The sequence below is a fragment of the Protopterus annectens genome, chromosome 5.part0 (assembly GCF_019279795.1).
Source record: "Protopterus annectens isolate FY-2018-M chromosome 5.part0, PAN1.0, whole genome shotgun sequence".
Taxonomy (NCBI): domain Eukaryota; kingdom Metazoa; phylum Chordata; order Ceratodontiformes; family Protopteridae; genus Protopterus; species Protopterus annectens.
Genome location: NC_056735.1, coordinates 785885345 through 786029523, shown reverse-complemented (window position 1 = coordinate 786029523; position 144179 = coordinate 785885345).

Below are 144179 nucleotides of genomic sequence, written 5' to 3'. Positions count from 1 at the left end.
TCCTTTTTCTGGTCTACTTATTATTAAGTTCTGAGAGGAAGATGTCTGCCTAACCCAAATGCTGGTCGTTTATTTTTTACCTTGACCTTGACCTTCACGCTTTATATTTTGTTTTTACTTTAAATGTTAGTTTGAATGAGCAAGACATACTTGATAAGACTGGGTGATCTTCCTGTCTGCTTAAATTTCTTGCTTGAATTGAGTAGCTTAGTTAAACACTTCCACGTGCCTTATGATATAACTTTGGCAGCTGTGTACATTTCAGTAAGACAAATACAGCCCTGCAGTCAGTAGTTCTGTTCTACACATTTTGCTGCTTTTAGTGCCAACACCTGTAATATAAAAACGTTAATGTTTGCATGCTAATGAAAAGTGATGTTTGTCCACTAGGAATTAATCCAGCACTCATGCTACTTAATTCTGGACTCAGGATGCAGTTTGTCATGTTTGACAATTTGACAGCTGGAACATCTACTCCAGAGACCACGCACTGCTTTAGTCTGTTTCTTGGAATATGATTGTTGGCTTTGTGGTATCATTTCTTTCATGTAATGTGTGCTGTGTCCTGCTGTAAGGATATGTTTTCTGTCACTAATTACAAGAGTTAAGTTGTCATGATTGATCTTGGCCTCTGCATTCCACCTTTACTACACTGTCTGCTCATTTTGAATGGGTATTTATTTATTTATTGAATTATTTATTTGGATTTGTTGACTAGAGAAGTCTGACTGAGTAAATTAATCCTCCTTTCAGCAGAAACCCATGGAAAAAACTCCACATCAATTTTTTATGAGTTTTACAGTAGGTTGTAAACAAATAAATGTTGCTAACTGTATGCGAAAGATAAACAATAGAAAAAGAAGACTATAGATATGTTTGTGTGTGTATCTGTGTATATATCTATATCTATATCTATATCTATGGGCCCCCTTCACATGGTCGACATTTCAGAATGTAGAAGACCATATGGCCAAGACCATATCATCGACATTCGAAATGTCGACCATGTGGAACTGGCATCTCCATACAGTGCAGAATGGAAATATTTCCATCTTCTGCACTGTAGTGCGACCTCTGGAGGTCAGATCTGAACTGGAGTTGGTATATTTAAGTTATGGAGAGTGCAGGGGCTATGCCCCCCTGCTAGCAGTGTGAAGGTAAGTTATTGTTGTGTTTTTTTTTTTTTTTTATTACATGGTCAACATTTCGAATGTCGATCATATGGTCTTGGCCATATGGTCTTGGACATTCTGAAATGTTGATCATGTGAAGTAGATCCATATCTATATATGTATACAAATGTAGAGCAATAAAGTCTGTTGAATGTTTTTACTGAAAGACTAATCTGCTGTATTTTTACACAAAACATCTGTTTTACTGAGTGGGGGGTGGGATTCACAGTTAATTTGGATATGATTTGGGTTTAGGTACATGAGTGTGTGGGAATGTATATGCCTGTGTGCGTGAGTGTGCATGTGTCTACATGCATGTTAATGATGACATTTCTGGAGATATCACATGTTTCAGCATACAGATGGGAGTATTTGTGTAAGTCTTTGTGAGCTTGGATTAGAATAAGGCTTAGGTAAGTGGATACTTTACTGTTGTGCAGATGAGTGATACTTGTATTTGAGTAGTATGTCTGTGTGCTTTGATCAGTAGTGCTAGTGAAAGGGTTTTTTGTAAGGTAATGTACAGGGATGAAGTTAGGGGAAGGTTAGGATTAGCACATGCATAAGAACATAAGGACAAAAGTAATCCCAATGCATGAAACCACCACGAATTTGTAAAAAAAAAAAAAAAAAAATAGTCATAGGCATATGGTGCATGACATACCACCTGACTGAGAGTTGAGAGAGCTGAGTGGAGTTTCAGAAACTTGGTCTTTGCAATTAAGTCTAGAATGTTACAGTTAGAGTACCACGCAGTATTGTTGTACCTGGAAATGCATACAGCTATTTGTAATAATATGAGCAGTATGAGCGCATGAATGTGCAGTCTTGAACAGGGTACTATTTAAAGCAATGATGAGGAACAACAAGTCTGTAGGGGTCATACTAGTGATGTGATGGATTGCACAACTGTAAAAACACACTCACATACCACTCCTGAACAGTGCCAGCAGCTATATTACCCCTTATCACTTACTATTATGATAGTCTTTGTTATGCTGGCAAAATTTAGCTACACTACTATGGAACTTGGAAAACAGCTTTCACAGTTGTGGATAACATTACTCAAGTAGCCATCAGTACTTTTTGAATACTTGAAAAAAGTTAATATGCTCACATGTGTTACATGATGTACATATAGCAATGGCAGACACAGGTAATATAAAAAATGTGTTTAACATGCAGTATTATCTTTACCAGAAAGTGCAGCAACCACCTGCGTAGTGAATATAATATTTTAATATGTAATATTGGTGGGCGGGCTTTGTTTGATCAGTGTTTGAGGTGCATGTTTGTTAGTACTTGGTGTTAAATGATGTTTGTTGTCATATTGTTGTAGTCTTACTAATGTAGTAATCTTTGTGGGAAAACTGAAGTTCACATTACCTTGGCTACTTGTTTTCCTTTTTGCCTTCTTAACTCAGGTAGTTTTGCAGAGACTTTAAAATAACAATGTTTCATTTCATATATCTACTTGGACCTCATTTATTTAGATATAGATATGCAGAGATATGTTCTGCTGTTGTTTGCAGGTTACCCATGAGTTCTTGTCAGATACATGTACTTTACACGATCTGTCAATGTAAATATATCCTAATGTATATTCAGAGTGCATTTTGATCCCCTATATTATAACAGTGTATAGTTTGCACACAATGAATAAGCAAACAGTGTTAGCACAGTAAATTAAGACTATGTGCTCTGCTAACAAGCTACTTCCTGTAGTACAGGATTTGATTCCCCACAACCTTCATTTGCCTGCTGTGTGATTTTGAGCAAGTCACTTAACTAGACAATGCTTTTGGGGCAATTAGGAATTTAGGCTGGGCACCTTATAGTCTCCTGGCTTGCATGGTTGCTAACTACCTATGTGGGGGTAACCACCATGTAAGCAAAACAACTCACACTATATTAATGCATTATTCATAAATCTGCATAGTTTATATAACAATTCACTTCTTATTACACATGAACTCTGTTACATTGTCTCTTTAAATACTCCAGAAACATCCCTTTATTTATACAAATCACTTGTAGTAATGTGACATACGATTTTTTTGGAATCCCAGCAGCTATATTTCAGTTTGTATGTACTATGTGCATTATATTTTATGTTTGTCACTCATAGACATTGCTTGCCTGATTCCCTAAAGTTGTGACTTTTCAACATATTTAATTTGACTTTTCTTCCCTAGATCCTTATGTGAAGCTTGATATATCCAGTTTTGCTTGCTGGACCTTACCTTTGTTTTGGCAGCACATCATTGTTTTACTGTATTACATATTCCAGCTAACATGCTCATTTTGTTGAAATATTTTGTCACAATTTTTATGTTATATTTTGTACCACCACCCTATGAGGTGCATAAAGTGCTGGAACAGGATTTTTGCCCCATTGGCAAATGTTTTTGGTATTCACTAGCATTAAAAAAATAACTCATGCAATGAATTTTCCCTGCACTGACATCACTGAAGATTAACCATGATCTTTAACCTCAATGACATCAACTCAGGGAAGTGCGTTATAGACTTTAACAGATACATACCGGGCACGTGCAGAGGCACATCCATCAAAGTCCATGGACCTATCCCTACGGTAATGTTGCCAAGTGATACACTAAATTTATTTGGGCTGAGAGTTTAATAAAAAGTTTTAAAAGCTTTTTGTAAAAAAGTTGCCCATATAAATAAGAAATGATGAGGGTAAATGCATCATAGCACTTAACTCACAAGATGCTATGATGCAGATATAAAGTGTGACAATATTCTTTGGTTTGTGCAATATCACGAGTGCTTGCCTTTGTAACCTGAGATTTGTATTTGTATTAATTTAATACTTATTTTCTTATGAAATATTCAAGTTTCTCTTGGTTACAAGAGGCAGTTGTATTCCACATTTTTGAATGATTGCTTATTCTAGCTTTATGTTTGGTTAGCATGAGCATCTAGAGTCTTATTCACATCTCATTAACTTTATTTGCTTCTAGCTATACATATTGAAACTTGCATTATGTTTATTTTTTTACTTTCATTGTTATTAAATCTTCTTCACTTTTGCATGTTTTATCGCATTCTTTTACTTTCTGATTTTATTGTGAAGTGCATAACATTTTAAGTAATCCAATAAACTTTAACTTGAATTTTTGCTCCTCACTCATTTTTCTAACTCTTTTTTATTGTTTACATTTTCAGAAAACAGTACTTAATCTATTTACAGTCATATACTTAAGCAAACTGCTGTTTCTTTTCCACAAATATAATGCTTTTTTATGTTTGTTTCAGTCCCATGTGCTTGGTGACCACCTGATTAGTGGCTGTAGTGTGAGCTACCTTTATCCCCTTTAGAATATGAGCTGAGTGCAGTATGGCATCATAAAAGCAGCCATGAAGGAATTTTCTGTTTGCTGCCCTAGCATTCCCTGGCATACTTCAGAAGTGGCTGGGGGAGGGGGATGAAGATGGTGCTGTGTGAGACCTTCATCAGTCTTAATGAGTGATGTAGTCCCAGAGGCATCACTGCCTTCCCATTCTAAGCAGAGAGCTCTTGCTATGTTCTTTGTCTCCATCAGATAATCATTAGTGGGAAACATGCCTGTAATCCACCCTTCTGCCTCCATCTTCTTTTGAGGAGGGGCAAGCAGTGAATCTCTCTTCATGCTTCCTCAGCTAGCTTCTGCAGTGCCTTAAGTCTCTGCTCAAACCTAGGTTATAGTCAGTGCTCTATGCCCGAATGCCATGAAGAACGCAAAATGCAATGTTTTATTAGAACTGGACTTACAAGATCTGTCATCTACATTCATTCATTCATCCCTACACTGTTCAGCACCATGCAGAGCTAGACCTTTCCTAAGCAAACATCAGTCATATGACAAAAAACAAGACCGGGATACCAGCATATCACCACACACATGTATACTATAAACACATGTCCAAGGGCAGTTTGATCATTATCAATTCCTTATAATGTCTTTAGAATATGGGAAAAAAACAGAACCCTTAGGAAAAAGTGGATGTGGACAAAGGTAGGACATGAAACTCCACAAAGAAAGCATCTTAACTCAGAACTGTACAGAAGAAGCAATATCTGTGAGGCAGTGATGGCTACCACTCTTCCACTGCACTAAGTCTGTTTTCAGCATGGATGCCTAAGCTGGGCATGAAGCTACATTTGACAGCATGCTGCTATTTATTTGATCATCTGCTTAACACACCTAACTTAAAAAAAAATAGAAACTCTTGTCTTTCAATTATGCAGCAATCATGACCTAGCTGAAGTTCATATTAAACGCCTGAGTCACGTGGACCTAACATACCTATTCAGTCCATTAAAACGTGTATCATCAAAACTTTTTTTTCTGTTGCTGCATGGCTAACTTCAGCCTTTTTGTTCCGTCATACTTGTGATAGTGAGCACTACCTTTTGTGTGTACATGCTGAAACACGTGCACATTTCTGTTCCATGCCTTCCAGCAGGACAGCCACTGTATTCATTCAGTAATAAGAAAACCGACATGCATACATCAGCTGTAATTTTATGTATGGTTTCACTACTTAAAGTGTGGTGCTGTGCTGTGCAGGTATATAAACTGAAGATGTTCTTGGCTCATGTATTCGATCTCGATATGTAGAAAATAACAAAAGTAAGTCACAAATAGTACAGAATAATTTATAGCACAGCAAATAAAATGGAATCCATGTGCACACCAATTTAATAGATTGTTGCAGGAGTAAATTTTGACAAAAAAGGAGCCATACTGCATGTGCATAATGGAAAACAAAGGCTCCCCAAAGCATTTAGAATCCAAAACAAATCTTGCATTATAATTCTGGGGCACAAACAACTGGCTATTGGATCTTAAAATATACTTTCTTTGTTTACCAGTATAGATGAACAAAATATAATTTCTTTGTTTACCAGTGTAGATGAACTGGCTATAATAATACAATTACACATTAGAAAAGCTTTATGATGACAGTTCAGAATATTATAAACATTAATATGTATTGAGTTTTATAAATAATAAAACAGAGATATTCAGTTTTTATATATGATTTCTTTCCACTTTCTAAATATATAAATAACATTGTTGAATTGATGGTCCTTGAGATCCTGTAGTTACGCATAGTATTTGTAAGTGAATGTGTATAATTGTACATCCTCCAAAAGACTGGCATCCTGTCTGGGACTACTTTCATTGCCATGTACTCACTGAATGACAGGACTGCCTTTGGCTCTTATGTAACCCTGAAATGGGAAAAGCACTTACAGGAGAGTGAATGAATGCATGAGAATGAGTAATCAGGTAAATGGCAGTATATAGAATTTCTGCATTAACTGGGGCAATCAGCAGTTTGGTACAAAAATATTCATTGTAAAAGTGATAATTTCAACAATTCAGGCACATTTAATTATCAAACTATATGAAAAGGTACTTATGTACCAGTGTGGGTATGGCAAAATACCTAAAGAGTACCTGAAGAATAAGGTAATGTCTGTGTTTGAATGTGAATATAAATTTAAATGGATTGATAATGTTGGGAGATATTCATGCTTCCAATGCTGCCACGGAAGACTGAGCAAATTACGTTTACAGAACTGAATTCCAGACAGAGGCCATCTAGGATTCTGAGATTCTGAACTGTGCTCATTATTACATATTCTGGTATCTATAAGGACATTCAATTTTCTGTTTAATTAAAACTATTGCTTCTGACACTCTGGTATCTCTAGAATGTTTATTTCAGTACTTATTAGGAAACATTACAGAAAATAATATTTTTCCTATGCTAGTTCTGTGATACCTCAATGCAAAAAGTATACCCTTAGATCATCTAGTGTTTGATTACTTTTAAAATTTGAGATGTTACAGTTCAATAAATAGTGAATCATGACTGCAAGAAATACCTTGTATAATGATCTACTGTGATAGCCGTGTGACCATCAAATGAAACCAGACGTCCAATGCTCTAAAACACTCTAAAACTTAAAAAAATTAAAACTTGTAGAATGTTTTAACTAATGCCCATTGAAGTATATATCTAGCAAGGGGTTACGACACAAGTTTTCTGCAAGTTGTTTACAGGAATAATAGTGGGGGCAACCTTTTAAACAAAACAGAAATGTTTGAATATAAGTGGATTCATTATTTTCGAACTGACCATTTTCCAGGGCTTAACACTAGTGTTAGTATTAAACTAGTTTTAAAAGATAAGCATGATATCATTTAAAGTATATTATGTATGTTTTCATTTTTTATTTTGTTGTTGGGCACTTTAAATGAGGTTAATTGAATGTATTAGCTGATTGGCTGTTTATCATTTATAAGGCTTGTAGATGCCTTGAATTTTACAAACTGATGAAGAGTTTTATTTGAAAGCTTTGTCACTTTGTTTTATTAAAAAGTTTTAGAGCGTTGGACTTCTGGTTTCATTTGGTTGTCTCTTGGTATATGTTTGTACTTTGAAGTCCTTTGACTACCAAGGTGATTTTGTACTTTTTTGTTTGATACCCGTGTTACAAATAGACAAACTCAGTTGTATTAATTTGTTCTTGTTAGGCAGTTCTGACTTTGATTCATTTCATAAATAATCACTATTTGCATTTAATTATTTTATTTATTTATTTATTTTTTGCATTTTGCTGTATCCACAAAGTACCCTATTGTATTTAATAGAGGAACATAAAAAAGAGACTTGTAAAGGCAGGATTTTATATTTGTTCTTTGATTTCCCAGTCGTAAAAATCAAGTGGATGCAGCCTACCCACTGGCACACTGGGAGAACTTCTACTCACGCTGCTGGCTAGTCTGGTTCGATCAGCAATTCAGGCACCAAAGATCAACCATCAGAGGTGAATTAAGTAAGCAATAATGCCTGACAGGGTGTGTGTTAATGTGTAATTAATGCATGCAGCATACATACTATGTAAGGTGAAGTCTGCAGGTGTGTGTCACACACCCATGTGCAACTGTGTGCCAAAACACATTGTAAAACATGAAAAAGATGCTCAAAGCAATCAGCTAAGCATTGGCACTTCTGCCATATTATAATGGGAATGTGTATAGCGTGGGGGTCTAACTACATGCACAGCACCTTTTTGTTCTAATTTTATTGACAACACAGTAGTGTTCAGCACTAGCAAGTGCGTCATAAACAGGGTTACATCACTGTATATAACAAGCCAAATAACACATATGTACAGTCATAGAATTATACTGCAACATTTATCATAGCTGCAAAAATGTGAAACAACATTCCTGTATGCGTGGAAAGGAAAACAAAGAAATTAATCTACAAAAATAAATTGTGCATCATAAGGTGGCAGAGGGACTTGTGCAACCCACATTGCATTAGGTGGCCTCAAGTGGCTTTGATGCTGACATGTGTAACACTTGAACATCCTACACAGCAATCCATTACTGAATGTTCAAAAAATATGTTTTTGCATGTGCAAATGGTACACACATAACATTAACAGTGTATCTTTTGTACAAAATCATGTAATTGTAGGGTTTATGGACTCTCAAAAGAGCCCATAAACATGATGTGAACAGTTATGTTTAACAACTGTATAAGTCCAATCCATGAGTGGTCACCAGGACCATGTACATACACACTCATGTATATATTACATGTAAATGTTGCATGACACTGTATAGCAAGCCAGAATTCCTTCAAATGTAGAATATCTAAAGTACAGGGATGGACAACCTGCAGTTGTGAGCAAGTACACAGAAGTCACAGTAATGCACATAAATATAAGAGTGCTGGATAGCTGCAGAGAAATGGTCAGCCTGTCATTCATGTTTAAATTATTCTGAAAATCACATTAGTATCATGTTCTCTTTAAGTGCATGTGATGTAACATACAGAGTCACTATACAAAGGAAGGAAATACTCATACCAGAGCCATTTACAGCATTACAGGTGCACCTCGGTAGATGAGAATTAAAACTAGAAAGCATATATGTCTACACATATTAGCCTGAACACTATGGGGCACTGCAGATGTAGATATCACATTGACAATATCCCCAGTCCACAAGTAACACTACTCTTCCAGTATTGCAGGTAATGTTAACACAGACATGGATCCTTAGTGGGCATTTACTGTTGTCAACAAATACCCTAGTGGTCAGCAACACAGATCCAACAGACAGACATACATAAGTGCTATGACTATACTGCAGTAGATATGAATGGAAACTATGGCTGTTGGCCTATACACATATACTGTGGTGTCACACAGTATAAATAACACCACTAAGGAACATCAGCAGAGAAGTCTCCACACAAAACTTGTGTTTAACTACACACAAATGTGGTTTAGGAATGGAGGTAACACTGCTGCATGCCTTGTATAAGACAGAAGACTAGTATGCCAGAGGGAGCATCAGGCTTATAGCATATAGTGCAAATGATTATATGGCAAAGAATACCACAGGAAGACACATGTGGTACTGCAGCAATGGACCTAGAGTGAACCAGTGAGCCCACCTCACCAATACCTGGACTTGTACATGTACTGGACATGGATAGCCCAAACCATGGAACTAGCTGATTTTAAAATTTTAATTGCATATGTAATGTGCATTGAAATTAAGTCATATGACTACCTTATGTTGTTTTTTTCTTTCTCACTGTTAATATCTATCAGATTTTAAGTCTTCAGTTTGCTATTCTACCTGTATATAAGACTAAGTATCATAATTGCACTCTTATTGTATACAATGTCACTACCTACTACTACTACTGTAAGAACTGTCTTCTAGAAGCATTGTTACATAAGATTATTGGGTACTTATGTATTTTCGCAACCATGGCTGGGCATGAAGAAATGCTTCCTTTGTGTCACTTTTCAGCAAGTTGTAACCTATATGACATAAACGAGCATTTAATGTTGTATTATTCTGCATTGTAATCTAACTCCTGTCTTGGTTTAAAATAATTGAGGGAAGAACATTCCTGTGTAATTCACAATGCTTCAGCCAGCTTCATCATGGCAAAGCCCTTTTACAGTCCTCATTCTCCCGTTTAGCTCAGTCCCTGTTGCTTTTGTAACCCTTTTTAGTTTTCGCTGTTCTACTTTCAAGTACAGCGCTCCCAATCTGACCTTAGGAAATAATCAGCACCCTGTATGACAGTAATGGTCGGATCTCACATTACTGAGCAAATTCTGCCTGTCCTAAACAACAAGTGACAGTGGCATAATAAAACATATCAATTCTGTTAACATGTCCTTAAGCTGCTGTAACAAACTTACATACTTGTTACAATAGCATCTTTTGTTTATGGATGTGTTTTCTGAAGGATATGAAGTCTGAATTTGTAATGGCTCGGCTACACATCAATGTTTTTCAAGGAGACAGATAACCCGTGTCCTATAGAGATGGAGACAGTATATCACAGGGCCAAATAAACATGAACAGCTATGCAGAAACATGTGGTGCAGATTGAGAGAAAGCTGTGTTTTAACAATGAATTTGAGGTGCAGAGTAAATGTAAGTAAAGGTAACTGATACAGCTAACAGCATGTAAAGAAGGGAAGGAAGTGGTCTCACACCTCACTGTATGAAACTCATGAAAACATGTATAAACCGTAAATCTGGTAGCCTGAATAGCTGTTGTTTTGAAATTTTGCATTGATTTATAGTGTTAAAGGACGCTACACAGGAAGAGGAATTTAGCCTTTATTCCTGTTCCTGTTTCAGAAGCAATGTGACACAATAGTAATTTAGAGTGTACACAACACTTTTCACTTTAAGATTAACTCGTTTTGCTATAACTTTACGTATTACACCAGCTTAGAAATCTGGTTGTGATAATAGATAAGTACCGATTATTGGTCTTGTCTCCCACTTGACCTATTTATTCTGTTTTAGTCTTTTTACTGTTATGAATGTCTGTTACTATTTTTTCTTTATTGTATTATACGATTTTCATTCTACTAACATAATAGTCTACTAACAATGGTGATTTTCTCCCTGGGCCTCCGCTGAAAAAGGGTTTTATGCCCAGTCAGACTCTCCCGGTAAACAAGTGTAAAATAAAATAAAAAATAAATAATACTTATATATTTTTAGAAAATGCACATTGATGCAAAACCTGTTTTGATGCATTTTTTTTGTAAATAAATCATTGAAGAGTACAGTCGGTCAGTAGTGACAGACATTATAGTTTGCTTATTATCCTTTGGAAAATGCATGTTAATGAAAATCCTTTTGTTTTTACGTTATCTCTATCACATTCTTCTTTATCTCATTCTTTTGTTACTGTTTCTACTCAATATGTCTCTGTTTTTCCCATTCTCTTTCATATTTTGTTCCTGTCCCACTCTAAATATTTCTCTCTGATGCTCCCTTTCACATCCATGTTCTCACAATCTTTCTCTTATTATTTCTGTCTCCCACTTTGTGTCTTTACTGTTATACTCTCTCATTCTCCCTACAAGCCACTGCCAGGACTTACCACCTCTGAAGTATATTGATGCAGTCTTGTAGCAGATGATCCTGGTCTGTTCAGCAGCATAAAAAAAATAAATAAATAAAACAAAAAATTACAGAGATTTTAAATCATTAGTTTCCTTTGAAAATGTTTCTGGTATCAGTTGGTAACGCCAGTCACGCATGAAAATTGTATATTTCTTTTTATTGTTCAGAATATGAATTTATTTTGCTGGCATCAGTAAGTAATTCCAGTCAGACAGTAGCATTTTATAGTTCCTTTTTGTTCAGAAAATGCTAGCAGCTCAACCATTCATAAAATCCACCCATTTTTGTTTCCAGTGTTTCAATTATATGCATTTTAACCCTCTCTTCCATTGTCCTCCATTTCAGTGCTGCTTTTCTTCCATTCTGTTCCTTATTCCCCACATCCTATTATCTCTGACATTTTCCTATCAGAACCTGATCGGTTATTTCCTGTAACCTTCTACCTAACTTCTCCCGGATGTCCGAAATTCCATCATCAAGACCACCCTCATTCAAATTCAAATTGTCAATCTAGGATAAACTTTCAGTTTTTTTAATGGTGATTTCTAATTAGAAAGGTCATTAAGTGTTCTATAACCTGGAATCAGCAGCTAAATATAATGCTAGTTCAGTACCTAAAGCCACCAACAAGGTCCAGCCAATCACTGCTGTTAATTAGTGCCAGACATAATGGAGAGCAGATATTGCACTGATGGTGTGTGAGTGATATTTATATAGTGAAAAAAAGCCTTGAAATTAAATTGCTAAACTGTTTTAGCATTCAGCTTTGGAATCGGAATGGCTAACAAGAATATCAGGACAGGCATCAAAGTGAATCTTCCATACATTAATTGTGAGTGGGAAAGGATGACCTGGTGTTAACATTTACAGTAACACTGGTAAACTGAGACATTTCCTTTTCCGCTCACAGGTCATGCGGGCAGTGGGACTCAAGTTACTAAACCATGACTGTCCTGCTCACAATAAGACAGGTGACAACCTTATCCCCACAGTCAATACCTAATGACTTGAAGCACAGTCATACATGTGGAACAGAATGAAATACCTGTAAGAACACATTACATGTGAGTTAGTGCCAGAATATAGGGTTCAGGCACCTAGGCAGCGAGACCTTTTCCTGTGGTACATTTGACTGGGGACACATGGCTGAAGTGACATTCAGTTGCAGAGAAATATGGCTGTTTGTAAATTCCCTGTGGGCAAAGAGGAGCACACACTACCATGCTCACAGCTTTAATAACCAAAGGCATGGTGGCAGAAGAAGTAATGAGTGTTGTGCTCACTATACAGTACATACTTATGTAACTACAACATGTAGAAGTGTGCTACAGCACTGAGGAAATTTTGCAGGCTACTGTAGTCACATTTATGCTCCAGTATGCATTTTAGGTAATGTTCCCTAAACACTGTGAATGGGGGTAGTGATCCACACACTCCAATTCTAAAGGCACTGCCCATTGTGCACTGCATTTTACTGCCACTGACATGCCCTCTGGCCAGCCTGCTGCTGATGCCTGCTATATTGCCTGCTGTTTCATGTTCCCTTGGGGACCATGGACATTGTTTTCCCCCTGTGCATTTGGTTATTAAAGCTGTGAGGATGGCAGTGTGTGCTTCTTTTCGCCGACAGGGAATTTGTAAACAGCCATATTTCTCTGCTGCTGAATGTCACTTCAGCCATGAGTCCCCAGTCAAATGTACCACAGGGAAATGTCTCGCTGCCTAGGTGCCTGAACCCGGTCAAACACTACCATTTGTATTAGTATTAATTTTACTCAGTATAATTGGGTACCCTTGTAAGAGCCTTAGAGTAGCTGGCTTTGGAGTGTTCTGATGGTAGTATCTACCTTATAGTATGGGCAGAGGCAGCATAGCTGGTAAATCTATGCCAACCTTTTCCAGGTGTTTGTGTTTGTGCATATGTGTGTGTGTGTGTGTGTGTGTGTGTGTGTGTGTGTGTGTGTGTGTGTGTGTGTGTGTGTGTGTGTGTGTGTGTGTGTGTGTGTGTGTGTGTGTGTGTGTCTGTGTGTGTGTGAAAATCAAATTTCAAAGAGCAGGGACACTGAGCACTGGTTTCACAGAAGGGGTGGTGGAGGACTTGGCTTGGAACACTCAGCTGAGGACTCAGCTCTACAACTGTGACAGTGGGGAGTCTTATTTGGGGCCTAGAGAGAGAGGGAAACCCAGCCCCAGGAATGAGCATGTTCTCTGTGTGCTCTTAAGGGAAATTGTGGTTGGTGCAGAATGCTGCACATGGAAATACTGTGTGTATTTATTTTTTGTTCCAAGTGAATGTCCCTCACCGGTGTCAGTGGTAAGGATTGAGGCTCCTTGATTACTGGGCCAGAGGAGGGGCATCACAAGTTACACTGAAGTTGAGGTTGCTGCCTGCTGCTCTGTACACAGTACTCTGGAAAAAAAAACTGCAAATTATCTCTGCAGTAAATTATCATCACATAGCCATGCTGCATGCTTCAAGCATCCACCAGTGCAATATACAGGTATATGTACAAATGACAGACATACATAGGACTATATAAAATATACCTCTATGTATTATGGAATAGTTATGCCCATGTACATACATATATAGACTTTTTAAACAATACTGCTCAACATACACTGATATACTGTTGCTGCCTGTCCAATTATGTATGAGTCAGGCAATGTACAACAGTATATGTACATTACTTTCTAAATATGTACAATAACTTTATCAAAGCTCTATGTTATATTCATCCTACTTGCACATACACCTTACTTATGTACAGGTGTCTTTGCATATATATATATATATATATATATATATATATATATATATATATATATAGATAGATAGATATATATATATATATATATATATATATATATATATATATATATATATATATATATATATATATATATATATATATATATATATATATATAGGTATGTTTACACACATAGTGTTCTGTGCATTACAGTGTAGTTGAATATCCATATCTGTTTGTCCACCCCCCCATGATTTTCTTAATTTGTCTATAAATTGATATTCAGCTATTATATAAAAGTAAATGCTTTGTGTGTGTGTGTGTGTGTGTGTGTGTGTGTGTGTGTTTGTGTGAGTGTGTGTGTGTTTGTGTGTGTGTGTGTGTTTGTGTGTGTGACAGCAGAGGCAAGAAAAACTATGTGTCAGGCCATACACAGGTTGCCAGCAAGCATTTATGAAAAAGACATCTTTGCTGTGGTCTGTAATGTACAATGTATCTATCAAAATTTATTAACAACTGTGAGAGTTCAGATGACAGAGTCCCACATATCACAAAGCACTTTACATTATGTACAGATTACTTTGCATGTCAAGTCACATTTGTCTACAGCATATTTCTGTTCAATAGTAATTGTTAAGAAAATTGTGTGTATCCTTCTGTTAATTACATAGTAACATCTGTACTTATGACTGCATTGGTACAACCTGTGGCAGTGCAGTGGCAGTCATCAAAAATTATTCAAAATTTTCAGCGGGAAAAAGAACCTCTGAGATTTTTGAGCAGGCCATCTTCAGTAATGAGTCTTCTTCCTGGTAAGCCAAATATTATACAGCGTGTTAATCACCATTACTGTGCCATGTCATAGCAGCACATACACAGTGATACACCTGTGTGTATACATGGCTATAGAAGTATATTGTCAGTATGTGTATAGCTGCTGAAAATAACTCAGCACTGTGCTGCATGTCACATATGAACATAAGAGAGTGCATCAGGAACACCTGTATCACTTCAATCTTATAAAATGCCTGCTACAATGAGATTTGAACCTATAGCCTAAGGGTAGGATAGTTGCAAAAGCAAAATCTGGTCATCCACAGACACAGTTGCACAGTCCATGTCCAGTTTACCTGATTATACCATGACATTTCCAGGCCTATAATGCTCTCTCTGTGCAGATACTTAGAAACATAAACATGTACATATACAAATGCATGCATACATACATGCATACATATATGTATGTATGTATATATCTATGTCACAAGATCAAAAGATTTATAGATTAGTACTAAGCTAACTGCCCTTGCAAGCCATTTAAGCCTAGCCAATTAACCCATAGGAGACTCAAACCCCGCACCTGGTGTTTGTAAGGCAACCACCTTAACCATTAGACCACCCTCCCATCCCCATATTTTTAATGAAAGGGACAAGCCCCCCTGCATCCATCATAATTATATATATAGCAACTCCAAGATCGCACAACACTGGAGAAAGGGCAAGTTCCAGTTTTGATATTTTGTCTTTTAGATATTTTTATTTTCAGTTTTTATATATATATATATATATATATATATATATATATATATATATATATATATATATGTATATATATGTATGTATATGTGTGTGTGTGTGTGTGTGTGTGTGTGTGTGTGTGTGTGTGTGTGTGTGTGTGTGTATACACACACATGGTTGTGTGCTATATTGTTGAAGGTAACTTTGACTGAAAGAAAAATAGGTTAAAGTGACTGAATTTGCTTTTAAATGAATATACTTTTGACTGAGATGTCATTTTGTCAAAAAGTATAGAAGTCTATAAGCAGCATTTGTAGTGTTAGTTTTGATCATGGGAGATGTTAGGGACATAATTTAGAAGATTTTATAAGGATTGGTATGGCCCACTGTCATGTTGCTTCCCTAGATTTGTAGATGACTCAGTCTGAGTGCCTGCACTGATTCACTGTGTGTGGTGATTTCTTCTTTTCTTCAAGGGTGTGTGACTGTGGAAATTGTACTTATAACTGGGGGATACAGTGGGGTTTGCACCCCTGCAAAATAGCTTTTCATGACAAATATGTTGCATAGAGTGCTTTTGATAAAATGATGTTTCAGTCAAAAGTACATTTCATTTTAGCCTACTGTTTTTCCTTTCAGTCAAAGCTACCTTTGTCGATATGTCATGGAACCACACACACACACACGCACACACACGCATGCATATCTATATCTATACATATATATATATATATATATATATATATATATATGTGTGTGTGTGTGTGTGTGTGTGTGTGTGTGTGTGTGTGTGTGTGTGTGTGTATGTGTGTGTGTGTATATGGGTCTACTTTGTTTCATTGTAAGCTCATTTCACTGAATTTCAATTCACCCTGACCAATTAGCTGAAAGCTCAAATTACTGAAAACACATTTCATTGAATCCTATTTCACTGAAGTGAAATAATGGCACTGTGTAGAGTACTGTAAGACAAGTAAAAGGTATATGCCCTTTTTCCCACTGTACTGCAATACTGGAGATAGTATATATAGATGAGGTGGTGGGGGGCACAGCTCCTCATATAGTGGGGTGTGAGGGGCATAGCCCCAACTTAGTTTGGGTATATATTGTCTTCTGGAAAGAGTTAGTCATTGGTTTTGTAAACATGCATATTTATGGTTTAAAATGTATTGTTTTGAAGCTTTTGGTGAAATATAATATAAAACCAAGGTGGGGAGCTACACCTCCCACACCCCAAAGTAGGAGGCTGTGCCCCCAACCTCCTAAATATATATATATATATATATATATATATATATATATATACATATATATATATATGTGTATATATATATATATATATATGTGTGTACTAAATTTAGGATCACACTACAGTGGGGGAAAAGGGCATATACCTTTTAGTTGCCTTACAGTACTCTACACAGTGCCAGTACTTCACTTCAATGAAATGAGATTCAGTGAAATGAGTTTTCAGTAATTTGTGCTTTTAGTGATTTGGTCAGGGTGAATTCAAATTCAGTGAAATGAGCTTTCAATGAAACAAAGTAGACCCCCCCCCCACACACACACACACATATATATATATATATATATATATATATATATATATATATATATATACATATGTATAGGAACACTTTATAATCCCGAAATTCTGAAATATCGAATTTCAAAATCCCGAGATTATAAAGGCAAAAGCTCAAAACTCCAAAACCCCAGAAACGTGAATTTCAAAATTCAGAAGTCCGGAGATGTTGAAGTAATGCTTCTGGTGTTGCTCTGTGTGAATGGATAGCTGGAAGTTCAGGTAAGTATGTTTAAGGGTTTTGGTTAGGGGCTTTAGTGTGTGTCAGTGTGTCAGTATGTTTTGTTACTGTGATGGATTTCTGTGAGGGGAATGTAGCTTGTATGGAGGTGTTTTTGTGTGTTTGTCTGTGTAGTGCGCCCTTGGAGTTAGTACATTTAAGTAGGGAGGGTGTGGGGGTGCATGTAGTCTAGGTTTGTGTCTTTGTGTGTGGGGGAATGTGTGTGTTTGTGTATGTGTGTGGTGTATGGTTAGTGTAGGAGTCGTGATTTTGAAATTCTCGCTTCTGGGGTTTTGGGATTTTAAGGTTTCGGCTTTATGAACTTGAGATTATGAAATTTGATATTTCAGGATTATAAAATGAACATATATATATATATATATATATATATATATATATATATATATATATATATATATATATATATATATATATATCTGTATCTGATGTATGAGTGTGTCATCAAACTTCCAATACTTGCAATATTGCAATACTGTGCAATGAAAGAATGATCATTTTCTATCACATCTAAAATAATCGAAAACAGCAAAAATTAAAACTCATTTTTTGCTAGGGAGCAAGCCCCCCCGTACTTTCTTTTCCCCTTGCTAATTATATATACCAACTTTGTGACTGTACAACAGTGGATTGAGGACAAATTCCCTTATCCTGATGTATCGCTATCGCATACAAAAAGCTGCTGGGAAAAACTCCATTGAAAACAATGTTCGATCATATAAGTGTTTGCTATTATTCACATACTAAAATTGCTCTCGCTCATATGAACATTTGTTGTTTTAGACTGCATTCGTATGTGTGAGCACGCATGTGTGTGTGTGTGTGTGTGAGTGTGTGTGTGTGTGTGTGTGTGTGTGTGTGTGTGTGTGTGTGTGTATGTGTGTGTGTGTGTATATATTATATATATGTATATATATATATATATATATATATATATATATATATATATATATATATATATATATATAAATATATATATATCAGCAAAAAACTGAAGGTGTCCACCAAAGACTCATTCCGTAGCACAAGAAAAAATGTAAAAGACACAACCAAAATCACCACAGCCAGATTCAATGATAAAAGCATACTTAATAAACTTCCATAAAAAATATGGATATTAAAGCATGAATAAGCACTTTTGGGTTATTAACAACCCTTCTTCAGATTCATCTATTTAAAATCATGAACACTATTTAAATATTTCAATAAAACATTATCCTCCAATCAAGATACTTGATCTCAAGCACCAAAATCATATCCTCGTGCATATTCAAGATAAAACCAAATATTATCCAATTAAAAATATATATATTCCATGTAGTCCAATTAGCATAGTATATTTCACTTTGCTTCAAGCACTATTCACCAACAGGGAATAGGAAACTCATTGCTATTATACACCTATTGCTGTATTCTGTACGTAAGCTTCTGCAATAGAAACCATTCTCAATGTATCCAATAACAGAGTACTCTTTATGTATTCATGCTGTCTTGATAGCCAACAAAATCTTAATTTTCCACCAATCACTTTTTATCTGATTGTGAAGTGCACTTATAGCAAGATCGCAATCACTCCATCTGGTCATTGGTTGACTTTGGTGTCTTAGCTTTTTCATTGGATCATCGTCATGCCTATTCACCAGTCTCTTTACTTCAACTTAAAACATTACTCATACTAATGCTAATATCATATTAATATCATTCCTTTCAAATGCACATTATTAGTCACAGGCTTTTCTCTTCCATTATCAACTATCTATTTCAAAACATATAATCAAAATCATATTAAAAGTCTTTGAGAAGATCTGATCAAGTGAGATATTCTCACTGGACGCCAGCCACATCTACTTTCAGTCGATAAAGTTTATGTATATCTATATTAACTTTGATATCAAGTTTATATTGATCTGCCCAATTCACATTCTTATTACATCATATACTTTTATTGTTTATATATTGCTGACTGTAAGACAAAATCCTACTGAACTGTACATTGCCATCAGAAGCTTGTTTCATTAAACACCCATTAATGTCATGGAATATAATCCATTCACAATCAAGCAGTAATACATACTAGATAATTTCATCTCTTATCCAAGGAGATAATTTTATTCTTTAAGCACCAAAGATCTATAATTTTAAGTTTCAAGACAGCTCTGCATTATAATATTCAAAGGTTTTCAGTGAATTTCAGCCAATAAAATTAATATCTCAACTTCACCCATCATTATTATTGTTTCATTCCTGTATCATAGTATCTAATGTAATTGGTTGTTGATATGTTTATCTTAAAGCAATGGAGACTTCATATTTCTATAGAGCCACCAATTATATAATTTTACTCTGATTATCCATCACATCAAACAAAAAGGAATAAGGAGCGTTGTACATTCACACTTCATCACTGTGCATCTGCTGCATTTCTAGCCTATAAAAGGCTTATTCACAGTCAATAGCATAATAACTGATATTCAAAAGATGTAATATAGTATCTGTTGTGTTAAAAACAAATATAATTAACTAAAATTATTGGGAAAACCCATTTGTTCTTAATTTAAGTCAGTGTAGCCAATGAAAATCTTTCAGGGTATGCTTATTGATCTCTTGTTGCCCTGTGACAACTGGATGTAATTGATCATTAAAAACTTCATTATGGACTGATGGAGTCTATTTTCTCATCAAGCTACCAGTCAATTCAATCTAACATCAGATTTCATTACATTATCAGTTTCACTGGCTAGAGACCAATCTTCATCATCAAGCTGTTGCCACTGTCAATAAGGCTTTTCTATCCTTTAAAATAAATGTATCTATACAACTCACACTTGTCTCTTTAGTGTCCGTCTCTTATGACTCAGTTTCAAAGGAAATAAGTGTTAAGTCCTGGAGACCTATAAGCTTGTAAATTTCCAGTCCAGGTCATTTCAGCTAGTTCGACATCATTATTAATGTCTCCACCTCTTACAGGAGGTTTTAGTATTTGCATCACTCTGAAGTAGAATTTATGACCAACATTTTCATTTATATGTTTCAAAAGTGGATTTTTAAGATCATGTAATCTAGTGTCACTAATATGTTTTGAAATTCTCTCTTAAGATGCCTTGTAGCTTTTCCCAAATTGAAACTTGTACAAGAGTCACAAGTGGCTAAAGAAACAGCATTTTGTGTGGTACAGTCAGCATAGAATCTAAAGTCATACCTCTTGCCAGATATCAGATGTATAAAGCCCTTCTCTGTAGATATATATTTGCACCAGGTACAGTGACAGCATACATATATGCCCACATGATCAGATGTAATGCCTTTGTTATGATTATGCTTATTACACAATAATTGGTTTAAGTTCTTGCTGTTCCTAAAGGCAAAGCAAGGTACATCTCCCACTACCTTCTTAAGCTCATGATCTGTATGTAACATCTTCCAATTATTCTGTATAGTCTCACACAAATATCTAATGTTGTCAGTGCAAGTTTAGCATCAATCTAATTGCTTGTTTCTTATTACCGATATTCTCCTGAGGACTATTGTTCTGCGTAGATACCATCAATTCATTAGATAAGTATGGCCTCCCTTTATCACTCCTAAGTGTTCTCACATAATTAGACATCCTCTTTGCATGTATAAGTTCTCCATGCCACTCACGGCATTTCTAAAATTATCATTCGTTTGGAGTTTAGATATTTTTAGGAACTGCCCTTTTAGTATATTCTTCTGTATATGTCTTGGATGCATAATAGATTTAACAACGATATTATTCTTCCAACATGGTTTTCTAAATAAACTAGTTGCAATTTTCCTTTCTTCATCTTGCTGTAAACTTTCATCTAAGAACTTTATGCAAGTATAATGTTGTTGCCTAATAAATCTCAGAAAATCTGTAGTTCCTTCTAAATATTTGTGGAAACTTTCTAATTCAGTGAGATTTCCTTTCCGTATAAAATATATGTCATCGACAAAACACCAATAGAAAACTATTTTGGAGCAGAAAGGGTTGTTGTTCAGCATATGTCTATCTTCCCATTATGCCAACACCAAGTTAGCATAGCTCTTGGCACATGGGGTTCCCATGGCCACTCCATGTCGTTGTAGATTAACATCATTATTAAACTTAAAAATATACTTCAAGACCAGTTCTGTAAGGGTATAGATGACATTAATCTGATTATCATCATAAATACCAACGTTCATAAGGTATTCCCTTAATGCTTTTAGTCCATATATATTGGATATCACTGTAAACAAACTTTGAATACCCATGGTTACCATCGAGTCTCTTACTCTATCTCTTTTATTTCCCATGTGCTCCCTAATAGACAGCAAAATATGTGTCTCTCAGTACAGTTGGAATTATAGAAAATACCTGCTTCAGTTTATTTTCTACGTATATGGAGGCTGGTTCTGTTATCCAGCCTGTCCCATCCACAATGGGGTGCATAGGGGGATTGGTGGGACTTTTATGTACTTTAGGTAGACCTTTGAATGTGGGCATAATTGGACTTTCTACATTCAGATACTCATATAGGTCCTTTGTGATTCTGTTTTAAAATAGTTCCCATAATATATATATATATATATATATATATATATATATATATATATATATATATATATATGTAGAGAGAGAGAGAGAGAGTTTCTATATCTATATATAGAGTTTACTATTGAAATCTGGAAATGCACTTGTGTGTTTAATCATGCCGCCAAAATATAATGTCGACAATAAAAAAAGATTTCACGTCACAATTTCAAAACAGGTCTATATTATATTTTTGAAAGTTTCAAACATCAAATACCATATGATCGACACCATATGGGCGATGTTTGAAATTTTGAAATTATAATAAAAAAATAAATAAAAAAAAAACTATACTTACCTAAACGCTGTTGGCAACACCCCCCCTTACCCCTGCTACTTAAATATTTCTACTCTGAGATGGCACTGCATTGAATAAAGGGAAAATATTCCCTACGGCGATTTCCATGTTACACATGCGACATTTCAACATTTTGACCAATCGGGTTCACTCAATATGCTTTCGCCATTTACACTTTTCGATCACACAATAGGAACCCTTTCAAAACATGTTCACACTGATGGTTCGGTATTCTATGTTTTGAAAATGTGACCGTTGAATAGCATTTGCCTTCTGGATGTTGTTATTACAGGTTTGCTAAGTTTACTTTTGATGTTTTAACACTTTGAAATCATGCATTTGATGTAACGTTAATCAACTAAGTGCATTTCTGGATTTTAATAGTAAACTATAGGGTCTATATTAGAACACCAAACATTTGAAATGTCGGGTGTTCTAATATCAAAGTAACAGGAAACCAAATTCTTTCCTAGGGAAAGAATTCAGTTGTCCGTTTCTGTTGCTTCAGTATTTTCAGCGCTCTGGTGGAAAGTTACGGGTCGGGTTCAGATAAGTGTGTGATTGGGTGGACGTGTGGGTTAGGGCGGGTTAGGTGAGTTAGGGTTAGGGCGCAGGTGAGGTGACTGTGCGATAGTGATGGACCTTAGGGTTAGGGATTGGGTTAATGTAAGTGAATAGTTAGTGGTGTTTGTATAGTTTAGTGTAGGGTTAGGTGTTAGAGTTTAGGTGTATGTGTGTGGATTGCTGTTTGTTTGGTGTGCTTGTGTTGTGTGTATGTGTTTTGGAACAGCAAATTCTTTCCCTGTAAAAAGTTTACACACCCCTGATAAAATGCCAGGTTTTCGTGATATATAAAAAATTAGACCACAATAAATCATTTAAAAACTTTTCTCATCTTTAATGTGACCTATAACCTGTACAATTCAATTGAAAAACAAACAAATCTGTTAGGTGAAAAATATAAAAATAAAAAATGTACAATAAACTGGTTGCATGAGTGTGATACTTTGTTGAAGCACCTTTTGATTTAATTACAGCATTCAGACTTCTTGGGTAGGAGTCTATCAGCATGGCACATCTTGACTTGGCAATATTTGCCCACTCTTCCTTGCAAAGCACTCCAAATCTGTCAGATTGTGAGGGCATCTCTTGTGCACAGCCCTCTTCAGGTCACTCCACAGATTTTCTATTAGATTTAGGTCTGGGCACTGGATGAGCTATTCCAAAACTTTAATTTTCTTCTTGTGAAACCATGCTCTTGATGATTTGGATGTATGCTCGGGGCTATTGTTGTGTTGAAAGGTGAAATTCCTCTTCATGTTCAGCTTTCTAGTAGATGCCTGAAGGTTTTGTGTCAAAAGTGACTGGTATTTTGAACTATTCATAATTCCTTCCACCTTGACTAAAGCCCCGGTTCCAGCTGAAGAAAAGCAACCCCAAAGCATAATACTGCCATCACCATGCTTCACCGTGGGGATGGTGTACTTTTGCTGATGCAAAGTGTTGTTTTTGTGCCAAATGTACCTTTTGGAATTGTGGCCAAAAAGTTCAATCTTGGTCTCATCAGACCATAACACATGGTTTAGGGAGACTTGGTGTATTGTTTTGCAAATTTTAATTGGGCCTGGATGTTTTTCTGTGTAAAAAAAGGCTTCTGTCTTGCAACCCTACCCCATAGTCCAGACATATGGAAAATATGGGAGATTGTTGTCACATGTAGTACACGACCAATACTTGCCAGAAATACCTGCACTCCTTCAGTGTTGCTGCAGGTCTCATGGCAGCCTCCCTAACCAGTATTCATCTTGTCTTTTCATCAATTTTAGAGGGACTTCCAGTTCTTTGCAACGTCACTGTTGTCCCATATTTTCTTCACTTTTTGATTACTGTCTTCATTGTTGCCCATGGTACATTCAATGCTGTGGAAAATTTTTTGTACCCTTCTCCTGACTGATACCTTTCAGTAATGAGATCCCTATGATGCTTTCTAAGCTCTCTCTGAACCATGGCTTTTCCTGTAGTGGACAACTGAGTAAATGTCAAGAAAATCTTACTAGGACAGTTGAACTTTATTTGGGGTTAATCCGAGTTTCTTTAATTGATGGCAGGTGTATACCCAAGAAGACTGAATATTGTAATTAAATCAAAAGGTGCTTCAACAAAGTAGTAGTTTAAGGATGTGCACACTTATGCAACCAGCTTATTGTATGTTTTTTTATTTTTTTTATATTTTTCCTCTAACAGATTTGTTTGTTTTTCAATTGAATTGTACAGGTTATAGGTCACATTAAAGGTGGTAAAAGTTTTGAAATGATTTATTGTGGTCTCATTTTGTTATATCACAAAAACCTGGCATTTTAACAGGGGTGTGTAAACTTTATACATATATATATATATATATATATATGTATATATATATACACACACACACACACACACACACACACACACACACACACACACACACACACACACACACGCACATATATAGCTGTGTATGTGTGTGTGTTTACATATATGTGTGTGTATATGTATATATATATATATATATATATATATATATATATATATATGGTTTATATCACATAGTCAAAGTTTAATAACTTCGAACATGGAATGTTCAAACCATCCTGTTTGAAGTTAAAAAACTTCAACTGTGGATAAAAAACAAAACAAAATAAACCGTTGTAAGAAGGAGGGCAAGCCCCCCTGCACCCCCACACCCCACGCTACTTAAATATACCAACTCCGAGATCGCACCACATTGATCAAAATGGAAACCTCCCCTTATGGAGATTTTCGTTGAAATGCTCGAACTTCTGCAAATTTGAACTTATGGTCTCGACCATATGAGGTTCGAACTCGCAGAAGTTCAACTATCTGATAGGAACCCTAGATATATATATATATATATATATATATATATATATATATATATATATATATATATATATATATCAAGGATGACTAATGAACATGCACATTTCCACTGCTGCAGATGTATACAACTTTTAATAAATAATGTAACATATATCAGCTATAATACGTTTATCATGCAGAGCATGCAAATTAACTGTACTTGGTATAATATTGCAATAAAAATACTTACAACTGTCCTCAGTTATGCAGAGCATACTCTGAAGTAACTGAACCCACAGTATGACTATGCAAGTGGCATTCACAGAAATGTAAACTTTTGTAGTGAAAGCAGAAGCATAATGAAGTTGTACTGAAGCTTACAGAGAAATTACGTAAATTGTTTGCTGCATTGCATTGCATCGTGGTCCCCAGCATACTGCACCTGTGAGTAACACATTGGGCATATAACCATACCCCAGAAATAACATGTGCATTATCCAAAATAGTTTAATGACTCAGATGTAAAACAGCATTATATTCACTTCTGCAATGTCAGTTATTGCAAAAAATAATACAAACAGATAGGCAAGGACTTGAACCTACAGTGTTAAACTTCAATACTACCAAGGGAAAGAATCCTATCTATTGAGTCACATAAACTCCAGGTACCTCAACAACTTTTGGGTGAATACATGACTCTTTTTAAATGAAAATCATACATAAACTTGGATTTTCTCCATATTTCTTGAAGGCCTACCATTTTTTTAAAAGAAAACACATCAAGACAATAAGTTGAGGAAATAAAAAATAGGGCTCCCCTCAAGATAGGAGATAAATCATTTATCAGACATATAAGGAAATAAAGATAAAAGCAGGTTTAACAAAGTTAAGGAAATGGATGGAGAGCAAAAAGAAACATATAATGAAAACACAATGCTGATAAACTAACAGTGGCACTCATTTTCTTGAAGGAAGAGAAGGGAGATTTATACCAACCAGTTAAAGATCACTGTGAAGACAAGGGAGTTGATTTAATAAAAGAAGGGCTCTTCTAGGGAACTGACAATCTAAAAGGTATACAAAACAATGCAATCTTACAGAGCCCAAAATTATGTCTTAGAAAGACACAAGAATTGGTATTACCACTAGTTTATGTTTTTAATTAATCATGTAAGGAATTATAATTAGAATATGACAGATCTGATTTCCTTTCACAATGGTGAGAGTAAGAGTGAGTGCTGAACATTGCTAATGTGTTAATTTGATATCAGCTATTAGTGAAAATGGTTTGGAGTGTCTTCTGAGGAAAAAAAAAAGATTTTTGAATATTTAAAGTCATAGTTCTCAAAACTCAAGCTAACAAGGATTTCAGCATCAAAATCATGCCCATTGAATGTCATAGATTTTCCTGATTAGGTTAACAATACCTTAGTAACAATAAGTTAGTACTGCATGCACTTCTGGAGCAGGATTAAAGCAGTTTAATGGAGGGCAGCAAATTAATGAATGGTCTGTACAGGAGGCCATATCAAGAAAGAGTAAAAGAGCTTAACATGTATAATCTTAAGGAAGGAAGACAGGGAAGGGCATTATAGAAAAATGTAAGTACCACAAGAGTACAAGAAGTGAATCCCACCTTCAAAAAAAAAAAAAAAAAAAAAAAAAAATATATATATATATATATATATATATATATATATATATATATATATATATATATATATATATATACATACCATGGATATTTACATCCCTGACCCGGAACCATGAATACAGTCTGCTCAGAATGTCGATGGTTTCAAAAGGAAAAAATCGACATTCGACACATAATGCACCACTCACCATCCAAAAAAACACAGGAAAAAACGCATACATGAGTCTACTGTTTTGCGGGGGGGTTGGGATAAACCCCCCTTCACCCCCCACACCCTCTGCTAATTACATATTTAAATTCCAAGTTCATACTACAGTGAGGAAAACTGGAATTTTCCCAATCCACACTATAGTGCGATCCAGTTAAAAACACTGATGCTCAAAACTGCTACCACAAACTACCTTTCGACGTTTTAGAGTTGACAAGATTTGTGGTCGCAGTTTTGCCTTTTTATATTCTTACCTTCGACCTTCTGACACACGGTAAGGCATGCTTCACTATTTTTATTTTAAACCATATTTATAGATATATATATATATCTATATATATATATATATATATATATATATATATATATATATATATATATGCTAAGGGATGACCAGATAAGTAGAGAAATTAGTAACTATTATTTATCAGAAAGGACAATGGGCAGACTTATCAAAAAGGTATTGGTATCAGAAAGACAGAATTAATGGGGTAGGTACAAGGCCACTCTCATGAGGTTGCAAGTGTGGTAAACTGTAAGATAAAGAGTTGCAGCTCATTCATAAATGGGCAGTCTAAGTGGGACACCCAATACATAAAATACCACTACACTCTATGTTTTTGTGTTCTGGTGTTATAAAGTGATAAAATCCTGACTACAGCCTTCTGACATAAATTTAAATAACGACATGGGCACTTCATAGTACAGGCAGGGAAAATGGGCACAGCCATTCTGAAGTGAAGTGGGAGGTGCACATTCTTAGAGCACACGTGTGAAGGCTGGTTTCTTTGATTAATACTGGGGAAACAACTTTGTGAGGCTGCCTGACAGTTGGTGGGGCATCCTGTTGATTTTAGCCCTTTATAGACATCAGGGGAGTTTCACTGATGACACCCACTACAACCCCCATCCTCTGTCAGGGTGTTACTGGGCATGGGTAGGTTAGGTGGGGGTAGTAGGAGAAAAAACATTTCCTGGAAGCAGTGTGACACTGCCCTAGGTTCCTTTATCTCCTTACCTGTCCTGGACATGGGTTGAGATTATTCTAGGAGGAGGCCAAGGTGATTCCAGTAGATATGGAGGACAAGGAGATGACCAGGGACCAGCTAATGGGTAGCTGTGGGGGAGCAAATAAATGTGCTAAAACAGTAGTTTTACATTGGTATCTTTGTCTTGTCACGTTGTTGCTGTTGCTGGCTTATAAATATTAATGTGGTATAAAGTAACAGGGGTGCACATCTGTTTAATTCTAGGGCTGCAAGGTTCTGCCAAAAGAAAAGCAGTTGCCAATTGTTTTAAAAAAACAGTAATGTCATCTCTCCTGACAGAGTGACAATATGTATTACAACCTGCAAAGCTGATACTGCAATATTTACATCCAGAAATATGATTTGTGCACATGAACGAAAGCATAATTTACTGACATATAAGGAAGCTCACTTGTAATTTTATTAAAATTCTTTTCATCTATGAAGTGGCTGTATGATAAATGTGTTTTTGTTATACAATACAATATAATCTTATGGTGAATATAAAATAATAACTATCCTAAAACAGTCAGTACTAACAAACCAAATAATCCTACTACCATAATATACTCTTTCAAGGAACATAAATAATTGGATATGATCATCACTCAGTTTTTGATGCTGCGTGAAATTTTTAATGGGTTTCTTATTTACTTATACATAGGATGACTGTACTTCTTAAATCACTGTCTGGGTTATTATCCCAAATTAGGATAACTATGTAAGACACTTCTATTGCTAAGATCTCCAGCCTGAGCTGACGTAGGCTATTAGCTGTATGTAACTACATTGTTCAGTCAATGTATGTTTGTGAACCTGGCATGGATCATGGTTTAGAAGAATTTTGTGGCAAGTCTACCTACTCACCTTCCTGGCTCACCCACGTACAAACTTACTAACTAACTAACTAACTAACTAACTAACTAACTAACTAACTAACTAACTAACTAACTAACTAACTAACTAACTAACTAACTAACCAACTATCCAACTAACCAACTAACTAACTAACTAACTAAAACTTTAAGTAACAGGAATTCAGATTTGTGATGTAAACTGGTGCAGACAATGCATTCTGTGGAAGGGGGTGACTGTTTATATAAAATAAGTAACATTTATCTACAATGTAGGCTTTGGCTTTTCTAATGACTCACATCACAACTGGATTCAGAAATGCCAGGGACACGGAAGCATTACTTGCTCAGTGTGGGAGAGGGATGGCAGTAATATGATTTCTAAACTTAACATCATACTTTATTACATTTTATTTTTCTTTTCAGGTGGTAAGTTACTGAGCTCTAATTCTTGAAATAAAACATTTTTATATATAGACATCTGCACAGAAGGGCATGCATGTATGCATGTGTGCAGGTGCACATACACACACACACACACACACACACACACACACACACACACACACACGTACATGCACACGCACACACACACACACACACACACACACACACACACACACACACGCACACACACACACACACACACACACACACACACACACACACACACACACACACACACACATGCACAGACACACACACACACATACACACACACACACACGCACATGCACACGCACATGCACACACGCACACACACATTCACGCACATGCATGTGCAACAAATATATCACTTAGAAGATTGCTAGGTGAATCTGGTTATGTAACTGCAGGCACAGACTAGCAATGTGAGAAAATAACGGTTTGTGGCCTTTATACGTATTTATTTTCAATGTTTTTTTAACTGTGAATTCATCATGCCTGCTAATTAAGACTGATCATGCAAATGTCACAGTATATTTACAAATGGCATTTAGCTGTGGATCATTTCTTTTTAAAGTGGTTATTTTAACATATGGTAGGTGGTATTTAAACATGCTGGAGGTGTATTAAATGAAGAAAAAAGCTCCATACAGCTTTAATTGGGTGAACAAAAAGCACAAGCCTGTAAATTAATTGAAAGAGTGAAGCAATGCTGCAAAGACGCAATGGTATAATTGGAAACATAATTCTATGAGATAAGGGAGATTTTATAAATTGGATAATGCTGTACTTAAAGGATCCTAAACTACATCTAACAGTTTATCATTGAGAGCACTGTTTGAGAGGTCTGTATTGTTGACGTAAAAACAGAACACAGAAGGGATTACTTATTTATTATAATTGAAATCCAATCCTTAATGAAGAAACACATAAAATAATTGGTGTATCTGCTCTAAGCATATTAGTATATTGCTGTTTTGAATTCAAAGCCTGTGTAAAACATGGGCAGTTGTCTGTCTTCAACATATGTCTGTAGTTGTTTGGCTGTGTTATTCTGGTCCTGTCTAACACTAAAAGGCAATAAGTTGTATACCCATACTAGCTGTTTAATCATACAAAGATGCACTCAGTGTGCATTGTACAGCATGAAAGGGCCCTCATATCCTTGTAGTCTGTACCATCAATGCTCCTCTTAGCAGTCCTTATAGTGAATATCTCACACAGCTTAACACTTGTGAATGAATACTGTATCAAAGCACATGAGAATGCTGCATCAAAACATAGTCCTATTGTTGTTACAAGATCATGATCTATCCAGCATCCCATTTCCATGTCCCAAATAATGCCCTTAGTGGTCCAATCATACCCTCCACCACCACTTGCTCAGAATTGTCACACATGGTACTAAAAGAATGTAGTGGAGCAGCAGATCACTAGGACATCACTCTCAACCTCTTGGAGCAAGAAATCTGGACAAAGCCATAAATAATGGGATGAAAAAGGCCCAAAAATAGGGACAGGTTTTATATATTGCACTTACAAACTTAGAAAGGTGATAGAATAACAGGCATTGCATTAGCATGAATATTTTGAAGGGAATGAAGTCTGAGACTCAAATGTCTATCCTTATTTTCTGACATCAACCCTGAATGATTTGTAAATGATTTGCCAGAAAACCACAATTTTGAGAAAGGGACCAAAATATGAGGCAAAATGTGGACATTCTGCAAAAATCTGTACAGTTGAGAGGTATGGCCAATTATGATCCTGTTGGTTTAATGGCATTCATCAAATCTCCCTGACATCTTCCTCCTATTGCATGTTCTGAATAACTTTCCTGGTATCTGAGCTGCATTTTCCTGAATGATGAATTATTTCTATTTCTATTTCTTCACCTTCACTAAAAAATATCCTCGCTGCTGAAATGGCATTTACACGAATGTTGAATGCAATTTCAAGTCCCTGTGCCTCTTAAATCGAGGTCTGACCAGAATCTGTAATACTTTACACTGACGAGTTACAGAGTAAAAGAGCATGAGATGAGGGAGAGCATTTAATTTCACTAATGTTTGCACATCTCAACCTCCAAGCATTACAAATCATAAGAAAGGGCCAACAAGAGGAGCACTTTTTTATCTTTCATAATAGGATGTCTTTATATACTAGACTGTATATATGTAATGGTAGTGTAGTGAATCTTTGAATAGGTTTTGTTTATGTATTTAATAAAGTATGTACCCATAAACAGGTCTAACTTCAAGAGGAATCTCAAACATCCAGGAGGAGCTACATTAAATCTAAGAGTCAAAGCCATAGTGTTAGGTCTAAATCAAAGCATTTGAATGGTATGCTAATATTTATACTAGTCTTCATCTATTTTTTAAGTTGTATTACATTTCTTGAGCTGCATGGCTTATTAAACAAACCCCACAAACTTGTTTTTGTCTTAAACAGTACTCTTTTGTAATGCCATGGCATCAAGATTAACGTGAAGATTTATTTTTTGTTTAATTCTTATCTTTTTGGTTCTGAGCACCATAACTGTCCAGTTTGACTAAAATTTGAACTTTATTCTGCATGCTCAATTTCTGCCTTTGTAGCAAAATTAAATTGCAAAACAACATAACGCAAGAAGAATTTATATAGCCATGTGAATAACACTAAAGTCATGTGAAATTTATATTGCTATGAAAATACAAATTGATAACAGTTTGAATATTATAGAAAAATAATCACAGTAGAGGGGTATGCCCATTCAACCAATAACCCCAGTCCTATTCCACTTAATAATGAACAATTCTTGGTACCCCACAGTCTGCCAGTGCTCTCCACTCTTTAAATTAATACAAATAGAAAGGCAACGAAATGATACAAAAAAAACAAAACAAAACAAAACAAAAAACTTGTCATTCTTTATACTAAAAATGTTAGCTATTACACTCTTAATAGGTGTCACCAGTGTGGCACGCCAGAGCTGCCCCTCACCCCATGTGTTGGCAGTTGTATAACCTGTGTAGCAAGCTAGAGCAGCCCCTCTCTCTCTCTCTCTCTGGAGTGCTGGCAATGGTGTCACCACTATGGCAAGCCAGAGCTGCCTACCTCTTTGGAGGGCCGCAATGGTGTCAACTGTGTGTCGAGCTAGCATTGTCTTGTCTTGCAATGGCCATGCACTCTCATTGTCTCCAGCCAGATTCCAAAGGCACGTAACCCACTAATACAATTCCAGTTTCCTGTGCTACAGTCTATCCCTCTGTGTCATGGAGCTGGATTCACAGTGACAGATTTTATTTTCTTGGGCCCAAACAAGTCTGCAGATTGTGAGCGCAACCTTGAAATAAAAAAAAAAAACAACACTTTCTTATTGGGAGGAAAGCTACTTAAATTTGAATAACATTAGAAAGCAAAGACACCACATTGTCAAAAAGGTCTACATAGTCAAAGCTGTGGTTTTACTAGTAACAACATGTGGTTGTGAAAGCTGAACTACAAGTAAGGATGTGATGGAGAAAAACTTTGAGGATTCTGTGCATTGCAAGATCAAATCAGTCAATACTTCAAAAAATAAATCTAGACTGTTCACTGAAAGGTCTGATACTAAAATTAAAACTTATTTGCTTTGGCCCTTACTGTGAAGACAGGATTCACTCAAAAAGGGTCTGATGCTGGGAAAGACCAAAGGTGAAATATGAGGGTATTTATGAATACCCAGTAGTAATGAAATAATGAATATGAATTTACAAGAACTAAAGAGCAGCAGTGGGTAAATAGATGTCCTGTGCAGAAGTCTTTGAGATCAGAGTCAGACTTGACTAAATGTCTAATCAAGAAGGTTAGAGATAGTCACTGCTTTTCTATAAAAGGTTGCAAACTCTTTGAACATAACTACTCAGAACTGTTAACACCTAGCACAGTTTCATAGTTTCATAGTTTAGTACTAGGCTATCTGCCCTGGGGCATTTGTAAGCCTAGCCATAGTGATGTGGCTTTCGCCACCCCGTGAAATGGTACAAAAATGCACAGAATAGATTTAGAATGCTGTGCCTCTGTTTAGTAGTGACACAATGAAGGCCCCCTTATATAATAGAATTAGTTTACTGTGCCCCTGTCTAGCAGTGACACAGATGTGACCCCTGGGGTAAACTTACGATCTCCCATCCACTCGTCAAGATTTCTCTTGAAGACAGTCAGTGAGGGGCTCTGCCTAACATGAACTGGGATTTTGTTCCAAAGCATGGGAAGCCTCTGGGTTATGAATCTATCCCTCCAGCATGTCCTATTCATACTTGTGCCGAGGTTTAAGTCTTAAGTCTCATGGTCCTGATGGATTTGGATTTTTTGAGGTGGAGCATGTCCATCAGATCCTGATTGGACATGGCCTTGTACATCAGGCAGAGATCACCTCTGAGCAGGCGATATGCTACTGAATAGAGCTGGAGTTTCTTTAGTCTGGTAGAATAAGACATATGTTGGAGACCCTTGATCCTCTTGGTGAGGTACTTTTGTGGTCGCTCCAGCTGTTGCAAATGCCGGGTGAGATACATACCAAATGGGGCATTGTATTCAATCATGGGTCTGATGAGGGAGGAGTATAGGGGTACAATGACATCCTTGGATCTGGATGTGAATCCCTTCATGATGAGGTGTGCAAGGTAGAATGTTTTTCTAACCACTTTGGCAACGTGGGTGTCAAATGAGAGGTCGCTGTCGACTTGGGTCCCTAGGTCTCTGATTACTTTTTCCGTACTCAATGGGTTGCTGTCTATGTGATAATTTGTGGGTACTTTGTTTTTCCCAAAGGGGATGACTATACATTTTTTGGCATTTAGTTTAAGGCCGTGACTCCGGCACCATTTGTCCGTTTCTGTGAGGCCTTTTTGTAGGATGTATGTGTCCACTGGTGTATCGACTATGGCGCCTAGTTTGCAGTCATCTGTGAACTTTGTCAGCCACAACCCTCCCATGTTTGCGTTAACATCTGAGAAATAAATGCCGAACAAGAGGGGTCCCAGGACAGATCCCTGTGGGACACCACTTGTGACTGGCTTTGAGTCTGACATTGCTGCAGCAATTTTAACTTTATGGGTTCTGTCCTTTAGCCAGTTTGCAACCCATCTAGTGACATAAGGGTTTACATTTAAGCTGGTGAGCTTATCTATGATGCCTGAGTGGGGTATTGTGTCGAAGGCCTTAACCAAGTCCAGGTAGGCTGTATGGACTGCTTTGCCCTCATCAATGGCTCTAGTGACTGTTTCAAAGAAGTCAACCAGGTTCAAAAGGCAGGATCTGCCCTTTACAAAGCCGAACTGGGTGGGGTCAAGTGTCTGTAGGTCCCCTATGTCTCTGTTTATGAGTTCCATAATGATTCTTTCCATAGCTTTGCAGACCAGGCTGGTTAAGCTTATGGGGCGGTAATTCCCAGGGTCTGTAGAGGTACCCCCTTTATGGAGTGGGACCACTGTTGCTGTACGCCAGTGTTCAGGTACATATCCTGTAGTAAGGCTAAGGTTAAATAGCATTTTTATGTGCGGGTTTAGCTCCTCTTGGAGTTCACGTAGCATGCAACCCGGGATACCATCAGGTCCCATTGATGCTGTGTTTTTAGCTTTGTTGAGGGCGGTTCTTACTTGGACATCTGAGATGACAGGGAGATTACATTCAACTGGGATAAGAATTTCTTCTTTTGGGGGTGAGGGAGGGGAGAAATTTGCACTGAACCTGTCAGCCAGAATGTTGGCAATATCTGTGGGTTCAGTGTATTTACTGTGGGTTCAGTTTATTTTTTGTTGTTGTGAACTAACTAGTTTTTACATGTAATCCACTACAGACCAGGTCAGTTACACCAAGGGGGGGAATTCAGTAATCCTCCATGTAGACCGAACAAAGTCCTACTCGGAGACTGCCGTCTAAGAGTTAGACATCAGCGTGTTATGCATATACATGAGGGCGCACTGACTCAACCCCCAGGCTAACACAGAGCATGTAGGAGTGCAGGGGGCATGTCAGACTACCGAGCAGTCCAAATATCCACGCCCCTGCAAGTGCCTAACTCTGCAAATGTCAGCAGATATGAGCGAGTCCGCTCAACTGTTTATACCCCCAACACTACACTCCCCCACATTAAAAAGCCCTGTACAAATGAAATAAAATGTAAAACACATTTTTTTTATTATTCACCATATAGCTGCCCGTATTTGCGCATGTGCGCGCGGGTGTGCCCATTACTTAGCTACAGTTAGCAGTGTAGACATCGAAGAGGATAATAAACCACTTATATGCAAATGAAGCCAAATAGCAATAGTGTAGTGGTAGAGCCTTCGCACAAAGAGGAGGCATTCCCGGTTCGAGTCCCACCATTCCCCTTTTCATTTTCTGTATGAAATTCGTGCATAAAAATAATTCCTGCCATTTAACTTGTAAATTACATTAAAATGCATTGAAATGGCCTATGTAGTAGTGAACAATATTTTAAATATATATCAGAAAGTGAAACAGTCATGCATAGTAATGAATGCATAAGTAACCTATCTTAAGCAATGTGAAGCACTGCTAAGCAACGTTTACCAGTATTAAGCACATTTAAGAATAATTGCCCATAGCTAAGCACTGGTTTAACTAGAGCAATAGCTTTGCGTGGAGCTGCGCATCGTGCCAACCAGCGAAAACTAAACATGTTTGTGCGGAGGTGTGCACCGCGCTAACTAACGCAATGTCGGGCAACGTCAGGCAATGTAGAGCAACGTAGAGCAACGTCGAGCAACGTTGGGCAAAGTTGAGCAAAGTCGGCTAAACCCAGCCACACCCCCTACCGGTCAGGCCAGTAGTAAAATAAAAACACAATGACAGGTCTTGAACCCGGGATAGTGTGCACCATAATCACAGTACTAATCCACTAAGCCATGACAGCATTTGATGTTCATGGACTGTCAACACACATATACATATGAATCAAAGTTTACCCAGTGCTAAACAGGTGTGCACTCAGTTGAGAACTTTCAAATCCAGCCAATCACAAATAAGTGTGGGAAATGAGGCATATTTAACCTCCATAGGTGGGAATACTCACCATAACTGGTTGCAGCTCCCATCTGCAGGCAGCAATGGCAGGTGTCGGAGAGGGCTCTCGCTTCTGAGCGCAACGGTGGGGCATTGAGGAGTCAAAACTGATGGTTTGGCTCCTCATCCATCATCATGATGCTAAACTCCTGCAGGGCCAGTTCCAGGGCACGGAATGCAAAGCAGAGGCCTGGAACTGTCTCGCACATGAACTCACCAGTGCCACAGGTGTCCGTCGGACTAGTGAGCAGGTTAGACATTACCATGCAGACCTGAAGAGATGCAAGCAGGACCTACTGAACCAATGGATACAGGATGCCCGTGGGATGCAAAATGCCCCACTACTGAGTAGGTAGCCATGGACAGAAGTATGTAAAGATTGCTAGTGTTGTCGATAGTATGGATAGGTATATGTCTCAATATCACTTCATTTACTTCACAGCTGCAGGTGTCCATGCTGCGAATCAGCAAGCCTATGCAGACAGGCTGCTAAAGCTGTGCCACCAGGCAGGTTACTAATTTTTCTGCATGTACTGTTATATAAAATAAGTGAGAGAGCCTGGCTAAAAGTGTCTCAGCCCAATAATAAAGGTATAATAAGGTATAATAAGGCTTGAATAACTTGTCTGCATGAACTGTTATGTAAAATAAGTGAGAGAGTCTGAAAAAGAGTGTAGTAACCCATAAATGAAGGTATAATACATCATGAATAAGATGTCTGCATGCACTGTAATAACAAATAAATGAGAGACCCACTAGAAAAGTGTGTAATGTAATTAATAAAGGTATAACACCTGTAGTGTGTCCGTGTCACTTTCTTTGAAATGTTGATGTACTCATGCAGTATAGAAATAGTAGTGTTGTATTAAGCACTGTCAACCCACACTTGGGTAGGCCCACAGAAAGAGTACAAAGGGAGTGCCAGTATCTCTTAAGCATATATACATTCCTCAACTGTAGTTTCAAGCCTGACATGTATAGGTAAATCTGGCACAAGTAGCTTGTAGTTGTGTGCACTGGAAATGTCAGTGTGCTGCTAGAAATGTAGGGGGCTGTTAAAATACAACTGATAATGTCATGTGAAAACATCCAGATATGTAGACATATGAATATAAATAAAATATATAAATACGTAGCAGTAACATCTGCATCCTGGACAGTTTGTATAACAGATCCAGGTCAGGTACATAAGGAACTAGCAAAACACATCCCACAATGTACAGGACATTGCCTAGTGTAATAATACATGTAGGGGATATATACCTGCAGTCAATAAGAATGTAGTGTAAAATATAAGTTCATATAAGTTGTTAACGGAGGTATCTTTTTACACCCTACTGTATGTGCATAAACAATGCAATTCCACACCTCAATGTGTATGTGTAATCTCAAAACATTTGTTGGGACATATGTCCTATTGGTTTATAAATATCTGCATAACTTTGATGCATGTTCCCTGTTCAAACACCGCAAACTTGGTGGCCTGTTGCCACCATTCATTCCTGCATGCTGTTGGAATGTCCACTGTCGTTCAATATATGCATGTGTAATGCTTGCTGTTCAACTGTTGGAACTCTGGTGTGTTGGGTTACTGGGAATATTACTGCATGCTGTTACAACTAATTTGGAATGCTGTTGGCTATAATGTCATTAAATTCACCTAAACACAGAACTTATGGGAAGGCTGGTCTCAGCGGACCCACCTGTCCCACCTCAGCTGGCGATGGCACCTGGCACCAGCAGGTCCGGTGCCCAGGCTGGGACCTCCTCCTCCATTGGCCCTGTGCCACCTTCTGGTGGAAGTGCTGCAGGGGATGGGGCTCGTCCCCCCATGCAAGCGTGGCCGGAGGAGGGCCACCTGTCACCCTCTGAAGGGTCCAGGCTGTGGTGCATAGGGAGATCCAGCGTTCAGTCGCTGATCCCTTATGCCAGCTCGAGGCAAGAGTGGCATGACTCACGGGTGAGCCTGCCCCTCCTACGCAGCCCCCAGCACAGCCACCCTCCAGGCTGTGAAGGTGCAATGGTGACTGCCCATGGGTGGGGATCTCAGTTCCACTGTTACCATCTGTGGGCTCATGGGCTTGCGATTTCCAAACATCCTTCCCCATCAGTTGTGTTCACCCACCCCATTTGTCATATTCTGCCCCTGTATGCGTCTTGTTTGTCTTGTCTGTTTACCTCCCCAACCTACCTCCCAAAACATACCTACTTCCCCTTCCCCACATTCCACTCTCACCTGAAAAAAAAAATGGGCAATCTGCTCCCAAAAACAAAATTACACCCCATACATAGCTACCTATTTTGCACAGATGTCCACTGGACACAGAAACTGAAATTCAATTGGCAGTACAACATATTTTGTTGTCCTCACCCCTCTCTCAGGGGTGGAAGGTTTCAAAATTCCATCCAAATTACTAGTATATGCACAGCTGTTGCTGTTAAAGAAATGGGCAACTATGGACCTTCCCTACACCCATCCTGCACATCCCGAGCTGTTTTCCCTACCGTCTTTCCCTCTTTGTGCCTCTTTTTCACCATTTTCCTATCTCCCCCATTTTTTTCTTTCAAAGAAATGAGCGCAGGGGTTAGCGGGAGTAAGCACTTTTAAACAGCAGTAAGCAGGTTTGAGCGAGTGTCCGCATGTGTGGGCTTAGCTAAGTATTGCTAAGCGTTGCACAAACCCGCTTACAACTGCTTAAAAGTGCCTTAGTCACCCTGCATATGAGGGGCCTTGTTCAGCTCAGCAGCAAAATAAAACACCACTGTCAGTCTCGAACCCCGGACACACTAGACTGCATGAAGTACCACTAGGCCACAGTAGATATGCAGCAGGATGTTGATGAAATATATATATATCATGCATCAGAATGTGTGAATGTAAAGGAAAGATAGGAATGCCATAACATAAAACCTGTTCTGTGGAACTTTACCAGCAGTTATTGTGGAATTGCATTACATGACTGTGATAACAGCACCAGACATTCTAGCAGTAAATACTGTTACAGCAGCACTTCACAACCCCCACACAGAATCATAGCAGGACAATCCCCACCCAAATGTACAAAATACCGGTGTGTTCAAGGTACAGCAAGGATGTAGGTAGGCATACTCAGTACTGGAATTGCCCAGTTTCATGAGCATCCTGTGATAATGTCAACAAAATAAAAAGCACAAACAGTGCAGAAGTGACTACATTAATATCCACAGTATAGCTGTTCCCAAACAGTTCATGTGCCAAATGAAAACATTGCAATAACTACATATGTATGGCAGCTAATTGTGGATGTTGTAAAGAAACTCCATACTCCCATGTATCTTGTGTTAGTATTTCTAGGGGTGAGTACAATTCTACACTGTCAACTGTGTACTGGCAGAGGCAACATTCAGGTCTGAGTACAACATACAAATAACTGGCTACACCCTTAGCAACAGTTAGAAGAAGTATACCAACCTTCTGAGTTACACAACGGTGTCCACAGCAAACAAGCATGGTCCCCACTCTGGAATTCTGAAAGGGCTATGCCTACCTGACCTAGCAATTTATAGCACTGGGTTGCTATGACAGTGAGTACTGCAAGTACCACACAGCAGGCTGCATGCAATTGCCAAATGGTGGCCACCAATTGGTACAGAGGCCATCACATGCACATGTAAAGATACCTATAAAAGCAGTCTGCACTTGCTCTCCACACATGTAATCATTCCATTGCAGGTACGGAGGGAGCGAGGGAGTGAGAGAGAGAGAGAAAAAAGAAAAGAAAAGAAAAGATGATGTAAAGTTAAGAAATATAACAAAAAGAATATATTGAAAAAAACAGTATACTGACAACAGAAATAATATTGAAAAAATATATTGAAAAGAAACTATATTGAAAAAATCATTGAAATAAAATATATTGGAAAAAAGTTTGAAAGAAAATATATATAAAAAAAAACTATTGAAGAAAGAAAATATTGAAAACAATATATTCTGAAATATACATCTATTCAACAAAAATCTTGAACAGTAAAAGAGATACTGAAAGCTAAAAGTATATTGGTAAAATAAGTATACCAGGATATACGGCAACATATACGAACACATGCAAAGGCAAGGTATGTAACAGCTATGTATTTACTGGAATGTAATAGATGTTAATGAAGAGTACTCTATATAGTCTGAATCATCCATATGTGGCAGCAGTACGTATCAATGCACAGATGCCCTGCATAACCACTGGCGTGAGGAAATGAGTGTGTTGCTGTGTGCAGTGGGATGTCACAGTGACATATGTAGTTCAGCATTAAATGTCAAACATTTGATCCATGTTATCTGTGTTCTGTACAGTAGTGTGTACAATGTCTGTTTGGGGTAGTAGCCCATACGGTTATGCAAACATGGATGTGACAGAGTAACAAATGCATGATAGTCATATTAATGTGTAGCTTAGCATTGGCAACAGCTGTACCAGGCTAGTATGCTAATTCAGCATTAGCAGCTATGTATACACCCTCTAATATTACTGTGTGCTCACATGTGACACCTGTTCATGTTGCAGCAAGGCCCAACAGGTCAGCCGTGAGGTACATGTACTTACAACAGTGTAGTCCTTGTGTGTGTATGGCACACACATATGAAGAGATCTGTCCGTGTCAGATATATTAGCATCTGTACATGTGCATTGAGCAAGGGACATACTGCAACTGTTTGTGAAAGGTGGATATATATATATATATATATATATATATATATATGTATATATATATATATATATATATATATATATATATATATATATATATATATATATATATATATGTGTTGTTGAAGGTTGTTATGTGCATATATCTATGTAGATTGTAGTGTGTGGCAGACCAGACAGCATACAGTGCTGGTATATGACATGTGGTTGTTAAACACTGTGGGTATGGTTCATTAGGTTTGCAGTGTTGCAGCCATTGAGGCCTGCTAAAGCTACATGGGCTGAGAACAACTTCAACGCATTCTGCACAACCCTGTGCAATGTTATGACATAACTGTATACGTCACAACCTTCCCATACTTGATATACCCACCATGACAGGTGGACTATATATGTGCCTATATATATATCTATATGTACAGCAATGGATGTTCATATGTATGTGTGTATATATATATATATATATATATATATATATATATAGAGAGAGAGAGAGAGAGACAGGGTCATAATTACTGCAACAGATGCCTGGTGACAAAGCCATGGACTCAAGCTCAATGTTGACACTGTATTGGCATCCCTCCTTGCAAAGACTCAGCACCCATGAACTACCACATGGGTGGTAGTCTACTCAACACCGAAGGTATGATAAGAGACCATGGGACACAGGTGGACAGTAGTCTCCCCTTCGATAGTCACAGTGCCACACTAGTCATGTAATCCGTCTATGTGGCACACGTCGTCACAAAAGGTGTGTCATCCAGGGAAAAATAGGTCAGTGTTCCCCTGTACTCCACACACATAAAACACGGTATAGAGTACAATGCCCCATGTGGTATGTACCTCACAAGACATCTACAGCAAGTGGAAAGGACACAAACATACCTCACAAAGAGTGATACCGGCGTCAAACAGATGCCCTATGCAGACCGTCACACAAACCCACAACTAGACTGTGTCACATACCGCCTAACCAGAGATGATCTCTGACTGACATACTAAGCTATGTCAAACCCAGATCTGTTGAACATGCTCCACGTAACCAGATCACAATCTGTACGAGCTACATGCTCTAGGGACCCAAACCCTTTGGCCACAATAAACAGCACATGCTAGAGGGATAGATTCCTATCTCAGAGACATCCCATACTCTGGAACTAACCAACTATCAATAGCAAACAAAACTTCTAATTAGCAGTCGTCATAAATAATCATGGAGATTGTATGGGAGATAGTGAATACACCCAGGCAATCACCTCAGTGTCTCTGCTTGACTGGGCCACGTGTAATTTAAATACCTGTGTGTCAGAGGCCAGGGTAGTGTATGGCTAGAGTTCTATAGGCCCTAGGGCCAATAGCCTCTTACCTACCTATGAAGAGATACACACCCACATGTACATGTTGCAATAATCGATATGTGAGGTTGACTGAGTGTGATGGTGAATGCGTTGGTGAATGTATAGTCTTACATACTGTTATAACTTTGTTGCTGTGCAAAACATGGTTTGATATATAGAGTGTGCCAGGCACTGTCAGGTATCTGTGTGTTGAGAACTGATATGTGGCATTGAAAGTGTGTATCTTCTGACAGCCAATAGGTTGCTATATATGGCAGTTAATTTATATCTGTACTTTAGAATGTTACGTGTGCCACATGACTTGCACACATATTGTTTAATTGTCTTCCAGGGTAATGCCTCACCATTGTAACCCGGCATATAGCATGGCCGAGGAGGAAGCCATCACAGCGAGCCTGGTGCAGCACTATGCACTGCTGTTCTCCAGAACCAGCCAGGACCAGCATGAGCAGGCTGAGCTGTGGCAAGAACTTGTCCGTAGGGTAAATGATATAGGCATGCATAACCGGACATATGAGCAGGTACGCCATCACTGCAGTGATTTAATTGGACAAGTCCGGCAGCATGCTTCTGATATCCTCAGACAACAGCTTGCCACAGGTGGGGGGTAGCCATCCATCCCCCCTTCACCAGAGTGGAGGAGCTGCTCCTGAGCCTGGTGGCTCCTGGCCAACCACAACCAAAACAATTAACATGTATCATCATGGAGGCCGGAGACACCCAGCCAGTTGACATGGAGTGTGCAGGTAACATGGCATAGCTGTAGAATACTGTTACCTCTATTGGTAGAGCATGTTTATGTGAGATGTGTACTGTGTAGTTAGATGATGTGGTGCCTAGTGTTGTGCAATACTAATAATTAGGAATATAATCTGTAGGCCTGTGACTGTCCACCATTGTACTACTGTAAGATTGCAAACACACAGTAGCAATGCCACAGTTGTTGCCACTTGTAGGTCCCTCTGGTGTGACAGCAAGGCAGCAGCGCCATGCTGGTGAGTGTGTTATACCTTTCATATTGCTAATTAAATGTGCATGTCATAGGTGAGGTGTAGGCTATGTACACGTAACACACCTATGCATAAGGCATGCTGTGCATGTTTGCTGTGAGACTATGCACATCCTAGTAATGTGGGTAGCTGCCTAAAACACATACAATACACAGAGCATCCCACACAGTTGTGGCAACACTGTAGTGGACATCGGATAGGCAGAGTCGATACACATGCACACAATATACACACCTTTGTCATACTCAGTACACGTTAATGTGCTACACATGGCTTATTCAGACACCCGCTGTAAGGTCACACTACAGTATCTTAAACCTCATCCACACAGCACACTTAATATACCTGAGGGGTAGATGCCTCACATGTGGCTGTGCAACACTCTTCAACACATAACACATTCATGTTAGGCAATGCCCCCTATTGGGCACCTCACAAACCCATGTAACAACTGGCTGTGAAATGGTGAATGTAGCCATGGTACTGCAGTTCAGGTACAGCATGCTATGTGCCAGTCTGGCACACATTACTAGCCTTGAGTGACCACATGATGCTGCATGATGATGGCTCATGGTACTACACCCCATCCAGTTACAGTGACCACAGTAATACACATATCATGAATTGCTATGCACCTCAATGTTGTGTGTGTGCAGACATATGCACCTATACGCAATATGCATAGCAATCTCCATTTGTAAAAAGTGACACACATATGTCTTGTAATGCTATGGTGTGTATAGGTCACATGACACACATTGTGTATGTGTGATGTATCATGTTGCAGTTGTGTGGTAGCATGCCATGTCATGGCTGGCACTGGCATGTCCACAATATGTCCTACACTCACCATAACCACTGTACAATGGCTATGTTGAGCACTGGTATTCCATCAGGTATACATGCACCACTCATCCTGTGTGTATACATAGCATGCATGTGCTACACATGTGTCCACAACCATCTGCTAAAGACACAGATGCTCTAATCAGAAATGGATATCTATGTGACACATTGATACACATCCAGACATGGTATGTATACCTGTGACTGATGGTGCGCAGGACATTGCAGGGCTTTTAATACCTGCACAGCAATGTTGTGTCCATGTACACATTGCGTTCCAGGGTGAAGCCATTCACTGAACAAAACACACATGCATCAAGTCCATGTATACTGTTATTAGAAATGGCTGTCTACACTCACACTGCATGCTGCTGAGCACGTCCTGCATGCTGTCACATTTGATATAGATGTTTGGCTTGTGATACTGTACCCCAACATCACACGCTATTGATTATGTTTGGGATTGCTGGTGGTGGTGTGTGTGTTTGTGTGTGTGTGTACTAGTGAGGAGTGTATTTGTGTACATGTGTTCATGTGTGCATGTGTGCATGTGTGCATGTGTTCAAGTGTGCATGTGTTCATGTGTGCATGTGTGCATGTGTTCATGTGTGCATGTGTGCATGTGTTCATGTGTTCATGTCTGCATGTGTGCATGTGTTCATGTGTGCATGTGTGCATTTGTGCATGTGTTCATGTGTGCATGTGTGCATGTGTGCTGACATCATGTACAGGTCATAAAGTGTGTTTCCTGTCTCCCTCTCACAGGTGCTGATACTGGGCTGGTTCAATGCAGGAGGGAAACTGATGTCACTGAGCATGATAGTGACAATGATGCTAGGTGTGTTGAGGCACAGGCATGTTTGCCAGGGTCTATCGCTGGGCCACCAATCGACACTACACAAGTGTCCACCCCATCCATGCACACAGTCATACTGCCAATACATCCGTCACCAATGCCCTTAGCAGAGGGACAGCATACAGCCTGCATTGGCCAGGGCAGTGTGGTATCCATGGCACATGCATCACGACACAGCAGCCATACCCAGATGTCTAGAAGGGTACCACACAAGGAGATGTCCAGGGGTTCTCGTCAGAGCACCGCTGCCCATCATGCCACTGGCAGATGTGCCACAGGTCTGTGTACCTCACGCATGTTCCAGGCTGTCATGGAGGCACAGGCACGTATGGAACCGTACACCAGAAAGGGACTGAGGGCACAGAGGGCACATAACACCGCCGTAATAGACAGTATCCGTGACCTAGCTGGTGCCATCCGCAATTACACTGAGGTCACTGATAGACATTGTGGAGAGACACTAGATGTCCTCCGCAATGTCAAGTCCATGTGTCAGGACAGTGCGGGATGGTTGAGTCGTCGACATGGACGTATGCCAGCAACATCAACAGCTGGTAGTTGCCACAGACATCCCTCAAGCAACAGCTGCTCCCGTAGTGCCAGTACCAGCCCCAGCAATGTTGGGAGTGGGCTGTCCATAGAACATCCTAGAAGACTACGTGCACATGGCTCTGGACAGTCCCAGCAGGGAACTGGGTCCAGTGTACATCCATCTACCTCTGGGGATAGTACCCAGTCTGGCTTGATACCTGATAGTGTCAGTAGCACCCCTGCCAGGCACAGGTACCGTATCCGTGGCCTGAGATGGTGATCTGTAAAGCCTCGCAGGTACAGTCTGTGGCTGTCCCACAAATACCCGTATGTGGCAGCCACATGGTGGAACTGTGTGCATGCAGACACACACACACATAATCCAGACACCTAGGGCTAACACATACACACACACATTACATCAACATTGGCCCATACCATTATTCTTGCCCCTCATACACACACACACACACACACACACACACACACACACACACACACACACATACACACACACATATATGTTGATTGGATGGCTCACTGTAGGCCTCTGGCAGACCAACAACACACCCTGTGCATATGATGAAACCTGTGCCACCTCCTGTCATCTGTAACATCGATGCAGAAACAGGCTACCATGGTGCTGATGCACAGGGTGCCTTTATAGCAGTATAGCAATGTTAGCATGTTGTCAGCAGTAGAGTATAATGATATGCTTGAAGGTGTAGCTGAGCACGCATGATGCATTAAAGCTATGATTGTCATTGTAGTGTTGTTTACACCAGTGTTAGTTCCAATTGTATATTGTCCGCCCACGTGCCACTTGGCTGATGTGTGCAGTATTGGCAGCGAGTGGACAGTATGTGTGGGGTGTATGTAGCACATATCTGCAGGTGTACAGTTGTGGAAATGGTGGAGGTGCACTGTCTGCATTTACGTGAATAGTGGACACATGGGCAGGGGGACATGCTCTGTATTACACAGTAACACTCCATAGTTTCTATTGGTGGCCAGTATGCATTGTACTACACACATTTTGGAACCTAACTACACATGTGTGTATGACATGGTTTGACGCTGTGCTGTGGGTGATACTGTTACTATCTGTCATTGTTTTGCATTCTGGTAGTATACATGACTGCAACAGCCTGACCATAACCAATCATTAGCTGATGTCCTGATGACTGACACACAGATGTAGGACACACAGCAACATTTGGATCCTTCAGGGACTATACTATGCCAGTAACCAGTGGTATTCAGCTGCACCCATTACTGAGACCACTCCTGTTCAGCATATGGCTCTCTTAGGTACAAGCAGTCACAGTAGGGATATGTCTGTCCTCGTGTGCTAATGCATACTGTGGCCTATACTGCATTCTCCAGGTGACACACACATCCTCCACAAGGGTATCATACAGACAGATACCTGTTGTCAAACCCATGTTGTAAAGCTATAGGAGAAACTAAGCGTAGTCATCCACCTTTACGGAACATAGTATCCCCACAGTACCACATAGGTAGTAGCCACCAACATCATGAACAGGTACCAATATGTACATGCAACCTAGTGTTACGTCATCTCTCCTTTGATAATCACATTCCCTAAGGTATTTTGGAATCCCTCAGTGGATCACATAAGCAATCAGGGGTCTGCATGCATGTCCACAAAGGTTGTTGTACACCTATAATGCATAGTCATCATTGACAGACTCTGCTGCGTTTGAACAGGTCTGACATATACCTCGGCCATAAACCCTCACACACACAATTCAATAGAAACTGTAATGACTGTGTGTGGCATGGATGACCTAGGCCAGGCATCACTGCAGTGGCTGGCCTTGTCACAAGTATACAGATGTGACCTAAGGTCTGTGAAGCAGCAGCACAGTTTGGCAAAGATGCCAACTATGTACTTGGATAAAGCAGGGTTCCCACACATGCAATACTTGAGGTGACATGTACATATATGTATTTGCCTCATAGCTACCTCACATGTGCAATGCCTACTGATATGTCATACGGTAGTAAAAGCAAAACCACCAACACATTAAGCAACACTGTCACACACATAGGGCACACACACTCACCAAGTGCAGGATTCAACCCCCTACCTAACCACATCATGGTACTAGAGGAGTATGCATTAACATGATGTGCTATACACATTACTGGGGGGTTCTCTTTTCCACAGGTATATTTGTCGGATGGTGATATCATGAGACATGACAAAGATGTGTATACCACTTTTAAGGTGTTTTACAACTCTCCAAAAAGCTTGCTCCTCTCCAAGGAGATCAGACATGAACACACACAGCTGTAGGATTCAAACCCCTACTTAATTACTTCATGATACTAGAAGAGTACTCATTAGCACGACGTGCTATACACATTACTCGGGTTTTTCTTTTCCACAGGTATATTTGTAGGATGGTGACATCATCAGACATGACAAAGATGTGTATACCACTTTTGAGGTGTTTTACTACTCTCCAAAAAGGGTGCTCCTCTCCAAGGAGATCACACACACAGTTGTCAGTTACAGGATTCAAACTCCTATTTAATTACTTCATGATACTAGAGAAGTATGCATTAGCATGACACACTATACACATTACTGTGGTTTCTTTTTTCCACAGGTATATTTGTAGGATGGTGACATCATCAGACATGACAAAGATGTGTATATCACTTTTAAGGTGTTTTACTACTCTCCAAAAAGGTTGCTCCTCTTCAAGGAGATCACACACGAACAACACACACAGTTGTCAAGTGGAGGATTTAAACCCCATACCTAACTACTTCATGTTACTAGTGGAATATGCATTAGCACAGCATGCTGTACACATTACTGGGGGCTCTTTTTTCTACAGGTATATTTGTAGGATGGTGACATCATCAGACTTGACAAAGATTGGTTTACCACTTTTAAGGTGTTTTACGACCCTCTTAAAAGGTTGCCATTTCCCAAGAAGACCACACACACACACACACACACACACACACACACACACACATTTGTCAAGTGCAGGATTCAAACCCCTACCTAACTACTTCATGGTTCTAGAGGAGTACTCATTAACACAACACACTATACACATTACTGGTGGGTTCCTTTTTCCACAGGTATATTTGTAGGATGGTGACATAATCAGACTTGACAGAGATTAATTTACCACTTTTAAGGTGTTTTACTACTCTCCAAAATGTTTGCTCCTTCCCAAGGAGACCACACACAAACACACACTTGTCAAGTGTAGGATTCAAACCACTACCCAACTACTTTATGAGACTATAGAAGTACACATTTACAGGCCGCGCTATACACATTACTATGAGCTTTCCTTTCCATAGGTTTATTTGTAGGATGGTGACATCATCAGACTATACAAAGTGGGTTGCATTAGGTGACATTAGGTGGGCTACATTGATGGAATGTCTACACACTTTGGCCATGTCATCATCAAAGGGGTGTGTACTATCTACCTGTGTCCCCAGGGCCATAGTGACTTTCTCCGTACATACTGGATTACCACCTATGTGGTAATTTGTGTGCACTTTGTTGTACCCAAAGGGGATGACTATGCATTCTTTGGCATTCAGCTTGAGCCCATTGTTTTGACACCAGGTATCTGTCTCTGTAAGACACTTCTAGAGGATGTCTGTGTTAGCTGTGCAGTTGGTTATGGACCACAGCTACCATTCATCTGCAGACCTGTTCAGCCATACACATCCCATGCTTGCCTCTACCTCTGAGCAGTATCTACTGAACAGGAGGGATCCCAGGACCAAGACCTGTGGGATGCCATTTGTGACTGGCTTAGAGCTGGACATGGCACCAGCAACTCTGAACATGTGTGTTTAATCTGTGAGCCACCTGGCCACCCATCCTGTGATGTAGCTGTTAATGTTCCTGCTTGTATGCTTGTCCATGATGACAGAGTGGGGAATGGTGTGGAAAGTCCTTTGTGAGGTCCGGGTGGGCTGTGTGGACTACTTTCACCTCCATCTATGTCCTTGATAACTGTTTGAAATAAGTCAACTAGGTTTGGGAGCGAGGATCTGACTTTAAAAAGGCGAAGTTTTGGAGAGTACAGTGTCTGGAGGTTTCCAATGCCTCTGTTTATGGGTTCCATGACAATTTGCTCAATAGGTCTGTAGACCAGGCTGAGTAGACATATTGGGCAATGGTGTCCATGTTCTGTTGTGGCACCCCCTTTCTGGAGCTGGATGACTGTTTGTGTATGCCATTCTTTGGGTACATAGCCTGTGGTACGCTTGTATCTGGACAGTGAATGTGAGTGAGGGTCCAGTTCCTCATGGGCCTAGTGTATGACACAGCCTGGGACACCATACAGACACATTGATGCTGTGTTCTCAGCTTTGGTGAGAGCTGTCTTTACCTGCATGTCCATGACGTCTGGGGCTCTGCATCCTTCTGTGCTGGACACAGGCCCTTTTGGGGGTGATGGGGGGTGTTTACACTGAATGTGTCCCCCTGGATGTGGGTAATGATAGTTGGTTTGGTGTATTTCTTTCGTTTTTTTCAGTAGCTGACAGCATATTTGGAGGTTGACACCTACATGTCTGGTATAGCTACCATAAACTTTGTGGTTGTCATTCTTACATTCCTTGGCTATTTGTCTTTAGAAACTGTCCTTGGATTATTTTATGAGCGATCATTGTTTCGTCCTGATAATGATCAGTGATGCGTTTCCTTTAGTGAAGTTGGCTCTATCATGTGTTCATTTCCTCCTTCTGTTGCCTAGCTTATTTATGGGCAACAACCACCTGATTGTTGTCTTATTTTTGGAGGTGTGCATCTTGGTTTTGTTTGTGATGTCTCAATCCATGCATCCCTGTAGATGCTCATAGGATGCACTTGTAAATGATTCTGCGGTTTGTATACCATTATCCTATAGCAAGAGGGCTTTGAAATGCTCCACTTTGGTCTTGGGAAGTGTGCAGTTTGCTTTTGCAAATGTCTTCACAGTGGTTTCATTGACTGGGTGGGGGGGCTGGATGTGGATGTCCAGTGTGATTACTTCATGATCTGATTTTACCAGTGAGGGGTTTATCTCTGTAGTGAAACACTGGTACCCCATGTTGGTGATGATCATGTCCAGTATGTTGTCGCCTCTAGTGGGCATGGTGACCAGCTGTTCCAGGGTGTTAGGGTTTTTAAACTCTAGGAAACATTGGGCGAAGGACGTTGTACACGAGTAATTCCACCACTCACTTTTTGGGTAGTTGTAATCTCCTCATATAATGGTGTTGGATAGGACCTTTATACTTTCCACTGTTCTCCAGAATACTGAGTGAGGTTCCTGAGACAAGGTACATGATCTGTAGCAGGCTACAATCTGATGGGCAGCTTTGCCCAATGTTACTTGCACTTGCATGGTCTACAAGGCCTCATGCTGTGCCACTAACCTGAAGGTGTGGGTATCCATAGGGTAAATGGGTACACCCCTTCCTTTTGTATTTCACTCGTGGTTTTGGGTCTAAAGGTCAGATGGATTGTGAGTGTTTTACGTGGACCATATCCAACAGCTCTGTGTTTGACATTGCTTTGTATGTTAGGCAGTGAACACCTCTGAGTGGGCGATATGCAAGGGAGTACGTATGGAGCATTTTGAGATGGTCTGTGTATGGCATGTATTTCAGGCCGCTAATGCTCTTTGTGTGGTATTACTGCTGGCTTTACAGTTGTTGTAGTTGTCTTGTGAGGTACATAGCAACAGTGGCATTGTACTCTGTTATAGTTCTAGTGAGTGATAAGTGGAGGGGAACATTGTCCTCTTCCATTCTGCATGAGACACATTTTGTGATGAGGTGTGCCACATGGGAGGGTTTCCTGACTACTGTGGGAATGTGATTAGCACAGTTGTATCCACTGTCCACCTGTGACCCAAGGTCCCTTGTCACACTTTCAGTGTAAAGTATACTACCACCTCTGTTGTAGTTCTTGGCTACAGAGTTTTTAACATAGGGGATGACAATGCACCTTTTGGCATTGAGCTAGAGCCCATGGCTTTGACAACAGCCATCTGTCCCCGTAAGGCCCTTTTGTAGGATGTCCATATCTTTTGTGATGTTCATCGTGCATACAGCTGCAGTAATCACAGATGGGTTTTCTGCCGTCAGGCGGTCCCTCGGTCGGCCAAATTCCAAAGTCTTGGTCCGGCGTCGGTTGTCGTCGCATTCTCTTCTGACGTCAATGAGGCCAAAGTATATAAGACACAACCACCGCCATGTTCTTCAGTCTTTTTTGCCGCACGGTGCCCAAAGCAGAAGCAGTTCGCAAGTGCCGGTCGGCCAGCTCCTGAATTACGAAAATTTTGGAAACCGAAGTCTTCATTAAAGCTAAGTACCCGTTGAAACTTTTCTTGCCTCAGACCGATGTCAGAAAAAGTTAATAATTGTATTTCTTGTGGGAAGCAAATACCGCATAAGGATTTCCATTCCCTCTGCATACCTTGTTTGGGCCCAGACCACGACGTCTCGGGCTGTCGCTTTTGCGCTACCTTCAATAAACGCACTATTAAGCCGGGCGGAGTTCGCCCAACACTACTTTGGTAAAGCTTTTGATTATAAAATGTCGCCGGACACTCCGACTACCGTTTTGTCCAAAAGCAGGAAAAGGACCGACATAAGGCCGCGGTCCCGCTGACACCACGCCAAAATAGGCTACACGGGGTCCGGTTCTCAGCGAGACGCCTTTGCAGTCCCTGACTACCGACGACACTCCTTTGGCAGTGTCCTCTGTACCCGAGACCGCTGGGACCTCGGCCCTTTCCCAGACTACAACCGAAGCCTTTGCTAATGTTGAGCCTACTAATGTGGACAGGTCCACCTCCACCCATGGTGTATTTAGGCCCTCATCTTCTTTTTCAATTAAGGCCTTTACTAAATCCAAAGCAGCCAGGCATCCCACGAGGCCTGTTGCACAGGGCCCATCTCCAGGTCCCATGCCTAAAAACAGATGCTTAAAATGGCTGAGGATTTAATTACTCTTATCAGGGGTTCTCAAACCCCCTCCAGACAAGAGACCCAGAGTGGAGGAAGATTCCCCCTCTTCTGATCAGGGATCCATTTTATCAGAACATTCTGATGCAGAGGAACACTCTTACTCTCCTTTTGAGGATTCGGATGCAGAACAGTCCATCCCTTCTGTATCCCCTCCTGAGGATTTTTCCTTTGGGGAAACCTTGCACACCTTGAGGGAACACTTCCATTGGGAAGGCCAAGACTTTTCAGATTCCAAGAAAAGACTTAGGGAATTTCTTTTGTTACCCCAACACAGACCTCTGGCTATACCCCCTGTTTTGGACATACTGGATGATGTCTATTCGGAGGCTTGCCTTAACCCGGATTCTCTGCCTCCTGCACCAGTCAAACCTGATAGGTATTACAGAGTACCCAGCTCTCACCAATTTCTCTTCAAAAGCCATAATGCTGACCCTGAAACCATTTCACAAGGCCCCAAGGGATTGAAGGCCTCCACTGCCAAGAATCCACTTCCTGCAGAAAGGGAATCAAGATCTTTAGAAAGGTGGGGTAAAAAGGTATATACCTCGGCCACCCTAGCCATGAGGGCCTTAAATTGTCAGTTTCATATGCTTAAATATCAACAGTTCCTGTTATCACAATTAAGGAACAAAATGTCTCAACCTAAACAACCAGATTTAAAGGAGTTACAGGATATGATGCATAGTGCAGAGCAAGTGGGTAAGCACACTTTACAATGTGGTTATGATGCCCTAGAGGCTTCAAGTAGAGCGGCTGCTACGGGATCAGTCATTCGCAGATATGCTTGGCTTAGAGAACAAAACTTGCCTGATCATGTGAAAGCTAAACTTCTAGATGCTCCTTTACAAAAGGATGTGCTGCTTGGTACTAATGCTGAGGAGATATTACGGAAAATGGAAGAAAAAGCCAAATCCATGCAAACTGTCAAAACCTTTTTCCAGGTCCAACCACCACGTTTTAGCAGAAATTGGCCTTCAAAGAACTGGTCCTTTCCAGCCACTGACAAGCCCCAAAGAGGTAGATACAGATGCACAAGGGGCAGAGGGCAATCACAAGGATCATATAGAGGACGACAATGGCAAACTCCAGCACCAAGAGGTGGCGAGGACAGTGCACAACAATACAGGAAGCAAACCCAATGACTCCCTCATTTCCATGCCAAGCACGTTTCAGCTGGCAGCACCTTTGGGAGGAAAGCTAGCATTATTTGCAGACAATTGGCATATTGTCACAACAGACAAATGGATCCTGGACATTATAAACAGAGGCTACAAATTTCATTTCCACACTCTTCCAAAAATGAGAGGCATGCCAAACCTGCCACAGAATCAAAGGGTAGAGGCACAACTACAAATTTCAAAGCTCTTACGCAAGAGAGCTATTCAAGAGGTACCTTCTCACGTACAAGGTCAAGGTTTTTATTCAAGGCTTTTTCTGGTACCAAGGAAAGGAACCGACTGGAGACCCATTTTGGAATGATCCATCCTAAACACTTTTCTACTCATACCAAAATTCAAGATGCTCACATTACAGCAACTTCTTCCCATGCTGGGCAAGGAGTTTTGGCTGGTAACATTGGACCTCAAGGAGGCATACCTGCATGTCCCAATTAGACAAAGCTGCAGAAGATACCTCAGATTTCTTGCAGGTTCAATCCACTATCAATTCTCTGCATTGTCCTTTGGCTTATCTACTGCACCCAGAGTATTCACAAAGTGCCTGGCATCAGTGATTGCCTACTGCAGACTTCAAGGGATACAAATTTACCCTTATTTGGATGACTGCCTGATCCAAGTGGACAGCAAGCACATACTTCTGGAACATCTGACATATGTGACACGGCTATTGCATGCCCTGGGATACACAATCAACAAAGAGAAATCAAGGCTAACACCATCTCAGAAAATAACCTTCCTGGGTGCCAACTTGGACACAAACACCCAGATGGCCTATCTTACGCCAGAAAAACAAGGGCAACTATCTCAGTACTTCAAAATTCTAGCAAAAAGTACCAGGCTTACTGCAAGGAAAATCCTGCAGGCTCTGGGATTCATGGCATCTTGCATTCTTTTAATCCCATGTGCAAAGTTGCATATGAGGAAACTTCAATGGTACCTAAAAAACCTATGGTCTCAACACAGTCACAGTTTGGAAACAATACTACCAATAATCCCATGTTTGCAAAAGGAATTTCTATGGTGGGCCCAAGCATGTCAAGCAAACACAGGCCTCCCATTCTGCAAGCCTCAAGCAGAACAAGTTATCACAACAGACGCCTCAGAGTACGCTTGGGGGGCGCATATGATGGACAGGTGCATCCAGGGCAAATGGTCCCAAAAAGAAAAGCACCTCCACATCAATCAAAAAGAAATGCTAGCAGTAATAAATGCAATTACAGCTTTCAAGGACTTCCTGCATCCAGGACAATTACTCATAAGAACAGACAACACCACAGTAATGTGGTACATAAACAAACAAGGAGGAACACATTCATACCCCTTGTGCAGACTAGCCATGACCCTTTGGAACTTGGCTCTGGATTGGCAAATCGAACTTCAAGCACAGTACCTGCCAGGATTGGAAAACACACTGGCAGACAAATTAAGCAGAAATATGACAGATCCACATGAATGGAAGTTACATCCGCAGGTATTTGCAGAAATAACCCAAGTGTGGGGGAGGCCAGACATAGATCTTTTTGCCTCCCACAGGAATCATCAATTGGAAAAGTTTTGTTCGAGGACCTTTCATCCAAAGGCCTGGAGAGTGGACCCTTTCATTCAGTTGGACAGCATGGACAGTTTACGCATTCCCACCTCTGCCTCTTCTGCCCAAGGTACTTTTGAAAGCAAGAGCAGACAGACCGAGGATGATACTGATTGCTCCAGATTGGCCAAGGCAACACTGGTACCCATTGCTGAGGAGCCTAACACATACTTCTCCCTGGTCCCTGCCTCTAATGCCACTTCTGCTGACTCAGCACAGTTACAAAACTCTCCACAGTCAGCTGAAAACACTCAATCTCGCTGCATGGAAAATTCCTTAACACCACAACAGACCCCACTCTCCAAGGAGGTGCAGGATGTCATTTTGGAGGCCAGAAGACCATCTACTAGAAAAGCTTACTCCGCAAAATGGAAGCGGTTTTGTTCTTGGAATGCGAAAAAAGCCCAGGACCCTAGAAAACTGAACTTGCCTCAGGTATTACAGTATCTAGCTGAGCTGCTGAACAGTGGACTTTCATTTTCTTCCATAAAAATCCATGCCTCAGCTATTTCTGCAGAATACAACACGGATCCTCCTTTATTTTCTCACCCACTCTTACGACAGTTCCTCAGAGGGGCTAAGAATATTAGACCACCAAGGAAACAACCAATACCAGCCTGGGATCTTAATTACATACTAGAAAAATTAACATTGCCTCCTTTTGAACCAGCTGCCTCAACAGATTTGCAATATCTGTCCTGGAAAACTGCCTTCCTTCTGGCTATCACTTCAGCTCGTAGAGTTTCGGAATTACAGGCCCTCATGGCGGTGCAGCCCTTTCTCATTTTCCAAGAGGACAGGGTCTCCCTTCATACCAACCCATCATTTATGCCTAAAGTGGTATCTAGGGTAGCTTTAAATCAAGCCATACACCTTCCTACCTTTTACCCCAATCCTCAAAACAAAGGGGAAAGGCTGCTACATTCCTTAGACATCCATAGGCAGCTACGTTACTATTTGGACAGAACAAAGTCCTTCATCAAATCAGAACAACTCTTTGTGTCCTATGCTGTAGGGGCTCAAGGGAAGCCAGTTTCCAAGCAGACTATTTCAAAGTGGATAGGCCACTGCATACGGTTTTGTTATTCCTATCATGGGAAATCTGTTCCTACAGGTATCAGATCACACTCCACCAGGGCCACAGCTACCTCTACAGCCTTCCTCAGAGGAGTTCCTACCAAAGATATTCTGGAGGCAGCCACTTGGAGTTTTGTACATACCTTCACAAAACACTACCACCTGCCTTTATATTCCAGAACAAGAGCAGGCTTTGCCACTGCTGTTTTGCAGGGCATTCTGGCTCAACCCAGTTCCTCCTAGTACCTACCACCCTGTGCGTAGCTTTGGGATTCTACCCATCTGTGATTACTGCAGCTGTATGCACGATGAACATAGTACAGTTTTGTACCTACCATAAATGTAGATGTTCGAGTGCTAATACAGCTGCAGTACAGGTTTGGGTCCCTCCTTGCCCACTTGGTAAAGGCATGGGGCCTAACAACCTCTTCATACAGCCTGACTGGGTCATCCTTCTAAGGTTTATTTGCTTGAAACCACTGTTTTTGGATTATATTGCATTACATGTATACGCATATAAGCATAATTTATGTATTGCCTTCTTTCGGGGGGCACCTGACATCTGGGGCAAGAAAGACTGAAGAACATGGCGTCGGCTGTGTCTTATATACTCTGGCCTCATTGACGTCAGAAGAGAATGCGACGACAACCGACGCCGAACCAAGACTTTGGAATTCGGCCGACCGAGGGACCGCCTGACGGCAGAAAACCCATCTGTGATTACTGCAGCTGTATTAGCACTCGAACATCTACATTTATGGTAGGTACAAAACTGTACTTTTACCATTATGGCTCCTGGTTTGCAGTCCTCTGGTAAATTCAGCTGCCACAGACCTGCCATGTTAATGTTTACTTCAGGGGAGTATATACTACATAGCCTGGGAAGTTATCTGGTCCCATGGCTGCTGTAATACTGGCTTTGGAGAGTGTTTATTACCTGTGCAGCCATGATGACAGCAACTTTTCAGTCTTCCATTATGGAGATGTGCTCTTTCATGGGTGCGAGGGGGGTACAGTTAACAGTGATTCTATCTGCCAGGATGTTGGCAATATCAGTTGGCTCTGTACATTTACTGCCATTGAGCTGTAACTTGGAACAGATCAAACTGTAACCATGACATGTACCTGTCTGTTGGGCAGATATCTCCTGAGTAGACAGTATGCCACAGAGTACAGATTGGGTTACATTCAGTCTTGTTACATGGGGTGGCTATTTGAGGCCAGTAATCCTCTTGTTAAGGTACTTCATTGGTCTTTCTAGCGGCTAAATGTGCCTAGTTGGATTCATCGCAAGTGTGTTGTGGTACTCTCTGACAGGTCTGATGGCTGCTGAGTAGTGGGAACCTCCTTTGACCTACGTGCACAGACCTTGGCAGTTTGTGTGAACACATAGCATAATTTTCCAACCACTTTGTGAATGTTTTTCTGGAAGTAGAGATGACTATCCACATTTGTCCATAGATACCTAATTATCACATCCGTATTTAGCCTAAGTGTGTGAGCATGCCCAGTATGAGCTTTCAGTATGTTGCTGCCTGACATTTGGTTTGTTTCTTTAAGTGTGTGAGCATTCTCAGTATGAACTTTCAGTGTGATGCTTAATGGAGTCCACTACATTTGCTGGAGTGTGTGAGCATGCCCAGTATAGACATTTATACTATATGTGTATGGAAAATCAAGTTGTATTTTTACAGCAGGGCTCACCTTTGTATCATAGATTAACAGGGATCATGCTGTGCCTGCAGGGCTTCCATGCAACAGTTTGCATAGACTTACCAACATTTCTACATACAGGGGGAACAGTTATTCTTTGTACATTTCTACCCGGGGGCACACCTGATTGTTACTGTGGGTGTACATAGGATGTGGGTTTCACCTGACACTTATACACATTTGCTATGCCTGCACTGCTATGTACAGGACACCATTTCAGGCTGTACTGTTGCCTATAGTAGTGGCTTGAGGCATACTAATGTACTACAGATGTTGGCATCCAATGTCACGTATATTACACTGCGACGTCATAGCCTAAACAACCCACATCACACCACCTAGCCTGATGTTCTCGGTCTGCATAGGCGTGTGGGGGAGGTTACCCATTTGCCTCTTTAGGGGCATGATACTGCAATTCTTGGTGTTTGCATTAGTGTACAATTGTTCTGCTGTGTCTGTGCCATTGAAATGCTATCATGGCTTAGTGGTTCAGTACTGTGACTATAGTGTAAAGTGTCCTGGGTTTAAGACCTGTCATTGCTTTTTATTGCCATGCTGGGCAGACCAGACTGCTTAAAGAGCAGTACAGCAGATATGAGCATGTTTAACTGACTTTGCTCAACCTTGCCCAACGTTGCCCGACGTTGCGCTAGTTGGCACAAGCAATTTTGTTTACATATACTAGATATTGGTAAAAGCTGCTTAGCACTGCTTTATATTGCTTAAAACATGGCAATCATGCCTCACATGGTGCTGCAGGGCTGCCTATGTCGGATGCACATACTACGCTCCCTATACATGTTTGGAAACAGGTAGTGTCATGTTAGGCATCCCTATTATTTTGTGTGTGAGTCAGAGGGAGGTATCATTTCCAGGGTTCCTACTGAGCCAGTGTATGTGCTATGCGTTGCCTCTTTGCAAAGGCCAAGGCATACTGGGCATGCCTCCTTCTGCCTACTGGGGCAGGCTCAAGTTGTTCCTCCTCCGAGTCACGCTGTGCCTGTGCAGGCCTTGGCAATGGTGGGGGGCTGTTTGGCCCTGTCCCATGCTGTTCCTGCTGCAGCTGTTTTCGCAGGATCATATTGTGTAGCATGGCACATACCATGACAATTTGGGTACATGTAGTTGGTGAGTACTGCAAGGCTCCACCAGATGTGTCCAGGCACCGGAACCATGACTTCAGCATACCAAACACATGCTCAATCATATTTTGTGTTTGTGCGTGTGCCTCATTATGGAGTTCTGTTTCAGGTGTGTGTGCATTTCTAATGGATGTCATCAGCCACGGCTCCAGTGCGTATCCAGTATCCCCCACTAGGTGACCGTCAGGGATGTCCCCATTGGCAAATGTCTGGTACAGCTGTGTCAGATGCCAGATATGGGAGTCGTAGTAGCTTCCAGGGCAGCCAGCACACAAATTCAGTATTATGCCCTGGGCATCACACACGACATGGCAGTTGATGGAGTGGAAGCCCTTGCGGTTGATGCAGGCCCTACCCCACTCACCGGCTGGTGCTTTGATGTGTGTGTGCATGCAGTCAATTGCACCCACTACCTCAGGGTATTCCGCTATTTGCTGGAAGAAACACATATTGCTGGCCAATACCTCACGGGAATTGGGAAAATATACATGATCACCGACATGTGCTAACATGGCATTCAGGAACTGGTGCAGTACCCTGGATGGTGATGCCTGTGAAATCCCTGTCATATCACCAGTTGGTCTCTGGAAGGTACCTGTTGCTAGTATTCTTAGGCCAACACAAACCTTGGTTTCCACTGGGATGGGTTCCCCTCTGTTGGTTCTGTGTGTGAGGCGTGGCCTGCACAGCTCAACAATTTGCTGCAGGAGCTCTCTGTCCACTCTATAGCGCTCCACTATTTTCAGCTCATGTAGTCCCTGGTAGTTTACCCTGGGTCTTTACACTCTTCTCTGTCTCCTCACTGTGGGTTGCTCAGCAGCATTCACAATGGCACCACCCTCAGCATCTTGCACATGTTGCCTTATAATAGCAATGGCAGCCCCTAACATTCTTTTGTCTCAGTTAAGCTTTTTAAGTTTTCACTTCTCTTTGTAGACTGCAGTGTTGCAGTGTTTCTGAGAAATACATGGAGGAATGTTGTTTGCAGAGTTTTAAGTGCTGGGCTGGGCTAGGCTAGTGTACTGCCTGTGTAATTGGCTGATTCTGATTGATTTCACCTTGCAGCTCTGCTAGTTCTCCTTAGTTAACTTCCTACTACTTCCTTTCCTTCCTTTTCTCATTTCTGTTTTACATGCACATGAGCACACACGAGCACACACGAGCGCGCACGCGCACACACAGGCTTACACAGCCTTACACAGGCTTACACGGGTGCACACACGTGCACACAGGCTTAGACCAGTTTACAGGCGCACACACGTGTGCACACAGTGTAGGCAGCTTTGCAAGAAACTTCAGTGATAACACGGCGTACACCTTCAGTTTCTGGGTTTCAGTTTAGACAACTGTAGACATGCCTCTTCTAGTCCTGAGTAACTCACAGCAACCACATGCCACTCCGCTCCAATAAGCTTAAAGTCTTTTTGATACATACCCCCTCATGATGTCACCTATCTTCTACTCTGTTACTCCCCTAATCCTACTCTTACACTCTACGGACATGGTTCACGTGGCAGGGAAATTTGGGATTCACTATCCTTATGCTCATTTGCATAGGATTGCCTACTAATGCTTGGTTACATCTCTCAGACTGAGCTTCCCCCCTTAGCAACCACTACTCAGTAGCCATGTTGTCTTCAGCCTGCCATTCACCTGCATGGCAGGTGAATATTTTGAATAAAATCCCTATTTGTGGCTTTTATTTTTTGTTTTTAGGGTTTTTAGAGCGCCGCACGTTTGCGCAGCGCTGCGCTATGCTTAAACATCGGAGATCAAGGAAAAAAAAATATTATTTTATTATTTTGCAAAGGATAAAAATGGCAATGGCCATATATCTGGCCATTGGCATGCTTCCTCAACTGGATGCATCCTTTATTTGGAGCTGTCATAGCTCCGTTTTGCTATTTGCCGAACGGTACTCAGTTGCCAACCGAGTACATTTCTGCAAATAACACTGCTCTTACTCGGACAGGTTAGTGTTTCCTGGATCGCAGATTTACCTCATTTGCATAGCTTTCAGCAGCAAATGAGGTAATTTGCATAAACTAACTCTGTCTGTGCAAGAGTCATTTTAGGAGCTCTCTTGCACACCCCTGCCGGCTGTTCCTGGATCACTCGGCAGACATGTTGGCTTGCTGGAGTCTTACTCTACTCTTAGACTCCATGCAAGCCTTCATGAATCCGGCCCCAAGTAAATCCAAGCAGAAATCATGCTCTTAACACAGCTCAGTGCTCTGATGGATAATTGCTCTACTCCTCAAGTTTGCTGTTTTCTCATTGGTAAGTAGAAGACCAGCCATCTGAGGACAGGATGCTTTCTTCGGGACCTTCACTGTAACTTGCTCTTGGTGCTAAACATGAAGCTCCAAAACCATCACATTCATAATAAACACTAAAGAAATTTGATCACTAAAGTTTTTCTTTCTTTTCTTTCTTTCTCTTTCTTTCCTTTTTAACTGACATTTAATAAAACTATGAGACTGTGCTTATTAAATTGTGCATAATATCACAGTTACATTTACTAGTTTTCATCTAATGCAATCATAAGTAATGACACCAGTTGAATAGCTAATATGATACAAAAATGTAATGCTTAATTAGAAGTTGTTTTAATACATTGACTGCAAAATCAGCCCTCAGAACAGAATTTCACTTTTACAGTGACAGTGCATTCATTTATAAAATGGGGTTAGCAGAAGGCATGCTACATGTTTTGGGGATGATCATAACAGTATACAGGCTTAGAATAGCTTCATTCAAGGCCACTAAAATGTAATCTTTCATTTACACATATTTACTTCTGAAGCCTCAAGCTATATCTCCAGATTCAGAAAGGTGGTGGGCATGCAAGTGCCAGTGATAAATATCAGTAAGATGATAAAACGTGTTAAAGCTGAGGACAGTTCCCTTTATTTCAGGAAATGGTTACTGTTGGGCTGAGTATTTACCAAGTCCCTGTACTAGGACAATGACAACTAGATTGCTGATCTCATGTCTATTTTCAGTACTGAAATGCCTGACAGAGGTGGGGCTGGGGACGTACTGACTTTTTTGATTTGTGAGATTTTTCTTGGAGTATTATCATCTACCAGTTGCTTGCACTATGAAATACAACAGCAGTGAACTAGGTGGATACTGTTTTCCTTTAATGGGAGATGTGACATCCTAGGATCATCTACCTCTCTTTTATTTTGTAGAGGCGATTGCGAATATACAAAGAAAGTAAATTGCAATTTGCTTATTTTGTGAAAAGTAAGAAAAATCAGAGAAGGGCATTTTTAAGAGAAGATTTTGAACTGTTGTTATGTGTTATTTGTAGTGTTTTGTCACAGTTTTATAACTTATCTGTTACCTGAGATTTAATGTCTGTCTTTGACCTTCAACTTCAGGGAAAATGTGAGTGGCATCCATAGCTTTTAATGGACACAAGTTACCCAAGTGTAGAGAGGCATCAATTAAAGTATATGGATTGCCACCTTGTATGATGTCATGTAGGGAAACTGTACGTTTATTTGGGCCATGATCTTAAAAAAACGTTTACAACGCTTTTTATTTAAACAAAATTGCCCAAATAAAGATGCACTTTTGTAAAATGCATTGTGGCATTTAACTCATCAGATGCAGCAATGCAGTAGTAGATTGTGGCAAAAACACTTTAAATTATGGTGGGAACTGAGCATATAAAAACTGTCACAAACACTAGATGGGGTAAAGTATAATAGCTGGTATTTTTTTACTTCTGGAAAAAGAAAAAGTTGGATGGTGATAGCAATGGACTGAGCACCCCCCAGAATAATTAATGGTTGGGAGGGAATAAGGATGCCTTGCTGGTCAACTGATTCAGCTAATATTGTCACACAAATACAAATGCTAAGCCTGAGATATCAAAATAACATGTTACTTATGTCTCTGCTGATACAGTGCTACCAAGAGACAGAGCTAGCAGCTGAAGAAATGAAGAAAACTAGGAACACTCAAAGAATAAATGTATGTTGGTACTGCAACGGTAAAATTCATCAGCACAACAGCACATTGCTAACAAGTAAATCTAATAATGAGCTAGTATGGATTTTTGTGCAATGGTGGCAATATGGGTAGTTGTAGTAGTTGTTGTGTTAACAAGTACATGTTACATTAAATAACATGCTAGTGCATCCCATACAGAATGCAATCTTTATCGTATGCTTAGCTCTGTGTGTGTGTGTGTGTGTGTGTGTGTGTGTGTGTGTGTGTGTGTGTGAGACATGGTATTATTCAGTGGTAACAATGTTATTGAAGTATAGCTTTAGTGTTAAAATGTTAAATAGTGCATAACAAAGCCTGTCTCTTCTTATGTAATTAGCAGATCTCCTAGGTATTCCCTTTATGGAGGATATTGTATACTTCTAAAATGAGCAAGAGAGTTAACAAGTCATATGATTTATTTCCTGGGTATACAGTTTGTTCTCTGCACTGGTAAAGATAGGTCCCTATTAAAAAGTGACTGCATTACAAATGCATCAATGGGCAGATTCAGAAACAAAAATGTTTCCATAACAATTACAGCTTCTGTCTTTCCTGTTAGTGAAAAATGTGAACTTGGATGTAAAAATAGAACTGAAGTAAATGATAAGTAAAATTAATACATCAAAACAATAGTATTGTACACTCTTTTTCGGTGGTTATCTCACTTTTTATTCACACAAGTAGATTAGAAAAAGTAGAAGCCATTTATATTTCTCATTACAGCTGCTTGTTTGTTGGCAGTGTAAAAGCCTCTCCCTAACTTTAACTTCTCTTTCTCGCTAAGGATATGTCATTTGCTTTCCCTGGCAGTCATATAGTACCTTTGTAGTACAATGAGTGTCTTAAATATGCTCTGAAACTGGGTAAAGATAAGCTTGTTAAGCACCTTTTTGATATCAGAAACCTTGTAGTTGTTAAGCTCTACTATCATGCTACAGTATTAAAAGTGGTCAGCAACCAACACAGAACAATGATAGGAACTGCAAAGATTTGTTTGAATACTAATAAATTCATAGGGAAGTACTAGTCTAGCTGCACTTCTGAGTTATTTTATGCCTTGCCAATTTCCCAAGGTGAGAATCAAACCCTGTACCCTATGTCTGTTAGGTAAACACCTTAATCATTATTCCATCTCTCCCACAGAAAAGACTTGTAATAGCAGTGTCCACATGCTGGTGTAAAATGGTCTCTTGAATGTCAACCAACTTAACACACACACACACACACACACACACACACACACACACACACACACACACACACACACACACACACACACACACACACACACACACACACACACCAGTAGACCTCAATGAGAACAGAATACCTACCTAACAAAGTAAACCAAATAGAAAATTTGCCATTTAAAGCATGTGCCACAGCACAAGTCTAAAGTCAAGCCTTTTGTGGCTAAATGAAGTGTTAGAATATTCTACCACTGTTCTGTAGTGGCTGCTGTATTTGTGACAATGCTAACTGAATTACAGCTCTCAATGGAGTAAAATACTTAAAGTTATACCTCTCAGTATCTTAGGGAGCAATAAATCATGACAAATCCATAATTGGGGGACAAAGGCCTAAAAATAGGACAATTATAAATATTGCTTGTACAAACTCAGGAAGCCGATAGAATAACAGGATTTACATTGACATACATTTTCTGAAGGGTAAGAAGTCTGAAACTCAAATGTCTATCCCTATTTTCTGACTTTATTCCTCAATGATTTCCCAGAAAACCACAATTTCATGAGAAACAGGCCAAAATATAAGGCAAAAATCTGGACATTCTGCATAAATCTGTACAGTTGAGAGGTATGCTTAGAGCTCATGTATTTTTCTCTTACTTTTGAAGCACATGGGAGCAAGTTAAGCTCCATGGACTACAAAGAATTATGACTGGGTTTTGATCTCGATGTGAAGTTATTGAAACCAATGTCTGAAACACACAACAAGCCATTTATGGTTGGAAATGTGATCATGATCTTCTATGTTATTATGCACAGTCTTAAAACATTCTTAAGAGCTGTGTTCCATGGCACGCATTCCACATCAACATCCCATGCTTTTCAGTGCTACAGAATACAAGAAAATTAAGTCTGCTGTATAGACAGTTTTGTCTGGCACTGAAAGGCTTTTCCCTGCTGTCACAGTTCAAGAGCAGCAGTACTTAAGGCTTGATAATGGAGTTCTCAAGTGTTATTTCCATGGCAGCCTTCTCTTTACATCTGCTTGCCAATGAGGATTGGATGACAGTCTGTATAAAAGTATAACTAATAGTATGAATTCATTTCTTAAACCTTAATTTCTTAATGTTAAGGATTCATTCATTGTTCTGATGTCACAGAGTAATTTTCAGGTGAAGATTTCTTACTGTGGGTATCATCTAATTCTATTAATTTGGGTCATAGGAGCTCTTCAACTCTTTTTGCTTTCTCAATTTATATATATTTATGTCTAAGTATATGTATCTATTCTGACCCCCTTGCTAATTAAATTAGCACTTATTGTTTTTATTTCTCAATTTAATAGGAATCCGTTATTCTGTTTTGCCTTGTACTTGTTTTCTTCCCACCCAAGTTTTAATGGGTAACCCATATAGCAATTCATTCTGTCAAGGAAGACAATATTTCACAATAATCTTATTGAGCTAAGAGCCTACAGAAATGCTGTTTGTGGTATGTGAGTCAGAAATAAATACAAATTTATATGGATGAATGATTTGAATGGAATCTGCTATTGACAAGCAGGTTGTCATAGTGCTTCATTTATGCTCAATTCTTGGCAGAAAATCACATATTTTATGAGCTATGCAGAGAAATATGAGTCAACATTGATGCTTTCTGCAGAACACACACACACATTATTTATATATATATATATATATATATATATATATATATATATATATATGGTATCATTAGGGGGTTTGGCTTTTTGTTCAGAAACTGAAGAAGTCCTGAGTTTGATGGGACAAAAGCACTCAAAGGGTTTTAAATAAAGACGTTTATTTTATTATATTAGCCACTGGCATTAGTAACTTTCTTTTACTTGTTTTATAGTTGCCGATCATAGTGCTTCACCACCAGTTATTTTTTAGTTTGGTACAGTTAACCAGAGCCAGATCATGGTCAAATGGGGCCAATGTCAGGGTAATGGACCAGCCACCCTACCCCCAGCCATCCCAGTGTCCCATTACTTGGTTGTCTCTCCCCAGTTAACACTGTTCAGACCTGTCAGTGAAAGCAGATATTTGGATGTGATTTAAAACTTTTATTTTAAATTTTATAGCACAAACACTAATGGCCATTTGCTAAACAGAACAAAACAATTTCAAATTCTAAACAGACTTTGCATGAGCAGCAGTAACATTATCTACCTTTGAAACTCACATTTACTGAAAATGCATTGAAACTCCCATTCATTGAGAATTCATTTGACCAGTGGTAGATTAAGTATGTACACTCAGTCCTGGACTGTTTTCAACTCATGAGCACCCTACAAATTTTTTGGGGCCATACATAATTGCATATGCTGTTTGATTCACTTTACTGATTGTATACAATTATAGTCCTTGTATAATGCAGCAACATTTGTTAGAGTGTGTTTTTATTCTGTAGTTTAGAATATTTTTTCCAATGAGCAGTGAAACAAAATGTATGAACCAATAATGTAACTACTTCCCATTTCAGAACATTTCAACCATAAAAGGCCAGCCAAACTGATGTCATCATAACCCACCAATATCAATCAATATGTACAAACTCTGTTGAAATAATAAATAAATCTGAATAATTCCACATTAAAGAGAAATATCATAATGCAGAGTTTGCTGCTGGCAAATAATTGTCCATTTCTGTGCTTCTGCCTGCTGCCCTTGAAGAATACATTGACTATGTTATATTAGAAAATGGTGTACTGGTGATGTTGCCATAACATTTCCTGAACTAGATCAGCTCAGAATGGCTCACAAAGAATGACAACGGTTTCATAGTTACTTGGCAGGCAGTCCCAGATACCCTTAAAGAGCCTGGTCCAAATTCTCAGTTGCTTGAAAGCACTGTCTGTTTACGTGACTTGCTCAATGTCACACTGTAGGTAAATGGAGGTGAAAAGATTCAAACCCTCCATAGGAAGCAGTTCATTAACAAGTTGGAGCTTTAGCTCACCATCCTAACTGCCTGAGTAACAGTTTTTAACTAAATACTGAAATACTTTAAAATCTGGTATGACAGAGAAGACTGTATCACAATAATATGCAACAATAACTACATAATAGATGGTTCTGATCATCATTCCAGTTAATGCTGACTATATGACATGACAAATGTTAAAACCCTTTGCAGTTGCTGGAGGCTGTAAGGAAGGTACTACAAAAATAACACACAAAAAATACAACATGTTTAGACTTCTAAAATGCAAAATGTGTAGACTATATTACATAATCCAGGCCTATTAATGAATGAATTAGTTCTTTAGTGCAATGAATAAAGCAAAACAAGACAATATAAATGTTGCAGCAGGTTTAGTTTAACAACACACAAGTCATACAAAATCAGAAACGTTACCGTACATATGGAATACTGTTTTTGTGGGATCTTACATGCTTCCAGGACAACTGTATATAATTTTTGTCCTCCTTTTGTCTTATCTGTCATGAAGAATAACTAGCCCCGCTGACATCAGTCAGTACAGGTCAGACCTACTTGTATGACTTAGAATACTATATCGTGGCAGCATACACCTCTAGAGTCAAATGAACCAGATCATGGACAAGTGAAACACTATACATTGTAATGATTCTGGACCCTGTCAGCCATACCAATATCCAATTACTTGGCTATCTTTTCCCAGTTACCATAAAATCTGTTCAAACCTGTCAGTGTTCATACTATTTTCTTTTTTAATTTTTACAATTACCACAGAGATTTGGATTTCATTTAAAACTTTCATTCAAATTTGACAGAAAAAAACACTGATAGCTATTTCCTACCCAAAACAAAACACTCTCACATTGAAAACAGACTTTGCATGAGAAAAAGTAAACATTTTTCCCTTGAAACTCAAATTCAGTAAAAATACATCTGGCAACCCATTAAACTACAAGAGACGTGCTGGGATTTATACTCAAGTAACATATAGTGAAGTACTAATTAGTGTTTATGTGAAGGCTGCAGGAATTCAAAAGACAAAAATGTGTAATGTGTTTGCTAATAGTTTGGGACACCCCACTGGACACAAGTGCTCCTTTTCAAGAACAGCCTAGGAGTACTTTATGGTGAAGTAACTTTGAGTAATCATATAGGAGACAAATGAAGGCTAAGGGAATCATACCATGTACTCAAAGCCATATTTATCTGCACTAAGTGCTAGTTAAGTTGTTGCAGCCCAAACACATTGCATTTCATGTGTGCCTACAAATTAACATTAAACTCACAGACACCACACTGTCCAATTTATTCATAGACAAATAATAAGCACACAGTGTTGTCAACATTCAACAAAACAAGGAAGCCAAGGATTACATTCAGAGAACATGGGCATGTGACGATGTTTCTATTTGCTACAATCGATTTTCTTCTTTTACATCATAAGTAATCTGGTTCATAGGTAGCTACTAAGCTTGCAGTCCAGGGGACCAATGAGGAGAACTAGGCCAAATTTCCAGTACCCTCAAAGTGCTGTCTGGTTAACTGACTTGTTCAAGAACAGGGCATAAATAGGAGGCAAAATCAGAGATGTATTGCAAAATGGAGACAGATAAGGGCAGATTACTCTAAATCACTTACAAAATTAAGTAACTAACAGGTTTTGCATCAGTACGTATTTTATTTATCCATTGTTAGCCCAGTTAGTCCCCGTAGGCTAAAGGCCTCTTTTCAGGGAGACCCAAGGTTGTATTTATAGTAAAGGGAAATGTGGCCAGGGCATCAGGGAACTTCCCCTACTCTTGCATAGAGGGAAAGCATTGTGTGTGATGCTGTCATCTTCCGGTTTCTGTTCCAGGTGCAAAGGTTGCCCGGAAAAATCAGAGGAGCTATGGAGGAAGAAACCTTGTTGAAGGAGCTGTTAAACAGTTTGGAAATGATAGAATCACTACCAAATGTGGAGGCAGATGCAATAGTTGTCGAAGTGCCTGTATCGGGGGAGAAAGAGGATATGGAGCTGAGTAATGTGGTGGATGAACAGCTAGCTGACATTGAAGAGGTGTTTCAGTAGAAGCTGTCTAAAAGTGAGTCAGACAGTCAAAAGAGATGTATTATAACAACTCTCCAGTCCAGAGAGTTGTGGTATGATTATTTGGAGCAGCTAATAGGTCAGAGCGAGCTGGAAAATGGGGAAGTAGCATCATGGAGTGAGATAATGTAGAAGATAGAAGAAGGAAGGAAAAGTGAATCAGAAGAGAAGATCTATGCACAAACTTTTAAAGAAAGAGACGGAAAGGGGAGAAGAAAAGAAAGAAGTTAAGAAAGGGTATAGCATTCTAATAAGCAAGTAAAAGGACAAGGACTTGACAGGTATGAAGCATGGGACTCATTGATTGTGCCATGGGGTTTCTCTGCAAAAAAGGTAAACACATTTATTTTGATTAATAAAGAGACTTTTTGTGACTTATTATTTGAAAATGAAAAATCTATGGAGACTTTCTTAGGAAACTATGAATTAAGAAAGAATGTTTATCCTTGGTCAGAATATGTTATTCCAGCATTTTTTAGGCAAACTAAGAAAAGGATAATGGTAATGTTTAGAACAGAAGCAGAGGCTGCTGAATTAAAAATGCATTTAATGACTGTTTTCAAATATGCGATAGACATTGCAAAGATTTATGATGAAAGAGGGCTGTGTACTGGAGATTGGGAATGTGAGGTTATATTGAAAATGGAAAATAACAGTGAGAAGCATATACCAAGTGTTATAAATGTGAATGGTAATAGAGGTTTTGTTAAATATAGGGGTCAGCCTAAAACCTGTTTTTTTTTTGTAGAAAAGATGATCACTTGATTAGTGAATGTGTCAAAAGGAAATGTTTTATATGTAGGCAGACAGGGCATGAGGCAAAAAATGTGAAATGAAATGTAAAAAAGTGTGGCAATACAGGATATGTTTGGTTAGATTGTGAAAATGAGGAACAACAAATTGTAGAAGATGTTATACAAGATGTGGAACATGGAAAAGATACAAGAAAAAGTAAATCAGAATGAAGTAGACAAGTTTACAGATACAAATGTTAAAGAAGGCAAAATAAAGGAGAGGAAGAAAAACTGATATAAGTGAAGATGAATATGTGGATTGGCAAATAGTGAAATGAAGAAAGAATTCTATAAGAAAAAGAGTTAAAGAAAGGAAAAATAAACATAAAGGTATGTTAGTTAAAGAGAATAAAAAAGGTAAAGGATGAGTTCCTCCTTTTATTTTATCTCATCTTCTGTTAGAAACTGAACATATTAGGTATTAATGTGAATGGTATGAAAAATGTTGAGGAGAATTGATATATTAGAATGGTGTGCATTATTAGATGCTAATGTGATTATATTGGAGGATATTCGATTATTATCACTGGAAGAAAGAGTACAAGTAGAAAATTATGGAATGGAACTATTGCTTGGAATATGGGAAAGGAAATGTGCTTGGGCATATGCATATTATGTCACAATAACATTAAATATTAGATGTCACAATAGTGGAATTAGGACACATTACTATAATAGATTTAAGATAGAAAAATGATGTTTTCAGAATTATTGCCTTATATGCAGATGTCATCCAAAAAGAAAGATAAGAAATGTTTTGAAAGCTATTAAATTATGTAGGTGTTAACATGAATATAATAATAGCAGGCAATTTCAATTGTTATTTAAGAATGAACTGAAAAAAAGGATATGATGTTAAAATAGTTAATGAAATCATGAAATATGACAAATTATATGTATGGGATTATAGTTATTGGATTTATAAGAGAAATGAGAGTGTGGCTAAAATTGATTTTTTTATATATCAGAAGGGTTAAAAATTATACAGCAAGGAGTGAAAGAGACCTGATTTTCTGATCATTTAGCAATATGGATAAGAATACAAGCAAAGGAAGATTATATAAAAATAGGAAAATGAATTAAAAGATTACCCAAAAAAAGAATTAGAACAAGATGACAATAAAGTGCACTTTGGGGGAATCATATAAAAATGAGAGAATGTTATGAAAATTGGACCACGTGGTGAATTAGCTTTAATGAAAAATGTAAAGTATTTTTTAGAATTTATTGAAAACAAGAGAAAGAAAGAAAAGTAAGCATATAAGACATTAACTCAAAAATATTTCAGGATATAGTAAAAAAGAAGAGAATATTCTATGTGAAAGAAAAAGAAATATATAAAAAGAATCAGATAAAGATCAATAAGCCATTATATAAATACAAATATTGTTTACAAGGGAAAAAAAGAAGTAGTAAGTGTTAAAAGACATAAATATAAGGCCTAGATGGTATTGAATATAATATGTATAATGATATGGAATATTAGCAAAAAGCTAAATTCATAGAAGTATTGAATGAATGGCTGAAAATCAGAATAAATTCTAAAGAAATATGTATAGGGGTTTAAAATTTATATGGAAAAAAGAGACAAAGATGATATAAGGAAATGGAGACCTATAACTTAAAATACAGATTATAAGATTTTATGAGAATCATAACTAAAAGCTTAACAAATAGAATGGGAATGTTTTATGAGCAAACTGTATTTGGCAGAAAAGGTAAAGGAGTGCAACACTTGTTATGGATTATTAAAGAGATGGCAGATGATATCATAAACAAAAATGTTAATACAAAAATTATGATAGGAGATTTAAGTAAAACATATGATAGAATTCAACATGAAATATTATGGAATATCTTAAAGGCATATAACATTAAAAAACAATAGTAAATGTAATTAAATCAGTTTTTGATAGAAATATTTTTAAACGTAATGTCAATGGGTGGATTAGTGCAGAGCTTCACATAAGATCTGGAATAAGGCAAGGATGTCCAGCTAGTAGTATTATATTTTCATTGATTATGAATATGATAATAAGCAATATTAATAAAATGACAGATAAGGCAGGATATAGAATATTGAATGAACTACAATTGCCAGTAATGTATACCTATGGACATGATATTGTAACAATCACAAGTAATAAAGAACAAATGGAAACAGTCATTCAAAAACAAAACATATTATTAAATGAAATTGGTTTATGTGTAAATAAAGAAAAAAGTAAAGATTTTGGTCTGATAGGAAACATAAAAGACATAAAATTTAATATGGAGTTTATAGAAATTTTGGGAATTAAGTCTGGACAAAATGTGCATGTAGAAGAACAATGAAATATTATTAAAGAAATAACAGATATGACATTATTTTGGAAATCATTTAGATTTTCATATAGGAAGAAAGCTTATTTGATAAATATGATGGTGATAGGAAAAACTGCTGATATAGCAGATGATTACATGATTCCTACAAAATACGAAAAAGAGCTAATTATCATATTATTTTTTTATATGGTGTTCCAGGTTGTATCTGATCTGGTTAAGAGAGGAATATTATATATGGAAAAAGAACAAAAAAGACTAGGATTGTTGAATTCTATAGTGTATACAGCATCAATGAACTTATATAACTCCTTGAAATGTTATATAAAAGGAGAAATATTATTTATATTATTGTCAAAAACAAATATCAAGTGTTTTTGGAAAAATGGAGGCAGGTAAATGACTTAAAGAAGATGTAAATGAAGACTTTAAAGAGCATCAAAATAAAATCTCGTTATGGAAATTAAAAATAGATAAAGTTGAGAAGGACAGAAAAGAATGGTACCAGAATATTCTGAAAGCTTTTTATTATATTGACCCATGGAAAGCTTTAGAAATAGAGAAAAAGAAGGCAATAAAATGAGATTTATATGGTATAAAAAGATTGATGAATGCAATTATTTCTTATGGAAATTGTCCATAAGATATTTGCCTGTTAAGGCAAATATGCCATATAAAAGGATACAAGATAGAATATGTCATGCATGTGGGGAATATGAAACTACTGAACATATGTTTTTGAATTGTATAAGAGCAAAAGATTTATGGCGTGAAATACATAAATGTAATATGTTAAAGGAATATAAAAAAGTGGAACAGATAAACATGGATATGAATGAATGAGTTTTTATGGTGGTAAAAAACAAGAAGAAGTTAAACAAATGGACAGAATTATATTTTATATTATATGGACAATATGGGCTGAAACTAAGTATAACAGAAAATGGGTGTTGGCAAAGATTTTGGAGAAAATATGATTCTGGCTGTGGACTAAAGGGGGGACACACTTAAAAACAATGAATAAAATGTAAATATTTGTAAATAAATGTAAATAACATAGAGGTGTAAATATTGAGTATTGTACATAAAATATGCATAAATTTAAAAAAAACCTACTCTTTGGAGCTGTTAGATGGCACCAGAAGGCTCCTACTACAATAAGGAATAGATCTAAAGGAAGCAACATAGAGAAAAAATGTGAGAATTTGGAGTAGGACAGTGAGAATTTTGAGAAAAATTAGTTTAATATGGAGCCTCAGAATGTAAACAAAGATTCATGTGGTGGATGTTACAAATGAGCTGGGTTTAGCTGTTTCTATGAAGAAGGAAGTAAGAGATTCTGTTGAAGTGGTGCAGATAACAGAACTGGTGTCAGGAGGATTTGCAGGAGATGTTCTGTTAAAATAATTGAGGAGGATGATCCAGGAGACAGTTTTGCCATTTCATGAGGTGATATTGCAGATAACTTTTTTTTTGGAAGTATTGAAGATAATAATATGGAAAATGAACTAGCAAATGAATGCAACAGTAAAAATTATGCAGCAGTAACAGAAAGTAAAAGAGGAAAGCAACAACAAACTGAGAAGGTGTTTGGTTTGTGGTAGCAGATAATGCAGTAACTAAAACATATGCAGCAGTAACGGCAAAAAAGGCAAGTAGCAATAAACTCTAAGTAAAACTGTTTTTAAAAAGAAGAGAACAACTGCAAAAATAAGAAAAAAAGACAGTCGTAGACAGGTACTATGTATGGGACAATTGGGTAACTGTTCTGGGTTGTAAAGCTCAAGAAATTTGATGTTTTATACATACTGTTACAGAGAATATTTGTGACATAACATTTGAAATTGATGAACTGATGATGAAATTTCTAGAACTGTGTAACAAAACGAACATTTATCTGTGGAATAATTATTTGATTACTAGTAGTAACTGAAATGTTAAAAAATATTACTTTACAGTTTAGAACTGATGAACTGGAAGAAGACAATGTTAACAATGCATGTATGGTCTGTGTGAAACTGTTGATAATGTGAAAGTTAGACATAAGAGAAACTTATGGAATGGAGGGTGAAGGTTGGAAGCTGTTATGAAATGCAAAAAAAAAATGGTGAAATACTTGCCAGGTTTTATTTTTGTGGCTAGTAATAAAGGGATATTAAGATATGCTGGCCATTAGCAAGAAGGTATGTGCCTGATTTCAAGACATCTAAAAAAAGGACACTTTTGGATAGATTTTCACGAGCAGACAGTAAATAATGAAAAGGAGTGGGAAAGAGAAGAAAACATACAGAGGACAGACGGAAAGAGGCTGAGGAAGGGGTGAACTAAGTGAAGGAGAAACTGTAGAAGAAGAAAAAAATTCAGGGGAAAAATGAAGAAAGATAGTACATGCAGATCAAGAGAAGCGATTGACACTAACATTATTTTGAAGTTCTAGACAGTGACAATCTGATTCTGAGGATCAAGGATTATTTGTACATAAACCCAGGAAAAAATATTAAAATTGGGGAAAAGTAAAATAAAAAATAAAATAAAAATATTTCCCCTAAACATAAAAATATTGAAAAGCAACAATTTTAGAGAACTTTCAGTAAATGTGAACAGTATTATTAACGCTGTAAGAAGGATAGAGATACTGGAATGGTGTGCTGAATGTGATGTGGATGTTATTCTGTTAGAAGATTTAAATTCCTGACAAGTGAAGAAAGACTGTAAACAGAAAAACTGGGTGGAAATATAATACAGAACTTAAAAAGTGAACATTGTTTTTTACACTGTATTGTGTAAAAAATCTGAAAATACTAGATGCAACATTGGTAAGGATGCGAAGTTTACCTGTTGTGGATGTGAGGGTGAGAGAACATGTTTATCAAAGTATAGTATTACATGCATATATAGCTAATAAGGAAAGAAAGAATCTGTTTTATCAAATATTAGACTGTGTGGTGGCTAACATGAAAATTATAATTATATTTGTGATTTAAGGTGAAAATGTAAAAAGAAAGGGAAAGATGTTAAAAATACAAGAAGTGATAAAATGTGGCAAATTAACTGTGTAGCAAAAGTTAATGAACTTTATAGAGGTGGGGAACTTCAATCTGAAATTATTTTGTATTAATGTAAGGCATGGGAACAGCAGATAGTGATACAGTTGTGAAGTGTTTTTCTGAGTTTTGCAAAATGGATGAAGTTGACTGATGAAAGGGAATAACTTGAAATAGGAAAGGGAATAAAAATATCAAATGAGAAATTATGTGATGAAATTGGAAGGTGGGAAGTATTGCACTTTTGGAAGGCTCATATAACCATGAAGGATGTCTATAAAAATTTGTCTGATTGGTGGATTGAGTTTAAAAAGAGGTATAAAAAGTGATTTTTTTAATGCATGGTGATGTAAGAAAGGAAGAGAAAGGGAACTATGGGAAAATGTATAGAAATGTATTGGAGAATTTAGAGAATAATACAAGAGAGTATTATAATATGGAAGAAAAGAAACATTAAATAAACTGAGAGACAATTATGGCATTACTGTTTAGGCAGAGATATATTTACAAGGAAGAAGAGAGAGGGATCTACATATCTGGTTAAAACAGTAAATGATGAAATTATTATAATGAGAGAAATGAGAAATGTAAAAGGAAAGGTAGAAAGAGCAGAAGAGCAAATTATAAGTATTGCAGTCCAGCATGTGGAAAATGTGTAAGAGTAAAAAGAAAAAAAATAAGAGAGAATGGAAAGTAAAAATAAAATCCAGAACTAGTTAAGGAAGTAGTTGAAAAAGAAAGTACTAGTGGTGAATTTGATGAAGTATTTGGGAAAGTAAATGTTGACTCAATATCAGGCCCAGATGGGATAGGATATGTAGAGTGTATTTGGTAAATGTACTAAATGAATGAATGATTGAAGGAAGGGGTTGTTTATGAAGAGATATGTAGTGGGATATCAACATTTATATGGAAGAAAGATGAGAAGAATGAAATTAAAAAATATTGGAGATCCATCACACTAAAGAAGGAAGGATGAGGGATACTATGGAAGAAAGTATATATGGTGTAATTGGGAAGGGATGTGAAGAATTGTTATTATTTGTGAGAGAACGTATGGATGATGTTATAAGTAAAAGGGAGGATATAAAATATATGGTATGTGATATTAGCAAGGTAGTTAATACCGTAGAACATGATTTGGGGGATGTGTGGAAAAGTGTAGAATAGGTAATAGAATTAGGAAAGTATGTATGTAGGCATATCAGAATAATAGAGTGAGCGTGTTAGAGAATGCATGTTTGGGTAAAGAAATATACGTGAAGTATGGTATAAAACAAGGCTGCCCCATGTGTGGAATATTGTTTGCATTAGTAATGAATTGACAGTGAGTGAAGTAGCTTATAAAATGAAATATTCTAGATAGGTGATGCAAAAAGGAGGTGGTGATTTCAGTAGTTTTGACATATGTACATGATATAGTTGTTGTTAAGAACAAAATATGGATGAAAGAGGTGCTGGTTTGTCTGAATGGATATTAAAAAGAAATGGGAATGACCCTGAATAAAGATAAAAGTAAGGGTTTGTGTGATGTGGGGAAAATTGGGGGGGGGTGTATTTTTCTATGAATAAAGTGTCTTTGCTAGGGAAACATTTGGGAAAAATGATGTCGTTATGATGCAATGGGAGGCTTTGATAATTGAAATGAAGGAAATATGTCTTCTGTGGAGGAGGTATAGATTAGCATTCAAGAAAAAGGTTTACCTTGTAATTTCTGTATTAATGGGTAACATATCATATAAGTCAACTGTTTTTATGATTCCAGAAAGATATTAAAATGAAATTGTACAATTGGTGTTTTTCTTCATTTGGGCCTCAAGATTAAACCAAGTGAAAAGAGATGTGCTTTATATGAGTGAAGATGAAGGGGGATTGGGGTTACTAGATCCAATTGTTTATTCTGCTTCTTTAAACTTGTATAGAGCATTAAAATGGGTAAAGGAAATGAATGAGAAATTGATAGTGAGAATGTTTAAATCTAAGTACAAATTATTCAGGGAAGTAACGAGAATGAGCAAAAGAGAAAACTGGCATGTAAATGAAAAATTAAAAATTATCAAGAAAAAATACTAACATGGAAAATAAAAATCAATGTTATAGAGATGGTTAGAAGGATGTACCATAATAATGTAATGAACCAGTATTATTTCATAAATCCATGGTGAAATTGCCAGAAGAAGCGATTAACGCCATTAAATTAAGAAAATGTGTTGCAAAAAGATACTAGAGTGTCAGGGTTTTTTATAGAGGCTGGCAATAAATAAGTTATCAGTAAAGGGGAATATGTCATATAAAAAAAAAAGTTAAAAGAGTGTTTATTTTGTGGGTGGAAGAGACAGCAAACCATGTTTTCTTCTGAAATGCAAAAGACTGGTGAAACTCTGGGATAAGTTGATTTTTTAAATGTTAATGACATATACAATATAGATATGAATATGATTGTGTATGGATATTATAAGAACAAGAAGAATGAACATGTGAGAGTGGTAGATAAGGATTTGTTGTATGTCGTCTTCTTCTTTTGGCTTTTCCCGGTTAGGGGTCGCCACAGCGGATTACCTGTCTGCTCATGATTGGCAGTGGAGTTTTACAGTGTTGAGTTTCCAGCCTGGTGCCCAACCTTCCACTGAAGGCACACACATGCATACACTCACACCTAGGGCCAATTTAGAGTGTCCAATCCACCTACAGCATGTCTTTGGGATGTGGGAGGAAACCAGAGCACCCGGAGGAAACCCATGCGACTACAGGGAGGACATGCAGACTCCACACAGAAGGCACCTTATGTAATATGGGTTATTTGGAATGAAAGATTGAATGGAATTTTGTTTAATGGAAAATGGAGTTGGAGAGATATAGCATAAAAATATTGTAGAAAAATAGGTTATGGTTGTGGAAATATGTGGGTCAGTTGTGAAGCATAACAGAGATGATAAACATAAAAAAATATAAATGTGTATATCTGTGCCTGTAAATATGCACATTTTGTGCATATGTAAATAATGTTTTTTATGGTGTGTTAAAAAAGGACCCTAACCTTTTCAATAGGAACTGTGGGATTTTTACATCCACAAGAGCTACAACCAATGCAAACAGATAAGATCTCAGTTTACCATCTCATTTCAAGGAAGACACACTCAGGTGTGCAGCGTCCCCTTATACTGAACTGCAGTTACAGCAATCAATCTACATGCTATGAGAATAAAATCCACAGATTCCGTCCCAAAGTAATGTGAGCTGCCTGTTGTACCACTGACACTATGAACCATAAAACTGAGGAACTCTATGACTGACATTGACAGACTGTAATCCTCAGTGATTTAGAAAAAAAATAAAAGAAATTAAAGGGGGGGGGGGGGGCTGGCAGTTTTTGTGGAAGATTAAGACTCTTGCATCCCAGTAGTTAAGGTTAAGGATCTGACATGCACACCTTAATAAAGTATTTATGTTTTTATTGCTGTTCTTTCCACACAATTATGGTTTGTTTTTTGTGGTTAGTTAGTTTTCTGTGCTTGTATAAATTCGACCTGCTTTCACAATACTGCTCACCAAGCAATGGGTTTTAGCAGTACCATGTATAGATGCAGGCACCTAGAACTGACATTTTCTCTACAAAACTACACTTGAAACTTCCCCAGTCCCCAGCTGCACAAAGAGAAACTAGGTTGGTACTGACAAGTACTGCTCCTTGAGTTTTGCATTAAATACTCATGTTTTACTTTATACTTCCTTAGCAGCCTTCTTTTCAAGTAAAAAAAGGGCCTTGAACCATGGATATGATCTCTCCTGCTATCTCTACAGGCAGCTTCATGGATGTGGGCATCCTAAGGCAATGTAACAATTACCTTGGGTTTACTGGAAAACCACTAATTCTTAAACAAACTGATAAGGTATGAAAAAGATGTAATCATACAATGTCAATCTAGGCAAAGCCCTCACATACAAGCATTCCTAATAACAGTCGGTTTGTCAGTAACACAGTCACTGCACTCATCATGTGCAGTAAGGATTAGACATATAAACCCATATATGCTGAGGCTCTTAAACGTAATCCTCATCACGTGACTAAAATAACACCAATCACAACACATACAGCCATATCTCATGGAACCTCAACTTCTAAGCCCTTAAGGAAAGTCATAACACAACCCAATATTTTGGTCATAAGAAACTACATTGTGAGACACACAGATGTTCCACTCACCAGGATGAGTAAGGAGAAAGTCATGGTCAGGTGTCTACCAGGGGCCAGGGTTTGCCAGAACATGCATGCACTCAGGTTATTGATTTGCAAGTACCAACATGAGTCAGTCTTAGTACATGTGGGTGTAAATTATCTCAGATGTACTTCCATGGACTATATGAAGACAGACATGATGGAACTCTTGGATTATGTGTCCTAGGCCAGTATGAGCCTAGCATTAAGCAGCATTCTACCTTCTACAAGGATAATGCCACAATATGAACAGAAGATGATTGACTTTAATAATTGTCTTAGTTTTGGGTGCCATTCCAAGGAATATGGTAGTTGTCAGCATGGGAGGGCATGGTTGACAGACCCCACTGTTTTGCTAGGGATGGTCTGCACCTGTCTCTTTAGGTTTTTGAATATTGGACACAACATTTTCCTCCGCATTTGTGCCTTTTTTAGTCAATGCAAAACTGACAAACCTTCTGAAATATTAAAACCAACCATAGTAAATCTAAAGGGGTTACTGGTCAATGCTAGGGGTCTTAAAAAACTCCACTCTTACCAAGCTCTCATCTCCCTGGAGAATACAGACATTTGTGCAGTTACTAAGACATGGTATAGAAGCACGGATAGCACCCAGCAGTACAGGGCTACAATGCCTTCCATACATTTAGACTAGCTACTGCACAGGCTGGGAAAAAGGGTGGATGAGTCTTGATTTAAAACAAACAAAAAATAACAAGTAATCTCCCTGGTATCCCTGAAGTCTCAAAACAACCCACTAAACAAGTGTAGTGGGTCCAAAAACAAAACAGTGTAAGAAACTTCTCTGTGTGGAAGATTTTCAGTCCATATATCTCTAGTTAATCACTATATATTAATTAGTGTATATTAATCAGATCAGACAAAAGTAGTAGAAGTAACGAACGTAAACTCATCTTAAGTAAAAAAAAAAATTATAAAAAATATATAATTGTACAGAATTACTATGTATTCGAAAGTAATCCAAACACGGCAGGCAGCTGTTTCCAGTCGAAAATCCTTTATTAAGTACACAGACAAGCTATCCATCTACTTAATAATCTGGTTAAATAAGAGGTACCACACCATTGTAAATTTTATTTAAAGTACATAAGGGTTATGTTATTATGACAGCTACGAAGTAGGGCAGGACCAGCTTGAATGTCACACTGATGAGGGAAAGGGATGTGAATTTGACATGTGTACCAATAACACTTAGTTTTACAGCACAATAAACCATTCCCTTGCCTGATAAAAAGTATTTATATATTTATAAAGCTTGTGAGGAAACTATTACTCTAGTTTTGTTTTACTTGGATCGCTTGTCTGTGTACTTAATAATGGATTTTCGACTGGAAACAGACTGCCCGCCTTGCTTGGATTTCTTTTGAATACTTTGCAATTCTGTACAATTATATATTTTTTATAATTTTTTTTTTTACTTAAGACGAGTTTAAGTTTGCTACTTCTACTACTTTTGTCTCGTCTGATTAATATGCACTAATTAATATACAGTGATTAACTAGAGACTGCATTGTTTTGATTTAAAACAAAAACAGACATACTTCAAGACTGATCAAACAGGATGATGGGCTTGAGCATCTCCACATCCAAATTACCATATGCAAAGTCCCGTACCATATCCTTGTAAGCTAAAAGCCCCCTACTATGACCTAGGAAACATATTATACATACTTAAACTTATTGGACATGCTCACCATTCAACCTAATACCATATTCATGGTGGCATTAACTATCCAACTGCAAAAGGGAATTTTCTGTGTGTTTCTACCAAAAAAACAAAAAAACAAAAAAATCCTTGTTTTCCCGCCTTCCTCGACTAGTTTAGACCAGTTTACAGGCATTGCTGTATTCTGGGCTGTGGTGTAGTTCCTGTGTTGTCCATTACCTTACTTGGATAGAAGGAAGTTTCTTTGCTCACTAGTGGGAGTGGGGAGCCTTGAGCAGCCTACCTGTCCTTGGGGGAAGTGACCTCAGCACAATAAGCTGTAGTAATTGGTTGTTAGGGACCATTTCCAGCTCTTTTGTAGTTCACTGTTTAAAATCCGCCTCTGGGCATTTTTTTCTGGCTATACTGCTCAGACAAGCTCCACGTGGGTTTACAGAGTGGTCCTAGCAGCAGGGAACTCAGAAAAGCGACTACCTTCTGGATTTAAGTATCTTTGTTTTTTTTTTCACTTGAAATAGCTTCTGTAGCTTACCTTGAACTAGCCTGAACTGTTTTTTAACTCATTGCTGCATTATTTTAAAATCTGCACTTAAAGTTACATTTTAGTCGAATTTGATCGAAAGTTTGCTTGGTTGTATGTTTAATTTAACTGTGAAGGCTGCCCACTAAAGTGTGCTAGCCTGTGTAACTAATTTATCACTGTTTCTGCATTTTCTGTGTGTTTCTACAAAAAAACAAAAAAACAAAAAAATAATCCTTGTTTTCCCGCCTTCCTCGACTAGTTTAGACCAGTTTACAGGCATTGCTGTATTCTGGGCTGTGGTGTAGTTCCTGTGTTGTCCATTACCTTACTTGGATAGAAGGAAGTTTCTTTGCTCACCAGTGGGAGTGGGGAGCCTTGAGCAGCCTACCTGTCCTTGGGGGAAGTGACCTCAGCACAAGAAGCTGTAGTAATTGGTTGTTTGGGACCATTTCCAGCTCTTTTGTAGTTCACTGTTTAAAATCCGCATTTGCACGGCTTTGCGCGGTCGTGCGCATAGCGCAGCGCCGGTTAAACAAGGTTAAACTTTTTCTGGCTCCACCAAGTCTGTTCTTCAAATTTTCCCTTAAGGAAGCTCTACTCTTAGTATAACCAGACTACTCATTGTATTATAAGTCTAGCACTTGTTCTCAATACTTCTCTACTAAGTAAGCACTCTCGTACTAAGTAAAGCACTACATCTACTTACCACCCCTGTGAATACCCACTTCCCTTAAAGGTATACCACTCCCTTATACTGTTCTAGCATGTTGAGTGGTAGATTACTGGCATTGTCTCCAGTTCTGCTGGTCAATCTTGGCATCTTGAGACAATGCTACAATTGTCTCATGTACACAGACAACCCTCTCCTCCTCCCAACAAACACAAATACATGTGAGAGATGCAACTATATAGCCAAACTGGAGGCTGAACTCTCTCAACTCAGGGCTGGCATGACCAGACAGGAGGAGATGGCAACCACACACACAACAATCCCAGTCCCACATAGACCTACCACAACTGCAAACCAAACACATAAAAACACAAAGACATACTCTGAGGCTCTAATAAAAAACTTACCAAAACAACAGAGGCTCCCAAAGCAGACATCCAAAAATCCACCACCTCAAAGCAAAACACATGCAACACATACTTCAATAAATCAGTGTGTTGACCAATCGCAGCCCTTAAGGCCAAACACCTTGCCTGATACACTAGTAATAGGTGACTCCATAGTCAGACACACTGATGTCCCACTGACCAGGCTGAACAAGGAGAAGGTGACTGTGAGCTGTCTATCGGGAGCTAGGATCCACCACATAACAAACGCACTCAGGTCACTCCAAAGCAAGTACAAATATGACTCCGTCATTGTCCATGCTGGTGTGAATGACCTGAGACGTACCTCCCTGGACTACATGAAAAGAGACATAGAGGAGCTCTCCGATTATGTAGCCCAGGCTGGTATGACCCTGACCCTGAGCAGCATCTTGCCCTCACCAAGAATGATACCACAATACAAAGACAAGATGATCAGCTTTAACAATTGGCTCAAGTACTGGTGTCATTCTAAGGGGATCCAATGTCTGTCTGCCTGGGATGATATGTTGGACAAGCCACGCTACTTCACAAGGGATGGCTTACACCTGTCACCACTGGGCTTCCGGATATTGGCTAAGGCTCTTGCCACCCCCATAGTGCCTTTTTTAGGCAAGGCTCAAAAGACAAACCCACCTCCTTAGAAAACAAAAATGGAAAAAAACTAAGGGTAATGCTGCTCAATGCCAGAAGTCTAAATCTCAAGATGCAGGCACTTGATGCACTCCTCAGCATGGAGAAAATCGACGTCTGTGCAGAAACTGAAACCTGGTTCAAGGCTCCAGAGAGCACCCCAGTGCTACCAGGCTATACCTCGTATCATGCTTTTTGGCCCCAAAACCTGGGCAGAACCACAAAGGGAGGGGGAGTGTCCATATTCATAAAGGACACCCACACCTCCAGGTTAGTAGCAACACATGAAGCATCAGAGACCATACAGGTGCAACTAACCATAGGCAAAACTGCTATACAACTGGTAGCATGTTACAGACCACCCTCCCAATCTCAAGGACCCCACTCAGCCTTCCTGAAGACATTGGAGGATATGAATGTATCACAAAATACCATCATACTGGGAGACTTCAACTACCCAAACATAGATTGGGTACATTACTCTAGCCCTAATACCCTAGCCCAAAGGTTCCTGGAATTCATAAATTCAAATGCACTGGAACAACTAGTCGCCTCTCCCACTAGGGGAGATAATATACTAGACCTGATCATCACAAACATGGGGACAAAATGCTCCACACCGGAAGTATACTCCTCACTAGTGAGATCTGACCACAAACTAATCACCCTGGATATACATATCCCACCTCCACCCCCAGCACAAAAGACCACAGTGAAAAACTTCTCAAAAGCAGACTTCACTCTTCTTAAGACTGAGATGGTATCCTTTAAGCCCACTGTGCCAGTGGATACCACATCCCACAATGCCGAATCATTCACAAATGATTTCTATGGACATCTCCAAGAATGCATGGATCATGCAATCCCAAACAAATCCAAGTCCCTCTCCACCAAATGTAAGCATCCTGTCTGGTGGACCTCAGCCATAAACAAATTGTATAACAAAAGAAGGAAGCTACTGCACGTCAGAGCGAAATCCCATGAAGGAAAGACATCTCTGATCAACATTAGCAGAAAACTACGTTCTCTCATAAAAACATCCAAGGCAAACTTTGAGAGAAAAATCACTAAGGACACTAAAGATAACCACAAAGCCTTCTTCAGCTATGTTAGAAACCTGGGCGGAAACCCTCAGATATGCTCAGAGTTGGTTCACAACAACAAAAAATACACTGAACCCACAGATATTGCTAACATTCTGGCTGACAGGTTCAGTGCAAATTTCTCGCCTCCTTCACCCCCAAAAGAAGAAATACTTATCCCAGCTGAATGTAATCTCCCTGTCATCTCAGATGTCCAAGTGAGAACCGCCCTAAACAAAGCAAAAAACACAGCATCAATGGGACCTGACGGTATCCCGAGGTGCGTGTTACGTGACCTCCAAGAGGAGCTAAACCCACACATAAAAATGCTATTTAACATTAGCCTTACTTCGGGATATGTACCTGAACACTGGCGTACAGCAACAGTGGTCCCACTCCACAAGGGGGGTGCCTCTACAGACCCTGGAAACTACCGCCCCACAAGCTTGACTAGCCTGGTCTGCAAAGCTATGGAAAGAATCATTATGGAACTCATAAACAGAGACATAGGGGACCTACAGACGCTTGACCCCACCCAGTTCGGCTTTGTAAAGGGCAGATCCTGCCTTTTAAACCTGGTTGACTTTTTTGAAACAGGCACTAGAGCCATTGATGAGGGCAAAGCAGTCCATACAACATACCTGGACTTGGCTAAGGCCTTCGACACAATACCCCACTCAGGCATCATAGATAAGCTAAACAGCTTAAAATTAAACCCTTATGTCACTAGATGGGTTGCAAACTGGCTAAAGGACAGAACCCATAAAGTTAAAATCGCTGGAGCAATGTCAGACTCAAAGCCAGTCACAAGTGGTGTCCCACAGGGATCTGTCCTGGGACCCCTCTTGTTCGGCATTTATTTCTCAGATGTTAAAGCAAACATGGGAGGGCTGTGGCTGACAAAGTTTGGGGATGACTGCAAACTAGGCGCCATAGTCGATACACCAGCAGATACACACATCCTACAAAAAGGCCTCACTGAAACTGACAACTGGTGCCGTAGTCACGGCCTTAAAGTAAATGCCAAAAAATGTATAGTCATCCCTTTTGGAAAAAACAAAGTACCCACAAATTATCACATAGACAGCAACCCACTGAGTACAGAAAAAGTAATCAGAGACCTAGGGACCCAAGTAGACAGCGACCTCTCATTTGACACCCATGTTGCCAAAGTGGTTAGAAAAACATTCTACCTTGCACACCTCATCATGAAGGGTTTCACATCCAGATCCAAGGATGTCATTGTACCCCTATATTCCTCCCTCATCAGGCCCATGATTGAGTACAATGCCCCATTTGGTATGTACCTCACCCGGCACTTGCAACAGCTGGAGAGACCACAAAAGTACCTCACCAAAAGGATCAAGGGTCTCCAACATATGTCTTATTCTGCCAGACTAAAGAAACTTCAGCTCTATTCAGTAGCATACCGCCTGCTCAGAGGTGATCTCTGCCTGACGTACAAGGCCATGTCCAATCAGGATCTGATGGACATGCTCCACCTCAAAAAATCCAAATCCATCAGGACCACGAGAGCTAAAGACTTAAACCTCAGCACAAGTATGAATAGGACATGCTGGAGGGATAGATTCATAACCCAGAGGCTTCCCATGCTTTGGAACAGGATCCCAGTTTGTATTAGGCAGAGCCCCTCACTGACTTTCTTCAACAGAAATCTTGATGAGTGGATGGGAGATCGTAAGTTTACCCCAGGGGTCACATCTGTGTCACTGCTAGACAGGGGCACAGTAAACTAATTCTATTATATAAGGGGACCTTCACTGTGTCACTACTAGACAGAGGCACAGTATTCTAGATTTATTCTGTACATTTTTGTACCATTTCATGGGGTGGCAAAAGCCACTTCACTATGGCTAGGCTTACAAATGCCCCAGGGCAGATAGCCTAGTACTATACTATGAAACTATGAAACATTGTGGGAAGAAATAGCCAGGGAATTGTTATGTCTAGGCTTGTATAGGCCCTAGGGCCGATAGCCTAGTACCAACCTATGAACCAAACTTGCAAGCCCAGAGATTCTTGAACTTTGTCAACACAACACCTTGGATCAGATTGTCCAACTGTCCAAATGCCCACTAAGGGCATGAACATACTGGATTTGGTCCTCACTAAAATGGGAGGATACTGCATCCACACTAGTGTAATGTCCTGTCTGGAAAGGTCAGGCCATAATGCTGTCTGTCTCATTTGAAAGGAAAACAAAACCTCATGATATTTTTCCTTGTATTTTTGAACACTAAAAATGAAGTCGCAACTCTCTAGCTTGTACTATCATTACTCCACAGACCTGTTTTTTGTCCCCGATCATAACTTTACTGTGAACTGTTTTATTTTGATTTACCTTCTTATTGTCACTCTCTGACTGGGAATTAGATAAACTATTTCTCACACTAATCAGAGCTAACATTGCCTTCCCATTTGTTGTAGGTTTGGCAGCTCAGCTGCCCAGAATTTTGCAGAACATCCCTGAGGCTGCCTCATATTTTGCACTGCCCCTTGTAAAGGTTTTTGTTTACTGGTAAATCACTGAGGATTATAATCAGTAAATAATGCCAGAAATTGGAGTTCCATGTTTCTTATTGTTCACAGAAAATGAATGTTCTGTTAAATTTTTCTAAGTGGATCAGAGTAATATTTAAAAATTATCTGATTTTGGGCCTTTGCCACCCCCCCCACCCAGACACACACAAACATAGACACACATGCAGCCTTATTTTTAGCTTTGTCCAGAATTCTAAAGCCAGGAAGGTGAGTGCTATGGATAAAACTAATGAACATGAGAAGCCAGGTTTGTGAAAGAGGATGGGGCCTGTACAGCTAGAGGTGATATACACCAGTCCCGGTCTTTCTGACTATCAAAATTTATCAGCTTTTGTATTAAACTGTATCAAATGTCACTAAATGTGGAAAAAATCCCCAACTGTTCATCTTGAACCTTTCCCTTGAGAAGCTTGTAGTTCGATAACTTGCACTTTGTTGTTTAACTAGTGATATCCTAAATAAACTTAGAATTTTCTACATTAAAGTTTGGTAACACATCAGTAAACTGAGGAATCACAGAGTGAGATGTGTATAAAATAAGATGGCTACTGCCATCAGAACTCCATCATCTTATATGTTCTGTTTCAGAAGAGCATAAAATAGTCTTTTCCAGTTTGAGGAAGTCAAAATGAGTAAAAGCAAATCATTTTAAGCATAGTTCATTCTCATTTAAGTGACCAGCTGTACCTTAGACTATGTAGTGAAGTAACGTGTCTTATGTCATGTCTCTAACAAAGAGTAACACACTGTTAAATGAATGGTAGGAAGACTTTTACCTATCCAAGGTGTACCTCATGACCTATGAATATAATGCAATAATCTGTACATGCACTATAGTCCAAGAAAATTTGCAAAAACTAATTATAACTTTTTCTATTATGGCTTAATGTGTTTCATTACCTAAAGTCTATACTTGATCATAGTGTATGTGTTTCCAACATGTGCACGACAGAGCAACCTCAAGGTGTTACTCATATGAGCCTATTGCATAAGATTTTGTACCTTCTATTAATCTTTAAATAACTTACATACCCATTAAAGGTTATTCTGATTTACATTTCATGCTATTGATTCCTTGGCAACACCTCTGAACCTCTTGGCACAAGAAGTCTGGAAAGAGCCTAAAATAATGGGGGACAAAAGCCCCAAAAATAGGGGCAGATCTTAAATATTGCTCCCATAAAACTAGAAAGTTGCTATAATAATATTTTTTGCATTTTCATGTATTTTCTGAAAGATATGAAGTCTGAAACTCAAATTTATGTCATTATTTGGTGAATGCAATTCTCAGTGATTTGCCAAAAAAAAAATCTATGTAGAACAGACTAAAAATGAGACTTTTTGCAAAACTCTAGACAGTTGAGAGGTACACTTGGCATTATCTTTGTAATTTGTGTAGTATATTTCTAGTCTCCAGCTCTATTCCCCATCTGAGTAGCATAAGCAGTGTGCAGAACTGGTGGTAAATGGCACAACCTTCATTTACCAGGGTGACATAGGGAATCTATTGGCTGATACATTTAGTCCTAACTTCACTCTCCATTAGCCACACTATCCCCTGTGAAATCCCTTCAGGCATATCACCCTCAATTATCAACAGGAAGTTGGTCCTGGTGGTGCTCACTAAGGCCAAAAACACTACTTCAGTAGGCCTTGACAATATCACTGGTTGCCTCCTAAATAGCCTAAAACAAAACCTAGTAGTACCACGAGGCACTCTTCAGCTACAGCCTCAACACATGTTATGTGCTAGGTGAATGGATTATCATGGAAATGATCAACAAGGGCATTGACAACCTACACACACTGGATCCATTCCAGTTTGGCTTTGTTAAGTGAAGATCTTGCCTATTCAGTCTGGTAGACTTCTTTAAGTGGGTCATGTAAAGTGATGCATACTGCCTGTCTTGACCTGGCCAGGACATTCAGTACAATACCCCACTCAGGTATTGTTGACAAACTCTCAGAACTAGACATAAATCCTTATATCATTCACTGGATTTCTGGCTGGCTCACAGATAGGACCCAAGAAGTCAGGATCAGTGAGATCACCTAGATCAGAAGACTGGTCACCAATGGAGTACTAAGAAACTAAATGGCATGGAGAAAAAAAATCAGAGGAAAAACATTTAAAACTTTAATGTGGTTAAATGCTTTCATTTCTCTAAGGAAACTTCTTCAGAACAAACACATTAAAATCCAGGATTTAAATAACAAATTAGAAGTATCACATGATGGAGTCACATGACACATCCACTTGAAATAATAGAACACTTTTATTTATTTATTTATTTATGTATTTATTGACATTTAATTACCAGGAAAGTCTGTCTGGGTAGAAGCCCATTTTCAGTGGAGTGCCGGGAAGAAAAGCTCCAAATTATTACAAAGCATTTTAAGAACAATAATTTTACAATCTTCAAAAATAAAACAAAAATACCTGCAATTTAAATATTTATAACAAATCAGACATAATATAAAACCATTGGTCAAGAATTGATACAAGATATATGACAATCATTTAATATCTAGAGAAGGTTTTGAAAGTTTAAAGAGAAATTAAAGGTAAGTTAGTCTAATACAAATAGGATTTGCAATATGAAGTGAGGGGAAAACATGCTTATGGTATATTTAGAGAGAAAGTCAGGGAAGAGAATTAGATAGCAGTAAGTAAGTAAGTGAACAAGGGAGAGTAAGGAGGTATAAGGAAAGAAAGGGTACTTGTTCACATATAGGGATACAGTCTATCCTTGTTTTGAGCAAGAACAAAGCCAGATTTTAGGTAGGAAGTCTTTCAGAGTGGCTTTGAAAGATGGAGTCCCGGGTCTTAGCAACCTTGTAAAAGTACAGACATTACCCAGCAGATTTGCTAGGTTTGTAGACCTATATACTATATAATACATTATAATCCTAAAATTCACGAAATCATAAAACACATTGAACATATCACAAATATAATATAAAAAACACATCAGCAACATAAAATGCATTTAATAATATATCAGCTTTATTTGCTAAAATGCTGCTAATGGAAATGTGTTCATGTAACCCTGGATACTTAGTTGCATTCAACTATATTTGCCAAAAATCTTCCCTAGCCTGATTTAATTTTCCAGTTACCCCCGTAATCAGGATCAACAACCTTTTTCTAATAAAATAATAAACATTTCTTAAAAGAATTACATAGTTGGGAATACCTAAATAAAGCATTTGTAGTATCCCCATTCTTAATTGCATACAAATGCTCATAAATTCAAGTCTTTAGTGCACATTCAGTCTTACCAACATAAAACGTCATATAAGTAAAACATATTGCAAGATAAATAACTCCCATAAAGCCACAGTTAAATTTCCCCTGAAAAAAACTATAGCATGAGGATAGAAGGGCAGTATCACATCGATCCCATCTAAAAGAAAACAGCATTGGAAACATCTACCACATTTACTAATTCTCCCCTTATTTAAAACATGACATTTTGTCTCCAAAATTGATTTTATATTTCTCTTTCTCCTAAAAACAAAAGAGTTCATAACCCACTTTCTATATTAAACCAGTAGAACCAGTAAAAGTTAAAACAGCCGACCAGTTACTAGATGTTTTATTTCAAACAATGCATTTTTTTTATTTTAAACACCCATTCACCAAAAGGTAAAACCATGGCCTTACTGTAATTATTTCTATCAGTTTAGTCTCTTCTCATAAGCAAGATGTTCCCATCACTCCTTAGTAGAGGGGCAAACTCTTAATTTTCTTTTTTTCTTTAATTTCATTCATCACCTCAGTTAATAAAGTTTCTGGATACTCTCTCTCCTTAAACATCGTAATCAATTTATCATATTCCACATCAAGTCTTTCATCTTGGGAGATTATGCAGGATAACCTAACTAATTGCCCTTTAATTAATCCTATATTCTACCACTTGGGGTGACTACTCGTAAAATATAAATAATTATCAGAAAAACTATATTTTCTAAAAAATATTAGATTTAACTCTGCATAATAATTTATTATTAAACTCAACATCTAAAAAATTCTTAACATCTGTGCTTGTTTTAGTAGTGAATACAAGGAAATCAACTAAGTATTAATATATTCAAAAAAATTTCCATTCATAACCAATCCATAATAAAATATATATGGTCCAAATATCTAAAATATAAAGGTATCTTGACCCAACAAAGACATCCAAAAATGTATGTAGATTCCCACTGCCACATAATATTGACAAATACTTGGGCCTATGATGCTCCCACTTTTGCACCTTTAATTTGACGGTAACATTCTTCCTCAAAAAATACAAAATTATTTCTAAGGACAGCATCTCGACATTCACCTATAATTTTTTATCATCATTGGACAATTCTTTGTATGTGGTCAGGGCTTTGTAAAACCACCTCATACCAACATCATGAAGAATAACTAAAAATAAGTCCTTCACATCAATAGTAGCCATAGCATAACTATATTGGTATTCATGACCAGGTAACTTCCTCAAAATATTCCAAGAATATTTCACTATATGTGGCTTGTCAAGAATTTTAGGATTATAATGCATAATGAATTATATATACTTTTATTATTTGAAGTGGATGTGTCATGTGACTCGAGTGGGTCATATGATAGTTTTAATTTGTTATTTAAATCATGGGTTTTAATATGTTTGTTCTGATGAAGTTTATTTACAGAAATGAAAGCATTTAACCATATTAAAGCTTTAAAATGTATTTTCCTGTGACTTTTCTCCAATTGCATACATTTTGGGTTATTTGTTTGGATTTTGTTTTTTAGGAGCACCAGAAGAGCAGCCCAGGGCTCCATGTTGCACTTGCTCTTGTTTGGCATCTATGTCTTGGAAGTAATGTCAAGGGCTTTTGGCTCACCAGGTTTACAGATATCATAGAGTCGTCTAATGAGAGTAACATCCTACAAGAGGATCTAACACAAAGAAATGAGTGGTGCCAAAGTCATGGATTAAAACTAAATGCAAGGAAATGCATTATAGTGCCCTTTGGGAAATTGTCCACCTAAGCTAATCACTCCATCAATGAATCATTCCTAAGAGTTGACCAAATAGTTAAGGATCTGAGAACATACGTAGACAATAATCTGACATTTGACCTACATGTAGTCAAGATTGTAGGAAAATCACTCTATGTCGCTCAATTCATAAGCAATGGTATGGCATCCGGATCCAAAGAAGTAACGGTGCTACTCTACTCAGCCCTTATCAGACCCATCATTGAGTATAATGCCCATATGGCATGTACCTAACCAGGCATTTGCAACAGTTGGAATCCCCAAAAAGGTTCCTTACCAGGAGAATTCAGGGTATGAATATCTTGTCCTGCATGGATCGCCTTAAGTCCTACCTCTGTACTCAGTCTCCTACAGGTTACTGAGAGGTGATCTATGCCTAGAATATAAGGCATTCTCAGATTCAGCTATGATGGATCTCTTACATAGCCACAAAAAACAGGACCAGAAATACTAACTAGATCCAAGGATCTGAACTTTACCTGTGACATAAACATAACATGCTGGAGAGACTGATATGTTTCTCAATGGATCCCCATGCTATGGAATAAACTCCGCACCTACGTGAAGCAGAGTTCATTCCTGACCTTGTTCAAAATAAAACTTGATCATTGGATGGGAACTCACAAATTCACCCTCAGTTTGGCCTCATATCTCTGATGAACAGAAGTTGATAGTAAATAAATTAATCCCCGACTAACATACCCACACATGACCCTTAGCTATTTCTTTATTAACATAACCCACCAAATAGGCATCCGAGGCACTAAGGGACAAAACTGTTTTGAGTTGCATGCCTAGGCTTGTTAAGTTTCAAACCATTTGGCTATTTGAGAGTAGCTGGCATAATGGTTAAGGTCTTCAACTTCATTGTATAAGTTACAAGGTTTGATCCTGACCTTCGACCAATGCCTGTTTGATGTTTGCATGTTCTCCCTGTATCTATGTGGTGTTCCTCCCACATCTGAAAAACATGCTGAGTGATTCCTTCTCAAACTCACCAGTGAATGGAGCTGTGGGCAGCAGCAGACTCTACATGGTACCTTACAGGGGGAAAAGTTGTGCAAATCAACCACCTTCTGCATCTTCTGTGGTGTGCAGTATCCTCAGGATAGGAGAACATGGATCACAGACTGCATGCCTTGGCAGGGCTAGACACTTGATGGTGTAAAATATGGCTCTAGGTGATTCGGTCATTTTGACTAATGTTGCCAAAATGGGCATGGGTAGTTACTGGTGATAAGTGGGTTGAGGACCTGAACTATGCCAGGTATCCAGAGGTCCCAACCGATGCCAGGGATCCATGCTAACAGTGGGAGGCCAGTGTGGGCCTGCCATAATGCCTAGCAGCCTTGCCCTTGGTCAATAAGCTACTGACTGGCCAGTGTCTAGTTGCCTAACCTGGGTTACTTGGGATAGCTCTGTTGAGTGAAAGCTGGACATAAACCTGACAAACATGAACTGAGAATTGCTACACTTAATATAGTTTCACTGACAGGATGTAGCTTGGAAGTAGATGACATGATGATACAGAGGAGGGTGGACATCCTATGTATCCAACAGAGAAGATGGAAGGACTTGGCTTGCGATCCCCCTCCCTATTCAGGTGCTGGAATTGGGTTGTGATAGTGAGGAAAAGAGTGCATTCATACAGCAGTTGCAGGACCTACTAGTTTAAGCAGGGCAGCATGAAATGGTGACTTGAGGACTGTCTGGGTCCACATGGGTGGGACAACAGGAAAGAGAGGCCATGTCTGGCAAATGGCTTGATAGTAAGTAACACTTTTCTCAGAAAGAGAGACAGTCACAAGATCAAAGATCCCATACACAAATGACCAATATGCAACTCAGTTAGACTTCTTCCTAGTAAGGAAAGAGCACTGGGGTAGAATCAATGACTGATTGCAAAATTATCCCCAGTAAAACAGTCAGCCAGAGAGCTGGTCTCTAAGGTCAACAGAAACCAGCCTGAAGACCTGGAAGTTGGCTGGAGAGAAAGCACAACAGGTCAAGGAATCAGGGCTCTAGCACCTCAAGAAAAGGAAGAAATAGGTGGAGATGAAGAAGAATGGCAGTGCCTCATGTGTGAGGACTACAGACAGATATGTGCCTGAGCCAGGTATGGAAATAAGGTAGATAAGGAAAGCTGGTGGTGGAATGTAGAAGTCCTGGAAGTGATCAAAAGAAAGAAAGAGTGCAGGAAAAAGAGGGAGATAGAAAAGACTGACTTGGCTTGAAAGGAATACTGCCTCGCTAACAAAGAAGCTAAGAAAGGAGCTGCAATAGCAAATAATAGGTCACTGGAGGCACTCTACCAATGTCTGGAAAGTCAGTCAGTAGGTGGCACAAAGAAACTATATCAGGTTGCAGGGTAAAAATGGTAAGAAAAAGACAGTAGTCAGACACCCTCAACATGCTCACCAGTCCACAAGACATCAAAGGCAGATGAAAGGAGCATTTCCAGCAACTTCTGAATGAAGAAAACCCCACAGAAACTGTATTGCCCCAGAAACAGCCTATGATGAGAGAAGAAGAGGAGCCCACCCTAGAAGAAGTAAGAGCACTAAGGAAAATGAAGTCAGGGAAAGTAGCAGGCTCCAGGGAGGTCACAGCACAGCAGATATGTTAAAGTTGTTGAGTGACATGGGGAGAAATGTTTCCTGAGGTACTCATAGCAATGTGGAGAGAAAGGAATATCCCAGATGACTGGAGAATAAGCATACTCATGCCAGTGTACAAGAACAAAGGGGATATGTAGAACTCTGGGCAGTACAGAGGCATCAAACTATCACAATGCCTGAAAGTTCTGAAGATGGTGATTGATAAATGGATGAGCAGAGTAGTAGAAAGTAAAATGGGAGATGAGCAGTTTGGATTCAGATCAGGATGCAGTACAACTGACTCAATGTCTGCAATCAGACAGACAGTTGAGAAGAAGCTAAAGATGAGGAAAGAGTCCAACTGGGCATTCCTAGACTTGTAGAAAGCATATGACATGGACCAAAGAAAGCTGATTTTGGCAGTACTTTGGTGGTTCAAAGTCCCAGAAACATTGGTAGAATTAGTGGAGGCTATGTACAAGGATCCAATGACTCAAGCACGAATAGTGTTTTACCTCACAGAGAGGTTCCCAGTGGGAGTGGGTGTGCACTAGGATTCAGCTCTGAGCCCACTGCTGTTTATACTGGTAATGGATTACATTAGCAAACAGGTTGGTGGGAAGAGATCAGCAAAGTTTCTGTATGCAGATGAATTTCTCCAAAGCCAACTTCATGCTTCTTAAGACAGAAGTGGCAAACTTCATGACACCCATGCAGATGGACAATACAGTTACAACTGCTGAATCCTGCACAAATGCACTCTATAAGCACTTACACAAGTGCATGGATCGTGCTATCCCAAACAGAACCAAGGCACTATCCTCCAAAAAAAAAAGGAAGAAGCCAATCTGGTGGTCCCCTGCCATAAACAAACTCTACAGCAGAAGGAAGAAACTGTTGCAAAAGGGAGTAAAATCTCATGAGTGGAGGAGCTCCCTGGTCAGCCTCAGTAAGAAGCTATGATCCCTTATAAGATTCTCCAAAGCTAGCTATGAAAACAAAATCACCACTGATTCTAAAGACAACCACAAAGCATTCTGTAGCTATGTCAGGAATCTCAATGGCAACACCCAGATCTCCTCTGAGTTACAGCACAACGGCACAGAAATTACAGAACCAACCGATATTGCCAACATCGTGGCGGATAGGTACAGTGCTAATTTTGCCCCCCTCTCACCCCCTAAAGGGCCCATAATTATACAGGAAGAATGGAGAGTCCCTGTAATCACAACTAAGCAGGTAAAAGCTGCATTCTCTAAAGCCCAAAACACAGCATCCATGGGACCAGACAACATCCCAGGCTATGTTTTACATGAACTTCAGAACAAACTGGCTCCCCGCCTAAGCACCATGTTCAATCATAGCCTCACATCAGGCTTTCTGCCCACTGAATGGTGCACAGCAGCAGTTATCCCACTCCACAAAGGGGGAGCCACCACTCATCCTGGGAACTATCGCCCTATTAGCCTGACGAGCCTGGTCTGTAAGGCCATGGAATGTATCATCATGTAACTCATCAACAAAGACATTGGTAACCTCCAAACTCTGAATCCCACCCAGTTCAGGTTTGTGAAAGGCAGATCATGCCTCCTGAACCTGATCGACTTCTGTGAGGCAGTCACCAAAGTTGTAGATGAGGGTAAGGTGGTTCACATAGCCTATCTTAACCTCGCCAAGGCTTTCAACACCATCCCACATTCTAGAATTATAGATAAACTCACTAAAATAGGTATAAATCCTTACATCACAAGATGGGTTGTCAACTGGCTCACTGACAGAACCCACACTGTAAAAGTTGCAGACTCCAAATCTGACTTCAAACCAGTGACAAGTGGAGTACCACAAGGTTCAGTCCTGGGACCTCTCCTGTTTGGTATCTACTTCTCTGAAGTACAGGGTAACACAAAAGGCCTTTGACTAACGAAGTTCGCAGATGACTGCAAACTAGGAGCTATAGTCGTGTCCCCAAATGATGTGGACATCCTACAGAAGGGCCTCACTGAGACAGATGCCTGGTGTCAGAGCCATGGCTTCAAGCTCAATGCCAAAAAGTGCATTGTCATCCCCTTTGGTAAAGACTCTGTACCCATGAACTACCACATAGACGACAGTCTACTTAACACTGAATGTGTGATAAGAGACCTTGGGACCCAAGTGAACAGTAGTCTCTCCTTTGATAATCACATCGCCACAGTAGTCAGGAAATCCTTCTACGTGGCACACCTCATCACAAAAGGGTTCTCATCCAGGAAAAAAGAGGTCATTGTTCCCCCCTACTTGACACTCATTAGACCCATTATAGAGTACAATGCCCCTTTTGGAATGTACCTCACAAGACATCTGCAGCAGCTGGAAAGGCCACAGAAGTACCTCAGAAAGAGGATTACTGGCCTCAAACAGATGCCCTACACTGGCCGTCTCAAAAAACTCTAGCTTTACTCCATAGCATATCACCTACTCTGAGGTGATCTCTGCCTAACATATAAAGCTATGTTAAACCCAGAGCTGTTGGACATGCTGCACCTAAAGAAATCCCAATCCCTCCGAGCTACACACTCTAAGGACCTAAACCTTGTCACCACAATAAACAGGACATGCTGGGGGAATAGATTCTTGTCCCAGAGACTTCTCATACTCTGGAACAAGCTACCCATCTATGTCAAGCAAAGTTTCTCATTAGCACTCTTCAAGAAAAATCTTGATGAGTGGATGGGAAATAGGAAACACACCCTGGGGATCACTTCTATGGCTCTGCTCGACAGGGGCACAGGAAAATAACTTTCTTGGTTAGCATAAACCAGAGAACCTTGTTGGCTAGGCTTACTTAGGCCCTTGGGCCAATAGCCTAGTACCTACCTATGAACCTATGTAGCATTACAAGCTGAACTGAGTAAGAAAGCAAAGGATAGGAGAATGGAATCAGAAATTAAGGCACATGGAATGAAACTAAGCAAAGATAAGACAGTGTAATGGCAGCAAGTTGGGCAAATCAAAGCTGAGAATTGAGATAGAAGGGAAGATAGTGGAACAGGTAAATAGCTTCAAGCAGGGAAGGGTGGTTGAGAAGAGGGGAAATCTGAATAAAGAGGTCAAAGCTAGAATCAGAGGGGCTGCAGCCAACTGGCATAGAGCCTCAGGTGTAGTCTATGACAGAAGAATGCCAAAGAAGCTGAAAAGTAAGGTGTACAAGACAGTGGTGCAACCAGTACTACTGTATGGTACAGATACCTGGTCAGTAAAGGTAGAACAGATGAAGAAGCTAGAGGCGATAGAAATGAAGTGACTGAGAAGGGTGGTAGGATGCACACTGTGGAACAGACAAAGAAATTATGACATAAGACCAGAAGTCAAAGTAGTTCCAATTGCAGAAAGATCAAAGAGAACAGATTACAGTGGTTCTGACACTTGCAGAAAAACAGAAGACAATCTGATGAAGAAGATTTGGACAGACAAGAAGAAACTGAAAGTAATTGGAAATGAGGATGTCCAGAAAAGAGGTGGATGGATTGTGTGAAAGAAGATCTATGACAGTCAGCCATGAGTGTTGAAGAAGGCAAGAGTGTGCCATTGAATCAAGAGAGAGATGGCAACAGTTAACATGATACCCTGACCCCATGTAAAAAATGGAAAAAAGGAGGCTGATGATGATGATGTCTAAGCTTGTAAAGACTCTGGTGATTGTCAGCCTGGTATAAACCTATGAACCTACAAACAAGTTTTCACCTGCCTCTCCATCTGTAGTACTTCCTTTTATTACTCCTCACTGCAGACTCTCATTGTTACCTTTAACACCTCCATTTTATACCCTATTTTCATTTGTTTACTCATTAAACTGCCTTACCATTTAACCATCTTCAATGTGCAAAGGGAAGGAACTGTGACTGCTACCCAGCAAGCCTTCATCTGACTAGCAAGTCCGGGCAGTAAAGCAGTACTGTTGATTTTACTGAAATAAAAGCTATTTAGTTGATAGTAGTGGCAAAGTAGGTTGACAAAACCATGCCCCACCGATCTGCACTGCTGCAATCTGAACTGTATTCTGGTGGTTCTTTTTCCTCATTTTTGTGCATATAACAAGTGTGATTTGGGTAGGTAGTTTGATCTACACACACAGCTGACTTTTTGTGAGAAGTTCAGCTAAGCCGAATGGGCCACAAAGCAGATGTTTTACTGTTTTTCGGGTAGCTGAACAGTATGTTGTAGCCCTAATGGCTACTAATAGTGGACAACACTTGGCATTATCCTCATAAGTAAATAGTATTTGATAGAGGTACTTGTGAGGGTATTACTGGATAACAGCAACGATGCTGTGGTGTGTTTCACAGCCACTGAAGTATGACTAGTAAATTCCACTCAGACAGTTATCGGAACATGGGAAAGTAGATTCTGTATGTTAAGAAATATTGTTATGCAAAACACGGAACAATGGTAGGTAATTAAGACAATGCATTTTTGTTGACATGTATGCAGGAAGGAGTGAGAATGAGAGCAAATTCCACTAAAAGGAATACAAAATAATATGCATGTACAAAGGATGTCAGTGGTCTGATGAGAAGTAAAATGAGAAAAGCTTATAAAAAGATAGGCTACGATATGATTATATGAAAGATAAAATGCTAAATTCCAGTTCATCAGACCAGCACACTAAATCTGCAGTTCACTGAAAAGAGAACCACTGCACTACTAAAAGGTGTTTAGTATGTGTGAGGTCTAAGGTTTACCCTATTTTCTAAGACTGCTTGACACTGTTGGAGCTGTTGGACATGCTCCACTTAAAGAAATCCAAATCCCTCTGAGCTACACGCCCTAGGGACCTAAACCTTGTCACCACAATAAACAGAACATGCTGGAGGGATAGATTCCTGTCCCAGAGACTTCCCATACTCTGAAATAAACTACCTATCTATATCAAACAAACTCCTCATTAGCACTCTTCAAGAAAAATCTTGATGAATGGATGGGAAATAGGAAATTCACCCCGGGGATCACCTCTGTGGCTCTGCTCAACAGTGGCACAGGAAAATAATTTTCTTGGGTGTCAAAAGCCAGGGTACCTTTTTGGCTGGGCTTGTATAGGCCCCAGGGCTGATAGCCTTGTACCTACCTATGAACCTATGAACTGGGGTTGGTATATTTATGGGTGGGAGATGAAGGGAGGCTTGCCATCCTGCAAAAAAAAAACTCATAGTAGTAAGCTGATTAGAGTTCAATGAACTGCTGATTTTATGAGTTTGTTCTGATGATCCGGGGCACAGCAGTTCATTCTTTAATGCTTCACAATGAACACTGATCATGAAATATGACAAACAGTACAAGACAGGCCTGAAAGAGGAAGAAAGGCTCAACCAAGAGACAAAACAACCACAGAGAAAGAAAAGATTAGAAGTGTAGGGAACAAGCAAAACAATCTTCAAATGCATAGGGAAACTTTTAACAATGGATAGACCTTTGAATTTTTGTAAATGGTGAGGGTGGTGGGAAAAAGTCTGAAAGTGCCAGAGATGAGGCAGTATTGTATATTGTACTGAATTATGTAAAATGCAGGATACAATCAGCATAATGGTTAAGGTGTTTACCTTACAGACACAAGGTGCAGGTTTTGATACTCACATAGGGTAATTGGCTAGGCTTAAAATGGCCTGCAAGGGCAGTTGGCCTAGTACTAATCTATGAATCTATAAGAAGGTAGTAAAAGAGTGAATAAGAACAGGCAAGCATGAAATTGACTGGATAGGTGGTGGCAAAGAAACTCAAATCCCTCATAATAAAAGCAGAAAATCTGGATGAACTACCTCCATTATTAATAAAATAGACTGTAGTAGTAGTAGTTTGCAAACAATCAGATGAACTATTTCATCTCACATTACAAACTAGAGTGGTGCTGAAATACTAGATGATGGAGATGTTACGGACTCTTTTACAATAGCCAGAGGAATATTTATAGATCTTACTTAGGCTGCTGACCTTATTGATTACCTCACTCTAATAAACTACTTGCTTGACACAGAAATTTTACCAGAAGCTTCTTCCTGATAAATTTTGTCTCACCAACCAGACTTTTGAAAGGTATAGCATAAGGATCAAACTCAGCTCCACTACTATTCTCAATTTTCTTTAATAAATGTCAATACAACCTTCCAAACCTTAATACTAGTAGGGAAATTCAGTGCTGAGAGCACAAATCTGCCAACAAATCCAGCCAAAATGAAAAAAAGCACTGCTAGAGGCACCAAAAAATACCATCACCGTTCAAGCTTCGCAGCAATCCAAAGGTTTAATAACTTCAACAATAAGTACACACAGAATACACACTTTAAATGCTTAACTTATATCACCGCATTTTACGTCTCATAAACATTGAGACTTCCTCAGAAAAGTATGAACCATTAAACACATACTCCTTATATACTAATTAAATCAATTAACTTACTAATAAGGTATTACTTAAATATTTTACTAATTAATGGCTGTATACATCTTTAATGCATAAAAACATGAATAAAAGAATAAAATACTTTCTCTCTAACTGTGAATATATTGTACCACTTGTGAAGACTAGTAGAGATGGGTGAAGGCTGCCAGCGTAGTCAAATAGAATTTGTTACATGATTCTATCATTTTTAAATACTGTGAAATGTTGAACTTAAAACAATGGGGCAACATTGCCGTCTGCTGTAAAGAAAGCTAAATCAAGCATTTCTTGTTGGTCCTTTGAAATTAAAATTATTTCATCACTGCCTTTAATGTTTACAAGTCATCTCCAGTCCGGCTAGATGAAAGCTTCCTGCCTATTGTTTTAAAGCTAAAGTTAATGACCAGAATTTACATATGGAATGTCCTTTATTGCTCTAAGTGTAAAATAATGTAAATGCAGTTTCTGTCAGCCTGGGAACACCAGAAAAGTGTGAAATAATGTAATGTTTTGCCAGAACTGCAGCTTCAATTTAAACACTGAGAACCAGAGATTATTAAGCTTTTTTGTCTTGAACATCCAACTCAACACTGCCTTATGCTCTCTTTATGTAAGTAGTAATTTAGAAGTGTGTTTTCTTGTAGATAGTTGGAAGCTAGAAATATTAGACTGTGTTTTTCTGTGATGTCAGAACTGTACTACTGATTTATTTTAAGTATTTCTGTGTGATCTCTGAACTCCTGACTAGCACTGACTGTGTAGTAGAAAGTATTGTCTTGTGGTTTTAATTACTTATTATTAAATATTTTAAAACCTTTTAACTGTGGCTGGTTTGTTTAGAGATAAGTTAAACTCTAGAGTACATTGCATGTATATAAGGATCCTGTACCAAGTCACTCTAATAAGCCTTGAGACTGTTTAGCCACATCTACCAATTGGATAATAATATTGCACAGTAATAATTGGACACCATTTTAAGGGCCTTTGAGTAGCTGAAAATATTAGCTGGGTGGTGGCAAGTGGTACTACTGTATAGTCTGGGTAAAAGGGGCACAGCTGGAGTACCTGTGCCAGCCTTCCCCAGAATTGTCTGTGTGGTTGTATAAACTCTTATCTCAAAGTATGTGTGTGTCAGCTACTTGTGCAGGGACACAAAGCACTGGTTGGAAAGAGAGGGTGCTGGAAATTTTAGCTTGCCCAGCTGGCGGAGATATGGACTCTATAGCTGTGCCAATGGGGAGTCTTATTGGGGACCTGATGAGCAAGGGAGTGACCAACCCTGGACTATGATCTCTGTGTGCTCTTAAGGTAAACTACACTTTATTGTGTTTATTTGTTATCCTTTCCTCATATATGAGATGCCCTTTCTGGTGCTAGTGGTGAGGATTGAGACTCCTTGATTGCTGGGCCAGGGCACAGGAATTGCACCACTAAAAAACTAAATAATGGAAGCTCTAAACTTTTATGAACTTAAAATTTAGTGAATACGTTTTAATAAATAAAATTTAATAAACACTACTAATCCTTGAAAATAGTTTATGGTTACAATTCATGTACTCTGCTGACATCTAATGACCAAAACATCACATGAGAATATTCTATGGAAATAAATATGTGCTAAAAACATTAAAATATCTTATAAAAATGCTTGATAAAAACATAATCATGTTTAAAGTTTATCATAAAAAAATTCTTGTCCTATATAAAGGTCTTTTAAGATAGTGCCTTATATATATATTGTTAAACAAAACAGTATAAACATGTTCATAAATAATTTCTTACAGCCTAACTGCTTTCATTTTCAGTAGTGGTACTATTGAAATATTATCATCTAAACCAGGGGCCTCATTAGCCTGTAAATATATTTGCCAATAGGTTTCTCAGAATTTTATTTTTTCTTCCCATAAACCCCTCTGTTATTTATTGTGACTATTTCTAATACAAAAAAGATGAACCTAGATGCTTCACAAACCAATGAATGCTTAAACAAGGCATTGTTATAATTTGATGTTGTTATAGTATTGTAATGGTTCTACATACTTTTTTTTTCAAGGCCCTTTCAGTCTTACAAACATAAAAAAGCCTTGCATACCTTACATGTAGTCAAATATATAAGACCTTATATGAAAACAGGTTATTGTGCCCCTCTACTCATCACTCATCAGACCCATCATAGAGTACAATGCCCCATTTGGGATGTACCTTACAAGACACCTGCAACAGCTGCAAAGACCACAGAAGTACCTCACCAAGAGGATTACTGGCCTCAACATATGCCCTATGCAGCCTGACTGAAGAAATGCAAGCTGTACTCGGTTGCATACTGCTTACTCAGAGGTGATCTCTGCCTGACATACAAGGCCATGCCCAACCCAGAATTGATGGACATGCTCCACCTAAAAAAAAAAACAAATCCCCAAGAACCACATGCTGTAGGGATCTAAACCTCACCACAACGATAAATAGGATGTGCTGGGGGGGATAGATTCCTGTCCCAGAGACTCCCCATGCTTTGGAACAGGATTCCAATCTACATTAGGCAGAGCCCCTCACTAGCACTCTTCAAGAGAAACCTTGACGAGTGGATGGGAAACAGAAAATTTACCCCAGGGATCACTGCAATGGCTCTGCTGGACTGAGGCACAGGGAACTAATGGCTCTGCTGGACCAAGGCACAGGGAATTAATCTAAGGGGGCAGCGAAAGCCAACACATTCTGGCTAGGCTTATAGATGCCCTCGGGCAGATAGCCTAGTACTACCTATGAACCTATGAACCTTTATTATCACAATTACTATATTAATTTGCTTGTATCAATTTTCCCTGCTGGGAATGTATATACAACTCATATTACTAATGTACATACATTGCATTCACCTAACACACTTAAGTGTTCCTTTTTTCTTGTCTGGAATGCCTTGCCTGTATTTAGTATTATTTTCCAAAATATTCTTAATATTCAAACTTCTTTTATAGATAAAATGATTAGACCCCTTAAATAAATTCTCTACATCAGAAAAACTCTTGAATAGCTCCCAGTGGGTGTTAATACTTTGTGTTATAGTAGAGGTATCCTTATTATAATTCATAATAAAAGTTCCTGTATGACTTAAGTTATTTCCTTCTGATTCTCCATCTGTACCCTTATATTTCTTATTATACAGTGCTACAGTCTTTTTCCCTAATAAAGGGAAATATTTACTCATTCTGCCTCCTTTAACTTCCTTGATTACTTCTTCTATTAATTTAATAGGATATTTCCTTTCTAAAACATATTTTTAATTATTTCACACTCCTTTGAAAAATCACTTTCTTCCGAGGTCATCCTGGAAGCCCTTATAAATTGACCTTTAACAATACTACACTTTTGTTTCTATGGATGAGCACTTGTGAAATGTAGACAGGGGTTTGAAAATGTTTTTTTTTTCTGTATATAGTTGATTTAAACCTTTTTTCATCTTCCTTAATATGTAAAATTGCATCTAAATAGTTGACCTTAAATTTTTTAATTTTATATGTAAAGTTTAAAAAATCTGTAGTTTGTCCTAAGTATGCTATAAAGTCAATCAATTGTTGTTCAGTACTAATCCAAAATATACAGATATCTTCCAAAAATCTTTTATATAGATTCTAATGTTGTACATAGGGAGAATTAAACACATATTTCTTTTCCCACATTTGTAGTATATTTGCATAGCTGGGAATGTAACTCGCACCCGTAGCTGCATCACTTATTTGTTTATAAAATTCCTCTTCAAACACAGTAAAATTATTATAGAGTGCCATTTCCATTAATTCTAAGAGGACACTAAATTCTTTAAAAATGGATATACCTTTATCAGCAATCGCTTCTTCAAACCATTTTAAACCTATTTCATGGGAAATAATAGAAAAAAATCTATAATATCAATGGTAACAAAAGTCATATTCTCTTTAAATAATTTATCTTCTACCTCTCTTAAGAAATACCAGGAATCCTTAAAAAGCCTGTACCTGGAGTTTTCAACCTCTTTAATTTTGTGCCTATATAATGTGCTATAGAATGTGTTTTGGATACATTAGCAGCCACTGTAGGTCTCAAAGGGGGTCCAAAACATTTTTATGAATCCTAGGGATTCCATATAAGGATGGTATCATAGGCTTATCTGCTTTTTAAAAATTAAACTCTTCCACATTGATTAAGTCCTCTAATAATATATCATATAAACCATAATCAATTTTGCTATAAGCAATATTTATCTCATTATTGGATACCCTAACATATTTATTTGTATCACTCAAAATTTCCATAATTTTTCCTATGTATGTTATATTATTCATCATAACCATCCTTCCCCCTTTATCCGGTCTCATAACTCTTAAATTTTTGTTATTTTTAATATCTTTAAGTAATTCAATTTCTTCTTTTAATAAATTAAACTGGATCCTTATATTCTCTAAGTTCTTTCTTAACTCTCTTTCTACTATTAATTCAACTTTTTTCAACTGGGGTGAAGTGGGGATTATATGTACTTTTTCTTTTAAACTGGGGAAGTTACATTTATATCTGTATCTTTCTTGGAAAATATATACTCTTAAATTATTTTTTCTAGTAAACAATTTAAGGTCCAATATTATCATATTACTATTACTCCTTTTACTAGGCATGTATTTTAAGCCATTCATAAATAAACTAAAATGCATCTTGTTTAAAATAATATTACTATAATTATAGATATAATAGTCCCGATAAAAATGTACAAATCTATCAATTTCTATTATTTCAGCATTACACATGTTTTCTACTTGCCTAGTACTCCCCCTAGGATCCCCTGTATCTAATTCCTCCTAAGTGCTTTTTTCATTTTGGTTGAACCTTCCAAACCTGCCTATCCTTATATACACAGATGACACTGCCATATTCCAGAACTACAGTCAGACTTGCTATCACTCATAGAATACATAATTAAAACAAACTGCCCCTTAATACATCAAAAACAAAACCTACGCTTTTTTTGGTGCCAACCAAAAACTTAACAGATTTGCCTGCCTTTCAAATAAATGGCAATAATAACCTCCCACTTGAGAGCATCTCCTAGTTCAAATACCTTGGCATATTGCTAGACCTTCCCTTTAACTTATATTACCACCTGGATAAAACAAGAAATAAAATAAAGTCTCTCTTATTTTGTAAAATAAATCTCTTTTTTCCTTACACATGCTGCTAGAGCAGCAACTGATAAAGGCCTCTTACATGCAAAACTAGAATGCAGCCCAGCCTATTTAATCTATCTCTAACAAAATGCTCAGATTCATTACCCTCTCACCAAATAAAGGACATCATGCCTGACTATAGACCAAACCAAATGGCTGTCAGTCAAACAGAGGGCTCAGCCCTTGAAACCCTCACAGCACTTTAGATGTTTCCATCCCAACACAGTTTCTCCTCTTGCAGCCAAACCCATCCTCAAGCCACCCTTTTGCAATTTAAGAAATCAAGCTCACATGAGCCCCTACTTTACACATCCTTTATGTAACTTAACTGTACTAACCACAGATTTTCCTACTTCAGACCAAAATTATAGGATTCCCTACCAGGCTATCTAAAAGACATCAACTCATATCCCATTTTCAGTCTCATCTTAAAAAACACCTGTCTTTAAAATAAAATGTTGCTCTCTGCAATCTGAGAATAAAACTTAGGTCTCCTTTACCCCTCATTATTTACATTGTAATTACAGCGCTATTATTAGATATTTCATCAAAGTCTCATCTACTCAGAGAGATCTAGCACATTCATTACTTCTCTCTCTCTACCTTCCACTTACCATCTCCTCCTTCAGCCATCATTCTTACTACATAAGACTGTTAATATAGATATATAAATGTGATAAATAAATGCAAATGTAAATGTAAAATTTTTCTTCCAGGTTTTATGGCCCTTGAATTTCTTAACTGGGGTAGAGCACTGATCCCAGTGGACCCATTTCATTCTCAGCCTGGGGAAGCCTCATCTTCCCTTCTTTTGGTTTATTTGGTTTACTTATCTTTGTCATATCCTTATGTATAATTCAGTGGCTAGCATTATGAATGTCTCATGAAATGGATCAAACTGCAGTGTTTTACATGCTTACATTAGGTTTCTGTAAGATAACAGTGGAAGTGTGTATGTGTTTGGTTTTTACTTTGCAGTTGCTTTGTATTTTTTCTGTTTGCTCCAAAGCTGATATTGTAGTTTGTCAATACTGACCAGTGCTCTACTCCAGTTAGCCAATGTAAATAAATACATGCATACATACATATGTACATACATCCATATATACTTAAATGTAAGCAAGTAAATAAATAAGAAAGCAAATAAAAAGTAAATAAATAAAGGAATAGTGGTCCTAGCTGGGTTGAACATATCTCTCAAGCATACCTCATTATCAGGAATTTTCCCCATTTTGAGAATTAAAACTCCATATTCCTCACTGTACCACACTGACAAGGTTTGTCACACATTCAATATTAATAGCATTTTTAACTAATTTCCATAGTATATCATACTGAATATTACTGCGGTGGTGGTGCTGCGGTAGCGTTGTCGCCTCACAGTTAGACGTTGCCCATTCGATCCTCAGTTAGAGCGTCTTCTGTGTGGCAACATGCATGAATGGGTGTTCCTTCATTGAAGGTTGTGCATTAGGCCAGCACATAAAACTCTACTGCCAAACATTAGCGGACCAGAGTTCCGCTGTGGCGACCCCTAACCGGGAAAAAGCCGAAAGACACAACAATATCATACTGAATATTATTAACTCATCAAAAGATGAGCTTTCACTTTGGAAGTTTTTAGTAAGCTCTTAATAAGTGTTATACATTTTGCCCATTTGTTCCACATTATCAGAGGTAGTCTCCCCATTTTGGAGATGGAAGCTTGAGAGCCATGGGGTTGAAGGTAGTTACTGGTTTATTATTTCCACTTCCATATCATGGAAGATTTTGAAAAATATACTAGGAGTATACTAGGGAAGTTTCTGAATGCTTTCCTTTATATATAATTATAAATAATATGTGTGTGTGTGTGTGTGTGTGTGTGTGTATATATATATATATATGGGTCTAGGACTATTGAACAAAAGTTCCATAGTCCGAATCCAAAATACCGCAATACACTTTAACAAAAGTGCTTTCACCGAAAAAGCGCTTTCATTAAAGTCCGTCCAAAAAAAAAAAAACACTAAATCAAGCCCCCCTGCACCCCCCCTACTTTTATATTCTCACTCCAAGGTCACACTACAGTGGGGAAAAGGGAATTCTCCCTTAACTGCACCGTAGTGTGACTGGCACAACCAGCATACATAACCGAAAGTGCTGCTTCAGTGAACAGTACTTTCGGTTATGTATGTTCAGTAATTTCTGCTTCGGCAGAAAGTGCCGTCGGGGACCTGTATGGATCCCATATATATATATATATATATATATATCTATATATATATCTATATATATATATATATATATCTATATATATATATATATATATATATATATATATATATATATGTATGTATATATATATATGTATATATATATATATATATGTGTATATATATGTATATCTATGTATATATATATATATATATATATATATATATATATATATATATATATATACATGGGTCCCCTTCAGATTATCGAATGACCATAATGTTAAACCATGGATCACTGAGACGAAAACATTGTTTTTTTAGAGCATCGAACCATTGCATGGAGATCACCGTAGGGAAAAATTCCCATTCACTTCAATGTAAGTGCGATCTCAGAGTTGGTATATTTAAGTAGCAAGGGGTGTAGGGAGTGCAGGGGGGGGGGGCATAGCTCCTCTGTTGCAGCAAAAAAACCCCCCAAAAAAACAAAAGATTTTCTTTTTTATGTAGGTTTTGATATTCTGAGGTTTCATGCATATGGTATCGGGTATATGTGGTTCGATGTTCTGGAAGTTCGACGATCTGAAGTACACCCATATATATATATATATATATATATATATATATATATATATATATATATATATATATATATATATATATATGTACATAGATTATACATATATAGAAATGAGGATGAGACATAGGCTGTATATCTGTACAGGGGCTAACTGCAACACTCAGCCACATGCAATAAACCAACATTTTTGTATGTTCTATGTTCATAATAGGCAGCTGCCATGTTTCTGGAACAGTTCAGCCCTCATAAACTGACAGGCACTTAAGAAATAAAGTAACAATTAAGGCTTGTTAAAAGATTTCTCATAAAATATTTATTATTTTCATTTGTTGACATTTGAGATTGTATCTTTCATAAACATTTTACTATCACACTGTATTAATGGTCTTCATCAATGTATACATTTGCACCTTATTCAAGGGAGCTCATTCAGACCATTGTACACTTCTGTTTACCAGTGCCTCATATGTTGATACATGCATTTCTATTCACTGGACTGAGGCCAGCTGTCCTTACCCAGAGTAGAACAGGGCAGCATTACTGTTATCTAAATAAAGAACAACAATTAGCAGTAATTCTACTACTCTAGTGTTTCCTCCTGTTCCTTTTCTTTTTCATAGATTCATAGACTGTTACATGCTAACGACTGAGGCTGGGGGCTTTTTAAGCCTAACCAAGTTTCCTGAAAGAATAATGACATCCTGTATCCAAATAGGACATTGAGGGCCAGGCATTTATAAGCAGCATCTGTCCATAAGGGACACAGGTGCCAGGCCTGGTGTAAATTTCCTATTCCCCAGCCACAGGTCTAGGTTGCTCTTAAATTGGGTAATTGACAAACTCAGCTTTACATGGATGGGAAGCCTGTTCCATTGGAGGGACAGTCTCTGGGACACATACCTGTGTCTCCAGTATGTTCTGTTTAAGTCAAGAAAAAAATCATGTCCTTAGACCTTGTATTTCTGGTACTGTTTGACTTACATATATGAAGTTATCCATAAGTGTGGTATTTGCATGTGCCATGTAAACCAGGCATATAATACACTCAGCAATCTATAGGAGACTGAGTAGAGGGAAAGGGCTTTAAGGCACTCTGCATAAGGCAGGTTTGTTACAGCTTGAATTATTTTTGTAATGAATTTCTGAGGTCAGTCTAGTTGCTGCATATGCCTGGTCAGGTGCATACTGAAGGGAACAATGTACTCTATGATTGGTCTAATAAGGGCAGATTACAATGGAGAAATGACCTCTTTGACCCTAGATGCCATGCCCTTATTTATAAGTTGTGCAACATAAAAGGAATTCTTCACCACTGTGGCTACATGGTGGTCAATGGTAAGGATACTGTCCACATGCGTAACCAGATCCCTGACCACTGTGTCAACTCTTAGGGGTGTATTATCAACATGATAATTAGCTAGGATGGTTGACTTCTCAGAGGGTACAATTATGCATTTCTTAGCATTGAGTTTAAGACCATGGTTTGGACACCATTTGTTAGTCAAAGATAGGCCTTCTTGAAGAATGCTAGTGTCTGCAGGGGAGTCGATGATAACCTCCAGCTTGCAATCTTCTGCAAACTTAGTCAGCCATAAACTTTCAGTGTCTGCTTCTACTTCAGAGAAATAGATGCCAAAAAGGTGCGGGCCCAGTACTGAGCCCTGGGGGACAACTCGAGTGACTGACATCTTGGTGGAGGTGGCCTAACCTGTTTTGACCTCCTGAGTCCTATCAGTAAGCTAGTTATCTATCCACCAGGTGCTAATGGTTTTATACCTAATTTAATGAGCTTGTCTATAGTGCCTGAGTGGGATATTGTAGCAAAGGCCTTGGTGAAGTTGTGGTAAGCTGTGTGCACAGTCTTGACCTCATTCATTGCTTTGGTGACCCTCTCAAAGAACTCCATCAGATTTAATAAGTATGACTTTCCTTTAACAAAGCTGAAATGTGATGGGTGCAGCTTTTGCAGGTTACCTATGTCCTCATTTATCATGTCCATGATAATTCTTTCCATGGCCTTACATATGAGGCTGGTCAGACTTATGCACCTGTGATTACCTGGTTGAACCTCCCTTGTGTAGGGGAATGACTGTAGCTATCTTCCATTCCTTGGGCACAAAATCTGATGGTAGGCTCCATTTGAAAAGTGATTCAAGTGGACCAGAGAGATCATGTTTCATGTTATTTAGTAACCAATTTGTAATGTTATCGGGGCCCATTGATGCAGTGTTTTTGGCTTTGGAAAGTGCAATGAAGGCGTGTTCCCTAGTAATGGTTGGGGGAATTGTGGTATGCAGTATTTCCTTTAGGTTGTGGGGTGGGGTGAGAAATATGAGCTGAATCTCTCTTGCAAATGGTTATCAATAGCCTCTGTTTCACTGTGGATGATGCCATTTACAACAAGTTCTGTGTATTGTTGCATATTTCCCTTGAGGTTACAGACATAGCTGTAGAAAGGTCTGTGGTTGTTCTTAGCCTTAAAAGCTATTTTTTCTTCAAACTTAGCCTTTGAAATATTAATTAATCCTGTTATCTTCCTGTTTAGATTGGTTGGGGGAGTAGTATGTTGCGCTTTGTTCCTCCTATAGTTGGCCAAGATTTTTTGTCTTTTGCTGTATAACTGATTGATATTGTGATTCCACCTGTGGGTCTTGCTTTTTGCGTTTGTCTTATTCTTAATACAAGTGGGTGCAGCTCACTCTATACAGCTATCAATACGGCAGTACACAGATTTTTTTTAAATAGCTCAGCCTATGCTATGGTGTTTGGGGGTGCCTGCAATTTAGTTAAGGTGCCTCTTTTTAGACAGAGGTTATCTTTGGAATAGTTCCTAAAGGTTTTTGCCTTTGTTGGGTCCCCAGATTTCACTTTTATTTCAGGCAATACTGCCTTATGGTGAGATCAGACAAGCGAGGACTTTATGTTGGTGAGGAACATCGCTCCCTCATGTTTGTGAGTACAAGGTCAAGAATGTTTGTACCCCTGGTAGGAGAATAGAATAACTGTTCCTGGATTTTGGTTTTAATGAAGTTTAGGAATTGCTAGCCTTGTGCATTAGAAGTTGAAGCTGTCATAGAATTGCCCACTGACTCAAATGTTCTCCAGGAAAGGCTGACACAGACAAACAACTGGTGCCACAGCCATGGACTAAATCTAAATGCTAAGAAATGCATAATAGTATCCTTTGGGAAGTCATCTGCCTCTGGTAATTATCATATTGACAACACACTACTAAGAGCTGACACAATAGTCAGGGACCTGGGGGCACACATAGACAATAATCTAGCCTTTGACTATCATGTGTCTACAGTAGTGAGGAAATCATCCTATGTTGTGCAAATTATAAACAAAGATATGGCTTCTAGATCCAAGGAAGTCATTGCTCCATTGTATTCAGCATCCATCATACTTATCGAGTACAATGTCCCCTTTGGTATGTACCTAACCAGACATTTTCAATAACTGGAAGAGAATTACCTGTTTTAAAGACTTAAACCTTGCCTGTGATATAAACGAGACCTGAGGGAGAGACAGGTATTTATCCCACAGACTACCCCTCCTCTGGAGTATGCTCCCCATCCATGTGAGGCAGAGTTTCTCCCTAACCCAATTCACGTGTAACTTGGACAATTGGATAAGGAACAGGAAATTCATCCCTGATTTGGCACTGATGTCTCTAATGGACACAGGCAGCCTGTAAATGTTTCATCTCTCAGGCCCTTGCTTACACTTATCCAGGGTACCAGAACTTGTCAGAGATTTGGGATGCATGACTAAGCTTAAAAAGGCTCTAGTGGTTATTAGGCTAGTGAACTCCTATGAACCTATGAAGTGGTGTAGGATTCCCAATCTACAGAGGGGTAGTTGACATCCACCATGAAGATTGTGTTGGGTTGAATGGAGAGGGACCTATAGGTTGCAGGGATATGGTATGAAACCCTGTTAATGGTGAGTTTCACATGTATAAGTTCCAGTGGGTCATACACTTTAACACGTCTGAATGTGAGGTCATTTTTAATATAGACTGAGACTCCTCCACCTTTAGTTCCCACCTGTGCAATAGATATAGGTGTGAACGGCATTGTAACCTTGTACTGCCCAGGGAATCTGCGTGAGTTCAAACCATGTCTCTCTTACTACTCAGATGTCTACACCTTTCAGGGTGAAGAAGGCTTGCAAGTAGTAGAGTTTCTTGTTAAGACTTCTAGCATTTAACAGTGCTACCTTCAGATATTTCTTCATAGGTTCAGCTAAAGCAGGAGGTTTATCAGTTTGGCATTGCCTAAAAAAGGCACTATGGGGTGGAAAAGGACTTTTCCAATATCTGAAAGTCTAGAGGTGACAAGTGCAGACCATCCCTGGCAAAACAGCGTGGTCTGCCAACCATGTCCTCTGAGGTTGTCAAATAGTGTACCCCCTTGGACTGAGGCCAGAAGTTAAAACCAATTGTTAAATCATTTTGTGTTGGTAACATGGCATCATCCTTGGAGAAGGTAGTATGCTGAACAGTGCTAGACTCATAGATGCATAATCAGTGAACTCAGTCATGTCTTGCTTCATATAGTCAAGGGAGGTACATCTCAGGTCATTAACACCCATATGGAGTATGACAGAGTCATACTAATACCTTTGGCCCAATAACCCGAGTGCCTGTGTGACTTGATGGATCTTAGCCCTGGAAATGCAGCTGACCATGACTCTCTCCTTATTCATTTTGGTGAGGCAGACATTGGTGTGTCTCACTATAGAATCACTAATGAACATGAAATTTGGTTGTGTGCTCATTTGTCTTAAGTGCTTAGCAGTAGGGGCATTGGATATAGTGTTACTATACATAGCTGTGGGTGGTGTTTTAATGGAGTGTTTACATGATATCTGAGGACACCTTTTTGATTGTGCTGTGCAGGAGGTATTAGTGTTTTAGGATGGTTACTTGTATATGCCTCAGCATAAGTAGTTTTATGTGTAGGGTCTTTACCCCGTGTAGTAGGTGTGGTGCAAGTGTCACTGACAACCTCTGTAAGATTGATTTTGATTGTATGAGAGAGTTTTGCTTCCAGCATTAAAGTGTATTTACACCTCTCGCATACTTTATCTGTTTTAATAAGAATAAGTGGGTTGTCAGTGTACATAAGGCAATTGCTACAAATACCCCAGAATAACCATCTCAACCAGACTGACCACAGAGAAAGTTGGGAAGTGCACATCCATGGCTGCTGATCTACTAGGGAGGAGTGAAGGACATTTGAATATTGAATAGATCAATTACATAAAGAACCTGATGAGCAGTGCTCAGCTATGCACAGTCTAGATGCTCTAGTTGTTAAAAACAATCTATCTAGACAGTAAGGATATTTTAAGGCAAATGCACTGTGAGAGATTGGCATTTTCACAGATTACAAGAGACAATTACGCTGTGAGATATTGCATCTATACAGATCACCACTAGGAGCTGCTGCACGGAGAGTAGCAGTTCTAATTAAAGACTGTAAAAAAAGTCAAAAGTTCAGATACTCAACACAGAAACATTCAATTAATGCAGCTGTGACAAAACAATACAAAAAAAGTGCAGAAACACTGGCTAGGCTAATATAAGTCTTAGCTTGTTTTTAGGTTATGAGACAAACACTGTGCAACTGTGACACTTAAATAGCAGAGGAGATGTGATAAAAGAAACACAAACAGCACCCTGTGGCCAATCAAAAATAGCACATTCTTGTTTTCTTTACACAATCCTGGGCAAGAAAGTGACTTAGAACCGTTCTACTCTCACTAAAGTGAAACCAAGGCAGTTCTAATTAAAAATAAGGTAAAAACGTGCAGATATTCAACAGAGAAACATTCAATTCATACAGCCGTGACAAAAATAATGTGAAAAACAAGTGCCAAAACAGTGGATATGGTAATGTAAGGCTTTTATAGAGTTTAGCATAAACCAACAACACTCCTGTTCTGAAGCAGTGTGGTTGCCAAACGTTGTCAAATACCTCAGGCACAGAGATTCAATTTTTAAATAAGCTAGGCCTTTAGTCAATTAAATAAAGGCGCAATAACACTTACATCAGCAATTCCCAGCTCAGAAGGGTGTAGGTTATCCTGTCCTACTTCAAGAGTGTAGATCTCAAACCTTTATAATGTGAAATAACTGGTTTTGAGCCCAAGTGCTTAAACTCTAACAAACACAATAAGCCTTCACCAGCAATTCCCAGCTCTGAAGGGTATATAGGCTACAGTCTCTTCCCACAAGAATGTAGACCACAAACCTTCCTAATGTGAGATAAGTTTTAGGACTGTAGTCTCTGGCAAGCATCTTAGTCTGTTTTATTTCTTTACCTAAAGCAGCTCTGAGAGCATTTTAGTTAGTAAAATATTTACAGATGCAACAATAAATGTCTGTAAGTGCATTCCTATGGTTTATTATTTTTGTAAAGAAACTCATCTTTGCACAGAAAATATCTAGATTTGCTTTGCAAAGTTATCATTTTTGAATGAAAAAATTGCTTTCTTCCTCTGCTGCTGTAATAGTTACCTTGGTGTCATTGTAGTTAAAAAAGGTCATACTTCTGTTATGGTTATTGTTGAAATAACATTTTAACATATCAGGACTATTGCCAGGTCTGTTAGTAGATTACCCAATATCAGTTCTGATGTCTCTCTTGCCATTCATATATATATTTATTTCTTTTTGTTAGACAGAATGAAGTTGAAACATGGTGACTCAGTGGTTAATCTCTGTCTTTACAATCTGAAGGTTCAAAGTTCAGTCCTGATAGTGAGTCATTTTTTTCTTTCTATTAGTTTTTGCTAACTGCCTTAAAAATCAACTGTTTATAAAAATAGTTTCATGAATAGTTTTAGGAATGTAAATAAAGATGCTGCCATTGTAAAACACAAAAGATATTAGCAGTGCAGCTGTGGTATATTCTATTTCACCCCTCTTTTTCATGATCACTGATCTCTACTGTCTGGGTGGGAAGGATATTATACTGAATTGCTTCCACCAGTAAAATGAAACTTGTTAGCTTGCCAGGGAAGAGTGAAAGACTTCATGATAATGTGTATTCTGTATACATTTGTTATGTAATTATTTCACTGTACTCATCCCTCATTAGACCCAATATAGAGTACAACGCCCCGTTTGGTATGTACCTCATAAGACATCTGCAACAGCTGGAAAGGCCACAGAAATACCTCACTAAAAGAATCACAGGCCTAAAGAAGATGCCCCATGCTGACCGTCTAAAAAAACTCCAGCTATACTCTGGCATATCGTCTACTCAGAGGCGATCTCTGCTTAACATACAAGGTCATGTCAAACCCTGAGCTGTTGGATATGCTCCACTTAAAGAAATCCCAATCTCTCAGAACAACACGCTCCAGGGATCTAAACCTTGTCAACACATGAACAAAACATGCTGGAGGGATAGGTTCCTGACCCAGAGACTCCCCATACTCTGGAATAGACTGCCCATACATGTCAAGCAGAGCGCATCCTTGGCGCTCTTCAAAAGGAACCTTGACGATCGGATGGGAGATAGGAAATTCGCCCCGGGGATCACTTCAGTCGCCCTGCTAGACAGGGATCCAGGGAAGTAATTATTGTGGGAAGAAATATCCGGGGAATTGTTTGCCTAGGCCTGTATAGTCAAGTACCAACCTATGAACCTAAGCAGCATATTTTTCTGATTCTGTTTAATACACACTCCCGAAGTTCTCTTTTGAACAATGCATATAGTGATTGTAAAATTTTCTTAATACTGGAATACTGATCTATTATTACCACCATCTAGAAGAGCTGTTTTTATCCAACTATTGCTGTCATAGGAGGTTACCAGCATGCATGGTTAACACATCATATTTCCATGATATTCTTTAAAAGTGAGGGGTAAACAGTGAGGCTGTGTGATTTTTTTATTGATAGGGACAACATCAGAATCACCCTCCCAGAATATTATAGACTGGATTAGATATTAAGTATTTTAATGAGAAACACTGCAGTTTTCTTTCTAAATGTCATTTTTCATGTGGTACATAGATTTTATTCCATGATTAGACAAACTTGCTTTTAACTGTCTCTACTTGGCATTAAGCTAATTCTTCATAATACTGAGCATTTTTTCAACAAACATTTTAAAGTTACTAAGAGTTTTAGAAAGGTAATAAAGATGAATAAGAAGATGGGAGGAGAGTTAGGAAAGACAGTGTGGAAGAATTAAAACCAAGGGCAATTGCAAACAATCGAATCAGACTAGTGGTAGAATGAGGTTATTATACATAATGAAGATATTGTAGTGATCTAATTGGGGGGATATGTTATTGTAGATAGCGGGGGTAAGTATAGACAAAGCACATCTGAGGGGATATATATTAAGAAAGGTTCTGAGTTTGAGGGCAAAGAGGAATTGAAGCTATTGAAGACAAACATAAATTTACACAGAAGCAAAGATACCATTTGAGTGACAGAGAGGGTGCTAGTTGTTTTCAACATGGTATAGTGGTATGTGAAAGGGCTGCCATATGTGGTGAAATTAGAGATTTTAAGAGGACAGTTTTTTTTTTGCATGGAGACAGCACTTTGGGAATTCCTCAGTAAGACCATAGATAGGAATACTCAAGTTTTGGTATTAACATATTCTTAACTCTTGAGTTTACAGTCTATGGAGTGAGTAAACAAATGTATGGACTAGCATAAGCTATCAATAGCTTGTGTTATTAAGATAAGCATGCTAATTACAATTAAGTATGGATTCCAGGTTTAAAGAAAGGTATTTATAGTTTTATACTTCAGTAATGTGGTATAACCTCATGGTTCACTGTGTAATAAGTCAAAGGAATTGAATGGTTTGGCTGAAGTATGAAAAAGCACTGAAGTGTAAAGAGGTCCTCTAAAGGTAAGTTGTGAAGCCTAAAGTCAGTAAAAAAATACACCAGAGGGCTGAATGTCTACAACGATGAAACACATACCATCCCTTCTAAAATATAATCAGCAAATGCATTGTAATAATCTCTTTTCCAGTCACTCTACTAAAGTATTTTAATATGAAGATGTATCATAGTTGATTCAGTTAACACTAAAGGATTGCCTTGACAGATACATTTTGAACAAGAATGGTGCATAATTTATTAGCAGTGCAGCTGTGGTATATTCTATTTCACCCCTCTTTTTCATGATCACCCTGTAGGGCTATGAGCACGGAGTGCAGACAGAGTTCCATGGTATTAACGCTACTGAAATATTGTGCTTGCACTTATACAAATAGCCTATTTTTTCAATGATTCAGCTATTAACATTCTATCAGTAGTCTTCATTTTACATTGAGCTATGCCATAACTCTCAACTTCGTAGCAAGAAATCTAGAGAAAGCCAACAATAAGGGCAGATTTTAAATATTCTTCTTCTAAAGTTTGAAAGTTGCTAGAATAACAGGTTTTGTGTCAGCATGCATTTTTCTGAAGGATATGAAATCTGAAACTCTAATGTTTGTCATTATTTAGTGACTTCAATTTTCAATGATTTTTTTCAGAAAACCACAATTTTTTTGAGGAGCAGACCAAAAGTATGAGGCAAAAATCTAGACAACTGAGAGGTATGTGCTGTACTCAGAAGTCCAACAATTAGCCTTTGCACATGCCATGAAATAATCAGTGTTACCATGTTGCATTGTGTGGTCACTGCTCATGAAGTAAAGTTTGAGAATGTTAACATTTCTAATTGTTTCCTATTTGGAATGTTTTATAAACAGATTTTCTCCTACCCAATCTGTTATCCTTTTTGATGAAAAATTATCACACAAAGTCCCTGCTCTACAAAGGTAACATGGACCAGAAAAGTGCAAGTCCAAATAAGACAATGCATAATGGGGAAAATAATCCCATAAGAAATAATGGGAAATGTTGAACTGAGGATCATTAATTTCCCACTTAGTATGAATTGCAAACTTGTAAATTCAAGGTTTTGCAGTCTACATTGCACCAATAAATGAATTCAATATAGTACAATAGATTAAAAAATAAATTATAGTTATTGACTTACACAGTACTGTACATTAAAAATAAATGCAGCTAATTAATTAAACTTAATGCAATAGTTTTTCTTACTTTGGGAAGCAGAAGATTTTTGTGAGAAGTGTAAGTCATGAGCATCAAGATTTGCAACTTTGTACACATTTGTCACTTATTTGTTCACTATAACTGTACCTTGAGAGGAGGAGGAGGAGGACTCAATGGAGGACGTTTGCTTGTTGTGTTTGCAGGCTGTTTTAAAATAGAGGAGGAAGTACAAGACTGATGAGAACTATTGTCAGTTGTTGTTCTTCTTTCGGCTTTTCCCGGTTAGGGGTTGTCACAGTGGAATGCCGGTCCGCTAATGATTGGCAGTTGATTTTTACAGTGCCGAGGTGCTAGCCCAATGCCCAACCTTCAATGAAGGCACACCCATTCACACATGTCTTTCAAATGCTACTCAACCGCGGGGAGGACATGCAGACTCCACACAAAAGGTGCTCCAGCCGAAAATCGAACTGGAGAACCTCTTGCTGTGAGGTGACAATGCTACCGCTGCACCACCACGGCTACATGAGAACTATTGTCAGTAATTTCATAATTTCCTTTGGAGAAACCTTCACTGCTGTCCAGCTTTGGTTGACAGTCCAGACACAGCCTTTTCAGTGGATAGCTAACTTTCTTTGGTACATTTGAAATAATCATCTGGTGTGACTTTTTTGGTTATTTTCAACTTTTTCTGATTTGTTGCCACTCTTATAGTGCTTCCAAACTGTATTGCTTTTATTAGGAGTCATTCTGCATTACCAATGTTTCTGCTGCAGTCATGCAGTAAAACAGCATTATGCACACAGGAACAGAAAATGTTCCTTTACTTCATCCCCGAACTATCTCCTCTTCCAAATTACAGCCTGTCCATCTCTTCATTTAGAAGAACACTATGTGTCCTTATAAGCTCTCTTATGGCCTCCATATCAGTGTTACACAGTCCTGACTCACAGCATTCAAAATCTCCTTCTGTAATTCTTCTTCATTAAATTCTTCAAAGTTAGCTGCAGCCTCAGGGTATGTAGGTTGCCAGACACTGCTCTGAAGACTGCACAACTGTTTAGCAAACCATTATGTTAATAGCACCCACAACTGAAAAGCTTACAAAATGCTTTGATGCTTTTTTCCCCCAACAGCTGTAGCGTCAATCAGGCTTTCCAAGTGTTCTTACGGCAATTTACCTTGAAAGCAATATCATCTTGCCCTGTTAGCAGTAGAACTGACTATATTCTCAGAGAAGGAAACAATCTGGATTTCTGGACACAACACTTCAAAGTTCAGGTCACGAGTAGCAGTGTTGTCCAGAGTGAGAAAAATGTAAAGACCATTGTTTCTTGTGAGCAGTATTATGTAATTAAGGAATTCAAATTTATGTAGTTATCCTTGCTTTATGGTGAGACTGCCAAATATAGGCAACTAAGATGTTATATTTTTCATTGCATTGCTCAAGGGTTATCTGAGTGATGCACTAACAAAGGCTTTAACTTTTTATCTTCACTTACATTGGCACCAGCTATAATTGTCACATACCGCTCTACTGCCCTGAATCCTCACGTCACCTTTTCTTTTCCACAGATGTATACCCTTGTTGGTATCTTATTTTATTTATTTATTTTATATTTTACATTTGTTAACCAGGCTAGTGCTACTGGATATATTTCCATTTTTCAGCAGAGGCCCGGAGAGAAAAGCTCCAACAGTAACATGCAAAAAGATTATCATGCACAAATATAAAAGAAATTATGTTAAAATTAAATAGAGAGCATTAGCTAAAAAAATTATACTATTTGTGAAACACAATACCCAAAAGGATAAGACACTCTTGCATTAAGATATGTGAGGTAGTTTACAACACATTCAAAGTTCAATTCATCTCCTTGTTGTAACAATAATTTAAGACAGTTGCTACTTTCCCAAGGGGTAAGCAGTATTGATTGGTGAAGGAAGGCAGTATAGAGATAAGGCAATAGAGAAAGCAGAAGATTAGTTAGGGTAACAGCAAGGGCACAACCAGTGTGTTTTAAGGTGTTTCTTGAGCCTTTGTTTAGAGCGGAAAGGAGGAAAGTAAAGTTAGATCTGATGGCAACAGGTTTGACTATTTTCCAGTGGTATTAGAAAACAAGGAGTCGCCTGCCAAGTTATTAGACTTGCTAATGCTAGCCAGTAGTTTAGTGGAAGAGCGTAAGGAATTGAGGTTTGTATAGGGGATAATAAGGTTAGACAGTATCGGTGTGTTGTTAGGTTGGTAGAATATCCCATGAACAATGGTAAGTTGGGAAAGGATCAAAATGATTTTTAGTTCAAGCCAGTCTAGCTGCTGTAGGTTCAGACAGTGGTGAGCTCTAAATGGGTTCCCAGTGGCAAATCTGGCACTATTGTTATAGGAGTTGGCTAGTTTAGTGAGATTACTTTTCTTTAGGTTAGTATATATGAGGGAAGCATAAAGAAGAGTTGAGATTAGATGGGAGGGGCAATTGTAGTTCTTGCTGTTGGTGTTAAGAAGGGTTTTATTCTATATAAGAGCCCGATTTTCTATTTATGGTTTTTATAGTGTTATTTATATGGTTATCAAATGTAAGGTTATTGTCAATTATGATTCCTAACAGTTTGGTGGTAGACTCGAGGGTTGTAAGGGTGCCATTATTCAATTTGATAGAGGAATTTATAGCGGGGACTTACCATTAGGTGCAAAGAGTAAGAGCTTGTTTTTTTGGAGTTCAAAAGGAGGCAACATTTCAAGAACCAAGCCTCAACTGCGTTAAATACTCTCTGGGTTAGAGACTGTAGTTTGGATGTGGAGTTGGCAGAACATATGAGTGTGGAAGCATCTGCATATTGTATGCAGGTAGCTTGAAGGATTGCCAAGTGAAGGTTGTTGATAAATAAAGAGAATAGAAGTGGACCTAGAATGGAGCCTTGTGGGACTCTGAGGGAGACTGGCAGGTGGGAAGATAGTTTATTCGCCCAGAGGACTGCTTGTTGCCTATTGGTAAGGTAGGACTTGAACCAGAGAGCAGCCTTGGTGTCTAGAGAAAGGGATTCAAGAGTATTAATGAGCAGGGGGTAGTTGACCATGTCAAAGGGGTTGACAGATCAATAAAGAGTGCTGATGAGAGGATGTTGTTATTACGTTTTTTATTGATGGAGTCGGTGAAAGATAGGAGAGCTGTGGTGGTACTTTGAAATGGCCTGAAGCCATGCTGACAGTTTGCTAGTATATTATGTTAGATTAAGTGGTTTATTAGTTGATGGTGAATGCATTTTTCCATAACCTTTGCTAAGGGTGATAAGAGAGCTATAGGCCTGTAGTTGGAATAATCATTGGAGTTACCACCTTTATGTAAAGGGACAATGTGGGAGATTTTCCAGATATCAGGAATGATTCCTTCATTTATGGTACTGTTTATAAGGATGGATACAGGATAAACAACTGCTTTAGCTGCTTTTTGCAGGTATTCTGATGGTATTTGGTCAGCAGAGGGGGTACACGTCTTATGTTTTTGGATAAGTTTTTGGATGTACGAGGTAGCGATGGGTTGTATTTGGAATGTTGGGAGAGTATCAGGTAAAGAGGTAGGGAGATTAGAGTTGTCTGTGGAAAGTTGACAGAATAGCGCTTTTATGGTGTCTGTAAAGAAGGTATTGAAGGCATTGGCAGTTTGATGGGAGGTATTGTTATCAGCCTCTAGAGGGGGTGGTGTGATACAGTGCCCTGGGTGTGGGAGTCTATTTAAGCTAGACCAGAACTTTTGTGGATTGTTATGGTGAGATTGCTGTAGTTTACAATAGAATTTTTTTTGTCAGTGAGTATTGCTTTTTTGTAATGTTTCTCAACTGTCTAAATGTTTGTTGCTCAGAGATATTTTTGGATGCTCTCCACTTAGCCCAAGATTTATTCCTAAGCAATATTTGTTGTCTAGTTTCTTTTGAAAGCCAGGGGGCCTGTTTGGACTTCATTCTGATGGACCATTTAGGTGCGTGTTTATCAAGCATAGTTAAGAATTTAGAGTTGAAATATTTAACAGCCTCCTCAAGCGGGAACATTTTTAGTGGGTTCCAGTTACAGGCATTAAGTTAATTTTGGAATACTACAGGGTTAAAGTGCTTGTTGGTTCATGAGATCCTATAAGTGGGGGTGTTAGGGATGTCATTCTTTTGTCTTATAATGTAAGTTAAAGTATGATCACTTAAGTCATCTGGAAGAGTTTCTACCTTGTAAATTTGTTGTTGTTTATTAATAAGTATCCAATCTAAGATAATCTGTTTGTTGTTAGGTTTAAGTCTAGTGGTGGTGGTGATTGCTTGACTAAAGCCATGAATATTAATATGTGATGAAGGATTTCTGTGTTTACGCATTTCCAGTCAGTATTAAAGTCTCCTAGTATAATTGTTTCTTGTGGGTCAGTAGTGGATACCCAGTTTAGAATGTCCACTATTGTAGTACTATTATTACCAGGAGGTAAGTAGATGCAGATGATGTATAGGGCTTTGCTAGGGTTAAGTTGAAATCGGGAGATAAGGACTTTGGCCTTACTATCTTGAGGTGGGTTATAAGGTATAGAGTAGATCTGTAGCACGGATTTAAACAGTAGTGCTACTCCCCCTCCCCTACGTTTTATGCGGTCGAGTCTCAATATATTGCAACCTGGGGGGACTATTTTGTTGTCTTTAGTTCTAGGTTTTACCAGGTTTCTGTGATGATATCAAAGGAATGTATATGAAGGAGGGCGTGGAAATGGGTAATTTTGTTATTAATACTGCGGATATTGAGATGACCTATAAGTAAGGAATTAGAGACACTGGCTTGGGTTGTTAGGGTGGCAGGAGTGGTACAAGGAATTGTTAATGTGGGGATATTAGTTGGGCCTGGGTTAGGGTGGATGTCACCGTCTTTTAAGGTGGGTGTTTTTTGGCCAGAAACTGGGTAGTTGATGAAGCTGGTTAGAAATTTCAGCTTCCTTACAGTAGTGTTATTGAATTTGATATGTGTGAGTTGATGGTACCTGACTAGCAGGTAGCAGGGTGTGGATGTGGTATTTATTTGAAAATGGGTAAGTGTAGAATTTTGAATAGCTGTTTGGTTAGGAGAGTAGTTGAAGTGGTAATAATTCCATTTTTCAATGGAGGTGAAGAGAAAGGCAGAGGTGAGGATAGGTATGAGAGTTGCTAAGAGTATTAACTTGGTTAGGATAGGTTTTGTTGTTGTAGACATATTGTTAGGATTACCTATACTGCTACAACAGGACCTGGGCTAGGATAAGACAAAAGATGTATGGGTTTTGTAGAGTCCTTTGAGAGGAAGAAGTGGTAAAGGTAATGAAATAAGATTAAGTATTTAAAGAGGATGTACTGGATGTAGTGGGTAAGGAGAAAGGTAGATAGGAATGGTGTGGTTAAATTATATAGATTGGTTGAAGGATAGGATTGGAAGGTAGAGAGAGTGGGTGTGGTTAATGAAGTATAAGTCTAGGGCCCCTGGTGGTGGGTGAGAATTGGGGGTCGGGTAAGGTAGGGGAGTGGAGTGCGCCTGCAGGGTGAACAGAGTGGGCAGAGCTGAGAGATAATCAGTTATACAGTGAGACTGTGTTCTACAAGGCTTTGGGTAGGTACATGGAACTTTCTGTAACTACTATTCCTAACACATGCAAAGGGTGTCCTTTTGGTCTAGGTGTGTAAGGGAGAAAGTATTATTAATCAGTCCTTTAGCAGGAGTATTAACTGACAGTAGATTAAGCTGTCTAGGTTATCTGCTTTTATGACTAAAAGGTTAATTCCTTTTTAATACCTTTCTGGGGGTGGGGGGGTGATACCTAGAAGTAATGTCCCAACTGGGATAACTGGAAATGGTTGTTCAGCAGAGCTGGAGTTCAGCTAGAAGTAAAAATACAGCTTTTCATGCCTTATGTTTTGCTACCCTCTAATGGCCTACATAGGGAATTACACTAATTCACTAAGCTAGTTAGGAGGTAAGGTGGAAAAGTAAGAAAGGGATGGATGGCCTCGGAGTAGGTCCGCAGGTGTGCTGGCCCTTACAAATAGGTTTACCAAAAGAACTCGTTATTATATAGTTAAATTACTAAAACTATAGGTTATCACCTACACTGTGAGGCTGAACGAAGCACGTCTAGGTAGTCCACGTTAGGCTTACAGGTTGGGTATTCTTTTCAGTTCAGGTAGGATTTTTTTTATCTTGCTAGGTTGCTGATAGGGGGACAGCCTGTGTCTCAGCACAAGGCTTTTAAGCTAAAAAAGAGACAGAGAAAAATAAATGTATAATGGCAACTTGGTTAAAGTCTTTGCAGGAGTGGGAGGTGAAATGGTGGGGAGGAGTGCAAGTCAGTGGCTGAGTGGAGTGTAAGAAGCAGTACAGTTTAGTCACAAGTAAGCAACATATAAACTCCAGAACAGCTAATTGTGAGGCACATAAAAAACATTAACCCACTACAGTCTCCTTCCAGTAATTCATACTTACTATAAAAGCTTAGCTAAAGATGAAAAACTAAGCAGGTTAGCAGATGATACAACTTTCACAGCAACGTAAATGCTATACTCTGCTAGAACATTTCCTGTGGACTGGAGCGCTTAATACACAGAATATCAGCCTACACAATTTCTAGAAGATTTGCATCTAGATTTCTAGAAGATATGCATCTGGAGCATTTCTCCCCGGGCCTCCGCTGAAAACACGCTCTGTGGAACCTAGTCGGACATTCCCGGTCAACAAATGTTAAATAAATAAATAAATAAACAAATAAATAAATAAATAAATAGAACAACTAAATTGATAAACATCAACAGGAACTTTCATGTGGTAAGGAAGCTAGGGTAATTTCTAATAGCTATGTTATTTGTTCAGGCTAAAACTACACAGAAATGTCAGCAAGTACGTTTCACATCAGACATAATATGATAAGCTCTACAGAACACAGCATATGTTAATTGTGTGTCCCAGTTGCTGCAAGCAGGTCAAGGAAAATAGCCCTGATAGCAAAAATCTGCGTTTCTGTGCATGGGAGTGGCTGAAATAGGTGATAGTATCAGTGCTCTGTACCTGAGCACATTTAAAGTAGGCTGTGAGCGAATTTACAGTACACTTCACTGGATAGCAAGTAGAGTGGCTACTGTGGAGGAAACCCCCTCTATATCTTATTAATAGTTTTACAGTGCTATCCATTTGCCAGAGTACAAGATAGATGTGCAACTGGTTCAGACCTCAGTGAGTGACGCTATGCTAAATAAATCAGCGTTTGAACAGCTCTTCAATCGTACTAGAAGCTCTCAGAGTAATAAAAGCAGCTCTGGTAATACAGAGAAAATAGTAGGTACCCTCAATGCAGATGGCACACCACGTAGGAGAACACGCTCAGAACCTATGTAGCATAGCGTTTAGTGTAACAAAGCTATCACAGATATAATAAGATAGTGCCTGCTCGGCTCTCAGAAAGCCTATCAAACAAGACAAATACACACAAAATAAAACTCAGCAGTACAAAAAACACACTTACCGCACACCACACAGAGAACCGAGGGGTTGTTCTGTTAGGGAGAAGGGGTATTAAAAATGGCACCACAAGTCCTAACCTATATTTGTAGGTTTGGCTTAGATAATAGGGAAGGGGAGGGGGTGGGTGGCACAGATGTACCGGGGCAGTGGAGGGGGGAGGGATTCCAGAGTACAAATAAGGAGTTGCGTAGTAGGTGGAGAGCTGAGAGGTAATCTGTTATACAGTGGGACTGTGTTCTACAAGGCTTTGGGTAGGTACATGACACTTTCTGTAACTACTTTTCCTAATATATACAAAGGGTGTCCTTTTGGTCTAGGTGTGTAGGGGAGAAGGTATTATTAATCAGTTCTGTAGCAGGAGTATTAACTGACAGTAGCTTAAGCTGTCTAGGTTACCTGCTTTTATGACTAAAAGGTTAATTCCTTTTTAGTACCTTTCTGGGGGTGGGAGGTGATACCTAGAAGTAATGTTCCACCTGGGATAACTGGAAATGGTTATTCAGCAGAGCTGGTGGAGTTCAGCTAGAAGTAAAAATACAGCTTTTCATGCCTTATGTTTTGCTCCCTTCTAGTGGCCTATTTAGGGATTTACACTAATTCACTAAGCTAGTTAGGAGGTATTGCCGAAATGTAAGAAAGGGATGGACGGCCTCAAGGTAGGTCCGCAGGTGTTTTGGCCCTTACAAATAGGTTTACCAAAAGCACTCACTATTATATAGTTAAATTACTAAAATTGTAGGTTATCACCTACACTGTGAGGCTGAGCGAAGCACGTCTAGGTAGTCCACATAAGGCTTACAGGTTGGGTATTTATAGATTCATATTAGGCTAACTGCCCTTGTGAGCCATTTTAAGCCTAGACAATTATCCCTTGTGAGACTCAAACCCTGTACTTTGTGTTTGTAAGGCAAACACCTCAAACATTAGGCCACCCTCCCAACTCTTTTCAGTTCAGTTGGGATTTTTATTTATCTTGCTAGGTTGCTGATAGGGGGACAATCTGTGTTTCAGCACAAGGCTTTTAAGGGACCGCACACTACACAGAGGACCGAGGGGTTGTTCTGTTAGGGAGATGTTTATTCTAAAATAAGCAAATCTCATTCATGTTAAAGATTTGCTTTGGGCTATAGCCGCCTTCCCTTATCAATTTAGCCAATCATTACAGGAACTTTCCATCTGTCTCACTGTCAGGAATAGCAATGTGTCTCTACACTATAACACTCCGGAAGGCATTTCTGGGAACAGTGGAACTAAAACAAGCAGCCTTGAATTCATAAATCTTTACTGCTTCTTCTGGAGGCATATGTCTTTTCAAGCCCTCAAAGATGAAAAGTGTTTACAGTTCAATGATGCATGTCCTGACAATGTACTCTCTTTATGTAGGTTCTGCAGCCAAACCTCAGGTTATCTTTCTAGCTTTGCTCTTATTCCGGGCATATCCATCATATTTTTCATCTCTTCATGATTTGATGTAATTTTGGCCATTTTCCTGGGAGAACCTTTTTGGTAATAATCGTATATAGTATTGAAAGTGGTATGCCAAGGCCATGAGCAACATCAACAGGCCTCTTCCCTTTCTCTACAGCATTGTTGACTTCCATTTTTTGTTGTCACTGTAACACTCTTCCTTACTGTCTTTGTCAGTTACATCATGAGCACTACTGATAGGATCTTTGGAAGCATCGTGAGACTTCAGTAGCTAGATGTAACTTCCAAGAGAGCAATACTCTGTACTGTACCGATTTTGGGTCAGACATTTAACCTGATTTAGTCTCAGAACTGGAAAACTCATTGCATATAGAATGCAGCAGTTACAATAAATGAAACCTCTTACTTTTAACAGGCTGTATCAGAAAGATTAGCTTTCAAAGTAAGGCAGTAATATGGTTTAGATAAGTTCTCCTCTAACATCTTGTAATCTAATTTTAGCTCAGCAGTAGTGAAACTCCATGCAATAGCAATGGATAGAACCACCATAGAGCCTCCTCCTTTAACATGCTTTGTCACAAAAAAAAAGATAAAAAAATAATACATCTTCTCTGACTGATTTTAACTTATGAGTCAACTTTAAACTGATTTGACAACTTGAGCAACTGAAAATGGATAGGTGTATTTAACTTTTCATAATCATGGTGATGTCTTTCTAGGAAAAAAATGGGTGTTTAGTAGGACATTGTCTTAATAAATGGGCATTGTATTTGTGAAACAGTATATAATGCAGAGACTTATTGGTGGGACACCTTATATGTTTATATATGTTGTTAGTGGATTCTTGTATCTGCTTATTTTATGGTTTAATGTTTTTGCAGCAATATTCGGTATTCTCGAGACTCATAATGATATTTTAAAGGCATCCTTATGTCCTATAGATGCTTCAGCTGGTTCAAAAAGTAAAGGATTGGCAAAATATGAAGTTATTCCCTGGGATTCATTAACAAGCATGAACACATCATGCTAAGCCTACAAGATTTAAGTGTGTTAGCATAATGAACAGCACCATAATTGAATAAGTATGCTGATAAGCAAGGCTAAATGTTTATCAGCACCATTTTGTGACTAGAACAAGTGCTACCAACACTGAAAAGGTGCACAGAAGCTTGAGCAGACAATGTAAACAGAAGTTGTTGTCTGTAGGCAAACCGAGTAAGTGAGCATGTATGGACAGTTGATACAAAGCAGGGGCAAGTTTACTGAGACAATTAAAATGCAGGGGAAGTTAAACATGGACACTGTATTCATATAATTGGATTAGTACAGAAATAAGAACAAGGACAGGAGAAAAATTAGTTTGATATACAAATGACTTAAAATTATTTACAAAATTCCAGATAGCTGTGCTGGCATATGTTATAGATCCACTGCCATATTTCTCCTGGTATGGCTGGCAGTACCTCTTGTCATCACAGGGTAGACAAAAAAGAAAGACTTAGATCAGTGTTATGTTACATTATTTTGTTACTTTAATACATAAACAAATATGACACATAAATATGTTCACCTTTGCCACATCTAGATATGATGTGAAGGCATTGCTGTGCTATAAAATAAATCAATTTCAATGCTATGATATAAGAAATATGAACGTTTATTTGACTCTGCTATATTGGGTATATGCTTTCTAATTTAATAATGATATTTACAAAAATTGAATTATTAACGTCATGCAATATTGCAGTCAATATTTTAAAAATACTATCCTGTAATAAAATTTAATTTATGTTTATGGGTATTGAAGCCAAACACAATCAAGGTGGTGTATTTATTGCCTAATGCAAGCACCAAGTGCTATTGGAGCAAGCATGCATGCTTGACATAAACGTTTAGTTATTTCTGCTCAAGATGATATGGAGTGATGGACTGAAAATTCTTCTTTTGCTTATTTTCAGACCTCATGCATACTTACCTTGTGCCTCTCTAAGGTGAGTTAGCCTCTCCTGATGCATCTCATGATTTTATACTATCTTTTCTACAGCTGTACAGTACAGAAAAGAAAAAAGATATGGACGTAAACAGCTCAGCTGGCTTACTGGTTAAATGCTTTGACTATTGTGCACAGGTGCCTGGATTTAAGACCTGCAAGGGCTGCATATTTTTTATTTTGGCTAGCCGCACTATTCTGAGCATTTTTTATTAACTTTGCAACTCATTTGAACTGTTTTTTGAATTCTGATGCTGTTTGCCCTTTAACTGATCATTTTTAAATATTTTTCAACTGTTGAACTGCTGAGGGCTACACACTCAAGTGCTATAGCCATTTTTCTGCTTTAAAAGTGTTTGTTTTACTGTGTCTGTTTTAATTTTGGAAAAAAAAAACAAAAAACAAAAAAAAAATCCTATCTACTTGTTTCCTGCCTTTCTATAAGCAGTAGTGTCCAGTTTTCAGATTTTGCTGAATTCTGGGCTGTTTTGTAGTTTCTGTGTTGCCTAGACCTTACTAAGATAGAAGGAAGCTTCTCTGTTCATCACTGAGAGTGGTGAGCTTTGAGCAGCCTATCTGGCACTGGAGGAGTGGTTTCAGCTCAGAATCTGTAGTTATATTGGCCATTTTGGGCTATTTCTATCCCTTTCATCTTTCTGTTTAAAAACCCATGTTTGCAACGCATCGCGCAACGCTATTTAACTAGGGTTAAACTATTCCTGGTGGCAGAAAGTTTGCTCTTCTAATTTTCCCTTAGAACTAGCCAGTTTTCTAGTTTTAGCACTCAAAACTGATTCCTTGTGCTCAGCACTTGTTCAAAACTCTTTGCAAGCACTAAATAATCTAACAATTACTGCAGCACTCAACTTCCCTCACTTGTAGGAGGAAAACAGTTTTTAGTACTTAAATTAATATGCACCTACCCAGGCATGTCTAAGGGTCAGCTTCCGGTATTTTCCCCTGTCCATCTGATGTATCTTGGCATCTTGAGCAATGCAGTAATTGCCTCATGTACACTGACAACCTTCTCCTCCTACCACCCAACACTACAACCTGTGAGAGATGCACTTATATAGCCAAACTGGAAACCAAGCTCTCTCCAGCTGAGACTGTACTAGACAGTCAAGAGGAGAAGGTAAACACCTACACCACACCACACTCAACACATAGTCCAGCAAAACCTACACCACCTAAACCCACACATAGTAACATAAAACACACACCTACATTTGTGGAGGCTCTCAGTAAAAATCTGCCCAAACAACAGAGACCTCCAAAGCTGAAACGCAAGCAACCATCACTCCCAACACTACCTAAATGACACATAGCCCACAAAAATCAGTGTTCCACTCAACCTCAGCCCATAAGGCAAAACAACGTACCCAACACACTAGTCATAGGTGACTCTATAGTCAGGCGCACTGATGCCCCACTCACCAGGCTAAACAAGAGAAAGTTACTGTCAGCTGCCTGTTGGGTGCCAGGATCTGCCACATAACACAAGCACTCAGGTCACTCCACAACAAGTACAAATATGACTATGTCATTGTCCATGTTGGTATAAATGACCTGAGACATACTTCCCTGGACTACATGAAAAGAGACATCGAAGAGCTCTCGGATCATGTAGCCCAGGCAGGTATGACCCTAACCCAGAGTAGTATCCTGCCATCACCCAGAATGATACCACAATACAAGGACAAAATGATTGACTTCAACAATTGGCTAAGATTCTGGTGTCATTCTAAGGGGATCTAGTGTCTGTCTGCCTGGCACGACTTGATCGACAGACCACGATGGCCAGAGATGGCCTGCACCTGTCGCCCCTGGGATTCTAGGTACTGGCTAATGCTCTTGCCACCCCTATAGTGCCTTTTTTTAGTTAAGGTTCAAATGGCAAACTCACCACGTTAGCAGGTATAAGCAAGCAAAATCTGAGGATAATGTTACTCAATGCTAGAAGTCTAAACCTCAAAATGCACTCACTCAAGGCACTCCTTAAAATGGAGAACATTGACATCTGTGCAGTGATGGAGACCTGGTTCAAGGTTCAAGAGAGCACCCCTGTATTACCAGGCTATAACTCATACCACACATTTCGGCAACCTAACCTGGACCGAAGCACTAAAGGAGGAGGTGTGTGCATATTCATTTGGGATATCCACACCCCCAGGCAAGTTGCTCAATATAATGCATCCGAAATTATCCAAGTGCAACTAACACTGAGCAAGACTGCAATCCAGGTTGTAGCTTGTTACAGACCCCCCACCATGCCCCAGTATGTCCACTCCACATTTTTTGATATACTGGGTAATGTTAAGGTACAGCCCAAAACCCTAATAATGGGCGATTTCAACTACCCCACCATCAACTGGAAAAACTACTCATGAAATAATTCATTTGCTCAATGCTTTCTGGAATTCATAAATTCCAATGCCCTGGATCAGCTTGTCCATACCACCACCAGTGGCAGTAATATCTTGGACCTGGTCATTACCAATATGGGCAACCAATGTTCCATGCCAGAGGTCAACTCCTCGCTGGTCAGATGTGACCACAAGCTAATCAATCTAGACATCAATATCCCACCCCCCACCCCCCATTAAGGAAACCATCGTAAAAATCTTCTCGAAAGCCAACTTCATGCTTCTTAAGACAGAAGTGGCAAGCTTCACGACACTCATACAGATGGAAAATAGAGGTGTGACTTCTGAATCCTATACAAATGCACTGTATAAGCATATACACGAGTGCATGGATTGTGCCATCCCCAACAGAACCAAAACAATATCCTCCAAAAAAAGGAAGCCAATTTGGTGGTCCCCTGCCATAAGCAAACTCTACAACAGAAGGAAGACGCTGTTGCAAAAAAGAGTAAAATCCCATGATTGGAGGAACTCCCTGGTCAGCCTCAGTAAGAAGCTGAGATCCCTCATAAAATCCTCCAAAGCTAGTTATGAAAACAAAATCAATACTGATTCTAAAGACAGTCACAAAGCATTCTACAGCTATGTCAAGAATCTCAATGGCAACACTCAGATCTGCTCTGAGCTACAGCACAATGGCACTAGATATACAGAACCAACTGATATTGCCAACATCCTGGCAGATAGGTTCAGTGCAAACTTCAACCCCCCTCACCTCCCAAAGGGCCCATCGCTATACTGAAAGAATGCAAAGCCCCTGTAATCATGGCGCCACAAGTAAAGACTGCACTCTCCAAAGCCAAGAACACAGCATCCATAGGACCTGGCAACATCCCAGGCTGCGTTCTACATGAACTACAGAATGAACTGGTACCCCATCTAAGTACCATGTTCAGTCATAGCCTCACTTCAGGCTTTGTGCCTACTGAATGGTGCACAGCGATGGTTATCTCACTCCACAAAGGCTGTGCCACCACAGACCCCAGGAACTACTGCCCCATTAGCCTGACAAGCCTGGTCTGCAAGGCCATGGAAGGTATCATCTTGGAGCTTACAAACAAGGATATAGGTAACCTTCAAACTCTGGACTCCACTCTGTTTGGGTTTGTAAAAGTTAGGTCATGCCTCCTAAACCTGATTGACTTCTTTGAAGTAGTCACCAGAGCCATGTACGAGGATAAGGTGGTGCACACAGCCTATCTTGACCTTGCCAAGGCTTGACTGGGTCCTCTCCTTTTTGGCATCTACTTCTCAGAAGTCCAGACTAATACAGCAGGTCTTTGGCTAATGAACTTTGCAGACAACTGCAAACTAGGAGCCATAACAGAATCGCCTAATGATGTGGACATTCTACAAAGAGGCCTCACTGAGACTGATGCTTGGTGTCCAAGTCATGGCCTCAAACGCAATGCCAAGAAGTGCATTGTCATCCCCTTTGGGAAAACACTGTACCCATGAACTACCACTTAGGCAGTAGCCTAATAAACACCGAAAGTGTGATAAGAGACCTTGTGACACAGGTGAACAGTAGTCTCTCCTTTGATTTATTTTATTTATTTATTTTACATTTGTTGACCGGCTAGTCTGGCTGGATACATGTCCATTTTCAGCAGAGGCCGAGAGAAAAAGCTCACTATATATACTACTACATTTACATAAAAATTGACTACCTAAGATATAGCTATCATCAGAAATTAAAAAAAAAAAAGAATGAAAGATACTTTCAGAATCAAATTTACAATATGCAGTTCATATATAGCAACAAACAAATAAATGTACATACTTAAATCTCTAAAAATAATAAAAAATACTGAATAATACTGTAGAGATAAAAGAGAAAGAGAAAAGGGAGAAGAAGAAACAGAGTCAGAAGTATCAGGTGTACAAAACAAATGAAACAAAGCAAGTGATTTTTTTTTTTTTTGTTAGTGGAAGTGGCAGGGATGTAGTATGAGTTCAGGTACCAGATAATTCCAACTACTACCTATTGTAGTAGTGAATGAAATCACCTGCAGTGTTGCTGTGTTTTGCTCTTGTGTTTTTGGTTTAAGAAGAGACAGTGAGTTAAGATTGTTATTAATTAGAGTTAGTTGAGAGGTGTTGGGGTGTTATTGAGGGGGTGTTGTGGTAGGTGTAATATAGTATATAGTAAGTCGAGGAATTATATAAGGTAGTTTGTTTTGAAGTTTTTTGCAAGGTTGTTTTTTTAGTATACAATGGGTGGGTCCTAAAGGTGCTAGGTACTAGAGTACAAGTTTGTTGTTTGTATTGCAAGTTTGTTTTTTTAGTAATAAATTTTCTTAAGGGATATAAATAGGGATAGTAGGTAAAAGAGGAGAAAAGAAAGATCTAGTTGTTAGAAAAGGTTTGTTTTTATGGGGTTAGAATTTTTTGATATGATTATATTGATCCTGATTTCTGTTAACTAACTGATATTGTGTTGTTGTATTTTGGTTGTTGTTCAGGAGAGATTTGTGTCAATGGTATGAAAAAAGTTTTGTTTTATAATAGGTGGTGAAGAGAAGGGAGTTAGAGGGGAGAAGTGGTAAAGGGGAGCAGGGGGAGGAAAGTAGTTTTTTTAGTAGAGGAGTTTTTGAAACAGTAAAGAAGTTTATGAGTGGTATTAAAGATATTTTGGGTCAGTGAGGATCAGTGGAACAGGATGATGCAGTGGGATGCTGGGTGTATCGGTCAGATAAGTGTTAGGCATGCCGTGGGTGAGAGAGATTGCATGATTGCGTGCAGGAGGAAGAAGAGAAAATGGAGGAAGTGGAGAGGAAATGGGAATGGAAGATGGGATGGAAATGGGGAAGAGTGATGTGGAAATGGTTGTTGGTTGTGTATATGGTTTAAGTTAAGAGAGATGTTTTAGATAAGATCTAAACGAAATTAATTAAGAGAGAGATCTAAGAGTTAAGAGAGAGAAGATGGTTGACCATGGCTAATGGAGAGATGAGATCAAAGAAAAGAAGAAAGAGAGAGAGAGAATTGAAGAATAAGAAAAAGTATTGAAAGTAGTGGTTTAGTGGTACTGTGGTGAGGTCTAAAAGTGGTGGTACTAATTTGTGTGATGAGAGTAGCAGATTTGAAGTGATGAATAGAGAGAGTTGTGAATTTTACTGCTGGTGAGTGAAGATACATTTTTATTTTTTTTTGCTAGGGGTGAGGGAGTAGTGAAGGAGTTAGGTGGGATAATAGATGGAGGAGTTATATATAGTGGGATTGATATATGGGATATGAGGTTCTTGGATATATCTGTTTATAAGTAAGGATATAGGTAAAGTAGGAGTAAAGGGTTAGGGTATGCAATTAGTTCAGGAAGGAGAGGAGGAGCTCAGGAGAAGAATTGTGAGAGAAGTTTTAGGTTAGAATTTAGAAGAGGAGTAGAGAGATAAGTTGTAGTTTAGAGTAGTGTTTGTGTTGGGAGTAGCTGTGGTTGCCATTATAGAAGTTGTGGAGTTGTTTTTTTTGTTTCAGTTTGGATTGAATGTAGGGAGAGGATGGAAGAGAGTGGTTATTAATCAGCATTTAGGAGAGCAGTGGGTGGCAATTAAGTGGGAAGGAAGTTTTGCATTGTTTGGAATTGGATTTAGAAGTTTCAATGAGATGAATTGAATAATTTTTTTTCTTTTTCTTGTCAAATTTTTCTGATTTTTTTTTTTTCTGAATTGTTGTTGAATGTTTAATAGGATTTTTGAATCTTTGGCGAAATGATGCTCCATGCTTTTTGTCTAGTAATGATTAGTTTTTAGTATGCTTGAGGTACATGGTATGGTTTTTTAGTATAGTTAATGAATTGCTTGTTTTTTTGTATTACTCTTCTAGGAGTGTGTAAGCAGTTCCAGAATAAGACTACCTTCTCCAGGAAAAGATTTTAAGCAATTCTCTCTTCATGTTCTCTTTAAGCATTTCAAAGGTCTGCATTAGTTCTAGCGATAGAAGCTAAATTAAACTTCTATTGTGGTGGATTTTTAATTAATTCTTGTCTAGTAATGTAGTTCACTTGTTGGTCGTCATTCTTTGTATAGTCTTTATACTGGAGTGGTCTTTATTTCTGAGTATCCATAGTACCTACTTTATACTGTTTGTTGACTTATTTCTGAGTATCAGTCTAATATACTCTCTCTTACTGGTACATGTTTGCATCACATCACCACAGTAATCAGGAAATCCTTCTACATGGCACACCTCATCACAGAGGGGTTCACCTCCAGAAAAAAGAGGTCATTGTTCCTCTGTACTCATACCTCATCAGATCCATTATAAAGTATAATGCCCCATTTGGCATGTACCTCGCAAGACATCTACAACAACTAGAAAGGCCACCGAAGTATCTCACTAAGAGGATTACCAGACTCAAACAGATGCCATATGCAGACCGTCTCAAAAAACTCCAGCTCTACTCCATTGCTTATTGCCTACTCAGAGGCAACCTCTGCTTAAAATATAAAGCCATGTCAAACTCAGGTCTGTTGGACATGGTACACTTAAAGAAACCCCAATCCCTCCAAGCCACACTCTCCAGGGACCTAAACCTTGCCACTACAATAAACAGAACATGCTGGAGGAATAGATTCCTGTCCCAGAGACTTCCCATGCTCTGGAACAGACTACCCATTCATGTCAATCAAAGTTCTTCATTAGTTCTCTTTAAGAAAAATCTCGACAATTGGATGGGAAATAGGAAATTCACCTCGGGGATCACTTCTGTGGCTCTGCTAGACAGGGGCATAGGAAAATAACTTTCCTGGGTGGCGAAAGCCAGGGAACTTTTTTGGCTAGGCTTATATAGGCCCCAGGGCTGATAGCCTAGTATCTACCTATGAAGCTATGAACCTATGAATAGCTGTCTTGGCTGGCTAATCAATGCTATATCATTAACTGGAGATGGGTGATTATACTTACACAACTGAGGGGTATTTGTAGTTTTAAATTCATCTTCCTATCACCTCAAGAAGTCCTGCCTGCATTTCCTCATGCCACTGTAATGGTGACAACATTGTTCCCCAGTGTGTGGAATGTCAGTTGCACTGGAGACAGCCTTGTCCAAGCTTTTATAAGCCTCAACCTTATACTGCAATCTGGTGTAACCTCCCTGCAGCAGTCTCCAGCTGTAGCACTTGAAGAGGAGTGCCCCAAAAATCCTGTAATCCTCAACACCCCACCATTGTGGTGCAAATGGAATATCATCCTCACCCTTACCCGCAATGTCTACAGCAGTTAGACTAGAACTATGTTTCTGAATTGGCACCTAATTCAGATCTGCAATGCAACAACGAGTCTACAAAGATGCCTAGCCCTTCTATCTACATTTGTTCAACTGAAAGTACAAAAGTGGCTTTGCAGACACAGTGGCAGTTATTACATCAAAAAACACAGAAGGTGAAAAATAAGGCAGTGAGATTTGGTCATGTATGATGCTCAATCTGTTGTCACATGTTCCAGTGTTAACATCTGAAATTATTTATGTTGTTTGTTATATCACTGTTGATTGGAGGAAAAATGGTGCAACTTGTGACATACTTGTCTGTTGGGATTTACACAATACTAAATTTGCGTAGTTCCACCTGGGAATCAAGCCCATGAGAAAAAAAGAATAATATGTGTTAACATTTACTTATTAACTGTCAAGTGTCACAGCAGAATGTCTTTTTTACCTGGTAAATACAGATATAAGAATTTCAGAATGAATGGAAATATACTTCAATCATACAGAATTTGGGTGATCAGTTCACATTTCAGAATGTGTGTCAATACTTCTTCTGATGCCATAAGCAAAATTATCAGTGCTATAGAGCTGAAATTATCAATGCCTCTGCTTTTGCTCCGCACTCAGTGTAACTACAACATGTGACACAGAGATAGGTGGCTGACAGGTGCATTATATAGAATGTTGACAGCAGTGAAATGGCACCATGCTTATTTGCACTACTGAAGGCAGCCCAAATTAATTTTTTCATTTTTGCCTTCAGCCATGAACAGTGGTTGTATGTTACCAAATAGCATGCAAATGAACATGGCAAAAAACAAACCAAAAAAATACAAAAATAAATAAACAAAAACATTATATATAAAACTAACAAAATTAAAGGATATATCTAGCAAGAAACAGACCACTTAGAGCATTAACATGACACATTTGTTCTTTTCACATCTGATTGCCACATCACAAGTTGCATTTGTGTTAAACATTATCAGGATTTCACATAATGGCAATTGTTCAGAAAGGGGACACACAGTATATAAAATTATTAATGATGTAAATTTTTAAAATAAAATGTATTACTGTCAGGATGAGATATGGATAATGTCTCTAGCATATATGATACATATGTTCACGTTACACATTTTACTGCTTTTGTGTTATCACACTTTACAAAATGTCACGTTACATCATCCATAGTACATATTGTTATTAATAATGAGAAGAGTTAATTTTCTAACAACACATTTGTAACATCAGTTCATATGGACTACAGGTAAGATTTTTAACAGTTATCACACAGACTTTAGCCTGTTCATTTCATATGCAACATTGTGTGTCAATATTTGTACTAAACCCAGTCAGAAAAAAATAGCTTTAAGCTGGATTCAAACCTTGCATTGTGTCCTCTTTCTCTAAGTTCACTTCACCTACACCTTGTGTTACAGAGAAAGGCAGCTGATAGCTGAAATTTCTTCACTCAGTACTGCCTAGATTGCTGATGGCAATGTACTAGTGCCAGTCTCAGTTGCACTGCTGATGGCATTACAAATTAAAGTAGTTGTTAATTTTTACCTTAGAAGGTGAGCTGTGGTTAACTGGTAGTGACTGCTGACAGTCAACAGTGCACAAAGCCAAATGACTATCAAAGGATTAAGAAGAGAAAAATAAAAAAGGGAAGCATTATGAAACAAGAATTTAAAATGTATTGTTCTCATGTTTCCTCAAATTTGTTGTCTTGTAACATGAACAGATGCTCCTTTAACATCACCATGTTCACAGAAACAGTACCCCCTCTACATTTGAACCATCAATCCAGGGCATTAACAATGTGCACTTCAGATTATTTCACTATTTTCACGGGCACTGGCATGCATTTTGAAGAATAAAAATTAGATTACATGTACTCAGGATGTGATATTGTATCAACATGAAAGATGCAACAGAACCAAGTTTAACCGTAGTCCTTTGTAATTGATAGTATATGTGTGGATGAATGGGATATTGCCATCCGCTAAGCTAATACTTCCTCTTACAATATTAAACAAATATTTGCAACACTGCAGTTATTTTCTTATCTTTCTTTTGTAAAAATCTTTTTTTTTATCTATGTTTTTCTAATATGAATGCAATCTCATTTGCATTGCTTTTGATATCTGATTCAATAAGTAATGTACTTCCTTAGAACCGCAGACACATTTTTACTTAGAGGCACAGCAGTATGGTCATAACCACTTCATAAGAATGTTGTGAATATTTCTCTCTGGGCTTTTTGGTAAGTCTTTTCTCTCTGACATATCCTATATAAATGTGGTTACCGATTTTGATTATTCTTTTCTTTTACAATATTTTATTCATTTAAAGTTGAATATGGATTCCTTAAATGAGTATGCAATTAATGATTTGCTAATGCATAAGTATCTTGTACAGTGTACTAAATGCTATGCATATTTTCAGGTGACAGCTGATAACACTGCTGATCTGTGTTCCTTGTGTCAAAAGTTGGATAATTTGCTTACCATTGTTAGAAATAAATCTAGACTTAATGATGATGATTGCACTTGTGCAATTGGCATGGCTTGGAGAACTGCTGTATCATATATTAATGACTGGACTGATGAACTAAATAATGTTAGGCATAGAACAAGCAGAACACATTTAGGAAATGATGCATCTATTTTCTACAAGGAACATTCAACCCCTATGAAACAAGATGAACAAGAAAGAAAAATAAACTGATTAATGACTGTAAAGGAAAGAGAATATGTAATAAAAAGGACACTGCTTTGATGTGTAACGCACTGGTGACAAGCAATAATGATATTTGTCTATCAGAAAACATTCAGTCTACAGAAAAAGGCATCACCTTTCCAATGGAGAAGGTTGAAAAAAGAGGCTAGGGGCAGGTGAAAAGGAAGAAATCAAACATGAACGTGGAAGGATTGAAGAACATTACTGTAAGAAAAAAGAAGAGAAAGACAGATATTGACTACATAGCTCAAGCTGTGGATTTAGAATACCATCTGGTTGAGAATGTAATATGCAATGAAAGCAGTGGTATTAATAAGACTAATAGTGATGATCTATCCTTCGTAACAATTAACAGAGCAGAAATTACTGTATTGGAAGCTGAAGATTCTTCAGAGATGGCCAGCAAAGATATTCTTGTAACTGGAGATTCAATTGTTAGACAAACTAATACTTATATTTGTTGAGATGCTAATGAACATCGAGTAGTGTTATGCTTGCCAGGAGCAAAAATAGAAGATGTGAAACAAGCTTTGGTATGTCTTAATGTAAGGAAGAATGGATCTGTTTTTATTCATGTTGGTACAAATTATGTCACCTGCAAGGATTCTCCGATTGTTAGTAGGGAAGTGATAGCCCTCTTAGATAGTATAGCTTGTACTAGTGTTAGGACGTATTTTTCACAAATCACCTATAGAAAGGATAGTCAGGATACTGTGAATGAAAAGATTTTTTGAATAAACACCCACATGGAAAAACTGTTCTATTTTAAGAAATGGAAATGTGTAGAGCATCCAAGCCTTGTTTTGAGCACACATGTCCAGACAGGATGGTGTGCATTTGTCAAGATCAGTGAAGAGAATTTTTGCAGCAGATATTATGCAATATTTGAAAACACTAGGCAGGATTTTTGCAAGTTGAAAATTTAACAGTTCACAGATAGCAACATTTGATGCATCTCTGGTGGCTGTTAATCCTTTTTTATTGGAAAATTTGCTACGTTCTCATAAGATTGATGTTGTTATTGTTTGTGAAACATGGTTAAAGAACAATGACTGGAAACCAGTTCTGTCAGGGTATAAATGTTTTTACTGTAACAGGCATTCTAACAAAAAATCAGGTGATGGTATTATGATAGGTAATAAAGATAGCTATGAGACCTGCGATTATTACATGTTCAGTAATAACACCAATAGTATAGACTGTGTAACTGTTACAATAAATACAACCCTGGAACACATAACAATTGTTGGAGTGTATAGACTACCAAAGTCAAGTGCAGATGACCTAGAGGAATTTGTGCATTTCTTGCATGAAACACAGGAGGGAAGAATAATATTAACTGGGGACTTAAATTTATCAGAAACAGACTGGAATAATATTGCTTCAACAATGTTAGTAAGGAAATTATTCACCAAGTATATTTAGGAACAACAATTGCTTCAGAGTGTACAAAGCCTACCAGGGTTCAGAACATACTAAACACTGTTTGTGTTCCCAAAGAAGTTACTGTAACTTCAAGTCAAGTTTTACCATCATTGATGTCCAGTGATCATGGGGTTATTAAGGTTAATTTGTCGCTAGATAATTCTGCCAAACTTGAAATCTAAACCAATGCACAGAAGGTTAATTACAGATTATATGGAAGCTAAACAGTCCTTATGTAAAACTAACTGGAGTGACGTGTTCAGTGGAAAAACTGCAGCTGGAATGTGGAAAGTTTCAAAAGAGAAATTGTGTGAGTGCAAAAAGTCAAAAAAATATTTAACATCAGGATCTAGGCATACTACATTAGGGGGATAGATTTCCATAAGAACAAGATATCTGATTAAGGTTAGAGACAAAAAATATAACAAATGGAAGAGAGGTCGAACTACAACTTTGAAAACTGAAATAAGTTGGACAAACAGATTAAGCATAGTGTGAGACAAGATCAAGTAAAATTAGAATAAAAATTATATAAAATATTGAGCATAACAGGAAAACTTTTTATAGATACATAAGATGTGGGAGGAGTAAAGACATGCAAATTGCTAAACTGTGTGCAAATTCTAAAATTTATTCTCAGACACAACAGATTATAGATATATTTACAAAATCTTATGCAAAGCAGTTTGGCTCCACAAACTGTCCTACTGACAGCCAGGTAACCCCAGATACTGGAATCAAATTAGATTATATCAAAAAAGAGTTGCACAAACTGGATCCAAACAAAGCACAGGGAACAGATGGAATTAGTAACAATGACCTGAGAACACTTCAGCAAGAACTTACACTACCATCATATCTATCATTCACTAGGTCATATAAATATGGGGAGATTCCTCAGGATTGGAGACAAGTGCTTATTAAACCTATCTTTAAGAGAAAGGGGAATAGGACAAACCCAAAATCATACAGACCCTTAAGTCTACTTTCATGTTGCGGAAAATTAATGGAGAAGGTAATATTGGATGAGTTCTTGTCAGAACTGGATAGGTTGGGACTAGAAACCATATATCAACATGCATATGTTGAAAATAAATCTATTACCACCTGTAACATGATGTTCTATAACAATATAATAACAGCTATGAATGAAAAATTGTGCTGTGATGTAATTTATATAGACTTAACTTCAGCATTTGACAGGGTCATGCACAAAACACTGATCAATAAATTAGTACAACTAGGTATTGTAATCTTGATAAGATGGATAGCTGCATGCTTACAACTAGGACATGGCAAGTATCATATAGCAACTAGACAGGTGAAAACCTTGGTTACAGTCAGGGTGTCCCACGGGGCTCAGTCCTAAGCCCTTACTTATTTAGATTGTATCTTTCAGACCTAACTTTTTCATCTGAGGTGTTCTACAATCTATATGCAGAAGCTCTGAAATTATGTAAACT